Source organism: Corvus cornix, chromosome 1, assembly GCF_000738735.6.
Source record: "Corvus cornix cornix isolate S_Up_H32 chromosome 1, ASM73873v5, whole genome shotgun sequence".
Lineage (NCBI taxonomy): Eukaryota > Metazoa > Chordata > Aves > Passeriformes > Corvidae > Corvus > Corvus cornix.
In genome coordinates this window covers 18347819-18450852 of record NC_046332.1, presented here as the reverse complement: position 1 = coordinate 18450852, position 103034 = coordinate 18347819, and the positions used below count along the sequence as shown (strand labels likewise).

Genomic DNA, 103034 nt, shown 5'->3' with positions numbered 1-103034 from the left:
CTGTTACAAGTAGGGCCTTGCTTGTACTACTGCAAGAGTTTACACTGCGCTTAACTGTTTCATGGTGGCTGCAGCAAATAATGCACTATCTCCTTGCAGAACAGTGGGAACTGCTCCAGCTATTCAGAGACCAGAACTGGAAGAGCTGCTAACAAAGGAGGTTTATGTGGAAACCAGCACTATTCCTGCATACTCAGCTCACTGGTCTCTGCTTTCCTACTCCTCCCCCCTTCCTCTTCTTCCGTTTAGAATTTCCTTTGCTTGTGTATCTGTTTCTGAAGTGGCTTAGACTCTTGTCCTCACCTAACCTTTTAACTCCCCCCCGTTTTTTCTCCTCTCTTTATTTCGTTTCTTCTTACGGCTTTTGGACACCCAAGGTAGCTGTGGTAAACAGGTTTGTTTCCTTGGGGTGTTTGTTCGTGTACACAGGCTGGTGGGAATGTCCTGTGACTTGTGTTAGTTTATGTTAAGGCTGTAGAGAACTTCAATATCTTACCAGTCTGTCCTCCCCACCCTCAATACCTCTTTTTAACCTCTTTCTTTCAATGAGCTACACCTTTTTCCTATTGTGTGCTTTTCTCTCACTTTTCACTCATAGCAAATATGCTCATTCCAGTGCTTTTTTGCTTCCTTGCTGGCTTTCTCTGCAAATGCAGAAATCCCTTCTGCCCCTCTGCATCACAGAAACATGCTCCTCCACCTACTGATGACTTTTCCCATGTTGCAGCCTTACTATTTCTTTTCTGGAATTGTCTCTCTGCATATGCATGTCCAACTGTTTGTGTTCACCAGCTTTTGTCTTCCAGGGGAATGATCACAACTACTATGTCCTTAACCTTGCTTATCTTCCCTCTGCACACTGGTACTGTTGCAGATACTCATAGGGTCTCAGTTCCATTTTCAGCTCCCTCCAAGGCAGAGAGTGTATGGTCTGCAAGTCAGGCTGGCCACTGAAGGCAATGCCATTCTTTGCCTGAAATAACTTTTTGTAGAAACCCAAAGTCACTCCCTCCTGATAGGGTGACATGTATGCCTGGGAATATGATTTCTGGGTAAGAGCAAGGTGTGGCTCAGTGATATAAATGCCCTGGCTGGTCACGTGCTAGGAACCACAAGCAGCAGGAAAGCTTAAACACTGCTGTTTCCTGCATGTCCTGCTAAGTGTAATGCAAAACAGTTACTCAAAATAGCAATTGTCACTTAAAAATATGACTCGTTTTGACACTCTTGGATGTTTTAACTGTATAAACCATTTGTAGGGCTCTAATGACTCAGTGTGAAGATTTGTCTGAACAGCTTGTGAAAGGCAGGTCAGTGCTAGAATTAGCCTGAGTCCACCACAGCTCTTCTAGGGAGGTGGTCCTCAGTGCAAGGGGCCCCTGAGTGCTGGCAGCTGTATTCCAACATAGGGTGAAAAGCACCAAGAAGAGACTTCCAGTACTAACCTGACCAGCCACTGAAAACAGATGCCTTTTTGTCTGGCTTTTGTTTTGAAATGGCCAATAAGAACAGATCAGCACTGGCACCATTGTCTGTAATAAATGTGTCTTCACGTAGTGGAAGACTGTGGTGTGCTGTAAACAATCATGGCACTGAGTAAAGCATAATTGATCACACAAGTGCCACAAAGGATACATTTGCCAAAGCATGGTTTAAAGATTGGGATCTGTATAATGGAGCTGGCACACTTAAGACACAGTGAAAAGGAGCTATCAGCATTTTTTAGGATGAAATACAGGATGGATTGTCATAAAAAGACTTCATAACCCTTTATCGTTACTGCATTTTCTGCATCACAGTGAAGCTTTATCTGCTGGTTATCAGAAGGTCCCTCACACTGATAAACTGGTATTTTGTATTCCAAGTCACTAAAAAATAAATGGCGTGTTTCATCTCAAATGCAGGCTTAGTTACTGTTGGGCACTGAAAGACCTTTCTGTATGCTATGGGTCTTGCTCATTGCTATATTCCTGATGCTTTATGTTGGGGTCACTCCGCTAAAATCAGGAATGGCGAATTCAGGTGTTCAGGGACACCCCATAATATGTACGCACAGGATAAAAATCTGGGCTCCCCAGGGAATATTACAGCTTTCTAGAAGATACATTGCCTGGCCATGTCTTCTTCCATTTCTTCTTTTCTTCCACCACTGGAGAGAACAACTTTTTTTCACAAATGAAAGGTTCCTTCCTTCTAGCCAAACCTTATACTGGTAAAGGTCAAGTTAAACTGCTTTGAAACTCTGGGTATCAACACAACTCTTCGTGGTGCACATAAAAAGGAAGTTTTTTCCAGAAGCAGGTGGTTTTGAAAGGTGCAATATAAAAATGTCTGTCCTCCAGGCAGAGATAAGGGATCCATCCAAAATTCTGAGCCTTCATGCATAAAGGTTATTGCATATAGAGAAATCTGAAAAAACACAGGTGAGGTAGGAAAGCCAATCCTTACTCAGAACGTTTAGCCCGACCCCAAAAACTAGTCAAGAGATCAATTCGAGAAGAATACTTGAATTTGTGAGCAGGTTCTGTGTTTTATATTCTGCTGTTTGTTGGATTCACTCTAGGCAAAGAAGTTACCACCTGGCTTCTTCACCACTTTCTCTTCCCCCTGATTAGAGCAATCAGTGGGATGCTGAGGTTTGATTAGCTGCTTTTAGCAGAAGGATGACAAGCATGATGGTGATCACCTTCCCTCTGTATGTAGCTGTACTAGTAAATTCAGTCTGCTCAGCCTTCTACAATCTCCGACAAGGTTTTCTTAAGCACTGTAGAAGTTGAGGTTTCTCTGACAGGAAGTGGGACCAGCTTCCTGCTTCTCATCTCCTAACATCCACAGTGGATCAGTGTCAGCAGGGCCTGCTCACAGGTGGCACTCTACAGATGTCAGTTCCACTCAGCTTAGCATATGCTCAGATAGACTGACCACATCCGTTACGTTCAGGTCATGTTGTCAAACTTCCAATTATTTGGAGGGAAACATCGTCACAGAGGAGTACACTGTGCACTTCAGAGGGATGAAGATCAACTAGAAGCAACAAATGGAATATAACTAAGTGAAGGCATGTTTTTTACATATAAGGGAAGATGGTACAGAAGAGCTTTTTAAAGGAAGCTCTTTCATTCCATCCATATGAATTTGTTACCTGTGTGTCAATCCTGTTCACAACTGAGAGAAAACTGAGCTTTCAGTGGTTTATCTTCTCTAGCACAGTTACCTGCAATTCCTTTTTTTGATAAGCGTTCTCACAAACCTGAACATACTAACAGGTATGTTCTTATTCAAACAGAAAAGTCAGTATACTGGACTACTTATAGGAAAAAACCTCCAAACCTGCCGCACCTTGCCACACCAAGAGTATACACTTCTGTCCCAGGAAAAGTCTTCTCAGAACAGTACTTTTTATTCTTCATTGTCAATATTATATCGCTGAACATGATGAACATCTTCAAGAACGTTGTACTTGAGTTTACAGGCACTCTACAGAAGTCTGTAATGAGATGGCTGCTAGACAAATTAGTACAAAATTAATGAGTGACACTTTTAAGATGACAGAATTTTCATTGTTTTTACTGTCGTTAGACAGCATTTGATAAACTTGGCAGAAATCCTTCCTGCCATCATACCAGGAACTTGTGCACCTCCTGTAACAAAGGAAACAATGTTCAACAGATGTTGTCAAACCTTTTGAAACCTTCTGCACCATTTTTTTGGCACTAGTTTTCAGGAAAATTTCACAAACAGTCTGTCCCCTTTGATCTGACTCCTGGCATGTATTCTTTGCCAAATAGATTCTTTGAAAGGAGGTAAAATGCTTATGGACAAGCCATGCTGAAGAAGGATATGGAGAACTCTCTAAAACCTTACAAGAGCCCCCCTACCAAGACACAATGAGAAACTTCTGCCCCAAAACTAGAGGAGGGACGGGAAACTTTCTGTACAGGAGATGCCTACACTTCACAGTTTAGGTCTTTGTGTTACTATAAAACAACACTAAGGTGTTGTTTGAAGTATTGTCATCCTTTGAAAACCACAGAACCAGGAAAATATTTTTGAATTAACAATTGCAATTAGTGCATTATCAAGAGGAATATTATTAGAAATAATTATTCTGTCCTTCTGACCTTAAAATATTCACCTTTGTTGATTTTTACAACAGGTAATTAGGGCATGTGAGCATCTCAGCTACTTCTGGGATGGAATACTGAGATAGAGCCTCTCCTAAGACCAGGGGTGATAAAGAACATAGTAAAACTAGGCAGTAAGTGAAAGACTAGCATTATTCAAATCGTTACTTACTCTCAATTAAAAGCTCTCAACCCTGCTCGTTCCGTGTTGCGTGGGAATAATTGCAAAATGGTAGGGCTGTTACTAGGAGGCTGAAAGACAGACATTTCCAGCAACACCAAGCCCTGGAGCAATAGCTAATTATTAGCTAATACATGAGAAAGCCCTGGTAATTGCATCTGCTGAATGAAAAAATACACTGAAAGGAGGAAATGGCAGATGAAAATAACCTTTGCTACCTCAAGCCTTCCATGGAAAGTCCCTACCTATGAGTAGTATTCATGCAGAAAAGCCAGTGCTCATATCCTCTGTTTACTTTGACGTCACCAGTACTGATTAACTTTTCCTGAGCGCTATTTCATGCTTTTGCCAGGTATCACCCAACCATTCCCTAAAACAGGAATCCACGCCCAAGCCCACGGCAAGCAGCGAGGCCGCAGGAAGCAGGCCAGGGCTTTCCCAGGCACCTCGTTCCGCCGCTGGCGGCCGCCCCGGGAGGGGCTGTGCGCATGCGCGTGCAGCTGCCCCGCGGGCACACTGCAGCATTGACCGCGCCGCATCACCCGACTCCTTCTTTCTTTAATTAACATTTGTCAAACTTGGAGAGGAGCCCAGGCTGCAAAATTTGGATGCAAAATTCAAAGAGCACAGAAGCTGGAAATGTTCACACACAGGCTCTTCGTTTATGCCTAGTTTTTTTATAGGTCATGCACAGATGACTTAATTGCTCTTACTGTAACTTACAATTAGCAACACAGTAATTTTTTTGTATGTCGTAGTGCACAATAGAGCTGTACTTCCAAAAAAAGTGGCAAAGTTTAATAGTAGGTGGACATTTGTTTTCACTTTCAAGAAAAAATTTCCCCTGAAGTTCGTCTCTTTTGGGTGGGTGAAGAGGGCAAGGCCTTTAACGCCACCAGCAGACAGGAGTGAGAATATTTTGACCAGATCTGGGAGTTGTTTGTAACAGTGGTTTCTCAAACTCACGTGAACTCATTCAGCTTCCTGCACAGCACTCAGCAATGCAAGTTCAAATTATTAACTTCTCAGCATATGATAACTCTTGCAATTTCAGCGTTAGTCACCAACTCTATAGAAGGTTATCTGTGAGAGAAATTGATTAAAAGGTAAGAAACCCAGCCCTTTGCACTTTTTATCAGCACAGCAATTCATGTTATCTGATGACATTAGAAGAGAATGGGGATAGGGTATGATATCTATTAATGTAAGAAGGTAATGCATGTAATCACTCTTGGATATCCTAAATAGCCTGTAAACAGCACCTCTAATAGAGTACCTAAGCACTGAGGCTATTTCCAGTTCCCAGCAGGGCACTTACATCCTAGCCTAGACATAAGACAGGGAAATAAGACATTGGGTCATGTTATGGGTATTTCAGACCTCAAGAAACCCTAAGAAGTAATATGCTGCAAGTGGTCCTTTCCTGGAACTTTGAGTACATGCAAGAGAGCGAGCTGGCTACTGATGAGCCTTCCTCAACAACATATTTCCAAGAGCCAAGTGTCAGCTCTTCCCGGGGCCACATACAAGACTGAACTATTGTAGTCCTCACAGCAAGGACAAGACCATGGCGTCTCTAACCAAAGTGAGCAAATGAATCTCCTTCCTTCTCTCTCTGCATGATTTCTTGGTCTGTTTACAGCCAGCTTCTACTTGGCTTCTAGGTGACATGTGACAGTGACACCTTGCCTCCATGCTGATGTTCCAGAGAACTGAAGAAGTCAAGAGACCTTGGAAGAGGACAGCCATATACAAAAGTTAACTCTTGTGAATAATCCTTCTTTCCTAAATCCTCTCCAGAAGAAAAGAGACCCTTTTACCAAGCAGCTTTATGTGCATCCTGAGGGACATCTTTATTTTGTTGGTCTTCCGTTCTGACGCTGCATTATGAGCAGCGCAGGAAGTAATGTGAACCAAGTGATTTAATTTTAATGTGGCTTCTGCTTCCTGCACTGATTCAGCAGTGGAATAATTACACAGATCTTTGCTTTTCCAGAAGGGCCTTTCAGGCTGCTTGTGACAGGCCTCACTGCTCTCCTCTGCTTTTAAGGAAGGTGCTGTGGCCACTTGCCAGATCAGTAGGGCTGCTTTCAAAGCAGGGTCAAGTGCTTTTACTGTCTCAAGGAGCAAATGCCACTCTTTGCCAGATGACAAAGGCCATGTATCACTCCTGAGATAACAACAGAAGTGTTCTACTTAAATGAAGGCAGTTTCAGACAGTCCCGTTAAAAATAATGTAGATCAATTCCAGATACTTAGCACGCTATTTTAGAATTACTTTGGCACAAAGGAGGCTTTTTTTCCAGAGAGTCTTGTCACATTAGAGGGTTTTTGGCCATGCTTGTCTTAACAGATTCACTTCTAATAGAATAAGAGGCTCAGTTCATAAGGAAAGGTTTTTGATTAATCATGTTTGTTATATTAGCATGAAGGAGGAGTTTCTGAGGAAAGCATTTACATAAATAGCATTTACACAACGCAACATTGCAATCCAAAAGCGTCAGTGAGCTGCTTTGCAGGCAATGCAAAAGGGAGTTGCTTTATCTTAAGCTGAAGTAAAGCCACTGTTAAAGTAAATATGCAGTAGCAACAGCACCTAACAAAGGGAACATGAATAATAACTTTTCTAATTTCAGCTGAATGTGGGAGGATATAGGTAGGCAGCAAAAGGAGTTGGAAACCGATTTCCAGCATGATTCATAGAGATTTTCAGCAGTTGCTTGCACAGGTAAATTGTAATAGTTGACATTTACAGATAGCTTTTCACTTATTAAAATCCAATGGGTTTAGGGCTTTTTCTTTTTGGCAAATGAAATACTGAAGCACAACAAACTTACACTGGCTCATAGTACTGACTGTGTCAAGTATCTTGACTTTCAGACACAGAACTGATCCACTGATTCTGCAAAATACTGCTCACCTTTAAGTGAGAGAAGTTAATTGTCAGATGAATGGAATAGCCTACAGAGGGTTAGGTGAGGATTTTAATGCCACTGGAATTGTACCAATATTGTTCATGGCTCATGATCAACCAGAACCAAAAGGATATACTAGTACTCTAATAAGGTTATTTCTTTGCTCCATACTTCATTACCACTAACATCTAGAATCCCTCCCTACCTACACATTTACTAAGACAAAGCAAGCTCCCCTGTTGCCATTACATTCCCAACCCCTTCCTCCTACATTTTTCTTCTCATTCTGTATTACTCAACTAGATTTGGCAACATATTTCCCTCACAGAAATCAAAAGTGGGTGTTCTGACACAAGAACAGAAAATCAGAATAATCCAAATTATGTCCACAGAGCTCTACTAAATACTATATATGAAAGCAGTATTTGACCCAATGCTAATATAAAGTGACTCTGAAACAGTGATGGCACATGGAAAAAAATTAGAAAGCCAAGAGTAATTTCCAAACAATACTTTTCACCTTCTTTGGTCTTATACAGATTTTGATACTGTTGCTACTGTTAGAGGAGTCTTGAAGCCGGTATCAGTTTTGACCCAGCCTGTTAGAAAGGGTAATGCTGTATTATTTCAATATCATCAATTAAATAATTTATACTAAATGTATGTAAGTGGCGATAACAGACATTTTACCTTCCTTTCAAGTCTTTTGCAAGCAATTTCCTTTCAGCACTGCTAAGTATCAAGATTACAGGCTGTCAGCATCATTCTATAGACTTTCACACTACATTACATTCTCCAAAGAAATAGAGACATCTTCAGTAACAAGAATTTATTAGTATATTTGGAAGAGATATGCAGTAAATTTTTACAGCACAAAACTAAACATGACTCCCTCTTAAGTCTAAAGTGTGCACATTACTTCTTAAAAACATGCATCTTTTAACAAGCATCTTCTTAAAAAGGAAAAGGAAAAATAACATCCTCCTCCCCCAATAACAAAAAAAAACCTCTGAACTCACAAAAAAGCAAATGGTAGAAAACTGCATTTTGGGCAAACCAAGTCAGGTCCAACCGATTTTAATAGGCACCTACTGTGGCTTCTGGAATCGCTGTTGCGTGCATATCTCTAGTCATATTGGATTTCTCTTTCAGCTTTGACTGGAGCAATGTGTGTTCCATCACACCAATCTGTATGTCCATCTGAATGGTTTCTTGCCTCAATTTTGTTAAGGCCTGTTTAATCTTCACTAGAGGAGCTGTCCAAAAAAGCATAAACAGTACAACTCTGTCAGCCACCTAATACAAAAGCATTGTTTGCTGTAATTCACTCCTTAAAATTGAAGAGTTGAATGAACAAAAGGGTGTTCTACTCTAAAGACGTGATTGTACTGATACATCATTTTTAATATGCAAAACACTTTAAAGACAGAAATAGGCAATGACAATTTTGCTGTCTTCTTGACATCTAACAGCTTCATAAAAATGTGCATCAACATTAAGACAGGTTTTTCAATGATGTGTTTTGCTCAGCTGAAAGCCTTATCCCCATACCTGGCTTGAGGTTTGGTAGAGAACTGAAGACGCCTTGAGCAGGGGATCATCCTACCTGTGAAAAGCTATTAAAATGTTTTGTGCCCTACACTTTGTTTCTACTCCCTCCCTTCCCACTAATATGATGCTGCTGCATTGTTTTGCTTCTTGTAATTGCTCTTATTCTTACTTTAATGAAGCACATATTATGAAACTGTCACCAAGAAAAAGGGTGTGTTGTCTGAAACAAAAACATACTTACCACCATCAGTCATACTGCTTCCTTTCTCTTCTGTTTCCTGCTTTACTTTCTCTAATGCTTCTGTAATCTTAAAATAGATATTTTTTTCTTAATGAAACCAGATGAATATCAAGTTAGAAAAAAGCCTCTGCTGAATAACTGCTTTAGTTAAAAAAAATTAACTAATCCACCTTACTTGTTTATATAAAGAGGAACAATTTTTCAAACATTCAGAAAATTATAATTTAACAAAATTAATGTCATAAAAAATTACAGAAAAAGAGTAAAAATTTGACCAAACAACATGCTGTTACTGCAAATCTGTGCATCCCCAATAAAAACAACAACGCAAGTATTTCAGTGTGATGCTGGATGAAAGAACATAGGAACCAATGTCCCTGAAGATCGAGATTCACCAAATAACCATGCCCACCTGCCCCTCTGGAAGCATCAGGACTTCAGCATGTTGCACTGGAAACCTGAGAAACAGCACTGCAGCAAAAGAAGGTGCAGCAGTCCAGCCTGCTGCCACTGGCACAGGTATGTAAAATGCATGTATGAAGAACAAAAGTGCATTTCAGCACTGTCTAGCAACCAGTTTGCTGTGGTAGACAATGAAAAAAAGCAAATACATGATTCTAAAGTACAGCTGAGGTAATATGCCAGTATTCTTGTCTATAGTATGAAAACAGCCCTTCATTAAGGCTTCAATAAGCCTTTTCAGTAACAAAAAGGAACCATTGCTGAATTGTTACTGCATACCTGCAGTGATAATGGTATTGCCAAGTGGGCTGAGGTCTGACTGCACAACTGAAAACAGATCAGTACTGACATCCAATGTGTCTGGTTTATCTCAGACATTCACCACTGCATCTACATAGTTTGAAGGATGCTAGCTAGTAACATATTCACCATTACTAACCAGTCCATCAGCTTCCAATGCACACTCTGTAAATCTGAAGTCATCACAAAACACTTTTTCAAACTTACTTCCTTGAGAGTGAAATAGAAAGAAGCTCTGATTCTGCAGAATTCATGCACTCAGAAATCTTTGCTAGAAAACTCCCATTAAACCGCTGTATTACCTACTGTACCTAGCTGTACTGGGTGATCACTGTAGGTCCTTTCCAACTCAACTATTCTATTCTGGTCTAAAACATCTCAAATTTGTTCTGTAATTTCCAACACATTCTTATTGTGTGATCTATTTTATGCAATTATTCCAGAGACTTTTTTGCCTAATAAATAAAGTTGGTTTCTAAAACCCAAAAAGAGACATTTTTAAAAAAATTATGTGAACAAAGCATTGAAGTATTTGGAAATCAGGCCTTAATTCTATATGAAATGCCATGAAACACTCAACATGTGGAGGCAGTTAGGAGACAGGAGATGTTTATTTAAATTTGTCAGAGCACTGATATAAAGGAAAAAGAAAACCCATAACAGAAAACCAGATTTAGGTAATAAGATAATTTGATGTATGGAAAAAAATTACTATTTGGTCAAATATTGCTTTTAAGTGCCTGGAAGATAAAAATTTCAAATTGTTAATTTCAACTAAAAATAAGAGTTAAGTTTTTCTTCTTCCAAAGAATTTATGGGCATGATTTATTAATCCTCCATAATTCTAGGACACAGATAGCAAAATAAAGAACATTTACCTTCATTTACAAACTGAGCTCACATTTCATCAGTTAAAAATCAATGGCAGCCCTTAAAATTTAGGGACTGGACTGGATCATCTCCCCCAAACAAAGATTAAACTTTAACATGAGAACAAATCAGAAAGAACTGGGTTCATTAAACTGCAACCACTAAATGCCAACTCTCCGAAGACTGTTTTAAAATGTGTTTTACCTCAGAAAGCACTCTAACCCTTTCAGTTACTCCTCCACTTCCCTCCTGGTACTTCTCTTTAGCCTGGAAAGAAACATGTCTTTGCTGTAATGACAGAGTTGAAGAGATGTATGCAGATAGCTCAGAGAAAACTTCAAGACTTGTTCTCAGATGTTCCAATTCCAGAAACTCTTCTGCAAAGCCCCAGTGAGGTTTACAAATGAGGACAGGCTTGAAACATCAGCCTCTGTAATGACTATCATTCAAAAATGTAAAGCAGTTTTCAAAATTTTAATAGACCAAATACACACTTGATAAGAATTATGCATTCTAATCAGTTACATAAGGAAATAAACATGAAGAAAATCTGCCATAATGCTGAAAGGATTGAATACTGGAATCCAGAATAATACTTCATCAACAGTAAATTACTGTCTTGAAGATACTTTAACAACAACGCAAACAGAAGGTGCAGAGGTCAAATTCTGTTAGTCTTATTGTCAGCATGGCCACAACCAGGAGGGCTTACCAAAAGGCAGACTAAAATGCCTCCTAAACAGGGGATCAAAAAGCTTCTCAGCACTCTATTGGCATAAAAAGTAAATGAAGCAAAGAAGTAATCAGAGTGCTTTGTGCACGTTAGCACCAGTACTCAATCTAAGGGATAAATGTTGGACCGAAACTGTAGTTTTTCCACTCCTGACAAATGTGAACTTCTGGGAAAGCAGAACTAGCAATTTACTAGCTGCTCAAGACTGGCAACAGCTATACATAATACTCAGGCAAAAACCATCTATTTTCCCCTGTAGAACAGTTGAAAAAAAAATTGCTAGTTTAGCTTAGGAAGAATATAATTTGACAGCCAATCAACATTTCCTCTGCTTTATATCCAACAGCAGAATTCATAGATAACTCACTCCATGTTGTCTTTGTGTCTACCCTCATTTAACAGCAAGCTAATACTGGGGAAGGCAACAACAAAAGATCAGCAATACCTCACTCAGCAAGGCTTGTGCTGAACGGTATTCTTGAACCAAGTGCTCCAACTGATTGTTGATGTACTTTTCCCTGCTATTGATTTTTTCCAGTGTTCTGCTGATTTCATTATGGAGTTTGTCAAGGTAACCCTAGAAAATCACATTCTGTGGGTTGACAGTACACAGACAGTATGCAAAGAGTATCAAAATGGTGTTGTAGTTAAGAAAGGCTATGGAAGTCTACAGCAAGAGAGAAGAATAGAATGGAAATGCTGTGTTTAGCCAACAAAAAATTATTCCCAATGTGTTCTGGTTTGCCCACCTCCAAAACACGTATTTCAGTCTTTACTGCTTCATTGCTCTCCCCTCCTCAATTAATTACAAATGTCAATGTCAGTAAGTTACTCTAGCAACAGTATTTGAGAGTATTTTGGGGTTTTTAACAGCACTTTCAGATGGTATTATTCTATTTTGTCCTCTGTAGTCAGGATGTACTTATGGTAACGCATTCATTACTGGAGCCTGACAGCCCTGTTAATCCTCACACATACAATGCTTTCCCACAAAGTATTTTGCCACTAGCATTGTCCCTAATGATTATTATCATATCTTTGCTTTTTAATTTTACAGCAATAGCACAAATAAAATGAAGAAAAAAAAGACCAGTTTAGTTCTTAACACATATGAAATAAAAAATAAAAATTCTGACAGATTAGTAAAATATTCTGTACATACAAGACATACCCTAGTTTCTTTCAAAGAAGAATCAATTCCATCCTTGTGCTGATGCATTTGATCTACGTGAATCCTCCAATCCTAAAAAAGACATCACAAATTAAAACATAGGTAAGTGCAACTTCTATCTTTTTGAGGCTACTCTACAACGGTGGGTATGCAAAGCAGGGTCAGATCTCTTATACTACTGCCATGTATCATCCTGCCACTGCCATGTTCATAGCCAGGGGCACTGGCTCAATGTGACACAATTTCTAAATCTCCTAAATGTCACATGTGACACTCGGATCCATAAACGAACACTGACATCCTCACTGATACCGTATCATCTATGCTTTTTAGAGTCTGATCTTCATGGAACTATTTCTGCTAGAAACCACTCTGTGCACAAATACTAAAAATATTGATTGTAGCTGCACTAGCTCAGCTTATTCTTAGACAAAATGAGTGCTTTGGATGCTGAACACCTACCAGTTCTGGACTATCCATTCTTTCCTTTCTATTTTAGTCCTCACTGTTACCAGAAGAATGGAAAGAAATGAAAGAGGCAGAAATACCAAAACTTGGTTTTGATAATGGGATTCAATTAGAAGGGGGAAAAATTATTTCCAACTTCTAGATCATAGGGAACCTACATGGACTCAGGGATAGGGGCTGAGGAAAGGTGCTGTGAATTGGCACTGCACACCAGGTAATGAGCCAGTAGAGAAAATGTGCTTCCGCTGTGTTTCAGGTTTGCAGGAGACTTGTGGTCTGGTGACAATTGTTCACAATTTGCCAAACTTCAGAGTTTTAATAAAAACAACACACAACCCACCCCCATCTCTGTCCAGGACTTTACAATAAGTTGTAATTTCTAATGCCATTGATTAAATCATTAACACTCTCCTGGTAATATGCTTACATGCACAGCTTAGGAAACAGAGTATGATGTTTTCTGGTAGAATGGAAAAAGGTCAAACACTTCTCTCCAATTATTTCTGAAAGCACAGAAGCTAGAAAAAGAATAATCCTCTTTTCATGTTCATTTTGACATATTCCTTAAGGCCAAGAGATGGTGCATTAAGCTGGAAGCTAGTAAACCTCAGATCCTACAGTGGCTTTAATTTTTCATGTATGTCTTTATTAAGTTTTAATTTGTCCCTGTGAGACTCAAGCATCATGTTCTGTGCAACAGATGGGCTTGCTGAGGATCACAGCAGAGTGGGTCGAACCAGGCAATTCTTCACACAGTAGAATGCAATATGGTGTAAGACAGGCAAGCAGACAGTTGAGGGTTTCCCCTATTTTTGGCAAGATAATTACCTTTCATTGTATTCATGTGTATGTATTGTACTGATGTATCAGTGCTGCAGATTGCTCCAACCCCCCAACCAGCTGGGTCACTGCAAATGAACAATTTCAATACTGCACTGATCTGTATGTGCTACACAAGCTCCTATAAAGAATGCTTATGGCAATGCCAGGAGCGGCTCCTAGGTTTGGACTTGCCAAAGACAGATGCCTACTTCTAAGCTGCTCACTCTAGACTCCTTGAAATAGACTGTGGAGAGAAATACACAGATCTAAGACATGATGAATTTCATCCTGAGACAGTTTTCTGGATATGGTGAACAAAATCAGTTGAAAAAGTGCTCACTTCTTTTCACTAAACATAAGGAGAGTTCAGGATGACTAGATCAGGGTACAGACCTACTTGATTGTCATGTAAAGTTCAGCAAGAGGAATTCCATACAATCAGCCTTTCATGTGGTTTAAAAATGGAACAGTTGAAAGGTAAGATCATCAGCTCTCCTCCAGCAAGATGTTTTAATAGTTAAACTCAGTTAACGTTAAACTGAGGGTATAATTTTTTAGAAGTGTGAATACACTGGAAATGTCAGAGGATTGAAAACAATCTCCACTGAATAAATATACAGAAATAAGGTGCCTTGTAAGCAGCAGGAAAAAAAAATACTGAAAAAACACCTTACTGAAAATTATTGCTTCTAGGGTCAAAGTAAGTGACAAAGGTTCAGACAAGATAGCACTGGAGAGCCTATTACTCACAAGTCTTGGCATGACAAAAAACAAAAACAGCAAACAGAAAGTAAACAGCACTGACTGAAATCATATTTTAATCACCATGTGCACACGGGCAAATCCATTCTTCCATACCTTATTGTCAGTCCTGACTGTGACTTTCAGCTGTGGAAGCACACGTTCCACTTCCAGATTCCACTCTGCTGCATCTGTTGTGGACTGTAAAATCTCTTCTTGCTTTGCAGTGTCATTCATGTTCTGTGTAAAAATCCCAAAGTTTATCCACAAAATATCATTGTTATGCACAGTGAGAACTGTTAGAAATCACTATAACGGCTTACACTGTTAATATTAGAAAAATATTTATATCCAGAATGATACAGATGTAACAGATTTCTTTAATAGCTTTCATTGAATTCATAAAGATTTGGAATTAAATTAAATATATCTTCTCATCATACTTAAAACTGAAGAGAATTGAATGTATATGATAAGAAATTATAATACATTTCAGAAATGGTCTATGTATGTGGGATTAAAACATATTCATGACACTAATACCATGTTTCTCTAGAAGTCTCTGCAAAAAATTTCTTGCAAATGTTCCCAGTAGCCCTTCAGTGATATCAGTTTAGAAACTGGCTGCATGTTGTTCTTTCAAAATAAACTGATTCATTTCAGATGGGGTGTTTTTTCAAGTGAAGACTATACAAGGATTTTTAGACTTAAATCCAACAGACACAAATTACTGCTAAAGATGTAAAAATCTTGCAAGAGAGGACTGATGGGTAACAACTTACTGATCTGTACGTTTGCGCCTTTAAAACATTCAGGTCAATATAATTTTCTTCACTGTCTGACTCTTCTTCCTTAAGAGAAGTTGCAAAGTAAGATTGTGCAATACTTACTGAAGTATTTCTCCATAATTTTATTTTGCAGGAGCACAAACCAAGGAGTATTAAGTTCCATACTTCTGAACAAAACAAGACATGGAGAATTCATGATATGGAGCTTATGAAGAGACATAATACCTGGGACAAGCTGAAAGATCAAAGCTATTCCCACATTTCCTTCAGACAGCCACAGTATTTCAAAAATCTACCGACCAACCAAACCCAAACTCTAAGCCTAAGGCCTCTGACATCAAATGGCCCATTATCAGTAGTTGTATGGTAACTGATTTTTTGTGTTTCTTAAAGCTTTACTTTAAAAATAAAACCACATCAAAACAAAAACCAAACCACAACCAGACCTCAACACAGCTTTCAAGATGTTGTTTGCACTGAAGATTTGGGAGTTGCAGAATGATGCCACATCTTAAGTGCAGAATAACACAACTGAAATTGAGGCAATTGATTTTTTTCTTGCCCATGAGACCACACACTCTGCTCACATATTTATAGAGTTCTCTGTTACAGTCTCAAAATTCCCTTCTTCTGTGACTATGATCAGCTGAGAGCCCATCACCCATAAGTAAAGATGCTTTCTCCGTGCATTAGCCTTCATTCTGTATTTCATCTGCCATTTTATCACCCATACACTTCACCCTTATTACACCTTGTCCCCCTCTTGACTATCTTTTCCACCAAAGTGAAATTCCATCATCCACCTCCTTTCTACACAAATCACAAAAGCTGCAATAACACAGGTCTTAGGGAAGACTGCTTCAAGACTCAGTGAAAATCTTGGAGTTTATTTCTCTTTCCTCTACTTTACCCAGTTTTTAACTAACAGGGACCACTATTTTCTTCTGGCATGTTTGACCCCAAGTTCCCTGAATACTTGCAAGAAATTAGGACTAGATTGAGACTATCTTTTGCTAAATGGACAATACATATTTATGCAGCACTTAAAAGAACATACCACCAGAACAAGAAGACTGGTTATCAGAACTGAGAAACCAAACTGTGCAGATTTCCTTGCACACCCAGCCTCACTGCCTACTGCTGGCCACCTAGTACAGGCTACCTGATTCCCCAAGATTTACAGGACACGGCTTGTCTCTGTCAGCCTCATTATTTTTATTCAGAAGAATCAAAATCAAAGAACATCATTATTAACATTTAACTGCTGGAAATACTGCTAAATTCAATTATATATACAGCTAATATCAATATACTGGCAGCAACAATGGACTGGGCAAAAAAAATTACATTGGCATGTAATTAATCCCTGTAGAACCACTAGGGGCTCTAAAAAGCGAGTATCCTTTTGGTATAAACTGCCTGATAATGAAATACCTAGTAAGAGAATAACACCTCAGTGGTTTTATTAACACACATACATTCCAAAGAGCTAGTAGAACACATTAGTTGTGAAAATCATGGCCTAGGACAATACCTGAGAGCAAACCCAGAGGTTCTTTGAAGGATTTCAACTGTGCTTTAGTTAACTGTTTCATCCCCCACTTCCCAATTTAAGCAGCTTAGACCTTAACAGGATACAGAAAAGAAGAGACAGCTGACTGTTTTCCTTTTTTGAACCTTTAGTTTAACAACAAGAGCTTGTATCAACAGAAAAGAAACAATTTTGAATCCCTGTGTTTTAAATGCATGGTTAGATTCCACTGTACCTAAGAACACATGCTCTATCTTGAAGAGTTAATCTTATCTGAAAAGCAACAAAAAACTCTACAGAGAATCTGACAATGCAGAAATGGAGTCCCAGGAAAAAACTTGAACAGCTAATAGAAAAGACTTCTTAAACAAAGCCAAAAAAAATGAACAGTGAATAAAAATTTCCTCATAATTGACCAATAATAATATAATCAAAACCAATCAAATAAACCTACTGCAACATCCTCTTCCAGTTTATTAAGTGTCAATTCTGCATCATCTTCTGTTATTTCTTCTTCTTCTGGCTCTTCTGTTGGATATGCTGGCCTGAAATTTAATTCAAAGAACAGCAGAACTTTTAAATACAATAAATTGTAAATACCTCTGCAAACAAAACATTCCATGAGAAGAATGGATGATGTGGAATATACCTAGTCAGCAATTAGTGTTTCACAACTTAAGTACACACAGCCTTTAAAGTCTCGTTCATCTTGGACAGTCTTAAAAGTAAAGGCTATTTACTATGCCAAGCAGTACAGTACAATCACACTACAAAGACACTAGGAAGTAAATTTTGGGTTTTTTCTCTCTTGGTCTAAGCTCTTAAAATTCAAGTGCAAGTCACCGCAGGCTTATTTTCAATTTACAGTGGAATTTGTGTACTAGACAGAAGTAACAGTAAAATATTTCCAAGGTAGAAATTACTTTGCCATATCCGTTTCAAAACCCATCAGAGGGAAAGAATGAAATAAAGAACATTTTCAAAGACATCTTCATATACTTGAGATTATCTGTCATCTAATTTGTCCTAAAATTTCCTTCAGATTAAATAAAATTCCTGTAGTCTCCTTGTAACATGATCATACCATGAGTAACTCCAGGAATTTATTACTGATTGACCGAACCTAAAAGGACATTAAACGCTTCAACTCAAATGTCAGATTAACAAGGAGCTATGCGTAGGGAAATAACAAAAAAAAGGTCATCAATTAAACCTTAATTATCCAAGTCTATAATGGTCCAAACTCAGCCTTGCTGGTAATGGGCCAGTTGTGTGAAATTGCATTAGGAATTAATTGGTCTCCATGCTTCAAGCCTAGCTGAATTTTCCATCTCATGAAACGTCAAGTAAAACATTTTTAGTCATTCCTATGTTTTGTTTTACCGTTACAACTTACATCTGTTTGCAGGAAAACAATGCATAAGGGAGGATGCTTAGAAGTGTACCGTACCTTTTCCAGCTAAACCCAGTGTGTTTCAAGGCTTCTTCAGCTAAACAATCAAGAACATAGCACACTTGTTCTCCACAACCTGTCTTTAATTTTGAGGGAGGAAAATCCACAGGCCTTCCCTAAAATAAAGAGATAGGCTGTTTACTAATGGCCTAACAACCCAAATTTCCTCATGGGAGCTAAGTTTTTGTACAGTAAAACCAAAGTGTCCCTTGTGTATGAAGACTTTATTAATGCCAATTCACATTTTCTCCTATGCAGTTCCAGTCAGGCAACAGAAGGAAAACCAGATGAAGCCAAGGAACAGATGCAGCATAGAAATTTTAAGCACGTGGTAAGAGAATGCTCCCAGGGAGCAGAAGAGTCAGAAGCCACAAGGGAGCTGGATGGTCAAGCACACGAGTGACAAAGCTGGCAAGGTAAGAACAGCTATAGAGAAACTCAAGCATTGAGACTTAACTACCAACTTTTCAACAGTGCCCTGTTTGCTCCAGAGTTTATAAAATATTTTAATTTATTGCTGTCATGCAGAATAAACAGAGTAGTTTGTTACAGTTTAACTCCTTTAGAGAACAGTGTTCCTAACATCATTCACAGCTGCACCACAGTATAATCTTCCATAAGATCATACATCTTGTCAGTTGATATAGTCTCCTGACCTTTGGGGGTTTGGTTTTTTCTTTTTTTTTTTAATTAAAAAAAAAAAATTCCAATAGTTCCTGGCAGTTTATACAACCTTTAACTCCTTAACAACAAAAAACAACCACCCCCTAAAAAAACAGAAAAAAAAAAAGAGAGAGAGGAAAAAAGAAAAAAATAGAAAAAAAGAAGACAACATGAACACTATTCTAAACCACCTCCTACACTATGAATTACATCATTGACTTTGGAAGGAGCAGGATCACAAACACTGTGTAAACTTTCCAGGTAAAATCTCTGTAAATTATGCTAGTATAAATGAACAGTATATGTGCCACTACAAAAGGTAAGCCTCATTTAATCCATTTTACAGCCTGTAGAACAAAACTAACTGGAATAATTTATAAGACCATTTTTGTAGTGCTAAAAAAATTAGCAAGTAAGTGCAGCCTATGTAGACTTCCAACTAAGTAACATAGTACAAACTTCTAGCTAGGAAAAGTCTGTCCAGTCCTTGGGGCCATACCCAACAGGAGAGCAGCGTGTGATTGCTGTTATTTCTGGAGGGAATGCAGGTGTTTGCGATAGGCTTGGGAAAAGAGCCCGTGTGACACTCACAAAGGATCGAAGTTCTGAGAGCACGTTTGAAATCACTGCATTGGGGTCATCGTACTCCTGTGGCTGCTCGAAGGGACGTCCTGCTTTGGTGATCAGCCACGCAGAGAGTGTGCAGAACATGAAGAACTGCTCACCAGGGTTGGTGGGCAGGGCAAAGTAGTGCCTGTTTAAAAAGGGGACAAATGGTACATATATTGAGCTTCTGGAGCTCTTACAACATTACAGGTAAGCACGGGCTACAGAGCACTTTCTTTACCCGATTTTCTCAGTGAGCAACTCACCTCAACTAAATTCAGGACGTCTAGTTTCATACAAAACCACAGCAGACCAAGTTTTGACACCCAGTTCACAGCTTTGAGTAAGTTATTAGTCAACATGAGACTTGGCTGCCAAGTTCCCCAAACTACCTCTCCTTCACACTTTCCTCAAGGAAGACAAGAAGATGGTGTTCATACATCTGCAAATTCAGCTCAGATCAGGAGCATGTTTTGAAGTGATCCTTCCAACTGTCCTTACCTACTGTGCCTTGGGTTGCTTTGGAGAGCAACTAATACAATCCAGATCTGCTCTGGATCATACCAAATTCAAGTATGTGGTCCTAACAAGAATTCAGTCCATAAAACCAGACCACAGTCAGTTATTCCCCCCAAAGTATAAATTACATGCACACTGGATACTGGGAACCAAATGCTTTCCTTCACAGACACAGCTACTCGCTACGGTACACAAAGGCTTGCCGCCCCGCTTCAAACATTCCAATGGTTCAACAGCAGGCTAGAGCCAACTTACAGCCACTGTGCTCATCCTCGAGCCTTCTTCCCAAAAAGGGAGTGACTTGGACTCCCTTACCAAACTGTTGCTTATAAGAAGCTTAATTCTGTGACACTCTACTGTGGAGCCTGGCTGAAAGTGACAGATGGATTTAAAAGTTATTTGGGCAGGTGGATTTTGGGAGCACATTGGTCCTGTTTCCCAGGCTTCCTGTCTCCCATTATAATTTTAAAAAAAGATATAAAAGACATTACATATGAAACAAATATGTACTGGATATGAAACCGCAGGCTTAACAGCAGGTCCAACACCCTTTTTGTAAAGGGTCAAAGGGTTACAAAAAATACATACTCCCCAAACAGCTATTCTCAATTCAAGAAACTTAAGAGTTATTTAGAATAACTAAGAAATTAGGCAGAACTATTTTCTGCAGAATAGGTAGAATTGTTTTTTGCACAGGTACCCTGGCATGCAGATATCCAGTACCTGCCGGCGGCAGGGAAGGTCAAGGGACTATTTACTTATCACATCTCGGCCTTTCGCGGGGCCTCGCGTTTTCAAAGCTTTCAGATCACACGCTTTGCATCTGGCCGGTTTTCCCTTGAGCCAGGCATCCTGCCATGCGGGCCCTGCCTTCCCTCGCCAGGCTCTGGCGGCCCGCAGGGACTCCTTCCCGCCGCCCCCCGCCCGCGGCCACGCCAGCGCCCTCCGGGCGAGGAGGAGGCGCGGCCCAGGAGCACCTGGAGAGAGGCCGCATGTTGTGGCGCCGCAGCGCCTCCTCCTCGTAGCTCAGCAGCTTCAGCTTGTCCAGCAGGTCTTCCATGAGCACGAACATGTGAAAAGCCGCGCCGGGGCCGCGCTCCGCCGGCCCCTCCTCGCTGCGCTCCCCGCGCCGGCCCGGAGCGCCCTCTTCCGCCATCTTTGCTGGTAGCCACGCACCAGAGGCGGGCCCGGGGCGGTGCCGGAGCGGCCCCACAGCCAATGCGCGGACAAAGTTTGATGTGCCCACTGATGAGGGGCTTTACGTGAGCTCTTCGTTCAAACTTTGTCCCGTTCTTTTCCCCGTTCCCCAAGACAAACTTCGGAACGCCTGGGTCCCTGCAGGTGCGGAGTGGGCAGCGGCTGTAGCTCACGGGCTGAGGCGCGGTGCTGCGCAGCTGCATGTGCGGAAAAGTAAGTGTCGGCAGCCGAGGAGCTGTAGCATCGGCCGCGGGTGCGGGCAGGGTGGGGAAGCTCCGGCTCCCGGGAATGTGCTCGGTACTGGTGAGGCACCTCGAGTGCTGTGTCCAACGAGACAGATACTGAGGTGCTGGAGTGCGTCCAGAGAAGGGCAGCGGAGCTGGTGAAGGGTCTGAAGTGCAGTTCCCATGAGGAGCCGCTCAGGAAAGACCTTACCACTTTACATCTCCCTGAAAGGAAGTTGTAGCCAGGTGGGAATTGGTCTGTTCTCCCAGTTCATTAGTAACGGGACAAGAGGACATAGCCTCAAGCTGCGCCAGGGGACGTTTAGACTGGATATTGGAGGAATTTCCTCACTGAAAGGGTTGTCCAGCATTGCAATGAGCTGTCCAGGGACCTCACCATCCCTGGAAGTGGTCAAGAAACGACTGGATATGTCGCTTAATGCCATAGTCTAGTTGAGAAGCTCATCAGTCAGAGGCTGGACTTGATGATCTCAGGAAATGATTCTTTCTGTGAATGCAAGACACACCTCGCCTGTGTACTGCTAGCACCAGCTAGTCTTTGAGGGGAGGCATCCCTTCTTGCCACTTCTTCCTGCACTCTGGGGTTTTTTGTAAGCCCTCTTCCCGAAAACACTTGAGTCGTTCTGTTCTTCTGGAAACCAGACGGCACACACAAATCTGGAATTGTCCAGAGAAAGTAAGTCACTGTTAAAACATTGTTAGAAAATAATTACCTAACCCTGCAGGCAGTCCTAGGCACCTACTTCTTGTTTCAGGTTACCAGCTTTTTGAGAAGAGTGTCATGATTACTTTTACCTTACGTTCTCGTTCTCCTGTGCCCGCAGAGATGTGACCTCGCTCTACCCCGTAAGAGAATTGCGGCCGTCGCTGCGGCGCCCGAGCGCATTTCCGAGGGGCAACGTGGGTGCTCTAAGCATCGCATTTGTCACGGGAACTCATTTCCTATTACCGCTTGCCGGATCTTTGGGTTTGGTCAACAAAGCCAGGCAAAAGAAGTGGTTAAGGGAAGAAGTTTTTTTAAGCCCGAAGAAGGGAACGCAACAGGTGTGAAAGCTTCGTGTGTGTTGAATCGCAGTCTTAGTGTAGAAACAGCTGCGCTTCCCTGCTCATGCCTGACTGGCATTAACTTTTGTTAGTTACTTGAGCTCTGTGCCGTGCGGGTGGGGCGCTGAGAGTGCAGCTGGAGTGAGGCGAAGTTCAACAGGGAGAGATGTTCAGATTGTGGAAACTTTCTTCCCTTAGGAGTATTTCCTCAGCAACTGAAGTTAGCATTTAAGTTGTAAGGGCTTCAGTGTGGGGAGGCAGAGAATTACTTCTCTTTTTTTACTGCAGGAAATCCTCTGAAGGTTTGGTGAAGAAATTCTGGAAAGCTGGTATCATTGTGGTAGGTAAGAGATTTTAGTAGTATGTGATTAACATGTGTTTTTCAGACTTTTACATGTTGGTTTGTCTTGTTTGCTTGTTGCTAAAAATGGAAATCCTCTGATATTTCCCAATCCTCTTAAGTGTGTGTATGCTTGAAATGTGTTGTCACTAAGTTACATTGAAAAGGAATTAATCAGAATCCTTTGTACTAATAAATAAATAAATTTGGTTTGAAAAGAGGATATTTCAATATGCATGTCTGCTCTTGAAGAGGTCACAGAGGAAAGTACACTGGGCAGCCACCAATCCCAATGGCTGTTTGCTGCAGGAGTGCTCTGATCAGGTTTCAACTTGAATGCAGAGCTCAAAGATGAGGAAATAACTTGGATACAGTTTGGTTGCTGATTAACAGAAGAAAAGAAAGCATGTGTTCTTTTCTTGTAGTGGCCAAAGCAAATCCAGCATTCTCCCTACCACTATTTGAGCTGTTCAGTATGTCTTTGGAGATGCATTTTAGCACCTTGCCTTGCTCTCAAGAAACCCTGGCTGAGCTGCTTTCCAGTTGCACCTGTGGTGATTCTGTATGAAATAATTCTCCTGAAAACTAGAGCATCAGTAATTATCATGACTACAGTGATCTTAATTCCAGTTGTACACTGTCTCTATACATAATTTCATATTGATATTTCATTACAAAGCCTTAGGGCATGATTTCTTGGTTGTGCCACTTAAATCTGTGACAAACAGGAAAAGCATGTTTGTTCAGTACTTTGCAGTGTGGCTCTATCAGCATTCATATACTTTATTCCTGTAAGACCCCAGGACTTGGTGAAAAGACTGGCCAGAGCCTACACTCCTCAGATTTTTCTACAGACCAGCATACATTTTTCTCAGCATGCTACAATGGGAAGATCCAAAGCTAAGGTTTGTGCTGAACGTGAAAATTTTCAGCTAACTAGTTGTAGCTCTGTATTTTGGAGCAGGGTTATGGGGTACAGCTGGAAGGTGGGAGGCAGTGTGCACTGTCCATGGAGCCCCCAAATGCATCACAGCATTGATTGAGGTAGCACTGGAACCATGTTACTCTCAGAGCATAACCGCCAATGAAAGGCGACAGTCAATTAAACTTGGCAGATCCCTCACTAAGGGATGTACAGCATTGATGGCAGTTTCTGAAATTCAAACATGAAGCACAGTATATTGTGTTGATCAAGTTGGAAGTGATAGGTAAATGAGCAAAAAATCCAGTAAAAGGTGATGTACCCCACTTGCTAATGCAAGGGGAAAAGAAGGTAGATACTGGAAAATGTTGCTGACATGGAGCAAAATTATATATCATAAATTTTTATTTTACCATGGCATCAGTTCTGTCTCAGATTTAATGTTTTGGTGCCTCTGTTGTTTTTTTTGTTTTGTTCTGGTTTTTCTCCTAACAGAATAGTGAGATACATAAGACAATCACACAACCTTTTCAAAAGAAATAATACCCAAAAATCTTTGGGATTTAAGATTCACATCCACATCAAATACAGTGTCACAAACCAGTTGAATTACTCATTAATACTAAAAGGTCTGGCTAGCAAGTCTGGCTAAACCCATGTCCTGTGTCAGTTAAAAATGGTACCTGTATCTGCCTTTTGGGGAGGCAAAAAGTACTAGGAGAATTCTTTAAAGTCTTTACAAGTTCTTTGATTCATGAGATAATTTTTCCACTGGGGTAGGCTGTATTTTAGGATAGTAAGGCTGCATTCTTCCTTCACTCAGGTAATAGTTACAATAAGGTTATTCTTTTTCTGTTATGCATGAGAGGTTCCAGTTCATCGCTATCTGACAAAACAGAAGACATGATGAGAGAGCCTCCTCCTCCTTCGCATTCCTACCCTAGATTTCCATGCACGCATTTCTGAAAGGGTAAAAAGTGTAAAAAGTTCTCTATATCTGCAATATTTACAAATGCAGTCAAATTTCCCACCCCAGAAAGTCAAATATTGCAGTAATCAGAAATATATTTTAAGAAGTAAAGAAAATCAGGTTTGACAAGGAACATCTTGGATCGTTTTGCAAATTTTACTTGACCAGTTTTCCTTCGTGTCCTGTTCAGGAATGATGAAGCCTAATATTCCTTAGGCCTGCAACAACACTGAGAGTAAACATTTTCTATATATTAAAAATAAAGTATCAATCTGCAAGGGGCTACAAGGTAATGAGAGGGCCTCAACCATTATGTAATGCATAGGATCATATAATGAATGACCTTAAGGTCAAAAATCTGGACCAAGTCTGTTGCAAACAAAAAAATTGATACAAGGGCCTATAGTCCTTAGTAAACTGTAGAAAGGAAATTTTATGATATGGACATGTCTTTTACCTGCTTTTAAGCATGTTTTCTCCCCTGCTTTTATTTTGCCAGTGTGATGTGAGTCTGTGAACAAACGAAGACATGAAGGGACAGAACATACCACCTCTTATCATCTATTTATTTCACATCAGCACTATACTTTGGGGTATGTCTTAGCTTTACTAATAATGGTCTTCTTTATTATTTTTATTTTTAAGGAGAATTAGTGAATTCAAACATGGTGTATTAATGGTAAAGATTGGATTTTGGGTAATGTAAAACACTTCTGAAGCAAAAGACTGTAAGGTGGCTGCATGGATGGCTGTGGCCATTGGGCACATTGAGCCCCCAGACTGTTACCTGCCAATGTTCCTGCCCCACGGCTCAGCAGGCAGTGCTTTTCAGTTCAGACTGAAAATGGTTTGCAGCAAATTGGCTGACTTTGCATTGAGAAGCCTAAGGAAAAGTCATTTGGATTGTCCTGCCAGATGAGCTGGAGAGGGCATCAGAGTTTCTGAGAAGGCAGCTGCCCCTGGGCACTCACTACCAGCCTAACAGGTTGTCTGACCTTGGCCAAGAAGGTCCACGTGACAATGCTAAGCCAATGCAGTCAGTTTTTTAAAAGATGAATTTTAAATTGCTCTTTTATGCTAGCAAGGCCTAATTAAATGGTGACAGAAATGAGATGCTACCAGTTCTGTGAATTTGTGGAATGCACGCCTTAATTATCTCAAGTGGCTGGGACAGAACTTCCTGGCGCTGTCTGTGTTGGCAAAGCTGTTTCAAGAAGTTCTGTCCTTTCTGTCAGTTGCAGCACCATGTCGTTTTTCCCTGTTATGGTACAACTGCTTGGCACTATGTGAGGGTGGCTGGTAACATGGGGCATTGCAGCACAGCACTGTGAAGGTTTGAACATGTAGGAAGCTGCAGTTCAAAAGGTTTTTAAAGTCCAAGGAGGAAAAGATGTGGTTCAGGATGTGGAAACACGTTTGAAGCTCATGTGGTAAGGTGGTGGTGTGCTGATTTGAATATGTAGGTGCTTACTTGGGATTTCTACTTAAACTGGTTAGAAGTTCAAAGAGCAGAGCTCTGTGTTATCATCCTGATTAAACTGAATGGAGACCTTTGCTGTCCCAAGAGAGTCATGTAACAGAAAAGCCATGAAAGTGATGGTGGCACACCTGATAGGGATGTGCTGCTTGCAAGAGCATTTTTTTGTCAGGGATAAAGAAGGGCAGAAATATACTTGTAGATTGGATTAAAGTTACTCATTTGTACTTATGGGCTTCAGGTTTTACAGAACAGGAAGAAGTAACAGGGCTGTTTTCCAAGGATTGCATCCTCCCTTGTCGTTTCCCACCTGGGCATGATGAAGTAATTCACTGGAGCAAAGAGAACAAAAATGTGCACAGTTACTACCAGCAGAAGGATCAGTTGGAAGAACAAGATCCACATTACAGACTCAGAACACACCTTTTCCATGAGAACATCCCTAGTGGAAATGCCTCCTTGAAACTTAGTAACCTGACCATGACTGATGAGGGCTCCTACACTTGCTATGTGGGAACAGTGCAAGATGGAACAGAAGTGGAAGTGCTGCTACGCGTAAGGGGTCAGTAAGACATCAAAAATCCTTGGATTGCACCATCACAAATGGGATGACACCAACAGATTTTCTTGTGTTGTTTCTCCCATGGAATCAAAATCCTCCAACCCAGCAGAGTACCTTTTGGGCCTGACAGTGTTATGAAGCAATTTTTTTCTCTGGTGAAATGTCATAACACGGGTTGGAAAATTATAGTGCAGCACTTGTTTTCATAACCTATTGCACCCTGATTTCTAAGGGGTAATTACGTGGTATACATAATGTGGCTTCTCAGAACAGTACAGATCTTGGCATTGTAAGTAGCTGTGTTTTCTTTTGAAATCAAACACAGATTAAGTTTTGTTCTCAGCTATATTTATTCTCCCAGATGGTATTTCAAAGGAGCAATCACTTCAAGTTAAAAACTATTTGGTAAGTAGTAGGATTTTATTTTATTTTATTTTTTTTTTCATATACAGCTCCTTCTTCTTATGCACTGGAATACCAGAAGACAAACACAGAAAGGAGACTGAAGTGCTATGCGTTTCTCACTTATCCAGCACCAAATATATCTTGGGTAAAAGGCAATATATCCATCCAAGAGACAGATCAGGAGGAAACCAGGAATGGAGTTCTCTATTCTCTTAGAAGTGACCAGGACATTATAAACATGGCAGATACTTACTACTGTCATATTCATTTCCATGGTGAAGTGTGGGCTGCTGAATGGAAGATGCAAGGTAGGAATGAATGGAAGTCTCTTCCTCCATTGTTACTGAATTTCACAGCTGGCTTCAGGGTCAAAATAAAGACAGTCTTTCTGCAGCGGGGCAACATGGATATGGGACAATGCAAAAGGATATACTTTTCTGTTTGCAATGCATCTGTTAGGGTTACAGGACAGCATTACAAGTTATTTCCAAGAAGTAGGAATGAGAGGGGCTAGCTCACCCTTCTGCAAGTTACCTTTACTCTGAACATCTTTTCTATATCGGTTTCACATTTTAAGAGGTGCCTAATAAACAAACTTTACACTCTATCAATAAAGAATTTTGTCTATTGGACAAAATACATGGAAACCTTGGAGAATATGTGAGTTCTGTGAGGGAGGTGGAAGTTTGCGTGCTGCTCTAGCTGCATATGTGATCTTTACTTTGCCCATTTCCTATCTGTTGCCAGACTTTTATTGGTACTGTTTGATCCTTTCATTGTACTTCTCTACACATGCTTCCTTAAGTACTGGTCTGAGTGCTGGGGTGCATGGGAATGGAGAGCAGCAAACACTGTTTGCATTTTAGCAAACAGGAGCTCATTTTGTTAGTTAAGGAAAAGCAGGATTATGAAATTTCAATTCTGCTTTGTCTTCCTCCTGAATTTCACTGGAAATTCAGTTTGAGTAAATAACTGCTTTTCAACCTCTCCTGTTTCTTAGAAAATATTCTTAATTGAATGAAGAGCAATGCAGAGCAGTTCTCTTGTGAGATGTGCATGGATGCTTCCATCACCCTGATTTCCCCCTAAAGTGTGTCCAGACACTCTCAGTTCCTAACCAACTGCATAAGCTCCAGAACAAGAGTGCGGTTTTTAATTTACATGGAATAGCTTACAGTATGAAAGATTTAAAGTATGCCATCATAATAGCTAACAAGTGCATGATAAGTGTCTGTTTTGTTTATCTGTGCCTCTGATCCACAAGAAAAAAAGGTATATTTCATTACACATTTATTTGAATTTCCCTGCATCCATCTAACCCCTCAGTAGACTATTTTGATAGCAAACTGCTTTCCTTTGACTTGTACAATAGCAACATGGGGTACATTTTTGTTTTGTATTCACGATTTTCAGCCCCACACCTCTGTTAGTTAAAACTCCCACACAGAAATCAAATGTAGTTATACCATATCAAAATAATCTATTACCTTCCTTTCCAGCTGACTGCCAGCCACCACTGCTTTCAAATCCCTGATATCAAATCAATTGTTGTGCTCTGATGTTAATTTATCTTGTGTTAGTATTTTATATATTAGGTATTAATTCCACTTACCTGCCTTCTCCTTCCCTTTCCTGTTTTTTTAAAGCTGTTCACTAATCATTAAATGTTCATCATAGACAAGTAAAGTACTTAAGTCCACCATAGCAGAAAGTTATTTCTAACTACATATGATCTTTTTATTCTTTTAGTTAAATTGTGTTTTATCCTTTTGCTTCAGATGTGCAGGTATCTGAACAGTTGCATTTTCCCTCTGCTCCCAGCATGTGGAATTTCCTGCTGTTTTACACAGTGACTTAGACTAGACTGAATCACTTCTATTAATGAGCCCCTCAATTAGAGGAAAAATAGTCAAATGAAAAAAAAGGATTTTCGTAAATATTGCCAGTACAAATCAGATTTTTTTTTTTAGTGTAAGATAGGTTTTTAAAATCTTCAGATGCTTTTAGAAACATACTGTGATATTTGAATATGTTATCAAAGTAGTGAAATATGTTTTTAAGTGTGTCCATAGTAGTATCAAACCTCAAAAAAAAGTCAGAAAATGTTTAAATTACCTTCACAGTATTTTCCAAAAAAACCTGCAGAGTTCTTTATCTGTTTCAGACCACCTGTTTAATGTGGAAGGAGGTAGCACTGTAATTCCTTGTGAACATGGGAATGACACCGCAAGCTCTGGCTTTGACTCTGGTTTCAGTGTTGTCTGGACATTACACAGAAATGCAGCGAGCTCAGTCCTGGCCTCCTTCAATGGCACATCTCACTCTCACCAGCCTCGAGTCCGGGTTCACGAAAATGACTTTTCACTAATGCTGGATGATCTTACTGCAGATGACAGTGGAGAATATCTGTGTAATATTTCAACACCTTTCTACACAAAACTTACTGTGAGAACTTTACGTGTTGGTAAGTTACCATTCCTTCCATTTCAGAGGATGAGGACCAGTTAGGACAATGCACAGCCAAAAGAGTCAATCAGAAATCTATAAAATACTGAGAAAAACCATCTTGTGTGATTGGTACAGTTGGGTAGAATAGATACATATTTTATTATTGTTGGCCCAAGGGAAAAAAAAAGCTACCTCAGATGTGTTTATTTAAAGACTAGAAGTTTTTTTTTTCAGTCAGCAGCTTATTGTGGCAAAGGTTTCAAAATCAGTGGCTGCCTTCAATTGCCACCAACTGCTCTCAAAGCTGAGGGCACAGCAGGGCTCTCAGAATCCTGTCCTAAATGCTCTGCTGACAGCAAACACAGCTTTAAATGTAGCAGAGAGATGATGGGAAGCCCAAAGCATGTGGTACAAGTTTGGCTGCAGAAGAAAGCTTGTTGAGAACCCACAGTTGTTATTTTCAAAGCTTTAATTCTACACAGCAGGCCTTTTTTAGGCCTGGGGATATATATGTTTAAGTGCATGCCTGTGTTTCTATGAGCTATAGTAAATTTCTAGCTGTGAAATCTTAGTTACAGTTATTTCATTCTCAGTAGGACATACAACAGTAGCATACAGACATTTTACACAATTAAATACAATCACCTAAAAGATTGTGAACTAATATAGGGCACCTCTTCCTAATATAGGGCACCTCTTCTAAACAAAGAAGAGAACTTGAAACAAGCCAGTAAGACATGAAAAATAGAGGCAACATAAAAGGGGGTAAAATAAGTGATAATAGCTACATCTTTTTGTCTTCCCTTCTTCCCCCTCCCTCATGATGGCTTAATTTCATTCTGAAAACCTGATGGTTTAGATGGCAGCGGCTGTATGCAACCTGAAGGAGGGGAGTTGGATTAAAGAAAACGCTTAAGTCAGACAAACATACTTCCCTGCAGCTCAAATTGCAGCCTGATCTTCCTTATCCTGTAAAGCTAATATTGTGCTTCTAGAGTGGAGAGCATCCAACACCTCCAAGGAGTTACACCTTTAGCTGACACTCCTAACTTCTGTTCACAAGTCCATCAGTCTCCCTGTACATTTACTGGAGACAGTCCAAATGTCATTGGGATCATCTGCTACAAATGCCTTTCTCTAGCTGCTCTCTGATGGATCTTACAACAGCCATAGGTGATAGAAAGCCCCTCTTCAGTGGTGACATTACTGTGCTACTCACAGGATGTTCCTGCTTGGGGTCCACAGTTTGGTTATACAGAACTGAGAAGACACTTACAGAGAGATGAGCACCTTTGTGGCAGCACAGCCGGAAAGCAGATAAGCATCTGGACACAGTAGGGGATGGGCTAGACCACATTGGATAGCAGCTGCTGAGCCATCAGAAGGGTTTCCAAGGGCCACTGGAAAGAAGGCTTCTGAGGGGAAAAAAAAAAGAGATGAATTTACAGTCATTTAAGCAGCTCTCTTCTGTGTAAGGAAGGGTTGCAGCTTAAAGCTGCTCTACCACTGGAACTGGCAAGGTGTAACATAGATCTGCATGTGGCTACAGAGTCAAGCTAAGGCAATGACTAGATTAAATGCTCCGTTTTAGCAGTTCTTATTTTTTAGTTGTTTGCCAGACATCCATAGGAAGTTTCCAGAGGAGTGTAGAATTTTTCAAATTCTTCGGACAGGACACAGCAGAGGAAATATAGCCTGAGGTAGAAGAACCATACTGTTCTTCTGACAGTTTGGTGCTATGCAGGGGTTTCTACTAGGTGAGCTTTGATCTCCTGTGGAATCCATGGTTATCACCCACCTCAGGATTTCTTGTGTCCACCTGGATTGCATAGTTGCACTATGAAGCTGGGCAACGTTTCAGATTAAAGTTGCAAAGATTTTGCAGTAGGAGTTATGAAATTTATGATCCAGGCTGGATAACATTTACAGAGCTGCTCTACTGTAAATGAGCAGTGCTGTTAATGGCACTGAGCACCATACCTGGAGACAGTGTTTGACATACTGGGCAGTTGATTGCTTTTAAATGGGACTTGTATTAAGAAGCTGTCAAATCCTATCCTATGAGCACACATGGAATTTGCTATCAGCACAATTAAATAAAATAATCTGCTTTTGGCTATTCACACTTAAGTCGGTAAAGTATCGCTTCAAAGTCTTATAGTATGAGTCAAGTAACTTAACACTGTTGTCTTTGTCTCAGTTTCCTTTTAATGTTTCTTTCTCCCTAAATCATACCTTTTAGATTACAAGTAAGAAAAATCATAGCTTATATTTATTGAACAATAGTGAATATTAATTTGCGATATAAAGCACTTCTGTTTTGTTTTTGTATTTTTAAAGAAAATTCAGGCAAGACCTGGAAGATTGTGCTAGGAGCACTGTTTGTTGCAGTGGTGACAACAGTGGCAACAGTGGTAGCAGTTTGCTATCTCAAGGTATGTACAATCATTATAGTACTTATTTTTTAAGGTACTGTTGATACCAAGCCCCTCAAGATTTGAATGAGGGTTTGAGCCAAACTTTGCAACTTTAAAAACAATTGGTGATCAGTAGCTGTATCTAGACAGTTATGATTGAACAACTGCACTGTTAGCATTGTTTGCTAGGCTGATCTTTTGTTTTAAGAAAAAGGGAAGACAATCCCAATGTTAATGGGCTGTCTGGACAAGGGCCACCAGGAGTGAAGTCAAAAGAACTGAGCAGTAAGTAGGGAAAGGTAATTCTGACAGTGGGAGGTTGAAACCCATTGACCACCTCCTCAAAATGGACCCCTAACTCAAATTGAAGGGAAGAACCTAAATCCAGACCTTGAATGTTTAATTGAAACATAAATTTGATTTTCATGGGTTAAAGCATACAAAAAAGACGGAAAATATAGGAAGATAAGTTTCAGCATAAATAAACTGTCCTCATTCTTGCTGTTTTCTAAGTTTTGAGGCCCTCTATGGTGCATCTGTGCATTTTGGTTGTATTTTGGTTGTAACAATGTCAACAAGCCCTTCCTTTAATCAGATGCTCTTCTGTGCTTCATAAAGGATGAAAGAGGTGGTTACCCCTCACAAATATTTTCCAATAGCTTGCTTAAAGAGTGATTGAATTGCTGAATTTTCTCACTTGTCTTTAAGACCAAAAAGAATCCAAAACAAAATGTGAAGTTTCTCAAACAATGTTCCTACCTGGTTTTCATCAGGGCCCCAAATTACTGTTTAATTGTATCTACTGTCAATTGCATGCACTGTCAAAGCTTGTCAAAACCTCAGTTTGAAAAGTGATACTAAATTGCTTTGTGTAGGAGATCCTTAGAACCATATGGTCCCTGACCTCATCTCTCTGCACAGCTCTCCTCTTTACTGGAGCGCGGTATCTTCAAGTGGATGCATTTTATTCTCATGTGTTTGTAATAGGCTGGCTCTGTATTAGAATATTCTGTCTGTTTCCTCTGCAATGGAAGTGAGTATCCTTAAAAATCCAGACTTCAGTTCTTAGTCCATCCTTCTGCCCTGCCCTTGGAAACATTTACCTTCAAACTCCCTGTATCTTAAAATTTTGTCACAGTCTGGATTTGCTAAGCTTCAGGAGACATGTTATGATGGCTACCATGAGGTACAGCAAAAATGCATGGGAAAGAAAATTCTGAAATTATTATGCCTCAGTCTTTTTTCATTTTTCTCTTTACATAGAGATTCACTTGCATGCTGCTTATTAAACAGTTGTAACATGCTTTAGAGATGGTAATATACTTTGAGATGCAGTTGTCTAAACAATTTAAGCAAGATTAAGTTGTCTTGGGACCTGTTGAGCCCTCAAACATGTTGTAATCAGAGGAAGTGGAACAGTTTACAGGTTAACTCAATTCTGGTTACATTGATGGAGGATAAGATGGAAAAACCAGGAATGTTTCCACACTGTTGTGTAGATGCTTATTTTACTGAGATAATGCTAAAATGGAAAATGCTGACATCTTTATAGTGAGTGTGTCTTGTTCTGTTCCCACTATGGGATTAATTTTACACATCAGTAGTTCTTATAAGTATTTCTATTTTATCTAGAAAAAAAGGAATGAAGGAATCCTATGAACACCTTGACATACAGGAAGAAAGTAGTTTTCTGCACAGAGATACTACTGAGATTGTTGATGAAAAGAACAGAGAGTTCCTTCACCTTCTCCTTTAGACAGAGTGTCTCGGTTTGAGACAAGTTTAGGAGGAAACGCTCTGGAAGGAACGTCTCCTCCCCAGAAGGCAGGTTTCTGCACTCCCTCCCCCACCAATACAAAAGGAATTTCTTGGATGAAAGTTAAAAAAACGATTTATTTAACAAGCAGAGTGCCAGCAGGCACAGAAAAAAAAAGAGTAATGTTAGATAATAAACCTCCTCGATGCGGAGAAAGCTGGTGGATTTAGAGTTCTGTCTGTAGCTGGCTCGGCCCCTCCCGAGGCCCAAGGCCGGGGTGCGGCGTCCCCGCAGGCTCGCTGCCGGTCCACAGGGTCCGATGATCTGGTTCTCAGATCACTGCTAAGCTGAACAGTTCCAGAAGAAGAAGAAGTTCCAGAGGATTTTGGTATGCAGTCCTGGGAACATTTCTTGCCTCAGCTACCAGGCTGGCTAAAAGCAGGAATGTGCTCCCTCAGCTCTGCAGCAGTGAGAACGCGGGGGAGTGTGTGTGAGTCCTTGAACACAAACTGCACTGAAGAATTCACTCAGCTTCTCTCCCTCCTCTCCTGGACCCAGTTTAAAGCTGGGGGACCCATTTCTGGGCAATAAGCAGACAGTAGGGGAATACAGTATTATAAAATCACCCCAAGACACAGAGCCACATGGAAATGCAATTGTCTGAGCAACAGTAATGGACAAATGGGGACGGAAAAAAAGTCAACGTACGCTTGTATGTGAAAAGTCATGTAGCAGGGCATCTCACCCCCCTACATGACCTTATCTGTTGCTTGTTAACCAGTGAGATAACTGAAACCAGACAAAGCTGTCTTGTAGTGAGCTATTTTGGCACCATGGAATTACCATTGGTCTGGCATCTTCCAGCTGACAATAAGCATCTTACTGTGGAAGTGAGATATGGAAAGAGAAACTGGATTTCTGACTGACAGACGCCTCACTTTACCAACTATGTAAGCTACACCAAACTTCCACAAAGCAGAAATCTTCTGCACATTTTCCAGTGGTTTCTCCCCAGAGCAGGGATGCCTGCTTTGCGGTTATTCCTCTGGAGGCTGAGTGAAAGGACTCTGTGTACATTATCATCATTTTGGTGGTAAGTTACATTTGACTCCTAATCTATAGTGGTTTTTTTGCTAGCTTTAATATAGGTACCTTGATATCAATCCCTGTTTTATGTAATCTACTGGTAGTTCTTTCATTTTATACTGTGTAGTAAGTAACTCTGATTAACACCTTTCAGGTGTTACTTGCTGTCTGTTCAGTAAATAACTCACTTTATAAATAGACTAGATCCTTAGAACTTGTGGGCCAGAGTGATTTCTTAAATTTGAGCTGTTTTGCCAAAAATAAGGCAGGGCTTGTCTGAAGCTCCCACTCGTCCCATGACAAGTCAGCATGAAAAGTTGGAACTTGGATTTCCTAAAGGGACAAAGAAGTTTCCACAGAAGAAGAAATCCACTAGTTCTGAGAGTTGGGTTGGTTTTTTTTCCAGTGTGAGGGAAAGAGAGGGCTTACTGATTTTCATTTCATTTAGTATTTTAATTTAAAATGAAGACTGTGTCTACAACAGCAGTGAGTCTGAGCCCAGCAGAGTGCGTACACCCTGGCAGTGGTGGGGGGAACAGTGTCAGAGTGGGAACAGCTGTGGGAAACAAAATACTGGCAGACTGAGAGCTGTGAGGAGCCAAATGCTGCCCAGCACAGCGGTCTGGAAAATGGGCGGTGTGACATGGATGATCCAGCTTTCGGGGGCTTGTCCGTCATTGTTTTCCATTGTCTTGGGCTCAGGAATGGGAAATGTTAGCTGTGGGAGCCTCACCCAAGGTCTTGCTTTTGTCCTGGGGACCACATGGTGTGTGGGAATGGTTGCCACCTGGTCTTCATCTGGAAAAACATGTGGAGCCAGCAGAACTGGAATGGCTGCCATCTTGCCCTTGTCCCAGGGGATCACATGGACATGACCTACGGGGAGTGTACACCATTTTGTCTTTGTCCCAGCAGCCACCTGGAACTAAGTTGAGGTGGTGAACACCTTTTTGTGGATAAAGAATCTTCTCTTTTTGTATACTTTTGTTATTAACAACTATTGTTATTGTTGCTCTTTGCTTTCAGTAAATTATCTCAACCCACAGTCTCTGCTTTTGTCTCTCTCTTACCAGAAAGGAGTGGGAAGAAGGGGAGTTGCTTATTTGGAGTTTGATTTTAGGAGTGGCTTATTTGAAGTTTAATTTTCTGGCTCATGTTAAACCACCGTGGACCAGTTCCCTGTTTAAAGGCAGAAAAGGCGGAAAGAACACTATTTCTGAGCCACAGGGAGGTGTCCCTTGGCAGCATCTCCTGTGCCCATCCTGCAGCTGGCAAAGAGAAGTCATTTGACTGGTGGTAGTGGAAGCTTATAAACTGACTGTTTATACGAAAATCTTTACTTCTCCTCCAAAACTCAGGGTCCTACTGGCAGGACAAATGGAAGCTGGGTTATCCCAGCTTCAAGGGCTGTCCTCTTGCACGGGTTTAGTCTGTGTTGCTGTCCTGGTTCCAGCCAGGACACGGTTATTTTTGTTGCAATAGCCATGAGGGGGCATGACCAGGACCCTCATGTTATTTGATACCACATCACTTCATTGGGGGACAGGGAGAGGGACTACTCTGTTTGGGGTAAAAGGGGTTCCTTCAAGGAGGGATCCATGGTGAGCATTTCTGCATGTGCATCATCCTCTCTTTTGTACACTTTTAAAATAAATACTGATGCTGTTACTATTCATTTTATCTCATGGCTGTTTCCAGGAAATCATTCCTATTTCAGCCTGTTATCTTTCACCTTTTGTGCTTCCAACTCCATTTCTGGAGTGGGCGGAGGGGAAAGGAGAGCAAGAAGAGTGGCAGTGTGGTTTGAGAGAGTGAACTGAGAAGTACCATTCCTAAACCACAACAGCTGCTTTAACAATCTGCGTATGAAATATGTGAGGCTGTGAAGCATGACTGGATTTGCCCTTAGCTTTGATTTTGTCAGAGATCTGCCAGTTAGGATTTGTTCCAACATAATGAAGTCGGCTGTTGGCGAGATTTAATCTTCTATTGATCCCTGAGGCTTGGCAAAATAGAAACACAAATAAATGAATGAAATACACTATACAGTCTATTTGGATTTTCACTTGATGTTTATTTCTGTAAGTGCTTATTTTTATTCTACATCTGCTTTCAGTTGTGCCTGATTATGTCAAGTATTTTCTCATATCTGTCAGCTTGGACTTTTTTATTCCTCTTCATGAACCTGAAATGCAATTGAGATAGTATACAACTGTTAAAAATAGAAGTGTTGAGGGGTTTTAGGGTAAGTTCACAAGTAAATGACAAAAGCTTCACTAATGCTTCTGCTCCCTGGTATTACCAGTTTGTATCTGAAATAGACTAGCAGCAATCTAGACAACATTTGCCATCTTATTCCAGCTAGCAATGCAGGTATCCTGTATTCGTTCTAGATTATACAGAGCCTTTTGATAGCAGAGGACTTCTACAACCCTGTGTCAGTAGATGGTGGTGTTCTGAATCACAAACCATGGTTTTCAGGAAAGGGGTACTCGTAGCAGTAGATAAGGTATTTCTGATGCTGCAGGATTAAAGGAGTCTCTAGAGTGCCCTTCTCTCCCCAAAGGAAATGCGTCATGACTTTAGGGACGGCAGTTGTTTCCTGAAGGTGTTTCCTGGTAGCTCCTGCAGTTACTCCCACAAGACCCTTCTTGTGGAGCTGCCACCTCTGCATTCACCACTGAGCTCATCTTTTGGCAGTGTAACACTCTGCTACATTGCCAGAGCTGCAATTGGTGTTGGCAGACAGCATTTGACTAATAAAAACAGGCATCCACTTCTCTGTGACTTCTGCATATTTGAGGCAGAAAGACGATACCAGTAAGGTACAGGAAATAAACAGCAACCTTAACAATATTTTTAAAAAAACCTACTCCCATGGTGTTCCTATTTCGGTGTTTGTGTGATGCCATGGCTTTGTGTATCTTTAAGTGAATCTATATTAGTTTTGATTTTTTTGTAGGGGTAGAATAATTTAGAAAAATCTGTGGAAATTTTTTACCCTTAAAAGCTGCAAGTATTTTGAGGCTCAGTTACAGTACTGCTTCGATTGTATGTAAATGTGTGAAAAAACAGATATTCATGTCGTTTTAATGTAGCTCTGCTCTAGATGGTGGAGCAACAGTCATTTATATCAGTTAAAGGTGACTTAATTAGGCCAATATAAAAGCAGAAATTAAGAGTGTAAAGGGCGTTTTCCCCCTCTTTCTTAACTTGGGAGCTATCAACTCCATAAGACTTACGTGATGTTCAGCATGGAAGTTTGTTTCGCTTGCAAATGAAATAGATTTAGCAATGACCCAGCTTTCTATCATTCCTAAAAGTAACAACCCCACTCTTATTTTCCCTGGTTGTCACAAGGCAAACAAATAAGTTTGCTGTCAGTTCCAGACTAAGTTCTTAAGTGCTTTCTAGTTTCATCAACATTATTCTGCTACCATTCAGTTCAAGTGCAAAACATCACAAATGTATTTCTAATCACTAATGACTTCCCAGCAGCTAAGTGACTAATCACCAATATTTTCTTTTCATCCAGCTCTTCAAATCAATACAAGGTCACTGAAAGAGCAATGTTAAAATAGCTATATTTATAATATCTATATTTATAATATAGTATAAATTTATATATTTATAAATATCTATATTTTTTAATATCATCTATGATGTAGTCGTCCCCAGGCTGTATTATATACACAGAAATCTACATCATCAGGGAGACAAAAAGGTGGAGTTTTTTAATATCCCCTGCAAAAAGAAACCCCAAACCCCGAAACAAATCTACCGAATCACCAGTTCTGCTTCTGCTGCTGAGAACAGAGGTTAAATGACATCAAGAGTACAGAGAATATATTTTGTCTAAGTGCCAGATTGCTGTCCTGAAGAGTTACCTTATTATTAAAATAAAGGGCAGAGTGAAACTAAAAAATACAGAAACCCAAGAATTTATCCTAGTCTACACTACTTTCAGAGATGTAACAGATACAGAGCATCCACTATTGTGTGTTAAACACTCACATCTACCCCATACAGTATGACCATACCTTTTTCATGCCAATATCTCTTGACTTGCTCCTCAGCTTATTAACTTGAGACTCAGCTATTTCAGCCCTTTCTTCAGCATCATCCAGATCATGTTGCTGTTTTCTGTACTTTGAGAGGTACAGATTGGCTTGAGCTTCCTGGTGAGAAAAAAAAGAGTGCAGCTGATTTCCTCCTGTCCACATGAAACAAAGCTTTTAATTTGAAGTGGGCTGGAAAGTGCTCAGCATGACTAGGTAACAGCTGTATGGGCACCACTTGCCTCCTGCAGAACTGAGATTGTTGTTGTTTTACAGAATTGATATTCCTAGTGGCATTTTCCATGTTAAGTGTACTGAGAGGCTCTCAAGGTGCCTTCCGAGGGGCTAGGTGGAAAAAAGTTCTTCCTGTTCTTTCCCTTCCTCCCCTTCTCTTGAAAATTATACTGCAGTCAGGATAAAATGCAATACCTTTTCTTAAATATAATCAACACATATGCTAAATGTTTTACATTATATATAATATAAATACAGTTTTATATACAGGGCTTATGTAGATATAAAAAGAAATACTAATGGACACAAAATGTGTATTTGTACTAAAAATTTCTATGGATAAAACATTGTGGGTTTAGAACAATATATCTGTCAAAGGTAAAAAGGCCCAAATAGTTACTTACAGCTTCCTCTGCTTGGTGCTTGTAGCTCTTCACTTTTAATTGTAGCTTGTCAATCAGATCCTGCATCCTGGCGAGATTCTTCTTATCTTCTTCTGACTGTATCAAAACACCATTAATTGGGTTGATAGAGTAAAAAGGCTTAAATCATCTTCCACAATACAATAATCATGGATGCCATACGTATTTTAGAAACTTAAAGCTCAAAGCACAACTAGCCGTATCCTGTGTACACATGAGAAGAATTTCTACATCATCATTGAAGATGTGTGTAAGTGTGGAGGGTGAAGACTGAAAGACTACCCTTCCTATGCATATATGTGTAAGTATAAACATATTTCTTTATAGAAATCGGCACATACTTTCAGAGGTGTGCAGATACAGACAGAGTTCCTTGCTCAGGGGTGAGGAGCACGCTTGTCATTATAAAGCGTGTCATTATATATTGAAGCAGATACGGGTGAGCCTAGAACTATGTAATTTGCATAATTTGAAGTCTGATTTGAAGGCATTTCTGGTAAAAGGAGCCCGGTTTAAGCTGTCACGCTCCATAAGCAGAGGGAGCAGCTAATTCTGCCTGCTCACTATATTTGAAGAAAACAACCTTCAGCTTCTGCATACAAAAGTCAAAGTAAAACAACAGGTAGGAGACTAAATAGTCTCCTAAGGCAGATGGATGGGTTTATCTTCTTAATGCTGTTCAAAGCAAAAGGGTAAGTGCTCTGTGCTGCTTTTTGAAAGGCAAGCAGCAAGAGCAGCTGTTAGCAAACCTGCAGGAGGCTCAAGACTAGATCCTGCTGCTCAGTAATAGGTAACGGAGCCCTGGAACTCAGCAACCCTACACTGAGCAGGGCATTAGAGTCACCTGAGTCCTTCTGGCTCCTTTTAGCAATAGCAGCACAGCTGAGAGGGAGCTGGGCTCTTTCTTCTCTTGCATTGTGAATAGTCACTGAAGCCTGTTCCATATTAATACTGTGCTAAAACAGTCCAAATCCCAGCAACAGAGGCTTTCTGACATTAGTTACAACAAATCAGGCAAGAGGATGATGATCACTGGCACAGGTTTCCCAGAGAAGCTGTGGCTGGCCCATCCCTGGAATTGTTCAAGGCCAGGTTGGATGGGGCTCTGAGCAACCTGGTCTAGTGAAAGGTGTCCCTGCACATGGCAGGGAGTTGGAATGTGATGATCTCCAAGGTCCCTTCCAACCCAAAGCATTCTGTGATGGAAGCCCTAAGGAGATGTTCCTCCTGTGCCCAAAGCTTCCTGCAATCAGCAATCTCTTAAGTAAGGCCATCCTTCACTGTAACACTGAGGCAATTTACGACGTTTCTTGCCAGTGACCTGGTGGTTACTGCATACCTGGTACGTCAGCTCCTTTATGCGTCTCTCAAACTTGCGGGCTCCTTTCTGGGCATCTGAGTTGCGACGGAGTTCAGTCTCAAGTTCATTCTCCAGCTCACGAACCTGCAACAAAGGAAAAACCCTTGCCACTATGCCACATATATGTAAAGCAGCAGATAATTTGGTTCACAGTTCAAGAAACGCTGACTTCCTAGGTGTCTCCATAGAGCCAAATTTCAGGAGGAGATCTAAATGTCACCTTTCCATTCTGCTTTTTCATAAAAATATTTCAGCTGCACCATCAGTCACAGGCCATGTGCAAAGGCCAAAAAAGTTTAACTGAAGCAATTATTGGGAGAGGCTTTTGCTGATTTTAGATGCTGGGGCTTTTAATTTTTTTTTTAATCAAGGTGCTTTGCTCATCTGCTGGTCAGCAGCTCATTGTAGCTGGATAATGAAGGGGAAGCATGCTTCCAAGAACTGCTCACCTGCATTTTGTGAAACAAAGTGTCCACATTACCCCTTCTTGGCCCCTGTGAATCAGGCAGCACTAGGCTACAGATCTGGTGCCAATTCTGTAAGCAGAAGGCAGTGGTCTGAAGTTGGATCAGAAACTTACCCTGGACTCCAGTTTTTGGATCTGTTTCTTGCCACCTTTCAGAGCTATTTGTTCTGCTTCATCCAGTCGCTTCTGGAGGTCTTTAATGGTTTGCTCCATGTTCTTCTTCATTCTCTCTAAATGAGCACTAGTATCTTGCTCCTTTTTGAGCTCCTCAGCCATCATTGCTGCCTGAAAAACAACCACATTTTACAGGAAATCCCTTATGCTACTGGATTATGTTCCAGAATAAACAGTGGAAGGTTAGTCCTGAACTATCCGTTATTTGGATCATTCACTGTAGCCAAAGCTCCATGGAATACCTTCTGTGTGCATATCTTGCCTGGACAGAGAAAATGGAAGAACAGAAAAACCTTGGAGTTTTTTCCCATCTTTCCCATCTCTGTTCCAATGCTTTTATTTAAGGTTCCACCTCTGCCTTTTTCTTGTTTTCTTTATACCTGTGCTATACCACTAGGGTACTCATTTACAATGCCTACAAGTAAGCCTGTGACATTCACTATAGACATTTTACACAGAATTTATTCAAAATCTGATCTTGGTGTTTGGAGTTCTTGCAAGGTAGTAGCTTAAGAGAACTGGCAGACAAATTCCCCTGCACAGCCACAGGTGAGAGCTGCCTGAGTGGCTGTAAGAGCAGAGCAAATTCTGTAGTCTGTGGTGGGATAGAGAGTTCAGTATCAACATCTTACATAGTCTCTGCTCTTTCTGTAAGACAGGTAAAAGGATGCCAGATTAGCTCATTCCTGCTTTGATGTTTGTGCTTGCCACCAAGAGCCATTTGCAGATTTGGTACCCATCACTGACCAGTCAGCAAAAGACAGCATGCATAGTAATCCAGGGTGAAGCTGCATCAAGGAGAATCAGCATCTTCTCTCTGGCACGCAGTAATAGGGCTGTCAGCCAAGAGGCAGCGTACAGGAATAGCTTTGTCTGGCACTCCAGACATATAACACACAGAAATCTCCACTTTTAGCTTTCATTTTGTTTGTTGGTGTGATGTGAACCATCAACTGAACAATGAAGATGTGGATTTCTCCAAGTCTGTGTGAAATGAAACCACACCTGCCCAAATACCTGCCCTCCCTAGAAGAGGAAAACACTCCACCTCTCTGGGATCTTAGGCCTCATGTTTTTCCAATTCAGTAATTTTGTCACCTGGATTTTATGTACACCAGGAGTCCATTTAGCACTAGTTCAGTCTGTATTGGTTTATTTGGGTGAATGATTTACTTGATAAAAAGGTGACATGATCTGAGACTTTGAGGATCATTGGAAACTGCATCCTTGTGGAAACAAAACCCTAAAAAAATGACCAAACCCAAACCCTAAACATCAGAAAAAAAATCTGCCCTCTTTTTACCTCTAGCCTGCTTTATTTTGTAGTTTCATCAGTCACCTCCAGATAGCTGTGGAGTTTTTTCCCATTTTGGATGTATGAGCTCTAAAACAAGCACAGAAATGGTGACCTGGGAAATACATTCTTGAGTGTCCTTAGACAGTGTGGTACAAAAAGAAGTGAGCAAAGAACCAGCCTACTTACATCTGTGATTGCTTTCTTGGCTTTTTCTTCTGCATTCCGGCACTCCTGGAGTGATTCTTCCACTTCATTCTGCATCTGGGAAATGTCACCCTCCAGCTTCTTCTTTTGATTGATCAGGCTTGTGTTCTTTTATTAAGTTTTCCCCAAATGAACAGTGGAAAAGGAAGAAAAGCGATGATTAGAAACAGCTCCTCTAAATACCATAGCACACCAAGACTTCCTGATTTTTGCAACTTCTGGATTACTCAGAGCAATATTTGGGAACGGAGACCTAGGTATGTGGTAAGGGCTGGCTTGACTAGCATAGGTAACTTCAGACCGAAGAAGTATTAAAAATACTCTCAGAGCTGTAAATATTCATATTTTGATTCAGATAAAATAATGAGAAATAGGCTGAAATAGAAGAATGAATAAGGCTGTTCATTTTGGTATATGAATGATCCTTAATCAGCCAGTGAGGTGATTAAAACAATATCACCAATGGGCTGGAGAAAACACTGCAAAACATCACCAGTCTGTAGCACATTTTAATTTCTCTGTGATTATTATTTGGTGAAGAGAAGCTTTGGGTTTGTGATAAAAATGCTGTCAAGTCAAATGACACCCTAGAAATGGCAGTGTCCACCTGGACAACGCCCAAAGGCTGATCTCAGTGGACATGTGCAGGTACAGAGAGCACTTTGCTGCAGGTGGTTTCCTGTGGTTTCCTCCCCTGTGTCATCTCCCTATTGTTGAGAGCCCAGCCCTGTGGTTCTCACTGTTGAGTAACATCAGTGCCCTGCACAAAAGCAGTGCTTGTATTGTTCTCTGTCCAGGGCATGGCTTAACTAAAGCAGGAAACTGGTTTTACAGCAGGGAAGAATGAAAAAATAAAATTTACTCTTTTTATTTTCCACCAGTGTTTTTTCTGGAAGCTGTTGAAAGCAGTTGGATGAATCATGAATTCCAGCTAACTTGAAGTGAGTCAGGTGGGACATCTACAGAGTGACTTAACTCCTCTCCCCCATTTTCCCTTTCGAGGGATGGCAGGGTGTGTCTGACTTGTGATAGCCATGGACAAACAGTGTCAGTGCCCAACAGAGAAGGCTCAGTTTAACCAGTGAGGGAGAGGGCACAGAAAAAGCCAACCTGAGTGTGAAGGAGGTTCACACGCTCAGTGGCTTCCAGCAGTTCGTGCTCTGCCAGCTTCCTTGCCCGTTCAGTCTGGTCCAGCAAAGCCCTCAGCTCATCCAGCTCCGACTGGAGAAGATTGTTCCTCCTGTCAGAGACTGCCAGCTGCTCCTTCAGATCTTCATTCACATGTCCTGAGTCATCCAGCTGCACCTGAAGCTCCTAAAACAAAGCAATATGACTCCATTTCAAGCCTCTGTGCTTATATCAGAGAAACCCAGATTGCAGCGGCTACCTGGGACCAACCTCAAGAATTTCAGTGCTTTATTTATTATATTTGTATTTTATTTCCAAGCTGTAAGCTGAATAGCTTTTGTGGTATGTGGTGCAACGGAGGAAAAAAATCTGTGTGCTCAAATCTCTCAGAGCTGGCGGTTCTGGGAGAGGAGACAACAGAAGAGCTGCCTTGGCAAGAAACACTTTTTTTTTTTTTGAAGTTATTACAAATGTTGATGCAAACAACAAAGCTGAATATAAACACACTCCCTATACTCCAGACAACCGACTTGCTCTCTACTTCTTTTAAAAGCCTTGCAAGCTCACAAGAAAATCACAGGTTTACAGTTCCTCATGCTGTAGCTTTCTGCCCCTGCAAGAGGCTGCAGCCAGCAAGGGTTTTATGACTGGAACTCATCCAGCTTGTATGCAAGTCTGAGAAGAAATCCACATTTCAATATTCTCTTATGACAGATGTGATCACCAAGGCTTTCCCTTTACACTGTTAGCAGTAGCTTCCCTCCTAATTTTCATCACCACTGCTGGCTGTGGTGATGAAACCTGTGATAATGAAACCTGGCCCATGGGTACCCCTGGGTGCTTGGGGGGCCACCAGTACCTTTATTTGTGTCTGCAAGACGCGTGCTGACTTGGTTGCTTCTGCAGCGTGCCTGTTAGCGTGGCTGAGCTGGATTTCCATCTCATTGAGGTCCCCTTCCATCTTCTTCTTGAGCCGGATGGCCTCGTTTCTGCTGCGGGCTTCAGAATCCAGGGTGGACTGCAGTGAATCTATGGCACGTTGCTGGTTTCTCCTGAAAAGGACATGAAGGATGAGTGATTTTCCTCTCTGTGCAGGGACACAGAATTACTTGCAGCAGTACTTTACTTTCTGAAGGTGTCTCCCTTCCAGAAATAGTGTATTTCAGACTGACATAGGTAGCACACATACACAGCATACATAGTTTCCAGTGCCTGACTGCTGTCTAACTGGCTGGCATGCTTCACACCCTCAGCTAACTCCTGATCTGTAAGCACTTCTAGCATCCTTCTTCTGTGTTTCCTCTGGCAGTACTGGAGCAAAGAGTGCTCTCAGAGCTCTTGTAAACACAAGCAAGTACAGATTTGAACCTAACAAGAAGCACTTCCAGCCTAACAGTCACTTACTAAGATATTTACTGAATAATTTCCTGGGATGTTTTACATCTCAGCCTTTTGCTGAAGGCATTAGTGGAGGGGATTAATCAAACTGAAGGTAGGCTGCTACGTTCTAAGCTAATTACTCTAGGTGCTCTTTATAGTAAATGGGATGTACAAGCTACAGTTTATTGTGTCTTTACATGTTGAAAAAACTTTTCTTGTGCTAATTATAAGGGGAATGATTCATTAATAGAAATCTGTGTTACAGACATCTAAATTTTGAAGAGATTAAACCCACCCTGTTGACAGCCTGGTCCCCCTGGGAAAGGCAGCTTAATGTCAGTTTAAAGACAAAACAGATACAAACAGCTTAATTTTCTTGATTCTGTAACAGAGAAGTCCTACCACAAAAGTTTTGCTCTCTTACAACCAGAAGGTAACTCTAAGCACAGAATATGACACACATGGAAAGATTTATTCCATTGCTGGCCAAATTTTCCTGAAAGTGTAGGAGTTCCAGGAAATCATCAAGTCAACAAGAAAAAACTTCAGGGCCTTATTGCTTCAACAAGATGCTGAACTATGCCCTAGACTCCTAGAAAACAACATAGAATGTCAACTGAACACTCATAATCAAGGGGAAGCAGAAAGCACTAATTAGCACCGCTTGGCTTGAGATCTCTCTAATCCAGACATCTGCAGGACATCAGAAGGTGAAAGGCCAAAATATTCTTGGTTTTGAAACAATTAACGTATCAAACCCTGTAGGTATGCTGGCCAGAGTGGGCCTTGGCCTTCCACTTTCCTACTCTTTAGCCCATCAATAAACAGTGACATTATTCTTGAACTAATAACGTTATAACACCAATTAATTCAAAGTTTTCTGAGTAACTGCACAGACACATAGGCTAGCACATACTGTTAAGGGTATAACTCTTCAGACTTGCATTTCTGCTGCCTGGGAAGGGAGAGACAAAAGACATCATCCTCCTCTCACCTAATTGCTTTCCATGGTTTCCTATTTATCCCTCTTGCTTGCATGCGAGTTCCTCTCCTGTTCCATTCACACTTTCTGCATGTCTGCAATTCTCTCTGCTTACCCAAGTGGTGTACACATAACAGCAAGCTCCTCACATCCTCCCACACTCAGTGTAGCTAGAATTGCATAAATTAACTAAATGCCTTCAGATAACCTAAGTTTGAGCACCACTGAGGCAAGTACTGCGGACTTTGCCTGGGATCCCCTTGGGAGGCAGCCATCCCACACAGGATTAGGAGATGGCAGCTCTCTAGACCAAGTTGCCTCCATACTGTCAACATACAGAGTTGGTGGCCCCTGGTCTGCTGTGAATTGATTATGCCAGCCAGTTTTGTTACAGCTGCAGTTTGTTATGCATGATGGGTTTAACTGTACACCATCAGAGACTGATCTGACAGGAATATTTGAACTGAGCAAGGGAAATGTGGTAGGGCTACCCTTTGGCAAACAGTCAGAACTGTCTTGGTTTCTGGTACAGACAGTGTCTGCCTATGCTGGCATAACTACCTGTGGTGCATCTAATTGGCTTGGATCTTGAGAATAGGTCCAGTCTTTTCAGGCTTTTCCCCTAAGAAACACGCTGCTTCCTGCACAGTACCTTATATTTTCCATTTCTTCCTCCTTTTCTGTCAGTTTTCTTTCAAACTCTGCTTTAACCTGAGAAAGTTCAAGCTGAAAACGAAGGGTCTTACTTTCTTCATGCTCCAAAGCTCCCTGAAATAGAAAACACCAAGAGCTTGCAAATCAGGAATTGATTTTTTTTTTTTCCAAATCACAAACAGCAGCACAAACATGATCCCTTCACTCTTCCTGTCTCCTCCTTCAGTCTCTCTCTGTAGGCAAGGGCATGAGTAGCTTACATGGCAAAATAGCGCATTTATTTGCCTTCTAATGCAACCTGACAGCTGGAAAACTGAGCAGCAAGCTCCTCAGAGGACAAATTGTCAAACAGTTCACAGCTCACAAAAAACACCCAAACAGCACACCAACACCTTCAGCCTTCCCTGCACAGTTTTGACATCAACAGATGTTCCCTGCTCCACACCTCTGTACAGACACCCTCCAGAAATTCACAGGCTTGTAAGGGACAGGGATAAGCTAAAACAAGTTTGTTGTTGGGGGAGTGAAGGGATCCACACATCCATCCCCCCTGCTCACAAAAATCTCTCCAAATCACAAACTGCTGGAAACCTCCCAATTACATAATCTTATTATGCAAAATGACTTCAAGGAAAGAAATAATAGACATCAGCTCTATATGAAAAAATGCAAAATTTCTCTGTCCGTTCTTACAAATTAACATGAAGACAAGTCTGTGAAACAAGGGTGACTTGTTCCTGTCTGTACTCACACATTTCTCTCCTATATCGAAGTGAAGGACTAAGAAGACAATAGCCTATAAAGAAATAACAAGGTCTCTGACTTTCAGGTCTTGCATAAGCCAGGCTCAGTGTAGTTCTGTCTTCTTGCTGCTCTCATTGAACAGGAATGAAAGCACAGAACGGAACATCAAATTTTTGGAAGTGCTCTCTAAACGGTGGAACTGCACAAGCTTAGCTATGCTTCCCTTGAGAGAATGAGGAAACAGAAGGAGGGTTGTGAAAACAAAGCTGTACAAAATCCCTACTGATCTCCAGCCAACATGCAGCAGGTCAGTCAAATACACCTATCATGACAAGAAGCCACAACATAATAATGGGAACAGCACATGGAAGTTCTTTGTCATCAGCAGTGACTGCCAGAGGCCCAAAATCACAAGAAAGGGAGAAAATCTGCATTAACCCATTTCTTTCACATTTAAAGTAAGATACATCATCACTTTACTTTTGTTAGTTCCTAATACCACTGAGTTTTAGAAAGCCATTCCACACAGTCCAGGAAAGTAAACCAAGCTGCTTAGATCCCTCAAGAACTGATGTATTCTTCCTAGCAAGGGAAGTTTTTTGACAGAGTACATAATCATTCTCCACATCTCAGAGCTGTGGAAGGAAGACATGCTCTTTCCTCTGCTCTGATCATGACACCTGTTTGTCTGGCTGTGAAATCCCTGCAGTGTATAAAGCATCCTATAACAGACAAAAGAAGTTGCACAGCATTAAACTTACTAGCAGATTCCTGTCACTGGATGATCACTGGTTTAGCAGATATTATTTAGATGTAATTCAAAAGAAATGCAGCCTTCACTAAAAATCCCTTTCTTTGTGCTGTGATGCTTCTGCCAGCACCATGTACACCCTTTCTTAGCCTTGTAATGTACCTCACTTCCAAGAAAATTCATCTGCTGAGCGATGAGTGAATAACAAGGATTTCCAGTTGGATTGTTCTGTATTGGTTTGTTTCTGGAAACTGGGATGAGGCAAACCTCTTGGGTATGTGCATACTTGGCACTGGAGAAATGCATGGGGTGAGGCCAAATGCCTTTACCAAATTCCTACCGGACTGTTTTCATTTGTCTTCTGAGACTACTGCACTTATTTAAAGCAGGCTGCAGTAAACAACTCAATATCTGAGACCTTATAAAAGAGAAAGTCATCAGGAGGTTTGTTTTCTTATTCTCATAAGCAGGAAATGGTGAATTTGCTGTTGGAAACTAGACAGTAGAAATATCTGATAAAAGAGTGTAAGACCATAATTTTCAGCATTTCTATTTTCTGAAAGACTGAAATATTCTACATCAAAGTGAGCAAGGACTGAATTTTGAGGCAGTGGACAGAAGATTTCTGAGCTTCCTGAAAGTGAAAAAAAAACCCCAAACACCAAACCAACCAACCAGAGAATGGCAGCAAGGCTAGTGAATGGTATAGAAAATGTGTCTTATGAGGAACAGCTGAGGGAGTTGGGTTTGTTTAGTCACAAGAAGAGAAGACTCAGAGGGCACTGCATCACTCTCAACAGCTCCCTAGAAGGAGGTTGTAGTGAGGTGGGGGTCAGTCTCCTCTGCCTACAGTGAGACGACCAGAGGAAATGGCATAAAGCTGAGACAGGGGAGATGCAGATTAGATATTTTTAAAAAAATTAAAATTGACTGTTCAGGCATTGGAATAGACTGTCCAGGGAGGTGGTGCAGTCCCCATACCTTGAGGTATCCAAGAAACAACTGGATCTGGTGCTGGGCAATGTGGTTTAGTGGTTTAGGGGTTACAGGGGTAGTGCGGGGTGGATGGCTGGACTGGATGATCTTAGAGGTCTCTTCCAACCTTGATGATTCCATGATTCTAACAAAAACCCAAAAACTACAAGGCACCCCCTTGCAAAGGGCCTCCACTAATGATCACAGGGCTGACATCTCCAAAAGCCACTAGTCACTCTTGGAGACACTGGCTAGCAAGGCTGGGGGAGCTGGGTGCAGAGAGGCTGCACATGATAAAAATCAACACACTGGCTGTTTTCCTAAGAAGATGAACAGGATGGAAAATCCTCATAAAGATGCTCTCTTCCTTTTCCCTTGAGCTTTCTTTCCTTACCTCTGCTTCTTCCAGAGCCAGCTGAACTTCCGACTTCTCTTGCTCAACCTGCTTCTTGATTTTTTCAATTTCATGGAGGCTCTTGTTTCCTTCACTAATCTGATTGGTCAGATCAGAAATCTCCTCTGAAACAAAAAAGGATGGATGGATTTAGCAAACAGAGTGTTTGGAGCATCCTGCAATTCATGGAGTGTGATTAGAGGACCCATGCCTAAACCTGCTACCTCAAGGGCTTGTCTGTACAAGAGCCCTGCCTTACTTCCACTTCCAGCAAGAATTTTCACCTGAACAACTTGAAGGCACATCTTTTCTTGTGAGTGATTTTTGAAGTGGCTATAGTGATTTAGTTTTTATCTGTGATCTGCAGGCTAGGAACACTGTGCTCTGCTGTTTTGGCTTCATCCACTGCACCTCTGTCATCTTTCTTGTTCCTCCCCTGAGACTCCTCTGCCAGTGTTTCATTGACAGGGGGGAAAAGGCAGGCCTTCTCTGCTCTGGCCACACCAATCTCTTTGTTCAAAACATTGATGGGCAGCATCAGTGTCTCAAATGACATCAGAAAGCTCATCTCAGGATGAGATAAACACCTTTCCCCACAGCTGCTGCAGGGCACCTGCATCCCTCCAGCCATCTGCTGATGTGGCTCTTGCACTGGCTGCAGGACCTGAATGAAGCCTACCTTGGAGGTTCTTGTTTTCCCTTTTCAAAGTCTCCAGGTGGTCCAGTGTCTCCTCATAGGCATTCTTCAGCTTGAAGAGCTCAGTGCTGAGGCCACGGGCCTCCTTCTGGGAAGCCTCCAGCTCAGCCTGTGACTCCTCGTACTTCTGCTTCCAGTCATTGATGATCTTGTCAAACCCACGCTGCTTCTTGTCCAGTGAGGCAGCTGCTGAGTTGGCCTTCTCCAGGTCAATCATCATGTCCTCCAGCTCATTCTGCAGCCTGTGCTTTGTCTTTTCCAGAGACGAGCACTTGGCATTGGCCGCTTCAATTGCTTCCTCAGCTTCTTGCAAGCGGGCAGCGAGCTTTTTCCTACCAGGTGGGAAGACACAGTAAAATGACCAAGTGTCACTGCTGCCGTGTTATCCGGAAAAACTGACACCTACGCAATGACTCAATAAATCAGTTCTGAAAGGGAAAACAGGGAGGGGGTGAGGGTGAGGATGAGGCAAGGGAAAGAGGACTGGAGAGGGAAATTGAGCCTCTAGAGAGAAGGGACTATGATGGAAAAAAACAGATTAAATTATGAATACTGGTATGTGGCAGATCATTTTATGCATGTCTGTGAATATTTGAAATTGAACTTTTGAACTCTCAGGCACCAGCTAGCTACTTACTCACTGTAACTAGTATGGGCTGGTTGTAAATATTTTATAAGACCTGCTCTAAATGACAGTATCATTTTCCTCCAATTAAGAGATATGAGACAACCTCCTGTTAGGAGGCTGGTCATAGGCTTTTGTTCATAGACTATTTAGATTGGGAAATCAGGGAGTCCTGGCAAGAAGAGGTGCTGGAAATAAAGGATGGCCTAGAAAGAGAATTGTGGAGATACTAGATGAAGAAAATATGCTGAAAGTGGGGTAAGATCCTGCAGATCAGAGATGTGCAAAGGCTGAAGTTGGAGATATTCAGAGACCTTGCCAACCCGGCTGCCCTATTTCCCTAGCACACAACAAGACCCTGGGAGCACAGTCCTGCCAGTCAAGAGTATGCTGAAGCCCACTTAACTCACTTGGCATCTTCCAGCTCCTCAGTTCTCTGAATGGCATCAGTCTCATACTTGGTTCTCCACTGTGCCACTTCTGCATTTCCCTTGGAGAGAGCCCTCTGCAGCTCTGCCTTGGCTTCCTGCTCCTCCTCATACTGCTCCCGCAAGAGATCACAGTCATGCCTGGCTGCTTGCAGGGCATGAGCCAACGCATTTTTGGACTGCAGGAATAGGAAGGTCACAACATTGCAAGGTTACCTACAGCAAAACCAAAACAAACAGCCCCTAGAAATTCAAATGGAGGCTTAAGCTTTTTTTTCCTTTTTGCCTCTGGCTTTGACAGTCCAGGTTAAGTGAGGCAAGAAGTGTTTGAAGTCACCCCTAACTGGTGACATGAGGAGGAAGTTATCAAGACTGAGGATAATTTAACAACTTTGGAGAAACACCCAAACTTTTAAGATGTAAGATCTGAGATTTTGGCTATCCTACTGAGTAAGTTTTATTTAGCATTTATGTATGCTGATGATTTTCCCAAACTCTTCTCTAGTAACTTGCCTCAGCCAGGGGCAGGAACAATTAGTAGGAATCCTTGTCATTCCTACATCTCATTTCAGCTTTTATTCAGGCTACAACTGAACATGAACATTTTCTGCCACTCTGTTTCAAGGAATGGAACACAGTTAAAGCATTACCTTGGTTTCCTCTTCTAGCTGTCTCTTAAGTTCTTCAATCTGTTGTGTAAAGGATGTTTTTCCCCGGGACAGCTGACTTATCAGTGACTCCTTCTCTTCGAGTTGTCTAGTAAACTCACCTGCCATAAGATTTGACAAATAAGCAAAAAAAAAAAAAAAAGAGCAAGATGATAAAATGACAAAGTCATAGTCAAAAATCATAGTCCCACTTGTCCAATTCTGCTGAGGAAAAGAACTCACAGTGATTGTGGTTGACCTGTTGTGAAGCTTCTTCCAAGACTGTAGCCATCGGACACGTCATTTTCTTAGATTTTCTTTTTGGTTTTCCTTTTTTGGGTGGGTTTTGTGGCTTGAGTTTTTTTATTTGGTTTGTTGGGTTTTTTCAGTACTGCCAATAGCTTGATTCATTAATTTTACTTATTAAGTTTGTGGATCAGACTAGACTGATGCTTACTTTCATGGGCAGTTGTAGCTGGTTTTACTTTTTTTCCTTATTTTATATTGCTTTTCCACAAACTTCTTTTCAGAGGGCTGCAAAGCACCCTGAGAACCTCACAACGACCAGCATACAGGATGAATACATAAGGAAAACTTCATTGGGCACAGGATATGTGTTGCTGGGGGGTGAAAAGCACAGTCTTATGGGACACACAGACATTACAACACACAGGAAATGAAAAATGTCTTTGAAAATACACAGAACTGTGGTAACTGATGAGGATGTAGAAATTAAATAATACTGTTCTGCCCAGAAAGGTGGTAAGAAGTTAGAGGATATGTGGTATTTTTGGTTAGATGTGAACATCTTTTAGGGTGCAATGCCCAAGGTCAGGCTGAGGAAGATGGGATTCACACAGGCCCGGCTCCTTTTTCCCTCTAGCATTTCTAGATGCACATATCCTTGTTCCTGAAACAATAGGTACCTAGGCAGCCTGGCACATCCTGCATTCTGAGCTGGCATATCCATTTTGGCTCATGAGACAGTATCACTGTATGCTGATAAATGTGGGTATAGGTTTGTTTCAAAAGCCAGTCCAAGGCAAGGTTTCCCCACCAAGGTCATAAGAATGCTGAAGATAGAAATGTCAAAAGACACAAAGCTACTGCTCCATTCAGCAATCCCAACCCTGCCACCTTCACAGCAGATGCCATTGCAGAACACATCTCACTGCTGCAGAGGTGCCCCTGATAAATTCCTGGGAAACAGTCTATCTGGGCTGAACATGCACATACCATTCTCACTCTGGAGTTTTGTCTTCTGAGTAGTGAGGTCATTCATGAGGCGAGTCATTTCCTCCAGTTTTGTTTTTGTCTCATTCAGATGGTCTTCATAAGTGCGACAAAGCTTCTCTGCATTGGCCTAATGGGAATTGGGAGAAAAGACAAAGTTGTAGCCGCCAGGCAGACATTTGGAAGCTGTAGCCTTCAAAATGTATCCTTTTTTCTGTGTGTTTGTCTTTCAGAGGAATGGCGGATAGCAAAGACACAAACATCACAGCAGTAGAGCAGGGAAGAGCAGCCCCGTGTCTATGATCTCAGGCCATGGGACGCCCCATTAGACCACCTTTCCTGGTTTTTTTCCTTGAATTGTGTTCTGCATGTAAGCACCAGTGTAAAAAGACTCTTCAAGAACTTCAGCAGCAGTCACATGCCTATGAAGTTCAGGCATAGCTGCCTCATAATTGCTAGATGGGAAAATCACCTCCAGTGAAAATTGCTCTACTGATTCTGCTTTAATTGCCATTTACCATAAATTGGGTTTGATGACAGCTTTCTAACTATGAGAATACTGACATTTCTTTTCCTCACTTGCACTGAAAGAAATCTATTTAGAGTGCTCTGAAAGCTACCGAGATTATCTACTCAGGAAACAAAATCCACAATTCAGCTGTAGGAAGTGAAAATACACAGTGTGATCATGCAAGCCTTTGCTTTGCACTCCGTGCTAACATGGATCAAAACTGCGAACCAAGGGCAGCATCTGAAAGGACTCTGCTTAGGGTGAGAGATATCCTGCCCTGGATGGCATCACTCCAGTTGTCACCAGCCTGGAGGAGCCTAGTTTACGTGACATGTTTTTGTGCCCTGAGATACATGGATAAACAATATGCCTGTGACTGAGGATGCACTGTGTGTTTCAGACGGGCCATCTTAATCGCTGTCCCATCTCCAGGGGAGAAGGGTTGTACTGCCAGCTGGGTAAGGGAGACAAGGTGCAAGATACCAACTTCTAAAACACTTCAGCCATACCAGGAGTCCTGGGAAACCTTCAGACCAGCCTTAGCTACACATGACTTTTGGGGGCTTTGGGAAGCCTCAGGACCCTTACTTTTCCCTTGACCATCTGCTCCATGTTGGACGACAGATCATCCACTTCCATCTTCAGCTCGCTTTTCTCCTTCTCCAGCTTCTGCTTGACCCTCTGCAAGTTGTCCAGCTGCTCCCCCATCTCAGCCACACTGTCTGCGTGCTTCTTTCTCAGTGTGGCAGCTGTGGCCTCGTAGTGCAGTGTGGCCTCCTCCAGGTCGCGCCGCAGCTTCAGGAACTCCGCCTCACGCTTCTTGTTCATCTCCAGCTGGGCAGCTGTGGCTCCCCCAGCCTCCTCAAGACGCTCACTCAATTCCTCTAGCTCTCGGGCCAAATCTGATCTCTGCTTTTCCACCTTGGCTCGAGCAGCTCTTTCTGCTTCCAACTCCTCTTCTAGTTCTTCTATACGAGCCTGCCAGAGAGACATGAACACTTTTGGGTCAGTTTTACAATGATTCCCATCAGAGGACCATGAGGCACCTTGCAAACTGTTAAACCCTCTGCCAGCCCACATTTTACCTTGCTGGCAGATCAGCAGTTAAAGGACTTGCTCATTTGTGCCAGTAAATCAGATCCTGAGCTACAGTAATGATGATGAGTCACATCTTGCTTGCAGTAGATTGCTCTGCAAGTTCTAGTTCAAGACATATAGGTCCAGTGCACTGACCTTATTTTCATGTGTTTGACATTCACCTGAAGTACATGCTAACAGGAGTGACAGCAACAAAATCTCATTTTAAGAGCTCAGTGACTGAAGTAATTTCTCTCTAGGAGTGTTAAGACAGGGTTTCAATACAGCAGTATGTAGAACTGCATGGATAACGAATATTTATTTGGAGCAGTCTTTTTTATTAAAAGATTATTTTCACCAATCTGCACTTTACATCCAAGTTATACAAATATTCTTTATTAACAAAAAAAAGTGGAGCTGTTATTTTTGGGTCCAGACATTTTGTTTGGACTGTGCTGAATTTCGTTGGCCTTTTAATTTCTGTTGAAACTTTCCTGCGTGATTTAACCTTTTCTCTAAATTTCAAATCCATGCTTATCACTGCTGATCTCCTCTCCAGCAACTACCCTCACCTCCATGGTTTGGAACAATATTATTTGCTTAAAACAAAACACCAGAGCCTTTCTGCCTTGCCTGAAACCACTACCATTCTGTGGTCATATGTCCTGCTACTGGGAGGAAACACTATAGAGCGAGCATCCTGAGGGAAAAAGGAATCTGTCTGGGAAGCTATGGAGATGTACCACTTTGTGTCTCAAAGAGGAGCTGCACCTAGCCATAAAAAGTTTCTGCAAGGTCTTTCGGTGAGGCACAAAGAGAAACTCATCCTAAAATACACGATAAAAAAGCAAGCTGACCTGAAGCTCCTTGATCTTCTTCTGCAGCTGCATCACTATAGCTTGTTCATCTTCTATCTTGGAATTCAGCTGGCTCATTTCAAATTCTTTCCTGGCACAGAAAGGAAAATCCTACTGTGACAATTTGCCTTAAAGCTTCAAGTTAGGATTTTGCAGTTTTTAAAGAGTTGTTCAATAAAACTTCTAATGTATCTAAAAATGAAAACAATTCTCATGTATTGCAATTTGCATGAAAACACGTTTTCCTCTGAGCAGCAGTTTCCAAGTCAAGCCTCTGCATGCATTTGTGCAGTTATATTTCTGGTTCTTTGTCTCATACAAAAATAATGCTATTTTCAGACTCAATGGAAAAACATATTTAACAGAGTCAGGTCTCCCAACAATCTATGATAGCTAGTTAGGATGAGCAACTTTATAGAGTTCCTTCTTCCGGAAAGCTTCCAGCTTTCTCCTCTAAGCAATGAAAAACATTAGAAAATTTCTGGGTCACTTTTTTTTAATGTAGGAAAGTTTAATGAATTCTAATGTTTCCAGCATTGTGTACACAAGAGTAATTTTCCCTCCCTCCTTGGCTCCACATTTTCGTAATGGCATTTTCTTTCAGCCACCATCAGAGCAGGATGACACACCTGAAGGCTCTTAAACGACACTGTAACCGTGCTGCTTTATTTGGTACAACAGAATCAACTTCTTACTTTTTCAACTTTTCTTCCATCTGCAGCTTATCATTCTCCAAGTCCATGACACTCTCTTGGGTCAGCTTCAAATCCCCTTCCAGTTTGCGTTTTGCCCTTTCTAGATCCATCCTCACTTTCTTCTCTTGTTCAAGTGATCCCTCGAGCTTTAGGAGCAAAGCCACATAACAAATATATTGAGCACAGATGGTTTACAACAGTCAGATGTAGGTTGTGCCTAGTTCTGTGCTGAGTTCTAGTGAGCTGTGAAGCAAAAGCACTTAAGGACAAGCATCCTAGTTTACATTTTTGTTTTCTAGCAGCCAGTGGGCAAATGGGCTAAAGAAATAAAACAAAAGTGTTAGTCCATGCTTTAATTTGTGCAAGCATTACAGTTCTCTTGGCAGCAAAGTTCTGTTTGACTTCATGCCACTCACACTGCAAGTGCAAGTTGGGAGGATTTTCCCTTGTTATTGCAATCCTTTGAAAGGCTGAACACAGATAAATTTTTGTAGTGTTCCTGTAATTATACCTTTTACAGACAGCACAAGGACTACATTTCTAAAAGGACAGGAACACATTTCAAAGCTTTGCAACCTTTCAGTCTCACGAAAGGTGCACTGTAAGTGGTGGTAAAATGAGCCTCGTGAAACATAAAGGCAGAGCCAACTTACATCATCCACTTGCTGTTCCAGTTTCACTTTAGCTTTGCTCAGTGTGTTGACCTTGTCCTCTTCTGCTTGTAGGTCATCTAGAACTTGCTGATGAGATTCCTGCAAGGACTTTTTCTCCTTGGTAAGTTTGCTGATATTCTCGTCAAGTGTTGCCATTTCTTCTGTCAGATTTTTGACCTGTGTGAGAAAGGAAGATGTATTTGTAAGACTTTGAAGGAAGGGATTATCATAACAAGGCTCAAATGACTATCTGGTCTGAACTTGTAATCAGAAAAACAAGAGAAAGAAAGGGATTTATCCCCTCCCAGCACCTCGTGACTTTTTGAGTGAAATTCCCATCAAGGGAGTTAATGTCTGCCAGTTTTTGGTGTGGGTATAATACATGATTTCAAACATACTGAATTCTTTTCAGAGTCACTCCCATTGTCATGGACTCCAGCCTCTGATTCTCCTTGGGAGAAGCAGGAGATGAGCTTTTTACATTTACAGACTTTAAGGAGGAGAGGTGGAGGAATTAATGGTTACAGCAGAAAATTGTTTACTTAAAAATTCCACAAATAGGTATAATTCTTCAGCTGAAGTGCAGTAGGACTCACTTCAAAAAAAGGGAAATTTAGGCTCAGAGTTAACAATTTTTACCTCATAAGGTCAAATTACTGACCTTTTAGTGTGGCCTGTGTAACAAACAATGTAAAACCATCAGAAGACCTGTAGCACTTGTCGTAAAGGTAATCCATGCCCAGCCTCTTTTGAATATGTGAAGGTGAAGTTTTGAATGTACCTTGTTTTCAGTAGCATGCTTCTCTTTCTCTACTTTTGCAAGTGTTATTTCAAGATCATCAATATCCTTCTTGAGCTCAGAGCACTCATCTTCCAATTTTCTCTTCTTAGAAGTCAGCTCAGAATTCATCTCTTCCTCATCCTCAACCCTCTCTGTCAGTTCTTTGACTTTGGCTTCCAGCTGAATCTTGGATTTAATCAACAAGTCACATCGTTCCTCGGCATCTGCCAGAGTGTCTTGCTCCTGGTGTGGCACAAGGAAGAGGACAGCAATGACTGCCTGGCCTTTTTTCTCCCTTAGTTGACCTTTTTTCTCCCTCACTTGTCCCCTATCCTTTAAGTGGTCAGGGAGCCTGATCCAACGTACACAGCAGCATAAGGAAAATTTCCTACTCTTGATTTCAGAAGACAAGTAATTAACAGAGCAGGATGAGATAGTGGTGAACATGACTAGTCACATATGAGATTACTTGCCTGTGTTACTGCCATAGACATTGCCTTGAACAGAACCCGTTAAGATTTGCATTGTTAGCCCACCTGGTTATATGCTAAAACATGAGAACTTCTATGCACTCTGAATTTTGGCAAGACTCTGACAAGATCAACAGCTTATTTTTATTAAATTCCACTAACACTCTGGTCTGTAAACCTTTGAGTATCAAAGAATGTCTCATAAGTATATAAATCTATGTATCTACTCACAGCTTGGAGCTGGAGAAGCAAATCATTTTTTTCCTGAACTAAAGAGACTTGCTTTTCCTCAAGTTCCTTTCTCCGGGCTTCAGATTTTTCCAGGGCCTCCTTCAGTTTCAAGAATTCTTCCTTCATAGTGGCCATCTCCTTTTCAGTTTCTGCAGACTTCAGGAGAGGCTTGATCTTAAAGAAAAGCTTCATCCAAGGCCAGTTCTTGACAGCCATAAAAGCACGGATGTTCCACTGAATTACAAGAAGGGCATCCCTGGTTTAAGAGAAAACAAACAAAATTCCCTAAATCTTAGCCTGAACTGAAAAAGTGAGGGTTTCATTTTCATTCTCAGTCAGTTTCATAGGTTTGTTCTGAGCAATATTAGGAACCTGTACTAATTTCCAAGAGATACAAGAAACTTCCTCCAGATCTCTTTATTTTTGGAGACACAAAAAATTTCCGAATCTCATTTTTACCAGAGCTGCAGGCAACTAATATACAGTTGCTATTATTTTTATCACACATCCACTTAAAGCTTTTAATTTAGGGTTATCTATAGCCTTAGGAACTGTAATTAATGGCTCTATTCAACTTATAATTAAATGGTAATTACTATTATCTGCTAAGATTTAAGGGGGTGCCTTCATACCTGCGCTCCACTATCTTCTGAAACTCAATCCGCATCAATCTGCCACGTGCTCTTGCCTGGATCATCGTTAGGATTTTTGCAAGTCGCTCATCCCTCATTTCTTCTAGATGGCCCAAGAGACCAGCCTTGAAGAACACCTGGAACATGCACAGATGTCAGTTCACCACAATGAAGGATTTATATCAGAGTTACAATGACCTTGCTGAAGTAGTTCACAATGGTATTCTTATTGACTCATTATAAACTAGAAGAGTATAGAGGGCCAAATACTACTTGCATCCGGGACTTCACTGTACAGTTCCAGAGTTGTTTTCAAACTGGGTTTTATCTCCCCAGTTTTGAATAGGCCAAACTATTGTATTGCCACAATATCTTTCAGCTGTGGCAGGGTTCCAAGTAGGTCAGCTGAACCACAACTCCTGACTCCCAGAAATCCCTGCTAATGGGATCATGTGAGAATTGCACGTGGCCTCATTTCAAAAGCTGCAGCTGATCCTGTGGTCCATCTATGTTTGAATGTACCTATATTATACTAAATAAGCTATTGTTTTACTGGGGGGCATGGAGCATCAGCTGCTGCTGTGTCTGCTTGTAGAGTTGCTCTAATAAAAGCTTTGTGGAAACTTGAGCCAGAGAGTTAAATTTCCTCTAACACAGCTTAAAACCTACTATCACTTCGCTGCTATTTTGCTGGTTCCTTGTACTATTAAATCTCCATTAAACACCACCACCATAAATTGCAGTGTTCTATTCTGCAAATTAAATACCAGATCTATTACTTTTCTATTTACATAAGCAATGATGGTCTCTTCTGGTTACCTTGGTGTGTCCAAAACGATATTGGCTATGGTCAACTTCTAAAGATGCCATCAGTTTTTCAGCAGCTTTTCTGCTATCCACAAACTTATCCTCTGGGATTGCTCCTGGATTCAGGATGCGGTACCTGTTTAATAACAGATGAGCAATGTGTAAAACTGGCCCAGATTCTGCTTTGTTTTTTTTCCCTCTTCCCCCAAAATTAAAAAAAAAACCAACAAAAAGACCCAAACCAAACACCCAGGGTAATCTCCTGCTTTGTATCTACACAGACACAAGGAAGAGAAGAATTCTGCCTTCCATGTCTGCCAAACTGAAAGGAAGATAAACCTGAATGGAACAGGAGAGATCATAGCTCGGCATTACCTTTGTTTGAAGTCAGCATAAAGCACCCTGTTTGGGAAACCCTTCCGGCAAATGCGGATGCCTTCCAGGACACCATTACAGCGGAGCTGATGCAAGACAAGGAATGCATCCATTTCGCCTGCAGGGGGAAAACAAGGCTAAATTAAATGGAGTTTCTCCACAGGGCTTCATCTTCATTTCCCAAAGGAAGTTGGAAAATGTGAGAAGTCATCTCCTGAAAGAGCAACAGGATTAGATAAGGTAGAAAGCACAGACAGTATTTAAGTACAATCTGGTGACTCAAAAGTACGTAATAGAATGACAGAGTTAAATATTCTAAAATTTTAAGACTATTGTCTTTTTCATACCTGGAGTTTTTGATTCATTGGGGATAATGCATCGTACAAAGTGAGGGGCTGTAGATCTTAGGTTAGTCATCAGCTTATTTAAATTTTCCTAGAACAGACACATGAAAAACATAATTAGCTTTAGCAGTTTAGTGGAATTCAAATCACTATTTCTTTGGTTTGTTGTTTATTAAATTTAAGAAGCTCATCTTTCTAAAAATTATAAGCTTACCAAAATTATTAGAGAGAAATGTGTTAAAATAAACCAAAGTATGATTTCATATTATCATAGTATTCCATATCTGTTTTAGCAAAGAAGATACGTGTTTTACTTACAACCTCAGAAATTCAAAACCCAAGATGAACAGCAGGTAAGATTCAGTATCATCCTGTGAAGCATTTCTGTAAAGCCAACAGCATCTTTGCCTAGTCACTTCCCCACTCAGCAGGGAGAGCTCACCTTTCCCACGTGTTCCTCATAAAGGCTGGGTTTTTGTCTCCCGGCCAAACATTTTCCCATTATTAGTCTTAATCAGACATGTCCCAGACAGACAGAAAGCTAGGTCAGAAGAAGCCAACCATTCAGGGATCACCAAGCTCTGGTGAGTGTTTTGTCTAGTAAGTAGGAAATGGAGACGGTGGGAGGTGGAATGCAATGTCATCAGCACAACTCAGCAAACTGCAATTTTCTCACACACCAGTCAGGACAACAAACAACCTGAGCTGGCTATTAAAGCTGCTTGTGTGATTGAAATTTGGCTTCTGTCTGTGGCTTATTGATTATTGTCTGAGTGCTCCTTCAGCCACCTGTATGCCTCTTCAGCTGGTAAGACGCAGGTCTGCATTTCCTGTGATTTCCCTTCATGGGGAGTATCTCCAAACAAGATAAAGTGACATAACTAGTGGGTAACTACATTCTTCCCAACCTGAGGTTTACATACATTACATCTTCCTCAATGTTACCCATAGAAACGGTAGTAATGGTAAAAAATGGTAAATAGCCCCATTTTTCCTCAGGCATGATCCTAGTGACAGCTTCCACCAGGAGTACATACCAGTCCCAGTAGAAGGGAATAACTGAGGAAACAAGAGGCTTTATGGCACTTCATTCAACAGCTTTTGTTTTCCATGACTGCTCTAACCCTAGGATCCAATTACAAGCAGTAATCAGAGAGGGACTAGCAAATTACTTGTAATCAGTTCCTGTTCCAAAGACAAACATGAAGCTGTAAGCCACAAAATAAGTGTTAAATGTTGTTGGCACCATTCTCTGATACTTTCTCAAACACAGTAAAAAGAACAATCTCCCAACTGCTCCAAGATGATGAAATGGAGCAGGCCCTGACATGCAGTTTTAATAGCAGTGTATTTCTTTAGCCAAGGTAAATAACCCCATCTATGAGTCAAATTTCAATGCTGGATTTAAATTCCTTCTTCTCCATTACAATCCTTAACATTCTTCTTCAACGCATTGTCTTAAACTGCCAGGTGCGGAGAGGTAACAAACCTTGTGCAATGAGGACACTGTTTGGAAAGAAGCACCTTTCTTGCGTTTCTTTTCTCCACCCTGGTCACCTAGGGGGGAAAAAAGAAGCATAAGCCAATCTGTATCTCAGTAAGGGGTGCAGGCAGAGTGTGGAAAACAGACCATTTTGATAGTGCTGCTCTCTTTGACTAAAAGACTCTGATTGCTCAATTTTTACACAAGACATTCTGAACATCATGTGTGATATATCACACATTTGCAGCTCTCTGTCCATAGTAAGGAATTTTGTCAAAGACCACTGTAAGCTTTCTGGATTGCATTTGCATTTCAGATCTATCCTGCACCGCTTGTTATGCAGAAAAGCTCATAAATATGAATAAGGCAGAAAAATAACTTTTAACAAAAGTAATTTGTAGTTTGTTAAAAGCCCCATAGGGTGAGATGATGTAGAAAAAGAAAACTTAAAGAAAAAGAATGCTTACAGAAAACTTATACTGCACATTGTACTGTATAGAAACTGATTCTCTGCTATGCAGACTCTGAACTTGTGCAAGTAAGATTTGTCTAGAATAGAAGGAAATAAATATTTGTAATTTTAGATATAGTAACTTTGCACCTCCTGAATTTTGCTTAAAGCTTTGGAGTCAAAATCACTCAGATCCTTCCAAGGAATGCTAGTTTCTGACAAGACCTTTACAAAGCTTTGCAAGTTCCAGACACGACCCAAAAATGTACAGCAATTACTGCAGCTTTCTAAGCAGTGGGCTAGATCATACCCAGGAGGTCTGTCATTCTGTCTGTCACACCTGCCAACAAGAGTCAACATAAGAGGAGAAGTGAAGACTGCAATGTGCTTGATGCAATTATCCACAGCCTTTCCCCCTTCAGAAGATGACACTGCTGAGACTGGAAAAGGCTAATCTGGACAGGCTGTTCCTTTCTCCTGACACCAAAGAAAAGCAAGGTAGTATTCTGACAGACAGGAATATCCACAGGCAAATAGGCAGTTAGTAACTTGAAAGGATTTGCTAGTGGCAGGATGTTTGTTATTTACATTCAGCTCCATCTCATTCCCATTGCGAACTCTTCAGCCTGCTTGCTTCCTAGGAAAGTGTCATGTGATTCATGACAAGAGCATCTCTTGAAATGAGGCTCTAATAAACATGCTGTAAGTGATTGCAACTTCAGGACATAAGAGCTACATCTTTGTAATGAATACCAGTTATTTATTTAAGATCAATTTTCTGGATGTTTGTTACTTGTCTTCTCATGAATAAAAGAGTTCTGTGTAAACGATAGAGATTAAATATGTCCTCAGATACACATTATTAGATTGTACATTAGTACAATGTGCACTGTCAAATAAAAAACAGCAGCAAGCAAAAAGGGAGACATATTGGCAAAGCCTTCTACTGTGGCCAGTGTGGAATGGTATTCCAGAACCATCAGTGTGTACTTGCTACTAATCCAATAAAATATTCCAAAACTCTCTCTTAAACTTGGTATTTATTTATTTCAGGGGGGCTAGCAAGGAGTACTACAGCATGAGGAACAAGAGCTGTTCTTTCTTGTTGGCATTTATGTACACAATCTTTTGTGCAACATTTGGCTGCATATCTAAACACTTGCATGCTCAAACTCCCACTGGATGGGTCACAACACATCTTTCCTTGCCACAGTTGCTCAGAGGTACTATACATTCCAACTAGCTGAGTTAATGGTCTCCTTCCTGTAACTGGCAAACTCCTACAGATGCTGTACACATCTAAATAATTAGTCACTGCCTCATCTAGCACCGAGGTAATTGCAGTTGAGAGAATTGCTTAGTTTCTGAAATTCATTCCCAAGCACACATCCCAAAACCCAAAGAAAGCCCATGTGAGCTGGTTCTGCTTACCGCTGTCAGCGCCAACGTAGCTTTCAAACAAGCTTGCCAGGAGTTTGTTGGATGATTTCTGGAAAATGCCTACTACAGTTTCATTAAGCGGGTCCTTGTTCTTCTCAAGCCACCCAATGATGTTGTAGGGAACCTACAGCAAGGCATTGAAAACAAGCCAGAGGTTGCAAGTGCTCCCCTTCAGAGCAGCCAGGAGTTCTTTGTGATTTGGCTGGAAGCCAATGACTTTTTGTGAAGAGCTGTGCTCAGAGCAGTACCAGCTGCCCTGGTTTTCATCATTTCCCCTCCAGTTCTCTGCTTCCTAATTCCCAAACCTCTCTTCCTAATAATTAGCTTGTGAATGCCACATACCCCTTCCAAACTATCTGGTCCCTACATCTTCTCATGGACTCCATGTGGTTATCTGTGGAGATGCCACATGGCATTGGTGTCCCAGGAACCCTATTAAAAAGTGCTGAAGTATAAATCACACAAGTAATAATTTAACTTCAAAATAGCATTCTACTCTGGAATAATTGGGGTTTTCTAACAGAATCTTAATGATTATAAACTAACTCCAGGACTTTGCCACAGCTCTGTTTAGTGGGAAAATATGTTCTATTATCAGTACCCACAAGGGAACAGAAATTCTAATTTTCTTTGCTGAATACATTAAAATCTACAGATAAGTACCAAGATCAGCATTATTTTTTTTAATAAATACAAAATTAGCTTAATGCTCAATTATACTTTGAAATTAACAGCATCAGGTAAATTCCTGCTCTGCTATGCTGAGGCTTCTTATCAATCATAGTTTGATTAAAAAATTCCTGTGACCCTCTCCAATTCTTTCTGCCTATCTGGCCTGAAAACAGAACTTCAAAACTGGACAAGTTTTGGTGCAGGTATCACAGTACTGGATTATGTTCTCATTCACCTCATCACCACTGAACCCGTAAACTCAACCACCACATCAGAGCTAATCCTTTTGCTAATTTGACATATTGGTCCTAAAATCAGTAAAGAGTGATGTCTTTTTTTTTAAACATCCCTTGAGTTACTCAGAAATTAGTTCATTTTTCCAGGAAATCTAGATGAAAAATAGTTTAATTATGCTGCTGCTGTTTAATTACTAGTCTTCATCTGGTTCTAGGAAAAATGATAAAGGCAAAGTAAGGCATATTTCCAGCAAAAGTACTATTAGCCCTCCTGATTATTTTTCATTCTATTTGTATATCTAAGGAGCAGATGTCCTGGAGTCTGGTGACATCTTATGCTGCTGCAACACTTGTGCAGAGAGAGTAGATATTTGCTTTTACTCCTCACTGTTCCTTTCTTCCCCTCTTCATCCTTCCCACCCTCCCTTATTGTGTGCCACAGCCAAACCGCACTTGGAAGACCTCTGATACAAAGTCTACCAGCCAGCAGAGGAACTTACTGCACCAGCATAATGAAGGAGTTCAAAGTGAGCTTCATATTTCCTTTTCTTATCAGGCCTGGGCTTCTGTAAGTTGGGTGACTTGCCAAGATGGTTGTCGTAGAGTTTGGATTTGAATGTCATATCTGTAGCTTTCGGGAACATGCACTCCTCTTCAAGGATAGACAGGATTCCCAGTGGCTGTGGATTTAAGAGCATCTTTGTTGGGAAATGTTTAGGCTACCTGCTTCCAGTGGCTACGCAGCCTGTAAGTTTTATCTGATGGAATTTGAAGCCTGCGAAATTTCTTCTCAGCCTGAGAAGGAAGTCTTTGTCTATTCTGTTAAAATAGAAACCACCCCTTTGATGATTCAGAATGTCACCTTTGACTATTCAGTATGTCACTTCTGCCTTAGGAGGCTTTATGATGGCTTCCAGAAAGGGCAGCTGGACCAACTAGCCTTTTTTCATTCATATCTCGGGAAGAGATGAATGAACCTCGGAGCACTGGGCAGATTGGTCTTGAGGGATTAGGATCATGCACAGATATCCTGCCCTTGGACGAGAAAGTGAACAAATAGAAGACAATTTAATAATCAGCCTTTCTACTGCTGTTCCAAATTTCCTGCTAATGCAAGAAGCAAAATTTCGTGTTTCCTCACAGACCAGCAGGGTTTGATGCTGTGCCATAAAACATGGCAGAAAGAGAGATAGAAAGAAAGGTTATACAGCAGGGGACAGCTGTCCCCACCAGGACCACATTATACTCACAAATAAGGGAAACAGAAAGGCATATCCCATGCTGGGGAGGTGGTAAGAGGTTTCTTTCCTTTTCAGGGTAGAAAGAGCACAAAGGACCTTACACAACAGCACGTAAGGTGAGAAAGAGGAGCCTCACAGGGCACAAGACTAAAACGTTGCATTTGCCCTGAAAAGCTGATGAGTTTGATATTAAGCATATGTGGCACAGACTAAATGGAGGAACAGCAGGGACAGAGAAAGATAAAAGTGCAAACCAGGGAAGATGATCCAGCCATACAAATTACCAGTTACATTACCAATTACAGCTTTGGCTGCTGTTGGCTCTGTAAGGCAGAATTAAAAAGGTAAAGCTGAGTAGCCACAAACACTGATTTTCCTTTGATTCTGTATTGCAGGTAGAAAGGCAAGAAGTTTGTCATGCTGCTTATCCTACTCTGTTCACTGGGCCGAGAGGACACATCCAGGGGAGCATCATGAATAAAACCAATTCAGTAAATACTCCTTAGCATGTTCATACCTTCTCGATTAGATCGATGCAGGCCTGCAGGTCCATGCCAAAGTCAATGAATACCCACTCAATGCCTTCCTTCTTATACTCCTCTTGCTCCAGGACAAACATGTGATGATTGAAAAACTGTTGCAGTTTCTCATTAGTGTAATTGATGCACAGCTGCTCAAAGCTGTTAAACTGCAGAAAGAGATAAAAAAGAAGCATTTGCATCGCAGTTAACTTGGTGGAACAGCAAGAAGGAAACTGTTTACAGCCCAAAGCATATGAGATGCTGTTCCCAGGAACTATTGGCATGTCCAGCCAAGTGGTTTTTACATCTGTTCATGGAAAAAAACCCATGTAAAATCATATACACTATTTGCCTTATGGCTTTCTCAGCACTTTGCCTTCTGTTCATTTAGAAAGAGAAACACCCAGCCAAGAGCTATCTCTTGGCATCTTTTATGTCCTTCCACCCAGTCCTCACACATTAATACTCACATCAAAGATTTCAAACCCAGCAATATCCAGGACTCCAATGAAGAACTGCCTTGGCAGCTTAGTGTCCAAGGTCTTGTTGATACGGACCACCAGCCACTTGAACATTCGATCGTACACTGCCTTAGATAAGGCCCCGACAGCATACAGAACCTAAAATACATGTTTCAGAACACCACTGTGTGAAATAAAATTCACTGTGGAACACAAGGATTTTTGTGCAGTAGCCTGTTTCAGTGTCTGCTTACAGTTTAAATGAAATTTCACAGTGGTTTGTACAATCACCAAGGCATAGTTAATACAACACACAGCTTCTCCTCTTATCTCTGCTGAATTTTCTCCAAATCATTGCTATATATGTGGATGTCTACTAACACGTACGTAAAGTGCTCGCAAAGTACATCTTGGGAAACAGCTGGAAAGCAAGTTCCAAATGATTTAATCCATTATATTTCTGTGGAAGTAAGGTATCAGAAAGCTCACAGGTCAGATGCCAGCTATGATGTCCAGAGCTACTGCCAGAATAGGGAGGAGATCTATGCTCAGGTTGTTAATTGACTTTTGCTTCTAATTTTTGAGGGATGCTATGGCATGAGCAGGCAATAGAAAAAGTCTGTCTAAAGTCTCTTCTTTAGCCTATGCACATTTACACCATTAGGATAGACCTCTCTGTAGCATTTTCCAGTTTCTGAGCCTGTATCACAGGCTGTCTTCAAACAGCAACTTTGATTGTAACCAAAATGCTGCAGCATTTTCTACAGTATTGCTACAGTTGTAGCATAGCAACCCAAGGACTTTTTTTCCCCTAAATTAAGAGATAACTTTAAGTGGATATTGCCTTTAGCTGATTGAGGTCACACAGAGATTAAAATTACATGAATAATGAATGAATGATGAGTGAATAAATAATCCATGGCTCAACACTTCTAGGTAACTATTCTCATCCAGAATTAGCTATCAATCCCCATGTGGCTTTACTGCACCTGGTTTCCTGGAGTGACTGCTACTAACACATCAGAAAAACAATTCTATCAAAAGCAGTGCTGGCCAATATTCCTTTGTCAGTCTCTTCACCAGTTTCTCTCAATTATGCCATTTATTTCCCCAAGTTTGGGGATATAAAATGAGAACAGCTACTAGAGGCTCATGTTAATATTTCCAGCAGCTGTCTGTCTCTGAAATGTTACAGGCAAATCCTCAAGGCTTGCAAGACAGGTATCCAAATATCCTGAAAGCGTCTCCTCACCTGTTCAACACTTTGACCTTTGGTCACATACTCGTTGCCAACTTTCACTCTTGGGTGCAACAAACCCTTAATCAAATCAGAGGAGTTGATTCCCATCAGGTAGGCAGCTTTGTCAGCACCTGGTCAAGAGAAACAAGGTTTCAATTGGCTTTAAACATCTACATGGAAACATGCCCAGCTAAAGAAAAAGTATTAAGCACATCCACTTCCAAAGACAAATTGGATAAAGACTTTGGTCTCTTAATGATTTATGTTAGGTATGCCTGTACTGTCCCTTATGGTAGGTCATCTAACTAGTTGATACCCTGGTTGCTGCAAGAATCTTCCTTAAGAAACTCTTCAGGTTTAGGGAAAAGATCATATCTCTGCACTGGTTATAGACAGTTTCAGGTGCAAGAGAAAGTAAAGAAGCAAGACCTGAAGTCACAAAAGAGAAAGTTAAGACAGCAGCATTTCACAACCATTTTGTGCAAATGGTCTCAAAAACAGAATTTGATCCTGTTAGCCTGACTGTGTCTGTTCATCTCCTGCTGAGTAAGGTCATCCACCACTGAACAAGCCTGTTACAAATACAGCACTCTTGGCTGATCAGTGTGCAAGAACAAAGCAAACAGGCTGCTGCTTCCTCAGCACAGTGCCTCATATGTGCCAGACTTTTGAAGCTGAGGAGTAATTTCAGCTGTTATTCTTACTTTCAGTGCCATCAGCCTCTGCCTGCTCTTCTCTGGGTCTTTGCTTGAATTTCATGTTCCCAAAGTGCATGATGGCACCTGTGAGCTTGTAGGAACCAGCCTTCTCATCGGACACAAATCCCAGGATGTCCATGGCTTGCTATGGAAAGGAAACACAGATATTTTGTCACTTACCTGCGCAAAAGTAGCGGTGTTTTGCAGCCCCACAATCTACCTTTGCATGGCAGATATTACTATCCTGCCAAGGGGTATTATCACCCAAAGCAGTCACTGGAACACCCTGAAGACCCAGCAGTGGCAGGGGAACCAGGGCAAAGCTCTCTTCATCTAGCATTTTATATACAAAAGTTATAAAAGAGGGACATTACATGGACCACATTCAAAAGTGTAACGATTTACCAGGCCTTGTGCTCGATGGTCTGAATGCAGTTAACACCCATTCCTGCTTTTGCTTTAGTCCAAGAGTTTCAGTGACAGAAGTTAGACTCCTCCCAGCAATCTTCCTCCCCTGATCTAGGAAACCCAAACTCAAATCTATACAGACTTACATCTGTTGCCAACAATTCTTCTCCATCATCCAAGTTGTCCACTGTAACTACTCCTTGTGAGCAGAAGTGGTAGTCATATGGGTTGGTAGAGATCAGTAGCATATCTGTAAAGGAACTGCCAAGGTCAAAACTGCCATCCATTCAAGTTATCCTCAAAAATGGAGATGGAAAAATCAGCTGTAACCTACATTTGTCTCCGCACTACTGAGTTGTTTTGCTGTTTTTATTTTAATAACTGCAGGGCAGAAACCAACTCTCTTATTCTATGTTAGTCTGAAGACGTAGAGAAAGTGTGAATAAAAAGATTATGGAAATACTGCATATTAACATCTATTGTGCATACCCATCTATTAAGTTGAGCTCATAATTTCCTGTATAGTTCTACTTTCTGCCTTGCATGCCTTTAGGGATAAAAATCCCATCTATATAGAGAGGATAAAAATATTTTAGTATGATCCAAGACAGGGAGTATGGGCATGGCTCCCCTTTTTTATAACAGACTCACAGAACAGTGACTTCCAGCACTCTTTGCAGAAGACACCTGGCTTTTGACAAACAAAAGTCAGAATATGGCTTGCCCCATTTCTCGTCTTTCCTTCAGATGGAAACCCAAAAATGCAGAGTTATTTTCCACAAAGCTAGCTAGCTCCAAAAGTACAGGCAGAGTCCTGCTTCCTTAAATCAACTGAAAGTTTCAGCCACATTCACCAGACTGAGGTTTCATCTAGATTTCAATCTTTTATATACAGACACACACCCTACATGTCTAAGTATGTATATGTGTAAATATATGTCTATCAGTGTGTGTTTATATGAAATCTTATTCTCTATAAGCCTGTCTTACTCTGCTATGTAGTCACTATGATATATATCAATTTATCTATAGTTATCCTCATCCATACTTACTGATATTTTTACTTATCCATATTTACATATGGATGTGTTTATATACAAGCACATACATTTTGTGTCTACAAAACACAAGTCCCTGTTGGCTTCAGCTTCTTCAAGAGCCTGCAGACATGCTCCTGCTAGCCAGAAAGGTGTGTGCTGTTGTGGAGTACACAGAGAGTTTATGAGAAATAGAGCATTTTCCCAGCACAGGGATTCTCACAGGAATCTCAGTGCAAAGCTTCCTTGAAATCTTTCCTGTAATCATTGTTAATTAGGCCACGTAAAGCTTAGAGTGTTAGGGACTTGACCACGCACTGTCAGGATAATAAGACTTCAAAAGAGATTATGATTGCTATGGCTTAGTGGGAGTTTAGAAGAGCAATAAAGTGACTCCCCAACGCATTTTACAAAATGTGTTCCTTCAGAGCACAAATTGAAGTCAGCAAACCACATCACTTAAATAACCAGTGAAGGTTTTATTCAAAGCATTAGGAGATAGGAGCAGAGAGGTCTCGGCCCCTCTCTGCCCTTCTCCAGAGGGTCTGTGGGACCACACTGAGCCAGGGGAAACTTCAAAGGGGTAATTGCCACATAATCAGCAGCAGGCAGCTTTGAATATTCCCCCCTGCTACACAACATTCTGGGATGCCAGCTTTGTCACTTGGGGCAGAAAGAGGAAACTAGCTTTTCTTCATGGACCTATAAGCAAATCTTCTCATATGTGAAAATCTGGATAATTAAAGTTTTATCACCACAAATGCTTCTGGAGGCATAGCATTTTCCAGATGTTTTGAGAGCTTGGATTACACAAATTCAGTACAATTCAGTGTGACACTTTTTGCTTTTATAGTGCTAAGTTTTAAAAGTCCTGCCTGAGTCTTACTCCCATTAGATTAATCTGTAATATGAGAAAAGTGGTCTCTGCTACTGACACTGGAACAACATCTCTGAAAGACTGTATTTGACAGTGGAAGTTCAATTTCACCAAGTGGAAGCATAAGGGCCTTTCTGCACATGGGTTTGCCCCCTAACCCTTTCTTATCCACTGTCTATTCAGGTTTGGGTTCTTAAAATCTGCAGATTCACACAATGCTTACCTAGTAACTCCGGTTTCTTTCCTGACAGGATTTGGTAGAAGATGTGATAGTCTCTTTCACCAGGTTGCTGGAAAATCACTCGGGATTTCTCCAATAAATCTACTCACACAAAGGAAAATTCAGTGAGAAAGGCTCTTGTGGCTTTCAGATGAGCAATTGTATTTTTTAAAAGGAGGGAGTTTGCTGCTTACAAATCTCAATATCAGCAGATGACAGCTTGCCTGTAGTTCCAAAATGGATTCGGATAAATTTGCCCTAATTGACACAGAAGAATATTCTAATTAGTGCATATAGTATACACAGAGGGAAACAAAGGATGCTGCTTGAAGGAAATCATTTGGCCCAAAGAATTAGTTTATGCCAACTCCTTGGCTTTGCACAGGCATATTTTCAATGAAAAATATCGAACAATGATATTACTGTCTTCCAAGCCTAAATCTGTATACAGAGCTATGTAATCTGCTTGTGGAGAAAGGATAACAGTGTACTTATCTGCCAGGCTAAGACATGGCAAAGCACATGGCTTCCAGTTGCATGAAGAAGGTTTACTGTAATGCAGTACTCAGAGCAATAAGCCTGGGCTTAAGACACACAGACTCCTTTTTTTGGCTTCTCCTCATTTGCAGTCCTAACTTACATGCAACTACTTATGTCAAAAGAGTGCTGTGATTTTACACAGCTTCGCCCATTAAATTTACATATCCATCCCTGCCAATTCATAAAAATTTTGTAGTTTTTATTTAGGTTCTTATATTCAAACACATGAACTTTTAAAAACAATTAATTTCCATTCTAGCTGACAAGCTCCTTATACAATTGTGTAGCTTTACAGATGCTTACAACCTTTGATCCTCTCCACCCCTTCCAATCTAATTTTTAACAGGATTTGTTAGGGAAGCATGGGCTCCAAACTCAGGCTTGTCATCCTCATGCCATTCCTTTCGGACCTCTGAGACAATGTCAACCAAATGTGGCAGAGGAAGAGCTCCCAAGAGGATTGCTCTCCTGCAAACCTAATGGAGAGGAGGAGAGCCCCAAGGTGAAGGCAGCACAGCAGGGACAGCTTACTGAGCCAAAAGGGCAAATGTAATGGCCCAAGGGTAGGAGTACTGCTGCAGGGCGGGTCTGCATAGGGGAGAATGTGGGAGGGAACAGGGACCGCGGTGGATTTCTGACTCTCAGTGGCTAAGTACAGCTACTATAGAAAGGGGGAAAGACAGGCTAGTGGAAAAAAGGGTAGGAAAACAATGCAGAGGCAGTTCTGGGGAAGACCTACCATTGCTGTTCAAAGGGCTTCCTAAAACTGGGCTTCTGTTCATTTTAAATAATTTAAACAGTTCAAATAATTATTCATCAAGAAATAATTATTGATCTTGCTTTGTTTCTCTTTATTTTTTTATCATTTCAGTAGGGGTTTTTTTGTTAGATCCTACTATGTTATTCTTTCACTCCATGGAAATCCAATCATTTTAGTGGGCAAAATGCAGTTTATGAAGGGATTATGACACGGGTGTTATTAACTGGCCACTTTTGAATAAGCCATCACTAGATTATGCTGCAGACTTACAAAACGTGAGGAATTGTCGTTTCGCAGGGTTTTGGCATTTCCAAAAGCTTCTAGGGCTGGGTTTGCTTGAATGATTTGATCCTCCAAGGTTCCCTAGAAATCAAGGTTGAAATACTATTGAGAAACCTACAGGCCACAGATATCTTTCAGCTCTAACTCAGCCATGCATTCACTTACAGAATGGAGCCTCTGTAACAGAGTGATTTATTTAGCTTCAACCCAGGGGCGGCACAGTGTGAATGGCAGAACAGCGAGACCATCAGTCAATTATGAGCGCTTAAAAGGCCTCGAACATTCGGCTGCTCCCTACTGTTTGGCTTTGTAGATTTATATCTTGTGCCATCTGCATGAGAAAGAAATCACCGAGTGTACTGGGGAGCATGTGGGGACATCCGAGGAAGGAGCAGTGTGTGTAGGAGAAGGGCTACTGAAGACAGTGACAAGCACTAGAATGCACTTGATTTAAAAGCACTTGGAGCTTGTAACATTTGGGATTTTTGGAGATGAGAAAAGCTTTAACTGCTGGTCGCATAGAGTTCAGTTTGGGAAGTGCGTGACCTTTCCTTCCGGGGCTCCGGGGGTCATTCATCATTCACCCGGGAACCACACCAAGTGAAATGCTGAGGCTCATGACCCATCTGTCAGAGCCCAACGCCAATTTTACGAGGAAAAAATAAAACAGCAAAGCTCATAACTTACCCCAGTTTTGGTAGCTGGCTGTTGACAAAATAGGAACACAATGGAGAGAAAAAAGAGAGAGAATGTGAATACTAACACAAAGAACAATACAAACGATAACAATAAGCAAGGTTAGCTGCCTCATGGGCACCAACACACCAGAAGTGCTTTTTGAAGCCTTCAAAAAGCACGTGTGGCTGTTACTTTGTATTCTCCACACATCACAATGATGCAAAACAAGGTATTGCACCTGGAAGATGTTTCATGTAGTTTATCAGCTCAGGTTGCATTTCATTTTCATTGTCATCACCATTTTTTTCCCCCCCAAATAATCCAAAAGTTCAAGTACAGCACAATCTTATTGCCTAGAACTTGTCTGTTTGCATTTACACTCTTTTATTCTTGCCACCTGGCAGCAATCTTTTTTCTCTGTTCAGTTAGTTGGTGTTTTGGTTCCTCATGGGACATTTCCAGAGCAAAACCAGGTAGATTTCTGCAGCAGAAGTTAAAACAACAAGCTAGGGGTAGGAGCACCATTTTTGCATGAGCACACCAGGTTTTAGACACCATGATGAACACCAGCCTCATTGCATGCAGGAAGCTGGCTCTGGACAACTCAAGCATTTGTTAAGAAAGTTTTGGAGGCCTCAAGAGAATGTATATTAGATTTTGATGACGTGAGTTCTGTGCACAGACTTGAAGCACAGCTGAAATTCTGGCCTTAAAAATACAGTTCATAGGAATCAGTTAATTCACCACAAAAGAGCACTGAACCCTTCAAGTGCAATGAAGCTCGTAGCAAATAAGCTCATAGCAACACAAGATAAAAAGTAGCATGAATACAGTATTCACTGTAACCTTAGAGAGCACTTATAAGCAGAACAGCACTTATCCAAACAGAAATGCAGAAAAGCTGATTGAAAAAAAATCTTTTGTCAAAACAATCACTTTTTTGTGGACAGAAAAGCTTTCAATGAAACAGACATTTTGATGAGAAGTTATAATCCTCGTCCCTTTGAAGACTATTTTCCATTTGAAAAAATAATTTCTTATTCTTTACAGTCTCCCCATCTTCTGACCAGCTTTAACACAATCAGAAGGATATTTATCACACACAAAAACTGAAACTCCTGGGGAAAAAAAAATAAAAGTGGCAGCAACAAGCATCTGTCCAGAACCAGAAGTGGAGTTTCTGCTGCATCTGGAGCATGGCAAGTTCGTGTTTGCATTGCCTTTCTCCCTTCAGAACAGCATGCTCTCAGCACTGCAGACTCGTGAGGTTAGTTGTACACAAGAGAGGAACCTCAGGAGTCTGAAATGAGTCAGCCACCAGCAGACTTACGTTCTTTTTCCCAGGTTCACCCAGGGCTGCCACTGTGGCAAAGTACTGGATGACTCGTTTTGTGTTGACAGTCTTGCCAGCACCAGATTCTCCGCTAGAGGAAGGGGGAAGAGAACATAGACATTGCTCAAACAGCTGCATCTCATCCTTTTAACCCCTGTCCTCCCCTCAAGGCTGTTCTCAGACTCACTGACTCCGGTATTTGCAGCCTGTTGCCCAGCCTTTTCTGTGGAAATCACATCAAATTGACTGAGTGAAGAGGTGCAGTTCTATGACAGCAGTAACTCGTTCTCCACACAACTGAGCTCAGAAGTCCCATACAAACCCACGCCACACTGAGCTTCTTTCAGGGGCATGAAGTTTTATTACAAACCTCCAGCCTGACTATCTGGCATATACCTGTATACAGTTAATGACCTAGAAGAAGTAGAGAAAAGCTGCAGTAATTTGCAGCATTACTCAAGAGCACATGTAACTCAGTAGAGCCACCCAAGTCTCCATCTTTGTTCCATCTTTGCCAGTAAACGTCACACGTACTCCTTTCTACCTTGGTCATCTCCCTCTCTTTAGATGCATCTACACAACACTCTGAAATATAACTTTCAGCAAGAGTAACCACACGAAACAGAAGGAGTCCTCTGTGTCCAAAGAGGACAGCCACAGAAATGCTAATATTGCAAGGAGCTGTTTTAATTGCCTGCTGAGTTGTTTTCATGCCTACATGGAATGTTCACCAGATGGGGATCAGAAATGGGCCAGGCTCCATCAAACCTTTAGCTACTCCTTTCTCATGGAGGTCAAGTTACCCATCAGATGGCCAAATTGACAGTTATTCAGCTTGAATCAAGTTCCAGGCAATTGAGCTGAGATTTTAAGAGTCAACTTGTATTTTATCAGGGTTTTTTCTTCAAAGTTTTTCACAGCAACAGAGTCTCAAATCAGTCAAAAAAGCAGCACTTACGTGATCAGCATAGACTGGTTCTCCCGATCTGTGAAAGGGGGGAAAAAAAAGAGGCAAAATTAGTAGGGTGTACAAATCACTTACTATAACTGCAAAGGAGTAACAGAATCAGTCATGCAAGGACAGGAGAGAATCACATGAAGCAAAGGCAGAAAGACAGAAATTAGTATCATTCAGAATGATTTCCAGAAGTGCAAGTTCCAGCCCTGCTCTGAATCCTTCTCTTGTGTTTTGCTCAAATTGGTATTAAATACCTGTCAGTTGTACACGTTCATCTGTGTCTGGGAAACTATAATAAAGAAAGTAATTTCCTGTTCTCGAAATATTTATTCTCTTACTCCTGAGTGTGTCTTTGCTCACATCTGACCTTTCTGTTCCTGCAATACTAGACCAACCCAAGTAATTTTGCTCTTTTTTCACAAGCTGTTCCTTAAAATGCGTATGTACCCCTCCTCAGCTGGCCATGCTGCTGGAATAAAGAAGCCTATTGTCCACGCCTAATTGCCTGATCAGAAACAACCATTTATTAGAACACTCTGCAGCCCTAATATATTATTAATCAAGTTCAGCAAAAGCTAAATCATGGCAGCTTCCCAAGTCACTGAGCCTAAATTCCTCTTTCCTTTTTATAATTCCAGTCATCATGGCAGGCTACATATTGAGCAGCCTTATCTGATGAAAGAGCATTTCTTTGCAGCCACACACACATTCTCTCTGCCCGGTGCTTTTTGCCCCGTCACAGCTGAGGCACTTTCCATTTTACTAAAACCAAGGGACAGCGGGATGCGTTCCGGTCAAGCCTCTTTTGGATTTATCCTGCCTCGCAAGACCTAATGTGAGCACATCGCTGCTGCCCTCTGCTGATAAACTCGGTTTTTTCCCAGTAACTCGAGGATCAGGGTGACGAAATTTCCCAGGGAAATGTGGAGTTCTCTGCCACAGGATTGGTGCCGGGACGCACGGCAGTCGCTGCGACACTGCCACAGGTCAGGTTCACGCCAGCCGTGTGCTCACAGCAGCCCGCAGAGCTTGCCCTCGCTGGCGTTTGAATGCACGCCTCTTACCAGCGTCATGGTACCGACCATGAACTGTCTGCAGGCTTATTTCTGAATTTGGGAAAGCGCTAACAGACCCTGGGGACATGGCCCCGTTTCTGTTGAGAACTGATGGATTCACTCAGATCAGACAGCTAAATCTGTGCACCTTACAGACAGCTACCACAAGTACCACAGGAACAGGCAGGGCAGTTTAAAAACAAAATGAGTATACACATACACATACATATACATATATAAAATCATCACAGACTGCCCTGTTGCTTGCGGACTATTTTCCTGTTTGTTACATGCTGCAAAAGCTCTCATACACCTCCCTGCGGCACAGTGACACCAGCCCAATGAGGCGACAGGCGGTGCGAAGGCAGGCAGTGGCACCTACTGCGCAGCATGTCGTGGTACGCGTTGTCAGCAATGGAGAAGATGTGGGGAGGAGCCTCCGAGCGCCGCTTGCCTTTGTACGCAGCAACAACCTCCGATTTGTAGACTGGCAACCACTTGTAGGGATTTATGGTCACACAGAATAAACCGGAATATGTCTAGAGAGTGACACAAAACCAGAGTGAAAAAATTCACTCAAGCTATAAGGCAAGAAGTCTCGGTTAACCAAGCAGGATGTGGAATCGCCAGCTGCTGATTTGGGTTTGAATTCTGACTTGAATTTTAGACTTTCTGAATTTCAGAAGCTACTGGTCTGCTAAGTGACTTCCTAATTCATACCAAAACTGCAGATATTGAACAGTTTTCAAAAGGAAAAAAAATGGTTTTGAGGTCTCAACCAGAAATGGAAACATCCCCTTCAGTAAAACAAAGGAGCAGCAAATAGTGTTGTGTCTGACTTTGTGCCTTCCTATTCCATGAGAGTTGTTTCCTCTTGAAAACAGACATTGCAATGGAAAGTTACAGCTTCCCTGTTTGAACTCCATTTTTAGAAAGAGAAACAACCTCCCATTATTAATTTAATGCAAGAACCTTGAGACAATTTCTGGTGGGCGTTCAAAGAGAAAACCACTTCACAGTGTTGTACCCCAAAGCTGTGGAACCTTCTTCAGCTTTTGGAGATGCCAGGTTGGTAAAAATCTCTTTATAGGTGCTTTTTGGATGATATACATCAGTTCACTGGGGCCTGGTCACTCTGAGGAAGAATCAGCTTTGAGTTGTAACCCCAGGCAATTGGTGTCAGCTGGTAATTTTTCATGTATTTAGCCCAGCTTGCAGCAAAATCTTCAAAGAAACCCAGTTATCATATGGGCACAATCACTAAATTCACATAGATTAATGAGCTCAATTAAATTTTAAAAGTTTCAGGTAAAATCCAGGTCCCTTCCCCTAAAAACAGCATTAGGTCATGCTCCCAAACAGCCTTGGCATGAATCTTCAGTCCTGTTTTCTACAAAGAATAAACCCCTACCAGTAAACAGATTAAGGCAAGATCCCAGTTTAATTTTCTACCTATACTGATCTGCAAACAAAGCTATGCTTTAGGCTCTACATGTCCATACAGGGGTTATTAGAGAAACACAGAAAATGTTTGACAGTCAGAATTTAAATGGGTAATGTTGGATTTGCTCTTCTGATGAACACCAAAAACCAGAGCAGGGATTGCCTGGAAAATCAATGGATTCCTTTGACTGATTTCAAACACAATTGAATGTAGCTAACTGAGAACAAAATTCGGGCCCTATAAAATTAAATGCTACTAATGCATGTTCTGGTGTTGACAGAAACCCATGATGTCATGGGGAAGATACAAAACAAGGGAAAAGGCCAGAGTGCAACAAGACAGATGTTAGCACTGAAAATGAAGGGAATGTAACTACCGAACTAAGGGTCCTACTTTAAAGAACTTGTGTGTGTAAAGAACTCTGAGCTTGAGGCATTGTTTCTTAACAAAGAAATCCCTATGGCTGGTGTTGACATGGATTAGTGTTAGAAGATGAAAAATAAACTGGGTCTCCCCAACAACGTGACTGAAGAAAAATGTCCCGCACCATCCCTTTCCTAGGCAAGCAAGCAAAACCAAGGAGCCAGGAAACATCTTATTCACTCAGTTTTGTCTGTCTGTATTCAGCCAGCTCCAAGCAGCATCTTTCTTGAGGTGAAGAGCAAGACCCTCACTTTTGTGACTTATCAGAGTTGTAAAACGAACATGAAGAACACAACATGCTCAAACACGATGTCAGCACTTGAAATGCAGGTTGCTAAATGTACCCCCGCTGTGGCCCTTACATAGATCATCCAGTTGCTGTAGCGCTTCCTCAGGTTGTACAGCACGGACGCCTCGTTCAGGTGGGTCAGCATAGACATGTCCTCGATCATGTCGAATTTGGGAGGGTTCATTGTCTGCACGTCATCTTCTTTTATAGTCATGGTCTGCAAAGACAAGCAAATACAGCAACACTGGAAGACACGGGGATTTTCTGTTGCTTCATACACCTTATAGGAGAATACATGCTTTTCCCCCAGCAGAGGGAAGTTCTCCAGGTCAGTCACTGCCTATGTGCGCGATACCGTGTGTTTGCACAGGTATCAGAAGAACGGGGGAAGCCTGAGATGACAAAAGTAAGAAGCACGATGTTATGGCTGCAAAAGAAGTAATGAAATTTGGCTAGAGCCTGGGTTTTTAGCTCTGGGGACCAAATCAGAACTGGCTTGTTGCAAACCTCCAGTCACAGCTTGCCTCTGGCTGTGCGGTGGCTGATGCTCGCCCACCCATTGCTGCATTGCTGGTTTTCCCTTGGTGGTTTTTCGTGTGTTATCCTATCCTGAGCTGGCATCAGTAACTGAGGCTTTCCATTCACACCATTTCATGAAAAAGGCAACTGAGCTGAAACCAGGGCAATTCTGTAGCTTGCAGCTCTGGCCTTGTTAGTCACAGATCGGACAAAACCAGTTTTGTACCCTTCCATCCGTTGTTTGCACGGTCACTTTGCCTTCGCTGGTTTCCGTAATTTCAGCTTCAACGTAAGCTTTCTTTTCATCAGGAACCCAGCATTTCTTCTTCCCTGTGAAATTAAGAAGACTTATATCAAACAGCAGCACCATGCCTAGCTAAGTGAGATTGCTGGATTACTTTTTCTGCAGAAGCGACACAAAACCTCTGGGATTGCAGCAGATTGGCAATGCTGGGAAGCTGCCTGATGAAGCAGAAGGCATAGGGCTCCCAAATGTTGTCTTCCTTTGAAACTACTGCTCAGCTTCCTCTAGATCCTTCCAGCAAAAGGTGTCAAAATATTTCACAAATGCTAGCTAAGCCTCAGCCTCCATGGGAAATCCATAATCATTATCACCAGTGTGCAGATGGAGGAACTGAGATCCAAGACCAAATTGAGGCGTTTGCTGAAAAGTCACACAGAGAATTTCAAACTGCTCAAGGAATCCAGCCCACATTATTTGACTGCCAGCTATCAGATTTAACCTTATTCCTTCACATTCTTCTGAGATTTATGTTAAAGAACAGCATTATTAATAACTCACACTGAGTTATGTATGTGCCTTTTTAGAGTTTGGAGCAGCTGCACGAGACTTTGGGCCTTTAGTTACAGCAACTGTTGTGAAGAGTGAAAGGCCACAGTTATTGATGTATTCACACTTACTACTAAACCTCAGGGCTCATAGAAACCCATTTAAAGAAAATTAAATTATGAGAAACTAAAAGCTAGCATCACATTACCATACAGGCTGCAAAGCAAGTAAGACATTTAGTCAGGCCACAGAATCTCTCATTACAGAAACATCAATGTCTGTTGTTTTTCTCTAAAACTGACAGAGATGATCCCCCTTTTAGCAGAGCAGTACCAATACACCTTGCTTCTAAATCTAGATAAACACTTACTTGCCATAGATTATTTTTATTTTTTACTATCTGGGAGTTTTTAATAGCTTTGCAGAATAAAGGAACCCAAACTTGGTTGAACCAGCTACCTCCAACAGCAGCAGCACAGCAGTGACAACGGAGGCTTTGCATCCTGCTTTGCTCTGCATTTCTTTGACTACATCTGTGTGTGACCCTTATCCCTCTGAACCAGCTCCTGGCAGCACAAAGGGGGGCACAACTCACCATCGAAGGCAACAGTCTGAGCCATCATCAGCTCCTTCTCGCTCTTTCGGAGGTAGGGAGCAGCCTCCCCAAACTCTGTCATATCGACCATCATCTTGGCAAGAGTTCAAGGTGGCACAGCTCACAGAGGAAAAAGAAAGGCACCCAGTCTACCAAAGAAAGAGGGGCAAAAAACCAAAACAATTATCTATTTTGTGAACAATATCAGACAACTCAGCATAAAATGCACCTGCCATGGCAGGTGGCTGATCAAAGGGATGATTAATGTTACACACAAATGCCTAACACAGATTTGGGACTATGCTGCACCTTTAGTTAAACCCTTCCTTGGCTCAGTTTATTAAAAGTCAGCCAGGTCTTGAAAGGTTCTACACCTCAACATTGGTCGCAGTTATCTCCACAGGAGGATTTTGTCTCTTCTTTTTGGCACAAATGGTGCCTAAGAGCAGGAGAGACCACTTGCAGCTGTGATTTTAAAGACCACTTGGCAGGAGCCTCTTCTGGCCCCTTTCAAAATCGTCTGGGGCAAAGGTATACTCTCCCACAGGTCTCCCTGGGGCTGTGCCGCTCAGCCGATTCAAGCACCATCTCAGGCAGGCATTTTCTGGGAAACAAGGAGCAAGACTTCACTGCTGCAAAGCTGCAGGGATGTACGCTCACACTCTCACTGCAGAAAGTCAGCACTAGAGCTGGAAACAGCTCTGCTCCCTGCAGTACACTTCTCTGATTCAGGAATTGGCATGTCAATAAAAACAGGACTGACATGGCTCTGGGAGGTCCTGTGCTGGTACAGCTTCCCAGGTTGCTGCTCCATCCAAATTCACCAGGCTAGGCATCCCCCTGCGGCAGGGCATGGCCAAGGGCAGGTGTATCTGCAGAATTGGTGCAAGGCCTTCATATGTTTTCAGATGGCTTTGAGTTTATTAGTCCAGCTTAATACCTGCACTTGTTTTTGCAAATGACAAGGGCACAGTGTTTAGGAGTCTTTTTTCATGAAAGAGAGGGCAGGGGACGTGAGTCTCAGTGAGATTAATTTGCTGCATTTGTGCTGCCAAGTAATTAATTTGTTTTGTACTCTCTAAAATGATCAAACAGATACGTCGGGGGTTTTTTGTTTTGTTTAGTTTTGGTGTTTTTTTACAGACATAAATACTTACACACACATATAAACTACTCAGGGTGCTGTCCAGAGGATGTCTAAAAGAAGTTCCATGCTACAAGGTGCACGCACATGATTTTAGAATTTCAGGTATTTTTTTCTTTAAAGTCAGGACACCATTTGATTACTATTTAAAGCTGTGTAAGTGACCCTTAACTTCTTCCCGTGTTGTATTTACTGTGCAATATCCAGAGCAGCTGAATAAATTTTCAAGACCCCTATCAAGACAGACACTGTAGTCTTTCAAAATTTAATTCAATTTCTTTCTAACAAGATCCTGGTAGAGATAAAAACTCCTCATCAGCTAAGGCAGCTTTTTTTTCAACATGTTCCTCCTAGGGAACGTAAAGCCCTAAGACAGCAGAGTTGCCAAAGTGTTACATCCAGCCCTGTCCCACTGCTGCAGTAAAAACTTGGTACCTTCTGTCTTGTTGCTGTAGAGAAAAAATTCTCTTTCTCAGAACTAGCCTTAATTTTTTCTAGATTTTTAAGTAATTTTTTACACCTTAATCTTTTTAAAGATTAAGCACCTACATAAGCACAAGTATCGCCAATTATTTTAACATCATCTGAACTGACCAAAATTCCCAGCTGGACATACAATTCAATGGAGGAGCCCCTCTCTCTCTAAGTGTGTCTCAGCTCTAGTGGAGCAATGAAATTACATCAGTTCATAATTTAAACAGAACAGCATTAGAGCACGTAAGTGTCATTTCACATTAAACGTGCAAATGCCAGAGGGGCCACTCCAGTGTTAATCTCTAGGAGTCAGGGCAGGTTCTCACAAGTCCTAGAATACACTAAAGTACCCTGAATCACTTTTGTGACACCTGGCTCCATTTGCAGACCTCCTAGGGACAGTTCCTCAGCCATCACCTTCTTATCTCTTCCTTTTTCCCCCCCATATTCAGGGTGGACCACTATGGCAAGTATGTTATGGAGCAAAGCGGCATTCTGGCAGCTGGGAGAGAACCCCTATTCCTTCAGCAGCCTGGGTGTTTGGAGTTATGGCAGAGGCTGGAGCCCAGGCAGACCACGCCTTGGGGGTGCAGAGAACTCAGTGAGGCAAATCCATCGGCAGATAAAAGAAGTGGAAAATTTTGTTTTGTTTATTTTTAAAATGCAGAATAGTCAGGAAAGACAAGGCTAAAGCTAAAGGTGTTCCCATTCAACCAGTTGTAGCTAACAACAAAAAGAGCCAGCCCTTGTGTATCAGCTGTGGGAGTTCCTTGAAAACGCCTGCTCCCTGTAGAAAGCCGATATTGTTACACAAAGTGAAGTGGCATGCCCAGGACCACCAACAGTTTGATGGTGCACTCAGACTTGGAAAGAAGGGACCTTGTCTGTCTTTGCTGGGGCTGTTGGAAGTGACTGTAGCACTGAGGGCAGGCAGGAATGTTGCAGTAGCACTGCCTGGCCTGGAAAGGCAGCCCAGTGATGCTCCAAGGGTTGTAACTCAGGCTGGATTAAAGAATGCCTCAGACCAATATGCTACTTAAAATTGTAAATTGCATAAGCCATCATCTCTTGCAGATGATAGAGAAGACAGAAAAGATGACTTGCAGGCACTGGCTAATCATTTCATCAGATGCATAATTACAAGGGACCTGACACTTCCCTAAGTAGTTATTCCAGCTGGTAAAATGAACGCACTGATGTTAGAGAAGAAATATTTACTTGCCATTCAAGCATTCAAGCAGCATCCTACAGTGACTACCACAGGCTAGATGTTTACTGATACTACTACTAAAACTTTAAGCCACATGAAAGCCTCAATCATATCAAACCCACGGTACAGTGTTAGAGCACAGCACCCACGCTTAAAAGTGAGAGAGGTTGGTACTCACCCTGGAGAGCACACAGAAAGTGTCACGACTCTGCCTGGTGCAAACTTTATATGCCCCTATCTCAAGGTCACTGCTGATAACTGTTTAAAGGCATCAGCAGTTTTCCCTCATGCCTATATTTGTCCGCTGGATCCCAGCTGAGGAGACAATGCCCAAGGAGGGGACACATGTGGCCGTGCCCTGACGAAGGGGGGCAGGAATGTCAGTGGGGAGTGGCGCACTCGGTCCCGGCCACCCCTCACCACACCATTCTTGCTCCATGACTTCATGGAAGAAGCCTTTCCTGCTTCTGTGTTTTCACTAGGGCTAGTATTGCTTTTCCAAGTGCTTCAGAACTTAATTACCATAGGCTTGCAGGGGTTGTGTGGGTGTAAATTAAGACTATTCAGACATAACTCTTCTGGAATATGAAATTCAAAGCTTTTTGCACCAGGGATAAGTGATTATTAAGGGAATTTAGTTATGTGAGCCAAATTCCCTTCAAGCAACAAGGCTGGGATGTGGATTCTCACATCCCAGCCAAGAGCTTTAAATCCCTTTTTGGGCCCCAGGAGTCTTAAAGCCAAGACTATAGGCTCAGGTTTGGGATACACAGGTGTTCCCCAGTTCATGAACAAGGCAAGACAGGGAAGAAATCTAAGGATGTATTGATTCTGCCCAGAAAGTGAATCACAGATAAAGAACAAAGTAGGCATCAATTTTAGTGAGTCCTTTGCTTCAGGAAACTAATTTATGAGTCCCAATTTAGGCAATGTCTGGCCTTCTTATTGTAAACTCATTTTTCCTGTGAAACAAGCACCATGAGTAACTCAGGTCTCATTTCATTGCAACCCATAAATAACAAAACAATTGACACTGCCAGATTGATTTGCTTTTACCAGCATAGGTAGATACATAAGTTTCCTTTGGTTCCAGCATAAACTGAATATAAAAGCAGAAAGGAAAATAAATACTGTAGATAATGCTTGTTGGCCACAAGGGAAGACAATATATTAGTTCTTTACAAAACTCAATTCCAAGGAAGCAAGGAGGGAGCTTATCCACAACTTCATTGAATTCCTAGATACCCACAGGAACAAGTGGCTTGGTTTGTGACCAGGCAAGAAGGAAAATGTCTGCATACTGAATCTGCTATTTTTAAAGCTGTTATGCTGAAGACTGGACAGGGACAGGTTGTACAGACAAAGTTGGCTTGTAAGAAACAGGAATTTCTGGAAGTGATAGGCTCAAAGACAGGAGACTGATGTGGCAGCTCTGAGGATCTGAGTGCTTCAGTAACTTGGTATTTTTAGCATTTGGGGAATGCAACCAAGAGGCAGAGAATCACTACTGCTGTGCTAGAGACATGCTCACCTCCAGACAGACTGGAGAGGAGGGTGCTCTGGTAGAGCTAGGGATGAAGCTTGCCATCCTGGTCTGGATTCCTCTGTGAATTGAGCTGAACACGAGCAGCTTGTGTCGTGTTCTAGGGTTGGACTGGCTATCTCACTCACACCAGAATCTGCCCAGCCTGCTGCTTTAGAGGTGTTTGGTGCCTTGCAGCACAGATGTGTGTCAATGTCAGATCTAAATCACCATCTTTTTGCTTTATATCTGGCAAAAAAAAAAAAAAGGGAGGTGGTGATTTTGGCTGCTTAGGTGAACAGTGTGTGCTTGTGTAAACTCAAGCAGACGCTCCTGATCACATAGTTTAAAACAAGGTAAATCACAAGCATCACCAAGATTTTTGGAAATTGTTAATCTGCTGTGAAGGCTGAGAATATGATTATTTCAAGTCATGAGGATATAACACGCTGATACTCTCTCCCTCTTGATCCTCTCTCACATTGCCAGGAGCTTTACTTCTAAACACAATATTCCCATTTACCACCGACAGTGCTTAGAAGAAGCCATCTCCTTACAAATATGCTGTTATCACTTACATCTTTTCTGTTCTGCAAATATTCAGCTTTCATCAGTCCTGCATGAACACTACAATCTTGCTCCCACGCATCCCTTTTCTTTTTGGGGTTGCAAACAACTGTTTCCATAGCTGATTCTAAAGCAATTTCAATGCTTGTGTCGCTTAGAAAGGGACACAGCTAACTCTGGTTGAAACATGATCATCTTATTTTCCTTGGTAGCCTGATGTGAATGGATACTGCACGTTATTCCTGCCTTTCTGGAGTTTATTTGCTTTCTCTTAATATGAAACAGAAATTGCAGCACATTTTCCCTAGATTAAATTTGTAACAGGGACAACCAAAGACATTTGTCTCTTGCAGGGGCTACTTTTAGAAAGGTTAATGCTGGTCACTGTTTCTAGGGCAACAAGGGTCTTTGATAAGGAGCTCTTGTGACTAACTTATTTTTAATAACATTACATATTGGAAAGGAATGCAATAACATTTATCAGCTCTAGACAGAAGATAATGTCAATATTGTGGTCTAATATAGAAAAGTTGACATCTTGGATCTGTAAAAGCCCAGTTATGAACCCTCTCTATTTTCTTGGACAAAAAGATCACCCAGACAGCTGGGTTTTGACAAAAGCTGGCCTTTAGACTACTCTTAATAAAATGGGTACTGTAATAACCTGGCACTCCTGAAAAGCAAGATCAATGAGAGAGAAGGACACCAGTTCAAGACATAGATGCTTGGAGAAAACATCTTTGGAGTCAGGATCCTCTGGGCTGCTCCATAAAAAAGCAGAAAGACTACTGCTCCACAAGATGCATCTAAAGACACTTAGAACCTATTATTTACCTCGGGGGCTTTTTTAGGCCACTGGTGCCTGCTGCTGTTGCAGTGTCTGTTTAAAAAACAAATGGGAGAGAACCAAAACGACTCAGTTGGATGAGAAAGTTCATCCATCTGGGAATAGTTTCAGCAGAAGAAAGGTGCTAACATAGTACCCTGGAGCAAAACCAGGCCCATTCTGTACAAGTGATGTATTTTGTCTTGTGGAGAATTATGGTTTAATTCTTCAAGCTGTTGATGGCCCAAAGAGAAATTGGAGGGGGAGAGAAACATAGATTTAAAAATAGTTGCACTCGGCTACATCTCTTAAGGATGAGAAAATTGGCACTGAACAGTGCATTGAAAGTGTGTTTATGACAGCTAGATTCCCATTATTAGACCAGAGATTTTCAGGTCTCTGCCAGCCTTTGTGCTCCCCCTGCTGCAGTGCCTATGCTCGGCCGTGGACACACGTATCTGCAGCCTGAAGAGGTATTGGGAGCATCTCTTTACCTTCCTTTCATAATTTTACATTTACTTTCCCTCAATTAATTTTTTGCTGACAGCTACTGTGTGGTGTGACAGTAGAACGGAAATTTAAATCTCTCTATGGAAAGCATCTGCTTTCATACAAATATGCTTGCTGAAATAATTCCTAAGCCACCAAAAATGTTTTAAGTGCCTTTTAAGCCGCTGTAATCTGTGATTTATTGCTATCAGCATGCAGACCCCTGACACCTCTTCCCGTTTTGAACAGCCTGAGGTCAGCGGGGACTGCAGAGCATTAACCCTCTAAGCCACACGAGTGCAGCCGCCGATCTTCCCAGCTTGGCAGCGCCCATCCCTCAGCCTGTCATCCCATGCCAAGCACAGAGCTCCGGGATGCAGCGGCACGCTCCCCTCCTAGCCCGGCCTGGGACAGTAAACATTTCAGAGCTGTCACTGCTGCCTGTCCCCTGCTGACATTCAATCATTACGGTATCTTAAGAACGTTTAAATAGGTCAGGTTTTTAATGGGAGAGCTTGGCTTCTGGGAGTGAGACTGACAGCCTTTTGAGAGCAGATTAACAGCACTGATAAATCAATCTCAGACTGACTCACAGCCATAAGAAAAATAAGAAGATGAAAAGGGAGCCTAGTTGAATAAATGGTTTCAGCTCTTCAGCTCTGGAGATGTACCAGGGGAGGGAAAGAAGGCTTTTGTCATGTGCCTTGTCACTCTTCTTTCTCCAAATTTCACCACATCCCCCACTCCACCAATTCCCTCTGTGGAAAGTTTTGCATCTCCAATGATCTTGAGCATCCCGCCCTGCCCATCAGGTCAGAGATTAATTGCATGTTTTCAGAATTGCTGTGCATCCTTTTCCCAGCTATCACATAGCCTAATTGCCATTAGCGAATTTTGGGGGATTTTTTTCCCCCACCCTAAACTACTCTGCATTATCCATAACCACTGGGGGAAGGCAGGGCGTTAAAAGCACTAATGATGCATGTAGGCAGTTCAGGTTAACCTTTTGAGTATTCATTAAGGAAGCATTTGTTTGCACAGCTCGTCATTGGAATTACCGTAGTCCCGCCACCAATCCCATTAAGCCCTTCTGAAGCTAATAGCAGAAGTATTTTAGTCTTGATCAATGCAAAAGAAAAAAGAAACCTAAGCGTCTCTCTAGGGTTTGTATTACGCAATCTGACTTCAAAGACAGGACACTTCATTAGCCTACTTCAGCCTCTGACACTGATGCACTCTGCTCAAGCAGCCTGAAAACCGTATTTCCATTTCAATAGGCAGCACTGTCCTAAAATACTCCTAGGTCTTCAGACACAACATATTCTAGCTTCTGGTGCCAAGCTCCTGCAAGACAACTTGCCTTTTTTTGCCTTTTTTATATTTCAGCTTCAAGGATTCAGAGCCTGCCCTTCAGGTACGGGCAGAGGTGGGTACAGCCCCTTCTGATCGCCTGGCTTTTCGGAAGCTTATTTTTCAGAGGAGCCGAGGGGGAAGGAAGTAAAATATTCATGCACTTTTAGACACAGGAGGTTTTGTGATTTTTAAATTTTTCATGACTTTCAGTCAAGGATTTTTTGCTATATTGTGTTTACCTTATGCCAACTGCAAACTACACTAAAACATTCAGAGACAGTTTAATTGGAGAAACAATTGTCATGGGGATACTTTATTAACATTGCAAGTGCTGATGGAATAAAACCAATATGATTGGCATTATGCTAAATAGCAGGGAAACACTGCAGGAAGGAGACACTGTGAGTTTTTCAGCACTTACATTCTGTAAGCAACAAAAAACATTATTTCTTTCCAAACACAGATACACTGGGCTGGTCACCTCTGCTGAAAATTCAGTCAGCAAAGCTTCTTGAAATATTAAGGCCAGTTTTTAAAGAAAATCTATTTCCGGGAGTATTACTTTCTGCCTGAAAAAACTCAAGTCTGTGCTTCTCACATGGCCTAATGACTTGATGCTTTTTGTCAGTTGAATTTAAACACCTCCAAAAGTGGACATGACATCCTTCTCTCCAACAGCAATATTCTGGAGTGACTGGCTGGTGTGTGCATATAAGTGTATATATAGGAGAGACACACACATATATTTATACCTCTCTGTGTGTATCTAAACATATATATATATATATATACTTATAAATGTGAAAACAAGTTTATTTTCTATCCTCTCCTCTCCCCTCCCAGCTGTGATGCTTCACACGTACAGCTCAATTCCAGATAAAACAGATTTTCCCGTGGAGCCCTGCAGAGCTGCCCGTGCGAGGGCTGCTGTACCACAGCCGAGCCGTGGCAGACTCCACCCCTGCTGTGCTCCTCCGATGCTGGAGCCGAAATCCTGCCCCCAGCAAATTCCCCGAAGCGTTTCGGGCTCGGCCTCTCTTCTGCACAGGGCGTTCCTGTTCTGTGGGACGAGCACACCATGTCTAACCCCAGGGTGATGTCTGGAGAGGTGGGAAAGCGGTGAGCTGCAGCAAAGCCCCACTGCTCCAGCACTGCTTGGGGAGGGCAGAGCCGGGAGTGATGAGATGACAGGAGTTACAGGAGAGAGGGCTGGCGAGAAAAGGCTGTGCTGGACAACCCAGAGGAACCTGTGGATCCCACTGGAGAAAGGTTGCACTACCTGCCTAGACCAAAGCACATGGAGAGACCACCACCGAGACCAGCCAGGCTTTGCCTTTGAGGAGGACAACCAAATTTATCCCAACAGTGAGCAGCAGCTGAGATTTCCAGTGAGGCTACAGGCACAACTCTCTTCAGTCACACTGGGTCCCCAGCAGCAGCTAGTCCAGTTGTAACAGAATTGACTTGAATTGATTAAAAATATCTTTTTCTTTTTCTTTTTTTCTTTTTCTTTTTCTTTTTTAACTGAAATATACATTTTGTCTTTACAGGAAAAAAAATAATGAAGGAGGTGGAACAAAAAGATCAGATCATATACTTGAGGCTTCTTGCACAAAGGCAAAGTATCTGCTACATATGTAGTTTTAGGCACTTCAGTCTCACACAATGGTCTAGAAAAGAAAAGGGAAAGAAAATATTAACATCTCCAGTATGATGATGCAAATCTAGGTTGCTGTAAAAACACTGAGCAGGACGGAACACACGCCCTGCCTCAGTGAGTGCCTCTGAAGCTGCACTTTAAGTACCAGTAGCTCAGCAGCATGAAAACACCAAAGAGCTCATTTGACAAGACCACCATCCCAGCTGAGTGACTCATTTTCACCAAAACTCACTCAACAGAAAACCTTGGATTTGGATCTATGCAGCCTTTCCCACCGTAACTTCTCACCAGCAGGTCCATCTATTTAAATCTCTTCACCAACAGAGCATTTCGGAGCAGCCTTGGCTGAAGGTCTATTTACCACCCTGTGGGTGCACACGGTTTATTCATCTCACCTTTTCAGATGCCATTCTGCAGGTCTGGTGGCTGTGCCTTGCTGCCGCTAGAGGAGAGAATGAGATCCTAATAATAACTCCTGTAGGGCAACAAAATAACATTTTTGTTTATAGCTATAGAAAAATGTATATAATGCTTTAAAAATCAACCTGATATTTTTCTGAGGGTCCAAATTTACAGCAGGAGGCTAACTACAAAATTTAACTCAGAACTTTGAGAAAAATATGGGCGATTTTTGGGTATGAAAATATGCTATATAAAAACAAAAGGAAAAAAGGAAAAGAAAAAGAAGCTGTATTTTTAAAGTTGGATTATTCTGCCTCTTGCCTGTCAAGCTATACTGGCCCTGGTAGAATCTCTGGTTCTTCTTGTACTGCAGTTGATGAACAGGGATTTTCCAGAGCAGAAAAATCTCCCCTGCTGTCATCACCCAAATGTGCACCATCATCACAGAGAAGGAACTGCAGATCTAAAGTTCAGGTGATTTCCATTGTACTGCCAGCATGGCCTGGATACATATTTTTATCCATTACTGACACACCTTCATATTTCAAGATATGCAAGGTATCCATGATCAGAAAGAAAATCAAATTAAATAAAGAGTGTGATGCCAGAATTACTGACACCTTTCTAGGAAAGGGAAACTGAGGCAAAGGTATGGGCTACATCCATATAAATAAGGAGGCATTTAATTCCCACTGCTTTCTCTGTGTGGTGTTACAAGCTGATTGTCTTCAAAGAAGAAGGACTAAGCAGTGTTTCCATGATCATGCTGTTGCACCAGGAGAAGCAGCCAGGAAATAGGGCTGTAAGAATTTGACAGTGCCCTTGGAGCAAGTTCCACCCTTTTCCATGGGCAGACAGGCTTCTCACCACACGGGTCATCTTTTTCACACTTACTTAGTTTTAAAAGTAGGAATTTTACCTGAGTAAAAACTAATGGCAAGGTATTTCTTACCCAACCAGTTTATTCTGAATCGAGAATGAGAGGAGCAGATTTTAGGTGCTGCACGGGTAAGGAGCAATGCACTAATCGGCACTGTTGTTCACAAGAGGGTAGATAGATACATTCAAAGGCAATAGCAATGCCCATTATACTTCCAGTTACATTGAAGGAAGATTTAGCTCACTCTTCGCTGGACACACAGACCTGAGTTTTAACTATTTGCAACAATTGGAAAACTATCCTAAATACACCTGAACTGCTTACAGTTTTCTGTTGCCTCACAGGATATCTGTGCCTTGTCAGGTAAAAAGCATGCACAGTAAAGTATGAGACCAATTAGCAGAATTTATTTCAATGAGAGAACAAATCAGAAAGCAGATGTATAGATCCATTCCCCAGAAATAATAAACCAAATGGCATTTAAGACCAAGTCCAACAGTAGGCACCAATTCTATCCCATACTCATGCAATGCAGGCAGGTCGTACTGAATTTTTCATAGCATATGCAAAAAGTTCAAAGTTCAAACCCAAATACTTCCTTAACCAGAAAGGACACAGTCTTTCAGACTACAGATTCAAGATGTGTTTTAATGAGCGTTAAAAAAAAGTGTGAAGCTTACAGGAGGAGGTTCCAAAAGGAGAAATGAAACAGAAACTTCCACACTCTCCCTATTCCTGATACCACAGCCTGCTTGTTAGCAGTAACAACGTGTGACATGTCACACGGGGCTCTGCTGAGATGAGCTCCACACCCCTGACCCTGAATCACTGATAAAGTCATGGCATGGAAAAAAGGGCAGCCTGAGTGCCTTCACAGGAGCCAAGCTCTGGGACTCAGCAACGCCTGCCATAACCCTGCTATCTCCTTTAAGTGTCTCCTACCACCGTTATCAGAACCAGAAGTGAAGAGGTATTAGCGCTGGAAAGGTATTTTTGCAGTGTGCTCCCTCACTGGATGGGGCTCCTGTCTGTGTCCCACTGTCCAGCCCAGCAGCAATGAACTGAGCACGGGGAGCGCGTGTGTGCGAGGGCACGAGCAAGGGGGCCCAGCCACGACAGCTGCTCAGAGTGGGGGCATTCAAAGAGAATCCAGATCAGGCATTCAGCCATACCTGAACAAATTCAGAGCATTTGGGTTTCCTTAGCATCACCTGCTTTCTGTCCCTACCCTCAACTAAGGACAAGCTGGTCTAGGAGGTGACCCATGATCTCCCTTCACACCTTTCTCTTCTTGGACCCAGAAAAGAAAGAGTACATGGTGGAAAGAGAACACCAGCAGGCCTCATTGCTTGTGGCTCCACATTTACAAACCAAGACTACCAGATATGGGCAAGAAAGAATAACTAGCAGACATTTAGCAGAGATTTGTTTCAATCTTATTCCTCCTTTATTCATTAATGTCTTCAAAGATACCCCCTTCCTCCCCAGAATAAACCCCTCATTGAAACAGCAGTGTGGACACTTCACCTTGGTTGCTACTGCAACCTGACAAAAGGTATTAAGCACTGACATCATTCCCAAGATTCAGCACTTGTCACATTTAACAGTTTCTTTGGAGATCTCAAATATAAAAAAAAAGGAATCCAGTACTTGCTAAGAGAGTATCTTCCTAGCTGTAAAGGATTAGAGTCCCTAAATAAAAGAAAAGCTGAAAATTCTGTGTGAACTGATGATAAGAACAGATCATTAATATTAAAAATGCAAATACAGAGAGGATATATACCATCCTCCTACACCAACAGTATTTTTGATCAGCCAGCCTAAGTAAATCCAGCCCAGCCTTTATGTACTCAGCTTGAAGTAAAATATTAAGGACAGAATTACATTTAGGAATATGACAATGATGTTGCCAATAGCCTCCAACCAAGCATCACTAATCCAGGAAATTAAGAGATGAGATAAAAAGAAGCCCAACTGAACTGAAATAAGAAACATGCAGCTACAGTCTTCAAAAAGTCTTCATGTTGCGGCACAGTGAGGACAGATTATGACTAAGGCATCTGTTTGTATTCCTATGAGCCTTTTTAGAGCTGATTCCACCTTTCTGGATTCATTGAATGAGTAATCACTAGCATTCATTCATTTTATCAGGCTTTTTTTTTTTCCCCCTCCCGTTCAGGAAGTTCCTATTTCAAAATGTCTGTGTGGAGACTGAAGGAGAGGCACCAGCTGGGGCTCCTGTGCAAGATTTCTGTCCTTCTGGAGGAGCAGAGTGCTATTTTAAGGGCAGAGCTACTGGAGAAGCATAAGACAACCAGCAGTCACCAATCCCTAAAGAGGCTTGCACCTGGTTTGCATGACTGAAACCTCACACAAAGCAGCTCATTCCACACAGGTTTAGCTTTTAATATGGGTTAGGGCTTTTTTTTTTTTTTCTCTAAAGGGAGAACACATACAAAGAAATGCTGAAGGGATCCTACCAGCACCAAATGTCCTGTGTGGTTCTCCCTCATTCCCAGCAGCAGGCAAGGTTTCAGTGATATGGGGGGCATTTCAAGCAGAAACATGCAAACCATTCAACTATTCAACCATTTAACCTTTAAAGCTAAGTGACACAACTAATCCACCAGTGAAACTCTGTATGTTCTCTGTCTCCCCCATAGGAGTCACGTTCTAGCCACTGTAAAAGACTGGTAAGCTGCATTATTTCCAATTTCATGGTGAAACTAGTTAAAAATTTTTAGGCTATACTCTAGATGTAACATTAAATACAGCCACTGCTAATAACTTAGCTTAATTATTAGCTGATTTATTCATATACATGCAGGCAGAAGATTTTAATTATTTTTAATTATATGGAAAGCTCCAAGTGTCTGTTTTATTCCATTAAGATAATTCAAAACTCTGTAAAACCTACAAGCGCTTAATTCTTTAAATGACAGTTTTTAATTAATTTGAACTCAGGCTAATTAAAATATTTGTAGACTGCAACAACCTAATTCATTTTTAAAAGGCAAGCTTTTACGTCTGCAGCAGATATGCTGTATTTTCCATTTGGATTAAAGATCCAGCCCCTGTTTGAAGTGCAAACCCCTCTTCAGGTTTTAACAGCGGAATTACAAGTGACAGCAGGTAATAGAAGTGCTCGATCAGCTTGGGCTGTATGCTACAAACCACCTCCTGAGCATACCCAAGTCCACTGCTCCCACTTGCATGAAAATCTGGTCACTGGAGACAGGAACAAGAGCTTTAGCGAGTCTTTGGTGGTAACAGCTTTGGCTTAACCCCTCACCTATCAAATGCTTACCTGTTTGTGCAGCACTGGGTAAAGGGGGAAACCAATGGCCACCAAGAGCCACCCTGCAACAAAATTTGCTAGGTACCCCACGGAACCTCTGGCTTCAGGGGGGAACTTCAAAAAGGGAAGAAAAAGGACTTTAAATTTGTAAGCAACAAAAAAAAGGCTGTGGTTGTGCTACAGATGTCTCACCACCCCCAGCTACTTTTATCTTCACTGATGATTTCTAATGTCATTTGACAAAGGGAAAGTGGCTCCATGACAGCCCAACAACTCAGTAGCTGGTGACATGCTGGACTATGAAGCCAACACAGGAGTTGTTTTTGTCATATTCTGTACCCCAGAGCTCAGGCTTGCTAGCACCTCCATAATTTCCAAGCCAGCATCACTAGATGCCATTCCCACCCCAGTGGAACAACCTCCCCAGGGACAGAGACCCCATTGCTGGAGGGTTGTAGGATGTGATCGGACAAGGTGCTTTACAATCCCACCTAGGCTCCCTTTCCCATGAAGGGTGAAGCAGATGATCTTTCTAGGTCCCTTCCTACCTGGGCTGTTCTATGATCACTAGGGGCACAGAAAAGAAGAAACGTTTCTGTAGAGCAAACCAAATGCTTAAGGAGGACAAAGGACCTGACCCCATGGTGCACAGATTTTGCTGCTTTTGGTCTGCGCTGCTTTAAAGGCGTGGAAGTCACCAAGTCCTTGACTGGCATGAGCCAAGTTGGATTTTCATCACGATACCTTCACACAGCTGCTGGCAAAGAGCTTCCTTCATATACAAATATAGCTAATGTATACAGTGATTGTTGGCTTGATTCCTTCATTTCGAGTGAGCAATGCATATAGCCATAGTAACCAGCTCCTGCCACTGAGTTCTCCTCTTCTGAAGGCAAGCCAGTTATGCACAGCTCTGTGAAGAGGAGCTCACATTTCTCCTGGCTGGAAGAGCAGGAGAGCAAGATCAGGCTCTGCAGTTCTGTCACATGCTGCAGACATGAAAAGGAGTGACCTTGGCTATTGTTCTGCAAGTGGTTTTCCACCATGTCACATGCATCTGTTACCCACTTATCGACCCACTTGAGTCTGTATAAACCAGCCAATATTCTCTTTCGTAGGCAGGGTTATTAAAAATGCAACATCAATGTGGAAGAGCGCGCAGGCACCAGCAGCCCCGACAATTCCAACACGGGAGCGACCAAAGGAGAGAGCAAAGACGCAGCGAGACAGAAAACAGCAGCCACTCGGAAAAAGGAAAAGATCATAGTAACTAAGACCTTAGGGATAGTAAAATGGTATAATGTTAAGCAAAATTATGGTTTTATAACAAGGTGTGACAACCAGCAAGACATATTCGTGCATAGAACTGCTATTAAAAAGAATAACCCTGAAAAATGCATCCCAAGCTTGGGAGATGGAGAAGTCGTGGAATTCAAAATTATACGAGGTAGAAAAGGGTTACAAGCATCGCAGGTCACTGGGCCTGATGGTGTTCCTGTAAAAGGCAGTATATATGCAAAAAATCGTAGTCATGTTAGACAGTATCTCTATTGTAAGTCCCCCCTACAGTCTCCTCCTAATCCCACCTTTCCCTTTTACCCTATGTCCTATTACCCCCAGTGTATTCCCAATCCGTTTTTTCATCCATGGTTTCCCTCACAAAACCATGCTTTTGCCAACTGTTTCCCCAGAAATCCCTTTCCAATGCCGAGTGGGGGATGAAAAGGGGAAGGGAAGAAGTTAAACCCTCTCCTGCCTCAGTTTCCCCACAAAGCATGCTCAGAGAATTCTGTCTCCCTTCTGTCAGCCCTAAGATGTTCCAGAGAATCTGTTTGGACATTTAAAGACTCAGGAGGGTGGCTTGTTTTGTCTTGAAACGGTTCTTGTTACGTTTATCCAGTTGTTTTCATTCTCCTTTTATTAAAATAAAACGGGTGAGGTGTTGGGGTCCCTCCCCTGCCGTGTAGCCCTGGGAGAGGGGCCCTGAGGGCACAGACACGGGGTTTCCCTGCCCCTGCTCAGCCTCGTTCCCATTGGTTGATTTGTGTTCCCTGCGCGGGCAGAAGGACCCTCGGGTCCCGTGACTGGAACAGTTCCTCTGCAGAGCTCCGGCCATGCAGCTGGAGAAATAAACATCTCTGAAACAGCTAGCAAGAATCTGTCTGTCCATATATATTTCCTTTCCACGGGACTCCTGGTTTGGTATATGCGTGTTGCAGGATCCCCACTGCAACAAATGTGCAGTAATATTGCCAAACAAATTTCTTAGTCAAGGTATTAATAGTTTTAAGTTGTTGGAAAAACATTTTCAATGAGTTCATGGAGTTTCACAGCAAAATAGGCTTGTAGCTAGCATCCACATTAGCATTTTTCCTGCCTAAAGGATATTGAATCTGAGGACATTTAGCTTTTAATGCTTTAAAGATACGAGCATGCCAGAGCCTTTAACACAAGATAACAAAATCCAATTTCACTTGTCTCGATCAGCCTTTGTAAGTGTTGCTACTCAAGTGCTGAACTCAAGTCCCAGATCTGATCTAAGCTTTATCCCTTTCTAAATGGGTAAAAATAAACACATCATTTCTTGCCCTTTATGGACACAAAAACATTGCAAAGAAGGAAGAACATGTGTACTCTGAAGAACTGAGCCAAGCAGCAAAGATTACTTCAAAAGGGCATGCAGCAAGCACTAGTTTAATTGTTGAACTCTTTATAGTAAATAGGGGTGTTTATACATAAAATAAAACATTCATATGGCAGCTTAGACTACAAACCTGTAAAAAAAATCCCACCTCCTTCCCCAGAAAGCCCTAAAGAGGTTACAGAGACCTTTGCATAAGGAATAATATGTAGAGACCAAGAAAAAGCCCAAAGCTATTGTGATATTTTTAATTGCTACGCAGTACCTTACTGAATGAAAGGGAGGCAGGACATATGCATGAACTGTGGAAAGCAACTATTTTAGACAGCAGTGAAACAGGTCTGACCTAAATGCCTGAGTCCAGAACTTACCAGAGCCCAGCTGGAATCAGTAGCTCACTGAATCCCTGAGCTGTGAGGCATGAGTGTAGCTATCCAACAAAAAATTACCAGTTTCTATCAGTGCTATGAATGGTCATTGTTTAATATTTCAGTCCAGCAGAGTTCTCATCCAAGCACACGTCCTTGTTAGATTTTCCTGGGACTGATGATGTTTAATGAGTCTGGGAGAAATCCAGGAAAATGTTACCACTGAACAACAGACAGAGACTAATGCCAGACTTCAGCTACCTGATCTAAATTTGTTATCACACTCCAATGAATGGAAAATACCTCCCAAAGATTAGGACCATTCCTTCTATCTCTCCTCTAATTACTTTCTACCTTAAGTTCTGAGAAATGGGAGACCTTTGGGGAGGCGATGGTGTAGGGGACACTCTGGTTTGTGTAGGACAAGCCCCGTGCTTCTTAAGTTGTGGGGCAAAATCCCCACTCTTACATCCTTCTATCCACAGCTCTAGTGTATTAGTTTTTTAAATTACACACATATGCAGAGTGGGAAAATTCTTACAGATTTAGACACTAATACTTTACACATTTTCCCTCTGAGACTTATTTACATAAAACATCAGCTTTATCTCAACAGGATAATAAGGAAAGATAGAGGAGACTTAACAAGTATTACCCTCCAACAAACAGCAAAGTTATCACCTGGAGAACTGCAGCTCAGGACTTGCACTTGCTTGGGCTTGGCCAAAAGGCTTTTCACCCTCTAGCAATAGTCACTTGCAATCCCCCCTTGTGAGCAGAGTTGGTTAGCTAATAAAATCCTGTCTGTAGCTTAGGTCTAGCTTCTATCCTTTCTTCTCACCAACTTATGAATAAACATGACAGCATCATCAGGCCTTGAGTAGTTAGATATATAATAAACAAGGTTTGGGAGCAGGAGGGAAAGAGGGAAGAAAAAATGTCATTTGAGTACTCCAGGCTTCAAAAATAGAACGCAAATTGGAGGCTGTGTGACCTCGCTCCAGCACCTGCGTGCGTAAGCGCTCTGCTTCCAGTGCTGTGATTAGATGCTATTTTTCCCCTGGGGGCTCTGCCTCATTCTGCATATGAGATAGGTCTGCGTGGGGAGGAAGGCAGAGTCAGGTGGCGGTGGAGACACTGCTGTCTGCCTGTCCCTTTCCACTCTGCTGCAGAAGCAGCCTTCTGTATGAGTCAGAAGTGGGAAAAGAAAGACGATTTTAAGATTCAAGTAATTGCTTGCTGCATTAGTATGCCAGGAGGCTTCACTACAAAGTACCTGTGTGATGGCAAGCAAGCCATTTACACCAACTTTTAGACAGACAACTACCATAACTGGTTGTGCTTCCTATGTAGCTAGAGGTTGAAACCCCTGATTTGCATGGAAATGCTAAGTGGAAGCACGTAAAAGTACTGTTTGCCAGGGCTGCGGCCAAAGCCACCAGGAACAGCCTCTGGAGCTATAGAAAGCACACTTGTGCATGCAGGTGTGAAGTGCTACAGACTGACAAACGGAGGTTTTCAACTTTTCACATAAGGAGCCCCAAATCAGCAGTTTACCTCAATGCATCTTGGCTCCCCTGCTGGTACCATGAAGGTGATTGTATATGGATACTGCAACAGTAAGCACCTACAGAACTGAGGGAGTGAGAAAGGCTACACATTATATTTTCTGTCTTAGGGTTTAATAGCTACAGACAGGCAGATCTTCTCACATACAGAACCACACGTTCTGTTGGAAGGGACCCTCAAGGATCACTGAGTCCAACTCCTGGGCCTGCACAGGACATCCCAGGAGTCACACCATGTGCCCGAGAGCATTGTCCAAACGCTTCTTGAGCTCTGTCAGGCCTGTTTACCTCTCTGGGGGAGAAGTCATCTGGGAGGGTAGTGTGCATCAGCCAGCCTATAGACTGTGCAACCTAAGCACACCTTGCCTAAAAATGCAGAGCACTTCAGCCAGGCACTAACCAGAGAGGATGCTGTTTCCCAGCGTATTCATACACACTCCTCCCCAACAGAAACAACATCTGCCCTGGATAGTGAAAGGCATGAAGGCATTTACTTGGTCTGTCCAGAAAACAGGTAAAGCAACAGCACAATGCCTCAAAGCATATTCTGAGGAGTTTTTTTGGTGTTGAAGCAAACCACTCAACTGATATTGAACTCAGTACCTCTGAGATTTCCCACTGCCTTAGAAAGCCACAACAAAGCACTTACATTGTTTCACCTCATCCTGAATGTAAGCAAGAAAATTAACAGCTTCTTTCAAAACTAGATTCACTTCCAATTACTAGATACATGACAAAAATAAACCAAAGGTATTTTCCCAAGCTTTAGCCTCAAAGGATAAAAAGAGGAACAATTAAGGCACTCACCATGATACATGAGCAAGCAGAGATGGCCCCCACACTCCAACCAAGATTAAACGAAATATGTTGTAACTGATCACCACTGGATTTTTTTTTCCCGGTTTAATATCAGGCTTATCAGTAGCCTCTGGCTTTTTAAATTACAACTGCCTTACATATCCTTATAGGACATCCTGGCTGTGCTGTAAAACACAACTGAAATTCAGTATTTGAGTATCAGTATAAGCAAATAATACTCAGATTATTCTGAAGTAAAACTGAGTTAAAACAAGAGCTGCTTTCTTACAAAATTACTTTTTAATAACTTAATGCAGTGTAAAAAACCTAAACCAGATTGTTATCTCAGTTACTCTGAAGACAAATTTAACCAGTAGAGTATTTTTTCTCTTGTGTAAAGGCTTAGCTTACATATGGGTAAATCAAGGGCTGGCCATCCCTGCTGTGAGAGGGATCTCAGCTTACGAGGTGCTTGTTCTCCATGCAGAGATAACCTTTTCAAACATGTACAAGATCCTTTGGAATTTAATCAGTGCTTATTCAGTGACTCTGTAACATGAGCCAACCACTTTCAAAGAAATCTGCAGTCAACTATGGTACTACAGTAGCTCAGCTAAGGAAAACTGGGATTTTTTCACTCCTGTCTCAGGATCTGGTGACACAATCTCCCCTTTCCTAGAGTACAAGCAATGCTGGAAATGTCTCAGAAAAGCAAACAAACAAAACTGGGCTGTCTCTCTACGCTTGCCATGTTGCAACGAGGAATGTGCAAGCCACCTTTATCACGTTTCTCAAACACTGATCATTTCTGATGCAGAGCTTCAGAAGGACAAGATGGTTTAATGCCCTGCAAGCAACCAGTGCTTTCAAAGTCCATCTAAGCAGCAAGAGTACAATGCCCACTCCCAAGTAACATGTTGTCCTTGGCTTGTCACTTCTTTCTTTAAGGAGAAAGCCTGGAGCCTTATATCACACGTGCACAGTATGCTGTGTTCAGGACTAGGATTGGGTACTGGCTGAAAAGATACCTCAGATCACACCCAAATATGCTTCAAGATCCGCTGTACCTTCTTCCTTCCTACCTCCACATGCCAAATAAAGTGTTTCATTACCTGCTTTCCTCAAGGTCATGCAAAGGCTCAGCTATTACCCCAACTTTGGACTCAAGCTTTACAATTAGGCACAGTTGATACAAAAATGTTGAATACTTCCTATTGCCAGTAAGACTTCTCGCCTAGACTGTGGTCCCTTTTGTCCACGCAGTCCATTTTCCAAGCTAGGCCAAAGCCTACGCTGCCACACTTAAGTTCTGTGGGAGGTGAACCCACAGACCTTTCCTCACAGCCAGGTGCCTTACCCCCAACACCATCTTTTTTGTTTGTTTCCCCAGTCAGCACTGAAAATACATAGGGCTAACTAAAAGGAGAAAGTTGTACCCCAAGAGTTCAGTTACATTCATGTCCCTTTTTAGGTGTTTCTTCACAAACCTTTTGTTCAGAAGGGAAGATACTGGCAGAAGAATGCAGCATGCAGGGATGCTCTTACACATTTCTCCTGGAAAGATGGGACAGTGGGGCAAACACGACAGAAGTTTTAATAGTGAAACACTAGGAGTTTGCATATTTCCATTTCCAAAGACATCCTCAGCAACCAAACAAACCAAATCTATTGTTGGCAAAGTGCAAAGTGGCTGCAATGTTTGCTCAACATCCAACGCAGCCCAAAAATAATGGGTCAGGAAGACAGACTATACACTGGTAGCAACAAATCTCATAAGGGGTCCCGTGACTCCTGAGTTCCATTTTTTTAGACAAGAGCTAATGGCCATAAAAAAACCCCAACCCAAACCAAACTCCACCTTCTGCACTCAAGATTGCACTTAAAGCTCA

The 103034-nt window shown here is 41.7% G+C and overlaps 3 protein-coding genes across 17 annotated transcripts; 1 reads left to right on the top strand and 2 right to left on the bottom strand.

The window, feature by feature from the left end:
- Window positions 1-8034: 8034 nt before the first annotated feature.
- Window positions 8035-21321, bottom strand: IFT57 (intraflagellar transport 57). The gene is made up of 11 exons (XM_010396192.4): window positions 21117-21321; window positions 19606-19768; window positions 18349-18467; window positions 17353-17443; window positions 15362-15430; window positions 14697-14819; window positions 12549-12620; window positions 11823-11954; window positions 10849-10911; window positions 9013-9079; window positions 8035-8476 (listed from the first exon to the last, which is right to left on the bottom strand). The coding sequence occupies exons 1-11, from the start codon at window positions 21293-21295 to the stop codon at window positions 8298-8300; spliced, it is 1257 nt and encodes a 418-aa protein (XP_010394494.3). The 5' UTR covers window positions 21296-21321; the 3' UTR covers window positions 8035-8297.
- Window positions 21322-21392: 71 nt separating this feature from the next.
- On the top strand, window positions 21393-64260 carry HHLA2 (HERV-H LTR-associating 2). Of its 15 annotated transcripts, none has more exons than XR_005602762.1 (13): window positions 21393-21549; window positions 22406-22625; window positions 22914-22965; window positions 23762-23870; window positions 24756-24857; window positions 25357-25450; window positions 26576-26896; window positions 27349-27609; window positions 29466-29765; window positions 32090-32184; window positions 33799-35015; window positions 57727-57775; window positions 60857-64260. XR_005602762.1 is itself a non-coding variant. In XM_039557580.1 (9 exons), exons 4-9 carry the CDS (start codon window positions 25387-25389, stop codon window positions 33823-33825), a joined length of 1068 nt encoding a protein of 355 aa, XP_039413514.1. In that variant the 5' UTR covers window positions 21394-21549; window positions 22406-22625; window positions 22914-22969; window positions 25357-25386; the 3' UTR covers window positions 33826-36053. The 15 variants fall into 15 exon arrangements, 1 of the variants encoding a protein (XP_039413514.1); XR_005602761.1 differs by having other exon boundaries at window positions 22914-22969; XR_005602755.1 differs by lacking the exons at window positions 23762-23870; window positions 24756-24857 and having other exon boundaries at window positions 21394-21549; window positions 22914-22969; window positions 60857-61190; window positions 61588-61647; window positions 63399-64260.
- On the bottom strand, window positions 37060-82094 carry MYH15 (myosin heavy chain 15). Its single transcript, XM_010395851.2, has 42 exons — window positions 81946-82094; window positions 80787-80890; window positions 80115-80258; window positions 78268-78424; window positions 76831-76858; window positions 75870-75963; window positions 74549-74566; window positions 73850-73942; window positions 72474-72537; window positions 72283-72381; window positions 70292-70395; window positions 69744-69882; window positions 69052-69170; window positions 67809-67958; window positions 67335-67505; window positions 66077-66256; window positions 64660-64792; window positions 62784-62851; window positions 61298-61385; window positions 60951-61068; window positions 60588-60711; window positions 59769-59905; window positions 59137-59392; window positions 58436-58678; window positions 57655-57831; window positions 57002-57147; window positions 56307-56397; window positions 54961-55350; window positions 53865-53991; window positions 52632-52750; window positions 51964-52160; window positions 50911-51260; window positions 50232-50356; window positions 47366-47481; window positions 45211-45403; window positions 44334-44537; window positions 43206-43331; window positions 41663-41833; window positions 41062-41166; window positions 39705-39800; window positions 39049-39186; window positions 37060-37193 (listed from the first exon to the last, which is right to left on the bottom strand). The coding sequence occupies exons 1-42, from the start codon at window positions 82037-82039 to the stop codon at window positions 37176-37178; spliced, it is 5814 nt and encodes a 1937-aa protein (XP_010394153.1). The 5' UTR covers window positions 82040-82094; the 3' UTR covers window positions 37060-37175.
- Window positions 82095-103034: the final 20940 nt, after the last annotated feature.

Bases quoted from the DNA above. Each gene is read 5' to 3' on its own strand.
- HHLA2 (XM_039557580.1), top strand. From the start codon at position 25,387: ATGAAGGGACAGAACATACCACCTCTTATCATCTATTTATTTCACATC. The intron at 26,897-27,348 runs GTCAGTAAGACA...TTTCATATACAG, and splicing joins AGTGCTGCTACGCGTAAGGG to CTCCTTCTTCTTATGCACTG. The intron at 29,766-32,089 runs GTAAGTTACCAT...GTATTTTTAAAG, and splicing joins TGTGAGAACTTTACGTGTTG to AAAATTCAGGCAAGACCTGG.
- MYH15 (XM_010395851.2), bottom strand. From the start codon at position 82,039: ATGATGGTCGATATGACAGAGTTTGGGGAGGCTGCTCCCTACCTCCGA. The intron at 72,382-72,473 runs GTAAGCAGCAAA...TTGTGTGAGTAG, and splicing joins ATCTGCTGATATTGAGATTT to ATTTATTGGAGAAATCCCGA. The intron at 59,393-59,768 runs GTATGAAGGCAC...CTCTTAAACCAG, and splicing joins CAGAAGATAGTGGAGCGCAG to GGATGCCCTTCTTGTAATTC.
- IFT57 (XM_010396192.4), bottom strand. From the start codon at position 21,295: ATGGCGGAAGAGGGCGCTCCGGGCCGGCGCGGGGAGCGCAGCGAGGAG. The intron at 10,912-11,822 runs GTATTGCTGATC...GTTTCTTTCCAG, and splicing joins CACAAGCCTTGCTGAGTGAG to GCTAAAGAGAAGTACCAGGA. The intron at 9,080-10,848 runs GTAAAACACATT...ATCTATTTTAAG, and splicing joins GGGTTAGAGTGCTTTCTGAG to ATTACAGAAGCATTAGAGAA.